This window comes from Molossus molossus, unplaced genomic scaffold, assembly GCF_014108415.1.
Source record: "Molossus molossus isolate mMolMol1 unplaced genomic scaffold, mMolMol1.p scaffold_m16_p_9, whole genome shotgun sequence".
NCBI classification, from domain to species: domain Eukaryota; kingdom Metazoa; phylum Chordata; class Mammalia; order Chiroptera; family Molossidae; genus Molossus; species Molossus molossus.
In genome coordinates, this window is record NW_023425403.1 from 92,371,044 (window position 1) to 92,515,222 (window position 144,179).

Consider the following 144,179-nt stretch of genomic DNA (forward strand, 5'->3'; position numbering starts at 1 on the left):
GTGCTCGTTGAGTGTTCACAGCTGGTAGTCTTTCCGCTCCTTTCTCTCTGATGCCCTCCTCCCTGGGGCCAAAGAACAGGCCAACTTGATACCATGTTCTTGCAAGATTGCTCACCCCCTAATCTAGGCTCTCAAGATACTCCTGCCTTGTCTCACATTCTAGATGTCTCCAGCTGGCCAGGCCTGGCTCTGACATATAGGAATGAAGATGGCTTGTGTGGAACCATGGTTACCAGCCTCTGCAGTGACTAGTGTTCCCAGACCTGCATAAAGGGAACACATCCCTGGTGGGGCCCACAGGAGATTATTATCAACATAGGTAGGTCTGGGGTTAGGCATGGAGAGGGAGCACAGGTGAACTGAAGAGTTAGGATAGTTGAGTGACAACAGAATTGTACCAGTGTCGTACCAGCCATTCCTCAAATCTACCAGCAGGAACCCAGGATCCTATCAGAAAGGCTAAGAGGTGAACCATGTAGAATGACCTTTCCAGAGTTTGCAGAAATCAAGTTGCTCTTTGCTTTATTTCTTTGTACTTGACCTTTTGCACACTAGTCTTCAAATTGAGCTTGATCAAAAGTAGAAAATGTTAATTGAGCTCCTACTATATGCTAGGCTATGTGCAGGGTTGAAGAAGTGATGGTCCTTGCCTTTCTGTTCACAAATAGAGACAGAGACATGTGTGAATAACTGGATTCAAAGAGGATCTGAGATGGAGTTGATACAGACATAGAAATGACCGGGGAGAAAAGTCCAGCACCTGCAAAGGTGGCAGACACCCTGGCTGTTGACCCAGAAGTGAGAGGTCTTCCCAGCTAAAATCACCCTAATTTTGTTCAAGTATTGGGTGATCATGGGATTCAAGGGAATTGGATTTTATGTAACTTTGACCATCTGCATAGGATAACGAAGAAAAAGGATTTTCACAAATATTACTATTGGAAGTAATCATATTCCTTTTTTATCTGCTTATGAAAAAAATCTATCTCTTTCCACTGTAATATAGGACCCTTAACAAGAGAGATTCTTCCCGCCTGTGTAGGGCTGTTTGCTAACACGTGGGAGTGATGTCTGGCGTGTGGTAGACATTCACATGAAATATGTAGACCTGCCCAGGCGGGCAACTCATTTCAATTCAACAAAAGTTACTGATTTTTTGTTGTGTGCCAGACCCTGGGGACGCTATGGTTAGCAGACACAGATCCAGGAACACAACACAAAACAAAGTACTACAGGTGTGATCAGTGTTACGGAGCAACAGGATGCGAGGAGCTCACAGCAAGAGAAGAGATTAAAGGAGATGAGCACATGTTAAATTGGAGGTGTCAGGAAAGTCCTCGCTGAGGCATGAGGAGTGGGGGTTGTGCAGAGAAATGGAGGCGGGTGGCTGGAGGGAGAGCATTCCCGGCAGAAGCAACAGCATGAACACCCGGAAGAGGGAGGGTGCGCACAATCCAGGGCCTGAAAATTGCAGGAGAACAGTGTGTAGGGGAAGGTGGGTGACATGAGGCTGATGGAGAAAGCAGATCAAAGTGGGCCCGGAGGACAGAGCTGACCGAGGCAGAAGGGACAGCAGGCTGGGGACGTGCACTGGGAAGGTCCAGGCCAGAGTCAGGGGGCTCTGGAGGCCCGCAAAGGGGCAGGCAGCAGTGCTGCCTGCTAGTCACCGCCCTGCTTATGCGTCCTCTCCAGTTCGGCCTGCCGGGAGCGGTCCGCCACGGGCCCCACACCAAGCCCGCTGAGTGGCAGTGTGGATCCACTCTCAGCCGGAGAAGATTGGCGGAAGTCACCCTGACTCAAACAGTTCCACTGGGAAGGACTTTGGGGCAGAAACGGTGACGGTGGTGGGGTTGCTTATGGAGCAGAGCTGCGGAAGTCAATCGGCATTGTGGTGTGGCCTTTTAAGAAAATGCCACATTTATTGCTTATTGTTTTTTGTTGTTTGTTTGTTTTTGCTTTTTAATATTTTTTCTTTATTGACTTTAGAGACAGAGGAAGAGAGAGTTGGAAACATCGATGAGAGAGAACATCAACTGGCCGCCTCCTGCATGCCCCCCACTGGGGACTGGGCCCACAACCTGGGCATGTGCCCTGACCGGGAATCGAACTGGCAACCTCTTGGTGCATGGGTCGATGCTCAACCACTGAGCCACACTGGCTGGGCTATTCCTCATGGTTTTATTGATGGTGGAACTCCAAGCCTTTAGTTTAGTTCCATTATTAGGGCTATTGAGACTTCCTTTTCCTCAGTTTCACCCAATGGTCTTTCTCCAGAAATATTTTACATTGTTACAAGATTTGCTATTTCAACTCAACTCAGTAGCATTTTTAAAATGACAATTGACATACAATATTATATTAGTTTCAGGTGTATAACATAGTGCTTAGACATTCATATAACTTCTGAAGAGATCACCCCAGTAAGTCTAGAACCTATCCGTAAACATTTCTTGAGCACTCACTATGTCCAAGTGCCAGGTACTGAGGGGGATATAAGACCAGTCTTGGCTGGAGGAAAACATGCATCAGGGGGAAGTATGTAAACAACTAAATGATGATTGATGATACAAGGAGGGTGAACCAACTGCACTAATGGGGTTTCAGGAAAAGTGGGGTCCCTTGGGGCAGGAAAGGCTTTGCTGAGGGGTAACCCATGTACTGAAGCTTGGAAGCTGATAGGAGGGAAAGGGATTCAAGTAGAGGAAACAGCATAAACAAAGGTCTAGAGGAGTACACACACCCTGGTGACTGAAGCATAGGCTGTGTGGGCGAATACGTGGAGGACACATTTGAAAGGGAGCACGAGGGACCTCATTGCGTTGGCTTTACATGCTTCACTAAAGGGTTAGAGTTGCCTCTCAAGTCAGTGGGAGCCCTTGAAAACTTGGAAGGAGCGTGACATGACATGGTCTGATGTGAGCTGTAGAATGATCATTTTTCTTGCGGTGCAAAGAAAGGATTGGAGAGGCAAGACGTTGGAGATAGGGAATAGATGATAACTTGTGGGAGACATTTTGCATGGCATCAATTTTGTTATAATCTGCTCTGCCATCACCTGCTCCAAGGCAGGATATCTCTGCATTCTGCATTTCTTTATCTCTGTATTTTGCATTTCTCTAAGTAACCATTTACTCATCAGCCAGTCTTTACTGACCTTTTGTTCCTTTTGTAGTATTTCCTAGAATTGCTTCGGGCAAGCCTGGTGCTTGGCAACAGGTGCTTCTTGCCCTATATATTGTGTGAATTACCCCTGAATAAACAAGACTTGATCAGAGCCCTGTCTTGTCTCCATTTCTCGTGTCTCTTGTCCCTCCTCATCCTCACTCCCCCTCTAGAGTCCTCGTTGCTCGACCTGCGGGACGGGTCAAGTGGCGCCCAACGTGGGGCTCCAGCACGGGGGATCCAGTGAAGGATGCCGTTCGAGTGGCCGGCAGAAAGAAAAGCAAAGGAAAAGAAAATAAAAGAAAAGAGGGAACGACGTGGGAACCTGCTGCGTCTGCACCCCTCGGGTAAGTGAACGGCGATTATGGGGCAAGCATTGAGCCAAGATAAGATGTTCATTGAAGGACTAGGAAAGGCTATAAAGGCACGAGGAGTAAAGGTGAAAATTAAGCATTTGTGTCAGTATTTTGATTATATTAAAGAAGTTTGTCCTTGGTTTGGAACAGAGGGAATTATAGATCAAAAACGATGGAAAATAGTTGGTGATGCTCTTAGAGATTACTATAAGACTTATGGACCAGAGAAGGTCCCGGTAACTGCTTTTTCTTATTGGTATTTAATAGATGAGATTTTATCTCAGAGACATTCTGATCCTCTCGTTGCCAATGTAGTAGAAAATGCCGAGGGTATATTACAGAAAGAAAAAAAGGGGAATGAAAATGAAAGTAAAGAATGTGAGGACTTCATGTCATTCGATAGTGATAATGAGGAAGAAGAAACCGAGCCCACTCGGAATAAAATTATGCCTAAAAGCCACCCATGAGGGGAGCCGTCCATATAGAGGCTTTTCTAGTAACAGAAACAGTGGACGCGCAAGGACAGGCTTGGCGCCACCATAGAGGGTTTGATTTTAAATTAATAAAGGAGTTAAAAACCGCTGTAGCACAATACGGAGCCACAGCCCCATATACTACGGCAATTTTAGAATCAGTAGCCGAGAATTGGCTTACGCCTGGGGATTGGCAAACATTAGCCGAGCGACACTTGCTGGAGGAGACTATCTCCTATGGAAATCAGAATATGTAGAGAACTGCAGGGACATTGCTAAACGCAATGTGCAGGTTGGTAATGGATGGAATTTCGATATGCTAATAGGAGAAGGAAATTATGCCAATAGTGATGCCCAAATGCAATATGATGCAGGTCTTTTTGCCCAAGTTCAGGCTGCAGGCACTAGGGCATGGAGGAAACTGCCCACCAAAGGTGACATGAGCTCCTCCCTTACTAACATTAAACAAGGACCTGATGAGCCTTTTGCAGATTTTGTTCACCGCTTAATTACCGCAGCAGGCAGAATTTTCGGTAATGCAGACGCGGGCACGGATTTTGTTAAGCAATCGGCTTTTGAAAACGCTAATGCCGCCTGTCAAGCTGCTATTAGACCTTATAAGAAAAAGACTGATTTAACTGGCTATATTCGTCTATGCTCTGATATTGGGACTGCCTATCAACAGGGCCTTGCCATGGCTGCCGCCTTGCAAGCGTAAACAGTTAGACAATTCTTATCCCAACAAAACAAGAGTAAATGTTTTAACTGTGGGGAAACTGGCCATTTCGCAAGGAATTGTAAAGGAAATCCCACTAATAACTCAAAAACTCAGACTCCAAGTCGGTGTGGGTTGATCAATGGCCTCTAACAGCAGAAAAACTGATGGCTGCACAACAGCTGGTACAGGAGCAGCTTGATGCTGGCCACATTGTCCCTAGTAACTCCCCTTGGAATACTCCTATTTTTGTCATTAAAAAGAAATCTGGCAAATGGCGGCTATTGCAAGACTTAAGAGCTGTAAATAAGACTATGGTACTAATGGGAGCCTTACAGCCAGGACTTCCCTCACCTGTTGCCATACCTTTGGGTTATTTCAAAGTCATTGTTGATCTAAAGGATTGTTTTTTCACGATTCCTCTGCATCCAGATGATCAGAGGCGATTTGCATTCAGCTTACCAGCTATAAATTTCAAAGCGCCTATGAAAAGATTCCAATGGCGTGTTCTGCCACAGGGAATGGCTAATAGCCCTGCCCTATGCCAATCCTTTGTAGCCTCAGCCTTACAATTAGTTAGAGACAATTGGCCAAATATGTACATTATACATTACATGGATGATATCCTCATAGCCGGAGAAGAGGGGAGCGAGGTTTTGAAATGCTATGAGATGATGCGCATTGCCTTACGAGACAAAGGCCTGGAAATAGCCCCTGACAAGGTCCAACTCGCAGACCCTTATACATATCTTGGTTTTCAAATGCGAGGGTCCCTAATTTCCTGTCAAAAATTAGAACTAAAATTAGACAAGCTTAAAACCCTAAATGATTTCCAAAAATTGCTAGGGGACATTAATTGGCTTATGCCTTATTTAAAAATCAGTAAAGGAGAACTTAAACCCCTGTGTGATATATTGCAGGGAGATGCCAACCCCACTTCTCCCCGTGAACTTATCTTGGAAGGAAAACAGGCTATACGCAAAGTTGAACAGGCTATCCATTCTCAAGCAACCACCTTTATGGATTACACTAAGCCTTTAAAGTATTCATTTATGCTTCCCTCCAAACTGGTGAAGCCATAAAACATGTGATCAGTCACATGCTAACCACATTTACAGTTCTGGGATGCCCACAGCAATTGAAAACCGATAACGGCCCAGGCTATACAAGTTCAGCCTTCTCCCAATTTTGCAAACGCCTCAATATTCAACACATAACAGGTATACCTTACAACCCTCAGGGCCAAGGGATTGTAGAGAGAGCACATCTGTCTTTAAAGATCACCATTAATAAAATAAAAAAGCGGGAATGGTACCCCACGAGGGGGTCACCCAGAAATATTCTCTCTCATGCCTTATTTATCCTCAATTTTTTAAATTTGGACACTGATGGGCAATCTGCTGCTAATCGCTTTTGGCATACAGAACCAAAAACAATTTGCCTCAGTGTTGTGGAAAGATCCGCCAACCAACTCTTGGCATGGCCCAGACCCAGTCCTCATCTGGGGCCGAGGTTCTGTATGCATTTACTCTAAGAAAATGAAATCTGCCAGGTGGCTACCAGAGCGTTTGGTTAAAAAGATTGATCAAGTTAAAGGAATAACAGATAACCATATAGATAACTCCAGGGATGAAAATTCGCCCTGAGAGGCTTTTCCTGTTTTTTCTTTTCAGGAATGGACCGGAAGGCTGAAATCTTACTGCTAGGGATACTACTGCATCTTTGCCTGCTTGTGGAAGGAGGTTGGGGCCTCCTCCACACCCTGACGAGCTCCTGAGGGCCTTATTTGGCCCCCCATGCGACTGCCTTGCAGGAATTCTGCTGCTTAAAAGAACTTTTCAATAACCCCCCTTTTGGAGCGGGCTAAATGGGGTGTATCTTCTCCCTCTGTTGGGCCCCTTACTTGGCCTTTTACTGATTGTGTCACTAAGACCCTTCCTCTTCAATAAGGTGATGGCTTTCATCAAGCAGCAGATAGATGCCATTAAGATGCAATCTATACAGGTCCACCACTATCATAGACTTGAAATGGCCGACAGAGAAGCTCACTCTAGCTGTGAGTCAATAAGCTATGACTATGCCCGAGATGGCAAATAGTCTCAAAAACCTCATCACCTTGGTGCGCTGGGCTGGTTAGCCAGAGACGGGCAACTGGAACTCACACGCGTCGCCAACCACCGCCTAAGACAGGAACAAGGCCTTATGCTGCCTTGCTTTCCAATGACGGGTAAGGACAGGTTGGCACCGTGTGCAAGTTTTCTGACCTAAGACAGGCACAGTCCCCTCAAGGTATTATTTCAGCCTTAAAAAATTAAAGAAAAGGGGGACCTGTGGGAGACATTTTGCATGGCATCAATTTTGTTATAATCTGCTCTGCCATCACCTGCCCCAAGGCAGGATATCTCTGCATTCTGCATTTCTTTATCTCTGTATTTTGCATTTCTCTAAGTAACCATTTACTCATCAGCCAGTCTTTACTGACCTTTTGTTCCTTTTGTAGTATTTCCTAGAATTGCTTCGGGCAAGCCTGGTGCTTGGCAACAGGTGCTTCTTGCCCTATATATTGTGTGAATTACCCCTGAATAAACGAGACTTGATCAGAGCCCTGTCTTGTCTCCATTTCTCGTGTCTCTTGTCCCTCCTCATCCTCACTCCCCCTCTAGAGTCCTCGTTGCTCGACCTGCGGGACGGGTCAATAACTTGAGTATGTAGGTAAGAATTTGTTTTTATCTTTTTATATACTCACCTGAGGACATTTTTGCATTTATCTTCAGACAGAGAGGGAGGAAGAGAGAGAAACATCAGTGTGAGAGAGACACATCGACTGGCTGCCACCCACACAACCCCAACCAGGGCCGGGGACAAACTGCAACGGAGGTACCTGCCCTTAGTGGGAACTGAACCCGGGACTCTCTGGTCCACGGGCCGACACTCTAACCACTGAGCCAAACTGCCCAGGGCTGTAGGTAAGAATTTGAAAAGAAGCGGCAGGCCTGGAAAGGAAAGTTAAATACAAGCTCTCAGAGAGAGCAGTGTTTATCAAAGTCATCTGAAATGAAGTTCATGAGTAACATACCAACTTACTCTCATAATTTCAGAAATTATAATACACTATGTGTAATATAAAGGAGAAGCGTCAAGAGAGACATTTATAATCAAATAACATACACTTCACTATGAAATAGTCAAATGTTTTTACCCATACTAAGATCACTGTGAAGGCAACAACTGCAAATACAACACGATATAGTGGGGAGCAATTTGAATACCCTGAGTGACGCTGTCAGTTGTGATTTTCTGAAATCCGGGACAAGTCTTGGAGAACCAGTGATACAGGGGAAAAATCAAGAGGATGCCAAGGTTGACTGGGAAAGCTAGTGAGGAAAAAGGAAGGGTTTACGATGCCTCTGGGATGTCTAGTCCAGGGGGCCGAGCGGAGGGTGTTGCCTTGCCAAAGGCAGGGAACCTAAGGAGGGAAGGTTTGGCGGGGATGTCCCCATGCAGGTAGAGGATGCAGGTCAATGTTGGCTTTGGGTGAACTGAGTTTGAGGTGCCTAGTGGTGTACAGTGTTCAGGAATTTCCTGGAAATCATGACCATGCACAGTATCAAATGTGGCAGAGAGTTAGAGTAAAACAAAGACTGAGAAGAGGCCACTGGATTTGGCAACATGTAACTTGACAGGTACTAGAGTTGTGAGGGACGAGGTGGACCGCAGAAAAGGAAGACATTAGAAGAGAATGAAATAGGAGCCGCAGGTTGTAGGAGCTGGATTGTGCAAGGAGTGGGGTCTGAGTGTGGGTACGGAAGGTGTGTGTGCATGTGTAGAGGTGGAAGGGAACACAGAGCTAGGGAACTGAATTACAATTCCTTTGGCATAAGTTCTATTTTAGAACTTAGGGAATTATACTCTAGACAATATATTACAAAATTTGTTCAATTAATAAAAACAATATCAAGATTTTTTTTTTCCTTGAGAAAATTAAAATGCATCTAGCCCAGTGTTCCTGGTACACACCATTGCCACTTTATTATTATCAGTTGAATCTGGGCATTGGCTGACCTTCTAGGAAAACAAAGATAACCTAATTAGAGAATGTGTTGGCAATTTAATTATTGTTTTCCAATGATGAGGCCAAAGGATCAGAGTCACAGTGTTACTGATGGGGATTACCGGCTGGGACCTCGGTTCTTCTTGTGGGCATAGAAAAGAATTTAAGGCCACTGAAAACAAAAGTAAAGCAAAGTGGGATTTATTGAAAATACACTCCAAGCAAGGAGCAGGCCAGTCAAGAAAGACAATGGCCCAAATTCCCTGGGTTATATGGTTTAAATGAAGGGTTTTCTGGGTGGAGACTTTCATTTGCATCCAGGGATGATTGACAGAAAAGGGTTATATAACTATATTTCATCTTCACAGGTCCTAACTCACAATGCATACAGAAAAGTCCGTGGAAGGAGGTAGTGTCAAAACTATAATGCAAAGTTTATTATAATTCACCTGGGCCCTAGTGAGGTTGCATGGAAGGCACGTTGCACCTAGGTTTTCTCTGCGCTTGCACCGAGAGCCGAGAACTGGCTGGTTCCGAGGGTTCTGAGGGCAGTGTGGGTCTGGCCCCGGGCAGGACCCCCGGGCAGGACCCCAGGGCAGGCCCGTCCCCAGACCCTCATGTCGAATTTCCTACCCAGCAAGTGGAGGCTCCTGCTGGGCTAAGCCTCCTTGAGGAGGCAGTGGGCAGATGGCAGGTATCATCCTTCATTTGGACAGAGACAAAAAGATAAAATGTGATTTAAAAAAAAACATCTGCGTGGCACCAGGATGGAAAGCATGCAGGGCTGAGTCATGAGATTAAAATACTTAGAGGCTGATCTTCAGCGCTCACTCAAAAGCCCCCGGACCCTGAGCCCCTCCCTCTGAGCCTGCTGGAGAGAAATTTATCTAATTCTATTTTACATCTCTGAACTGCTGGGGTTATTACCTTGATTTTCTCCCATTTACCCAATTGTTTAGTACAACTGAATCAAACTGACATTTTGATAATAAACTCCAGGATGGGGAGAGTTTTCAAATTTGGTATCTTTTTCCCTAATCTGGTTTTGATTGATTGAGAGAGTTGTTGGAACAGCGGGGGCTCCTTTACAATTCCCAGGCAGGGACTGAAAACATTCTTTGTGCAGAGATGGCTTAGATTTCTTCACAGCTTCCTCTCCTGCAACAGCTCAGGAAGCATAAATGAGGTGGGGGATGGGGCATGTGTCGAAAGGGAACGTTTTGCAATTTCAAAGCAACCAAACAAAGTAGATCCTTCAGAACGGTTTTATTTTCTGTAGTGGCAGTTGTGGGCACACAATCTCCTCCTCTTCCTTAACCGGAGTCTGTAGCCTTTTACATTACCTCATCAGTAGCAGAAAATAGGATTTCTCACCTACAGATGGTGAAGTGAGAAGAAGCTAGCCTGAACATTAGGTAGAAATTGCTTGTCAGGTTTGATCAGTTCAGAGAAAATCCAAATCCCCTTTGAAAAGACAGTTGATACGTGAAGATTGCTGGGGATGTCCTCGTAGATCCATTGTTTGGCGCGATTGTCTGCATATGCAGCGGGTGTGCTAAATGAACGATACATTTGCATCTAAATGGTCCATAAATAATCTGATTCTGCGCCAGACAGGGAAATAAACAAGTCCCCTCCCCACAGTTGGACTCGGGAGATGTGTGTGAGTGTGGGCTTCTTCTTACTGCTTTGACGGTGCTGTTATTTGACAAGGCGCTGGGGAAGGAGCGCATGGACCTGTTAACGAGAACCAATCTCCATTATAAGCTGAGATTTGAGTGAGTTGGCAGAGAAATCTTTCATAATGTGCTGCTTTTGGCTTCCAGCTCTCTGGGCAAAAATGTAAAAAAAAAAAAAAAGAAATAGAAATCAAAGTTGCTGCCACCATAGCAAGTCTGCTTTGTAGGCTGGGGACAGTGTGAGGCATTAATTACCATCTGCTTGCTGCTTTTTATGAGAGCATTAAGTACCTGTGCCTCCCACCGGCACCTTGGTGAGTATTTATAGCATACATGCAGATGAAGGGCCCATGATCTATGCTCGAGCTGATACTCAGGACTTGAGCTACTACGTGGACACATCCCGGTATCAGGATCAGACCGATCTTCCCCTTCGTGTCTAAGCTGATGAGTTCCAGCTATTAATTTGGGAGGCGGGGAGCTTAATGATGGCACTGCCAGTTGCCAGTTTCCATTTGCAGTTATGTCATGCCTGTTATGTCAAAACTGTGACTTTTTATGGCCTCCTTTCGTGAGATTTGTGGTGTTCTGTTCTTTTAAAGGCTCCAAGGGGATGGTATAACTTGATTTAAGAAAGCTCAATCTATTAAATCCAGCTTGATGGGAAAGAAATATAGAAGGACAATTATTCACTTTGCAAAAGGATTCACAATAGGATTCTTAAAGTAGTAAATATCATGTGTGGCACTTATGTGATTTAGTTGTTTTTTTTCCCCCAGAAATGGGTCTATTGGCAAAACGCAGTGTATTTAAAGGGTCTTGGTGCTTCTTCAGAATATGCACCCCTTGCTGCTCAGCCCGCACCAGCAGGGTACACACCAGAATGTAGAGGACATCCATGGTGCCTGCTTCTAATCCCCAGTTTTGTTCCCAGAACTTTGAACGCCTTATTCTTGACTATGACACGTCGCATAACTTGGTTGGCTTAGCTCTGACTCCGGTCCCCTTCCGTCTGCCTTCCTGAGCAAAGAGCCTGAAAGCTAAGATCTATATTTTCATTTTCCCTGCCATTTAGGACTCTTTGTATAATTTAGAGATTTGAGCTTCTGGGAGGCATAGTGCCAGGGAGGAAAAATACTGTTCCTCCTACCCTTCTGAGTTCTTAGCTAAGAACCCCATAATAAAGAACAGATTAACAAGAGAAAAACAAACAGAAGCTTATTAACATGTGTGCATACATGAGAGATGCCCAGGCAAAATGAGTAACTCTCCCAGGTGACTTAGAATTTAGGATTAAATAAAAGAGGACAGGGGATCTAGGCCTCCTAGGAGAGAGTGAGTGAGTTTAAGGAAAGGTGAATGGGTCCTTAGAAGGACAGATGGGAGGTAGGATAGTTGGTGACAGAATGTCTGAGTGTGGTGTGGACTTGCAGTCTCCTCTCCTGAGAGGAGAGTCTTCCCGGTTCATGACTCCTGGGGAGGGATCTATGACAGCCGAGCTCCTCCTGGAGAATCTGTCTTTAGGCAGATGAGGGAGTTCAGAACAAACCCCTCTCTGCATTTGATGATTTTTAAGTGCTTACAGCTCAACATAATCAATAGACCAAAGAGGCATATTTGGGGGTGGCACGCCCTGGTACCCTGCCCTCTTCTGAGGCAGTGGGGCAGTTTCTCGCCCTAGAGCCTGGTCCCTGGTATCAAGGTGTGGAGCAGCAGGGGCAGCAGCAGGGGCTTTTCTGCTACAAGGTTCTGTGCAAGGCTGGGTGTTCCCTCTGGCTGCTCTGTCCCCGGCTGTGACTCTCTGGCCCTCCTGTGAACTTCCGGATTTATTTTTTGCTTAAACTAACTAAAGTATATTTTATTGTCCACAACTAAATATCTTAACTGACATACTCCCCTTCCCTGCGTGTCTGGGTGGTTCACACTCCGGGCTGCTGTGTACAGCTGTGCGGATGGCGCCGGCACATCTACAGAGGGTAGCTTCACACGGGCCGGACAACTGTCCCTTCCCAACTGCTGTCCTCTTGAAAGGCTGCTTTCTGTCCCTGAGCTCTGCTGCTCCCTCTGCCTTAGCTTGGGCCTCACTCCACAACTTACGCAATAGCCACTCAAGTATGAAGAGAGAACTTTCCACAAAGATTACAACTCTCTCAGCCCACACGACTTTCTCCAAGAGATTAACACACATTTAGGCTACACTTTCTTCTGTCTAGACACTTAGAAAACAATTTCCTGGGGCTAGGTGTTTTAATCATGTGTTCTATTTTCTGTATTTTAGGGTGCTTTGACATCTTGGGGTCCTGAGGAACTGGGATGGGACTGCCCCTTCCATGGCGAGCTAGCTAACTCCTGGGAGCATGCTTTTCATATGCAAACAGCCAATCCTGAACTCACACCCCAACCCCCTCCTTTTCTCAGGCTCTGGAAGTCCAGAACACCACCCCCTGCTCTGCAGGGCCAAGTGTGGGACAAATTAGAGACCATCTTCGTGGCCTAGAGCCCACTGAAATGATTCAAACACTCAACAGTAAACCTGCTCAGCTGCTTACTCTGTCCCACCCATTTCTTCCCAAGAAAAACCCACAATAAAAGCTTTTGCTGCTGATCCTCTCACTTCATCTCCTGCCTCCTGATCAGCCCTGCCTCCTGTGTGACCCTGTGGCTTGGTGTATCCTCCCTCCTCTTGGGAATGGTAAGTAATAAACTCTTTCAAAGGCAGTTGTCTTTATGTCTCTTCTTACTACACCTGGTTAAATCAGACCCTGAGTACATGCTGAAACACTGAGAAAGAAGATATTTGCATGTAGTCTCATATTCCAAAGTCGTCTTCTCTTAGGCTGAACTGGATTTCCCAGGACAGAACCCTTGTATTTTGACTGTCTTTTGCTTCAGGCAAGTTGCTTACAGAATTCTCCAAGAATGCACTCCTCCTCATTGTTATAATGAAGCCTTAATCGTGATGTTATGGACAGGTCACTGATTCTTGGACTCCAAGTCCCCTTCATCATTTAGTTCAGAGAAGAGCTATCACGAGCAAGCCTTTCTGTGGCCTTCTAGAATCTCTAGCTCTTCTAGAGTCTTGGAGGTGAATACATAGATTAAGATTCTAACAGACCCAGCCGATGTGGCTCAGTGGTTGAATGTGTCCCCATGCACCAAGAGGTCGGGGTTCAATTCCCATTCAGGGCACATGTCCAGGTTGTGGGCTTGATCCCCAGTGGGTGGCATGAAGGGGGCAGCGGATCGATGTTTCTCTTTCATTGATGTTTCCCTCTCTTCTTCTTCCTTCCTCTCTCTCTAAAAATCAATGAAAACATTAAAAAAATAAAATAAAAGGATTCTAACAGGACTCTAACTTCATTCTTTTATTTGGGAGAAAGCTCAAAATATGTGTATAGTTTATTGTTCCTCTACAAAGTTCCTAAAGAATTATCCGCTGCTTCTTCATTTAACTCTCTTCCCCTTGAATGAATCCCTTCTACCATTTCCAACATTTGATCATCCCATTGTACCTATGTGAATGTTAATTTTTGTGTGTTCTGCTGCAGGAGTTCACAAAATATAGCCCGTGGGACAAATCCAGTCTGCTGCCTGTTTTTGTAAAAAAAGTTTTATTGAAACACAGTCCCAGTCATTCATTTAGGTATTGTCTATGGGTGTTTTCACCCTACAATGGCAAAACTGAACAGCTGCAATTGAGGGCATATGATCTGCAAAGCCTAAAATATTTATTATTTATTTATTAATATTTATTTATAGAAAGTGTTTGGCAACCCCTATTCTAGCAGATAAAATGGGCTTGTAGTCTTGGATATTATTTACAAGTTCTTCAGAGACAATATCAAGTTCTTCCTCTATGAAGCATTCTTTTTGTTTTTAATACTCAGCCTATATATTTTTATTGATTTTGGACAGAGAAGAAGAAAAAGGAAGACAGAGAGTGAGAAAAACATCAATGTGAGAGAGAAACATCGATCGGTTGCCTCCTGTACACGCTCCTGACCAGGGACTGAACGAGAAACTTAGGTATGTGCCCTGACCGGGAATCAAACCTGCAACCTTTTGGTATATAGGACAACACTGCAACCAAGTTAGCCACCTAGGGCTATGAAGCATTCTTTAACTACTATATTAGCTGACATCAAGCTTCCCATCAAACCATGTCAGCCAATCATTTTATTTACTCTGTATTATATAAAGCTAAATTACATAAGCCTTAATCCTGATGTTATGGACATCAAGATTGCTGTTGGTAGACAGCTGTCCATGAATCTCTCATGTGTGTACAAATATAAGCATGAACAACTAATTTTCTTCAGAACTATCTTTTCAGGAATGTTAGTACAAGCATAGAGACTGTGACTCTTTTTAGAGCAAATTTATTTACATTCCTGGATAGTAAAGATAGAGGTATTCCAGAAAAACTGGCTTACATCCCATGGTTAAAAAAACAACAAAAAAATCTCTCTCCCGAGAGGGAGGATAACAGGGTTGCTAACAACCCCATATAAGATCAGAGTCTCCTAATTTCAGGGTTCCTCTTCTTTACTGCACCCCTACTTTGTGCATAAGCAATGCCTGGCCCTCACTGCACCGTGCTGTTGGAATTGGGGCTCGGGGAACACACCAAGATGTTCTCATTGTTGTAAATAATCAGCTAAGCACATTTGGGCTCGTTGTCTTCTTACTGGCCAAGTCCAACTTTAGCTACCGGGCTGCTGCTTAGGCACTGCTGGTGCTTGACAGTTGCTTGACGCCTGCCTAAGTCCATTTGTTTTGTCTCCTCCAGTACACTGAGAAGTTCCTTGGGGGGAGGGACCAGCTGTCCTCTTCCCTTGGAATTCTTCAGCAACCCCAGAGTACAGTAGGCCTTCCACAGCATTTTGTTACTCAAGACAAAGGCACCCATACATCCTTTCCTGAAGCATTTTCTTAGTGGTGCACAGACACTTGGCACTATTTTTAAACTTCCATGACTTCCTTCTGCCCGAGTGCCCCTGAGACTCAGATGTAAACCATACTAGTCTTGTTTTAAAGCAAAGGCAAGTTCTAGCCCACTCCTGTCCACCGCAAAAACAGGCCCAGCGTGGATGGGGCTGCGGGGCCTAAGGAAAACGGCCCCACCAGCCCTGTGGCCAGAGGGAACTGGACAGACTCTGGGTTCCCCAGACTGGGGACACCCTCCCTCCTGAGTGACTGCTGGGGAAATCAACCTGCACCCACAATAAAATGAGTGCAATTTGCTTTGGCCAGTATACTTTGCTCTCCCCAGCTTAGCTGTTTGGCACATCATTCCATACATCAGAAGGTGGCGGGTTCGATTCTGGGTCAGGGTACGTACCCTGGTTGAAGGTTAAATTGCCCATTGGGTTGTGTGTAGGAGGAAAAGATCGATGTTTCTCTCTTACACTGATGTTTCTCTCTCTCTTCGTTCCTCTAGCTAAAATAAAGAAAAAAGAAAGAAAGAAAGAAAGAAAGAAAGAAAGAAAGAAAGAAAGAAAGAAAGAAAGAAAGAAAGAAAGAAAGAAAGAAAGAAAGAAAGAGAAAAAAGAAAAAAAAGAAAATGAATGGCCCTGGCCGGTTTGGCTCAGCGGTTGGAACGTTGGCCTGCGGTACAGAGAGACCCGGGTTCGGTTCCCGCTAAGGGCACGTACCTCGGTTGCAGTTTGTCCCCGGCCCTGGTTGGTCGTGTGGGTGGCAGCCACTCGATGTGTCCCTTCACGTCGATGTTTCTCTCTCTCTCTCTTCCTCTCTCTCCCTCTCTCTCCCTCCCGCTCTATCTGAACAAAAAATGGAAAAATGTCCTCGGGTGAGGATAAAAAAATAAATAAATAAATAAATAAAAAAGAAAATGAATGAATGCACTTTATGTACTCTTTCCTCCTAGGTTTTCCAGGTTTAGCAACTAAATATACAGGACACCCAGTTCAATCAGAATTTCAGGTTATTAAGAAATACTTTTGTAGCATAACTATGTCCTAAATTTTTCACAGGACAGACTGACATTTTTTGTTGCTATTGTTTATCAGAAATTCAAATTGAACTGGGTGCCCAGGCCTATTCTCTGCTTTCTCCCCTCCAGAGCTCATTTTCCAACAGAGCCTCTCCCGTGGGGTGTGGCCTCGCCTCTAAACAGGCCCAGCTGTACTGGTTTTTCTGATTCTTCTTTTCTACAGAATCCCCTTTCCTGGGTTGCTCAGGGCAGAGCTGGGCGTTTAGGAAATGGACACAGACTTTCAGGGGACCTTCCTGGAGTCTGCGGACTGGCCTCGGGTTTGCAGAAAGCAGGGCCATGAGGTAGCTGGTGAGCTCCCCTTTTGAATAATCTGGAAGCATTTTAATGTATTGAGGTGCTTATTATCCTGTTTAATTGTGTTATATTTTCAAATCTGCAATTCCCAGAACTATCTGTCAAGTCAGATCTGGAAATCAAGAAATGTCTGTCTCCAGTGTATTAATGAAAGTTGAATTGGAAACCAGGGAGAGGCAGAGAGAATAGAAAACCCAGTGATCTCCTAGCCGGTGGTGACCCAGGCCCCAACATTGATCTAACAGCTGCTTTCCCCACCGGCCCCCTGCAGAGGGTGTGCAGCGTATATCTTGTCTACCTCTGGGCCGATAAGAAGCTAGTTGAGTGATTTCCTTCCCTCTCATCCCAGAGGCAAGGCTTAGGTAGGGCTTAGCTCTGAGCTGCTGGGGAAAGTCGCCTGAATCCCCACGATCTCTTCGGAGGGCCTGAAACATGACCCCTGCTCAGGCATTCTGGGGAGATTAGCAGGAGAAATAAATACGTCCCTGGGGACTTGGTAGGCAGCTCCCTGTTAGGGCTGGGGGCAGAGACGGGAGTATGAATCATCATCCCCAGCGGGCAGGGCTTGCAGGACAAGCCCCTCTGTGCTCAGGGATGTTGCTGTCCTTTCAGTGGCACTGGGCTGCCGGATTGTCACCGTGTGACGCTCAGCGCTGGGACCACTCCACAGTAGCCTCCGTCAGCCAGCTCTGGTCAACGGTGTTGTCTGATGAGCTCTGCCCGCCGCTGCCCTCCCCTCCAGCCCCAACTGACGGAGGAAGAGTTCTCTCTACGCTCGTTGTAGGGAACTCCTGCCCGCTATCGTGTTTGGACTCCACTTCCTGCTTCTTCACCAGAATGTCACCGTGGCCACTCCCTCACCTCCTTCCCTGCCTTCCTCCCTCTTGCAGGACCAGCTCTCTTCTTCAGGTGCCTTCCTTTGCTCCTTTGTTTTCTGTGGCCCCTTCCTCACCAGTGTGCTGAGCTCTGGATCTGAGAATCTAGTGGTCAGCCAAACACTCACAAAAGGATTCTGTGGGGAGTGTTAAAAATCAGAGTCCTGATTCCACCGCAGACATCCTGAATCGGAAGCTCTGGTTCTGGGGCCCAGAAATCAAATTCTCTGGGTAATTCTTAAGTACACGGAAGTTTGGGAACTAAAACTCTAGATTTCAGGGTGCAGCCTGGACCAGGCCCCTCGCCTCCGACTCCCCCTTCTTGCAGTGGAGGCTCTCTCCAGCACCGGCGACCTCACTGCACACCTTTGAGGGTATTGTGAGGGGAACTATCTGGGACACCATGCGGTACAGAATTGTCCCAAGAGGACATGGCCCAAAAACTGACCTGGCTCGTGAACATTCATGCCGGCCGTTTGGTCAGTTTTGATCACTCAGATCAATTCCTTATAAGCCTCCGAGAGAGCAGAAGACAGGTTCTGGGAATAAGACGGCAGGGAAGAAGATAGAGGTTAAAACGAATTGACAGGCAATAGGATTAGAACTCTTGCTCAATCCTGATCTTGCGAGTAAGTAACAGTAGCCTGAAATTAAAGAATTAAACCATGAAGGCTCCCTTGACAACTGATCTGATAGGCCCAGAAGTAAATTTCAGGCAGTTGTCAGACAGAGGCAGGGGACAGCTGAGATGGGGGGCTGGGAGTGACGGCCTGTTTCTTTGCAATCCAAGGAGAGAGGCTTGGTCCTTCTCGGGGCAGCACTGTATGCTGAAATAGTACTGGGAGCAAATTAGTTTCCAGGGCTTTTATTCACCTCCAGTAGCACTTTCTTTCCTACATCCAATTATAACTTTAAAATGGAGGCAAAAATGAAAAGGGGAGGAAGATAATGAAACATACGTCAAATGTGGCAGCTGGCAAACTCCTGATAATCAATTGCACTTTCCCTTGTAGCATTTCATTTCTCTCCCCTCATGTTGCACAGTAGCCTGTGGGGAGGAAAAACCCAACCACAACATGGAACAACTCTGAAGGGTTCAAGGAAACAATATCAAATGCAATTTAATGACATTTTTCATGGGAGACAAGGTCGAGATAAAGTAGCATTCTCAGTTTGCTGCTTCTTGTCTTTAACATCATAGAAGAGCCTAGGAAATTGTATATACATCGATTTAGGTTAAGTAAAAATAATTTTCAATTACCTTTCTCTTTCTTATGTTAATACCTTTAAAAAGAAGGTTAAAAAGGGGAGGGGAGTATTTATAGTATAGAACTCAAGGTAAAATATTTTCATACAACATTGGAAAAGACAAACTGTAACCCATGTAAGCAACCCATGTGATAACCTGATTTGGGAGGAAAAATCAACGCTTATCTACAACAGATCTTGTGGATTTATTTTCAGTGTTTTTCTTGACTGGCCATTCCCCAGGTTAACACAACCAAGAACATACCAATTCTCTCTTTTTTTAATCCTCACCCTAGGATATGTTTTTTAAAAATTGATTTTAGAGAGAGAGGAAGGAGAAGAGAGAAACATCAATGTGAGAAAGAAACACTGATTGGTTGCCTCCTGTGCATGCCCCAACCGGGGATCAAACCCACAACCTTTTGGTGTATGGATGACACTCCAACCAACTGAGCTAAGCAGCCAGTCCTCACCAATTCCTGAAGGACCTTTTCTTGTTTTGTTTGTTTGTTTTCTTTTGGTATGCGCCCCTAGTGGGAACCAAACCCAAGACTCTCTGGTCCGCAGGTCGACGCTCCAACTGCTGAGCCAAACCGGCCAGGGCTTGAAGGACATTTTTGAACAAATAATCTGATAGTTTACCAATCTACTAGGAGGCTCTATTCCTACTCTTCATGCTATTTATAGATGAACTTTAATATATTTATAGCTGAACTTTAATTAGAGCACAATTCTTTGATGTCCAGTCCACAGTCCCTTCCCTTTTCCCCAGAAATTGGATCCAAGGGGAAACTTCAACAGCCTCACCTCTTCCATCCTTCCATCAAAACCACTGGGATCAGAGTCACCGATTGACTATTGAGCTTGGAGATTCCGCCTGCAGTTTCCTGCGACTTTTATCCTAGCAGGAACCGTGTCCTCAATGTAGAAAGAGTACTGCTCTGGGTAGGCTATGGACTGTGAACTAAATACTTCTGTAGATTGAGTTTTGGTCTCCATGTAGAGATAAGAAAGATGACTTATAAGAACATGTAACAGGCAATACCAGTGTTGCAGAGCTTGGTTTTACTTTCTGGACTGGGATGGCCAATAAGCATAACTTTTCTATGAAAATCATCAGGTAAAACTTCTCACACTAACAATAGAGAAGGGTCTGAGTAGGGCAGGGAATATTCTTGAAGCAGCTTAAAAGCCTCAGATTCTCTTCTCCAGAAGAGTTTGTATTTTCCCAACAATGTGCTGTTTTGCTGGCTTGGCTCTCAGCTGTGCCCGTCAGTGTGGCCACCAGGATCTTGCTTCCTCATCTAAAGTTCCCTCTTTAAATGTTCTTGTGGGTACAACAATGTACTTGCTCCATAAGGTTGTTAAGAGAATTAAATGAGATAAAATGGACATTAGAGCTGTCTAGGCAGTGGTGTACTGGTTACTGTTAAGCAACTAGCACTCAAAGAAGAAAAGTCTATTTTATAGCACTTGCCAATTCCATGGTGTTACTACTACCATCATGGTAAATTTCAAGCTTTTTCACTAAGCGTAGAGTTGGGAGATGTGCTGTAGGACATCATTATATAGTATGTTCACCATATGGATATGATGGATGGAAATAGTCTCTAGAGCACAGAAAATAAGAAGGTAGTGAAATAATTAGGAAGTGATAAGTTTTGAGTATTATCTTTGTCTTACAACTTATTTAATTGTAAATTTGTACAATTTAATTTTTAATAATGGCTGCGCTTAACATTTGGCATGCACATTTCTTTAAAATTTAACAGCTGGTATACAAGCCACCTCTAGACCACTCTGTCTTGGGCTGGGAAAAGAGGGAAACAGGAAACATAAAAGGGCACATTTGGTACTAAAGTAGGAAAGGCCTCTAGGCCATTCAGACTTCATAATTGATCCTTCTGAGCCTTGGGTCCGTGAAATTGTTGAAATGACATAGTTGATATTGGTCGGAAGCCTGGACCATGGAGCTAGACATGCTGAGTTTCTGGCCTAGCTCTACCATTTGTTAGCTGTGTGATCTTAAACACATGTCTAAGTGCTCTTAGGTTAAGTTTCTCATGGGTACAATGTACTTCCTTCATAAGGTTCTTAAAGGAAGTAAATTAGATAATGATATACTCTAAGTAGTTAGCCCACTGGGTCACATAGTAAACTCCCAATAAATGACAGACATGAGTAGTATTATGATTAGTAACCTGATCTATTTCTAAAATGTCCACAGTAGCTGCAGATAGTGATGGGATTTATCTCAGATGCAAGATCATGCAGAGACTGATTATTAAACACAATCTTCCTTGTGTGGCCTGACCTTCGTTTCTGACAACCATTTATGTAGGGTCAGCTCCAGGGGCAGAAATGTTCTTTCCACACCTTCTAAAAAAATTGTCCTCACAGATGCCTAAAGTTCAAATACTGGTAGTTACTTCTTGCTGTTAAGTGCTGCTGTCTCCCTAGACCTACTTTTATTTTTATTTTATTTTTTTATCCTCACCCGAGGGTATTTTTCCATTGCTTTCTAGACAGAGTGGAAGGGAGAGAGGAAGAGAGAGAAACGTCAATGTGAGAGAGACACATCGATTGGTTGCCTCCCACACCTGGGGATAAAACCTTCAACCCAGGTACGTGCCTTTGGCCAGAAATCAAACCCATGACCCCTCGGTCTGCAGGCCAACGCTCCAACCACTTGGCCAAGCCGGCCAGGGCACCCTAGGCCTACTTTGAAAATGCAAATACTCCTTAGAGGGTGAGTCATTAAGTCAGCGCCTGGATGAGAATGAGGCAGCCAGTTCCCAGGGCTCTGCACAGGATGGACTCGGGGGTCTAAGAATGAGGAGCCTGGAGTGGGGCACAGAGAGGGGCTGCGGGCACTGACACCCCACACGACAGCTCCCGCAAGCTTCCCCCACACCCTGCTTCCAGGATGACTAGTTCTTCAGGCTGAGATGCCTCTGAGAGCAAATCTCTCTCCCTGCTTCCCCAAGCATCCCAGGACCAAGACCCAGCTGACCTTCAGGCCCAGTCACTGATGAGGTGGGAACATGGCTGACTATTTGGGGTCAGTCTTCCTACTGAACACCAAGCTTGCAATTGATTTACCGGGTTCTAGGCGTGGTCCCAAGCACTTGATGTGTGACTTTGGGAAGGTCATTTCATGTCTCTGAACCTTCATTTTTTTAGTATATTGAGGATGCTGATGAGGATTAACTTAAAGATTCAAATGAGAGAGCCCTTTATGACTACAAAGCCCTTTATGTTTAACGTGCATTGTTGGTACCAATCTCTGTTCCTGTTCTTTGTTTTCAGTTGGCTCCTTTTTCTTCCATTCTTCGCGTGTGGAGAGAAAGCCTTCTTGCAGCACCATAGATGGACAAAAATAATGCATTTCTACCCTTTATTCTAAGGGTTTCTAGGAACCAAAACTATCAGTTCCTATCTAGGATCACTTACTCATAATACAATCCATGAGCAAGAACAATAATGTGAAGTTATTCCCAGTTCGGCTCAGGGAACTTGGCACAAGAAGGCAGAGGTGATGTTTGCAGGAACCCCAAGGCTCTGTGAACACGAGTTATGTTCTTGTTGAGGTTTTGTTTGGTTATTTATCTGGGTACCTGTGATGCTACCCAGATGCTCTCAAAGCTAATGAGCACCAGAAACCAGGGGAGGCCCTGTGGCTTCCAGAGGGGACAGACTTGCAGCCTGGGAGGGGCTTAGGTTCCAGGCAAGGGCCAGGGGAGCCCGTCTCTCCCAGGGCTGACCAACGGGCCCAGCTTCACCTGACCATCCGTGTGGCTTGAGGGGGACACTGGTGCCCTGGTAGGATGTTCTGACTGTGCTGAGAGAAAGAAGGTTGCAACCTGATGTTCGCCTCAGTCAGTGACACATATTCATTGGCTCCCTTACGGCTCTAAGGAAGGAAACCTCAGCTCCAGGGTCCCAGCAACCACCGTGTGACTAGAGAGGGCTGCGTCATTAAATCTCCTATTGATTGGCACCACCCTTTGGGTGCTGGGGTGTGGGCCGGCAGCACAGGTGGTAGAGGATTACCTGGTCATTAAGGAGAGGGTGTTGTGTTCCAGGGTTGATTACTTGTGGCGGGGAAAGGATTGCTCATGACCAGCCATGGCAAGCTGCCTGAAACTGAGTATCACTTGGAGGCTGCCAGGGCCCAGCCAAGGAGGCCGAGGGGCGGGAACGGAGCAGAGCGACAGCTGCTGACGCGAGGCCCGCTCGGGGCGAATGAGCACTGCGTGGGGCTTGGGCTCCATACTTCCTTAGCGACTGGAAAGTGGCCGAGGGGAGAGCAAAAGTGACGAAAAGGAGAGAGAAGAGGGCCTCCTGGGAAGGCTTATAGATATTCAGCCTTGAACAGAAGAGACACAGTTGACTAAATATACTATTTTCTTCAAATACATGAGAAGTTTCCACAAGATGTCAACACATTGTTCTGACAACCACATAAGAGAAAGCCTCTACCTAGGGGCAGCGTGGATTGTCATTCCCACTGCAGCGGGGTGCCCGGTGCGTACTGACCAGCGATAACTGTGTGCCGGATGGGCCCTCAGAGCACTTTAGAAAGTGAGGAAAGGAAAGAGGACCCTCCCGGGTGTCTGAGGGACTGGGCCAGCCCTGCAGGTCAGAGGGTCCGGGCACAGCCTCCAAGTCCTTGTGTCTGATGGTGAGTCGTGCTTCTGGTGTATAAGGTACCAAGAACACAGTGGGTTCTTTGCATGGTGCAACAGTGCTCCATACTAGTGGGCTGAGGAGTTTTAACTCGATCATAAAACTCTGAGGAGAACACCCTTCTGGAGGTGGGAGATTCATTTATCCTTTGCTTTCTTTTAGCTGCTTCGCTTGCCCACATCCTGTTCATTATTTCTTACTACTTGCTCCAAGGAGGGCAAAGAGGTTTTCAAGAAAGCACCAAAAACGTGAGGACTCTGGTTCCAGACCAGGAGAAGACGGCACAGCCGAGAGCAAGCCCAGGGCGACCTGCCAAGCAGGGTTCAACATCTGCCCCTTCCCAAGCCGGGGGCCAGCCCAGAGGACTCCGTGTGACGGCCTCCAGCCCGGCGGCCCGGCCTCCGAGGAGACTCCGCCTGCTCACGTCCGACAGCACAGCTCTGACCAAGGGTCCTGGGAAGGTGCCGGGGTTGTGTCTGTTTGGTCTGAAATAGGTCTCTGAGCTGGCAAGTTCCCTCCCCAGCCTGCTGTTTTCTCAGGCTGCCATTAGCTCGCCCTGAAATAGACTGGAAAGAGAAGGAAGAAGTGGTTTGGACACCAAGTCTCTTTTCAACCCTCACAGTCTGCTTTGTGGTCTTGGTGGCTTTTGCTCATTTTGGAAACCATGGAGAAGGGAATAAAGAAGGAGTGGTGAATAATAACCACTCTGATCGAATCTAATTAAAAATGTTCTATAAAACTATTCCCACTAATCAGGACAAACATCACACCAAAATCTTGAATCACAGGATGTTTACATAATGTAATGCCCAAGGCAGACAAATACTAGATACCACTAAGTACCTGAGACAAAAAAAGAAAGGAAGGAAGGAAGGAAGGAAGGAAGGAAGGAAGGAAGGAAGGAAGGAGGGAGGGAGGGAGGGAGGGAAGGAAGGAAGGAAGGAAGGAAGAAGGAGGGAGGGAGGGAGGGAGGGAGGGAGGGAGGGAGGGAGGGAGGGAAGGAGGAGGGAGGAGGAGAGGGAGGGAGGGAGGGAGGGAGGGAAGGAAGGAAGGAAGGAAGGAAGGAAGGAAGGAGGGAGGGAAGGAGAGAGGGAGGAAAGGAGAGGGTGGGGAGGGAAGGAGAAGAATAAAAGGAGAGGGCAGTCTTGGGATTTGGAGATCTGAAGGGCACAGCGGGGTCTCGGTGGGGGTGGCGTGTGTGAGCCGCTGGGGGCCTCTGGGTTCACAGGTCGACCTCTGAGGGGCAGACCTGCGTGGCGGTGACAGCGATGCCGATGGCAAGGTTGCCGTTGTCGGAGAAGAGCTGGGCCAGCGAGGTGTTGAGGACGAGGCAGTCCCCATCAGTGATCACGGAGTCCACACACTCGAGGACGGACCGGGGGGTGGCCTCCCATTTGAGACGCCGATGGTTTCTGTTGAGCTCCAGGCGGTAGGTGAAGCAGTCGGCCTGGGTGGGGGTCCCAATCAGCATCATGGTGGCAAAGAACTGGGGGTGCCCTTCATGCCTCTCCTGCTTCCTAAGCACCAGCAGAAAGTGGTGGCCGAGGCAGGAGTGCATGATGATCCAGTCAGCCGGGGCAGGGAGGTGCATGTCCGTGGCCAGGAAGACCATCTCCGCTCCCTGGAGGATGTCGACCCTGTGCATCTGCCGCAGGTGGGACAGCACCACCTCCAGGTGGCCTTCCCACTGACAGGAGAACAGGGGGCATAGGCAGGGGGTCACCTGAGGGGCAGGCAGCTCTGCCTCCTGGTGGTGGAGGAGCCGAGGGTGGGCGTGGTGGCGAAGGTGGCGGTGGGAGCGGTGGTGCTGGCGGTGGTGGGCGAGGTGGTGATGGAGGCAGCTGTCTTGCTCGGGTGCGCTTTGAGTGACCGTGCGACAGTTGGACACATACTGTAGGACAAAGAGAAGAATGTGAGTGGGGTGCAGTCAGTCTCCCAGCCTGGCTGGGACTCCCCTGGTGTTCAGAGTGTTGGGAGTAGACTCTCTGGTGCGGGCAGAGACAACTTTATTCTAACACTGAGAACTGCTGGACTATTTCCAAAGTGGCAGCACCATCGAATCGTGAGAGGGTTCCAGCTTCTCCGCCTCCTGGCCCACACTTGTTATCTGTTTTGACAAATACTTTTTAGACATAATTTCTTTGAATGTTTTGCCAACTATAGATGCTGAAACATTGTAAGTCCTTTCTGTTATTTCATTTCAGTATAGAACCTAAATTTACCCAATTAAAAAATAGAAGCTCCTTTAAAAGATTCCTCCTATAAGAAGAGATTTTCCAAATCGAATGAAACATTTTTTAAAATGTCTAAAAATAATAATGAGGAACATGGTGAATGCTTTGAGAGGTTGAGATTCTGCAAACTCAGTCCAAGAAATGCAATATTCATGCCTTTCTGATTCTTTAATAAGATTCTCAAACAAATAAAAAATTTCACCATGATGGTCATTAGTTGTACAGAACAAAAAAGTTTGTTTTTGCTTTTTTTGACCCTGTGGATGTTTCTGTGCAAGCACTGGAGGTCAGTGGATGACCCCCTATATTATCATTGCCTTATATTTAAAACAAAGTCCAGTAAGTTTCCATGTGTCCTTCCAGTGCTGTCGGGGACTGTGCTGTTTTGGGTGCCCCTTTCCTGGATGCTGAAGCAACTGGTGGCCCCCGGAGCTGGTTATATGCAACTGGGCTGAGGTTCACAGAGAGGAACCTCACCTGGGGTTCCTGGGACTTCGCCCCGCCGAGCACATTTCTGTTCTGTTCCAGGCTCACTGGCCTTTGCAGGGCGTCCTCACCAGGCTGCCTCCACCCCGAGACTGTCCTAACCTTTTGTTCCTCACGACAGTGTCCCCACAAATGTCCTTCAACACCAGGAGCGGTGACAGCACCTTCTGATCAGGTAGCCGTAAAGTTGCTGAGCACCTGCTATGGCCAGACCCACCCTGCAGGTGCTGGGAGTACGGCCGCGGGCTCGCTCAGTGCCAAGTCTCTTGGTGTGGGTAGTACAGGCACCAGTATGCATGTGATTCACTGCAGTTTTCACAAGGGTCCTCCCTGTGACAGGAGGACTGTGATTCATATTTTTCATGAAGAAACAGGTCCCTACAGTAATGTGCCTGAGGTTACACGATAACTGAAAGACCGGGATTCGTTTTCACACCTCCTAACTCTGGGCACAGCAGCAGCCCCTCCACCGTTATCCGCCCCTCCGGCTCCCTCCTCCATTCCTCAAGTTCTTTTTTAAAAAAATTAGCCTGCAGGATCTAGGCTGTTCACGGAGGTGGCCGCTCTGTGGGTGCTCCTGGCAGGAGGCCGTCACATGGCAGCTTCTCTCTGGGCTGTCCTCAGGGAGACTGTTGCTCTGTCCCAGCTCTCCAAGCCCTTTCTGGACTTCAGGTGCCTTTGGGCACTGGCCTCCTCGCCTGGCTTTAGTGCATAGAGGCTGACGGCTAGAGGGCATAGGTCTCTTTCCCACTCACCACCACTACTGCCCGAGTTTCTGTCTCCTGGGCTCAGTGTGGCTACCAGCTGAGGCCTGGCTACCTTCCCTTTCATTAGGGTGTGCAGCGGACACACACACACACACACACACACACACACACACACACAGTGTGCTGGGAAGGCCACCCTGTGATGGAGGTGACCTGCAGGCCAGTGGGGACCAGACTAGCTCTGCTCTCAAGCTGTTCGCCCAGCTGCCAGTTTCCGAGTCCCCTTGGGACCGCCACAGACCCAGAGTGAGCTACGGCAGCTCCCCCCGTCCCTGGAGGCAGCCGCTGGGCAGTCTGCTGCCACCCACGCTGCCCACCCACCAGGCCCACGAAGGAGCAGGCTGTGGCCCAGGGTCCTGCTAACACTTACCCGTTGGTGTTAAGTATAGGGAAGAAACAAGTATGTAGCACTTACTAAGTGTAAGGCACTATGGAAGGTAGGCATTTTTTGTGTAATTATTTCATTTAACTTTTGCAGAAAACATCAATTTCCTTCTTTAGAAAAAATAAAATGAAATCTAGCTTAGTTCTGCCAGACAGAGAAAGACAAATCCTGCATGGTATCATTTATACGTAGAATCCAGAGAACAAAATCCAAACAGACTCGTAGATACAGAGAAAAACTGATGACTACTAGAAGGGAGGGGTGTTGGGGGCTGGGTAAAATAGGGTGATGGGATTAAGGACTAAATGGTACTTCTACATGGTTACAAAACAGGTGTGGGGAATATAGTTAGGAATATTGAAATAACTACCTGTGGAGCCGGGTGGGTGCTTGAACGATCAGAAGGAACCGTCTGTGACCTACACCAGCGATTTTCAACCTTCTCGATCTCGGGCGCACATAAACTAATTACTAAAGTTCTGTGGCACATCAAAAAATATATATTTTGCCAGTCTGATTAAAAAATAGATATAATTTTGATTCATTCACAACAGATTGCTATTGTTGTGTTGGTTGTTGTCATTTTTTAAATTTGACAATCTAAGGGAAAAAGGTCATGATCCTGACTAAATGGTCAGGTGTCATGTGTTTTAAAAATTCTTTTGGCACGGGGGCTTGGAATCTCTGACCTAGACGAATGACTATCTACTGTGCTGTACATCTGAAACTAATACAAATAGTGTTGAATGCCAACTGTAATAAAAGAATAAAACGATAAAAATAAATAAAAATCTGGCTTACTTACCACCTGCCTGCTGGTGGCATGTATCATTTAGTCAGTGGGTGAGGGTGGGGGTGGGAAGGTTCCTCCTAGTCACTGGGATTGTACAAGCCCAGGGCTCACCCCCCACCGGCCAGGTGTGAGGAACCCTCCCTGGTCTTTCCACCAGCCTCAGGCCCTGCAGAAGGTCAACCTCTTTTGCTGGGCTGAAGAGGATCTGGTCTTGGCTTCTCATGGAAAGCCCAGATGTAGTCCGTTCTCTCAGCCTCTGAGAGGCCCCTCTCTCTCATTCTTTACACCAATCACAAAAGAAACATATTGTACTTGTCTTATTGATGAAGAAACTGATATACAGAGAGGGTGAGTCACATGACCAAGGGCAGTCACACAGCAAATAAGGAGTGCAGCTGGGAACAGAGCCCAGACAGGTCAAGGTGCTACAGGTCATAGACTGGGAGATCACAGCCCTGATGTCCGCAGACTGGCTTGTTTCACAGTTTACTTGTCCAGCAGTCTTGATTAAGTCAGTTTCCCCATCAGCAAAATATTTATCTCAAAGGGTTATTAGGGAATCAGATGAAATAATGCCTGGCAAACAGCTTTAAAACCACATCAAGTATTACATTGAAATTGCATTTCCATTTAGATGTGCTTTTGGGTAAAGACTTGGTGGCCTTCTGCCTCAGTCCATGTCTATTTTTGTCTATCCTGGTCAATTGATCTTCATGCCTGGGCAGTACTCTGGGCTAAGAACAGGCCAACGTGAGGATCTGAAGACCCCAACATTGCACTTGACCTGGGCCTCTTGTCCCAAAGCTCACCCATGATGACAAACGTTCTGAAATTGCCATCTCAGAAACGATCTCTGGGCGAGTTACTTTCAACATGTCCTCTTTTAGATCCTTTTTCTATTTTCTCCATCCTGTTCTGTGTGGCTGACATCAGAGGTGTAAAATCAAAGCAGGGAGGAAGTGGGAAAGAAATACCTTGATCTCCCTTTCTTCCCTGATGTGCCAGGGTTTCCTACTGGCTGAACCAATTAGAGCCCAGAGATGACTCAGCAAGGGCTGCTCCCTTTGGAGTGGTGCTGGGTGAGGCGCACAGGTGAAGAGAGAATGCCCACCTGTAGGCAAATGTTCCCATTCCTTCCTCTGTGATGTTCGCTGATCTGACCAGGGGGGTCTTCCTAGGCTGAGATTTGATGAGGCTGGTGAAGGGGTTGGGAAGGGAAGATCTATGCCTACAATTCACTAAGACATTTGACAAATGTATATATACCACCTACCATGTACAACGGGCTAGAAATGCTGAGCAGAGTAAGATCCTTGTTCCTGCCTCAGTAGCTCACTATAATTATGTTTAATATAATAGGATGCAAAAATGCAAGATGCAGTGTGGGATCTGACAGTACAAATGGAGGAGGTAGCTATGCTTTTCAGTGCCAAGTAACATTTACCCTGGGCTAAGCGTGAGCATGGGTGCTCGAACACAACAGGCAGAAGATTTGCTGACAAGGTAAGTAGCAGGTTAGAAGGAACTGGGTATAAAAGAACATGGGATAGTTAAGAAATGATCATTTCCAAGTGGCTGGTAGATGGAGGATCTGATGGAGATGGACAGGAGGTAGGTCACGGTGCTGGAGAGTAGTCGGACCGTATTGCCCAAGACTTGTAAGTTGAGCTGAGGCACCAAGGTGGCACCCAGTCCTTAGTAGAAGTCAGTAGTGGGGCCAAGAGAGACAACTTTATGCATTAGGGAGCTCCTGCAGGCAGCACCAGCAGAGCCTGTTCTCAGCTGGTGCTTAGGATGGGGCCAGCCACCGAGTCCCCACACTAGTTCAACTATTGGTCATGCACCTCGACTCTCCCACTGTTCCCTTGTGGCCTCATATTCCACTGGTCTTTTCCCTTTTTCATTGCTGTGGGGTAACGAAGCGGCCGGGAGCGTTATCTAAATGGACAGAAGCGAATGGCTGTGCAAACAGAGCGAGATGTTGTGAACTCAGAGAACCGGAGAACCGCACTAATAAAAACAGCCTTATTCTTTTATTCTTCCTGCTCTAGTTTCTGATGCTAAATATGTTTCATTTAAATGATCTTTGGGTGAGCGAGGTCACTGGGCTGCTGGCAGGGAGAAGAAATTCTTTTAATTGGCAAAATGCTAATCGTTTTTGGAAAATGAATTCTAATCTTTCCATCTAATACAGTGGATGTGTGAGTAATTACTTTCCTTCACTAAACTGTTAGTGCAACATTAGTGATTATGCTAATTAAAACTAATGAACTCTTCCAGACTGATAAACCCTGGCAGTCCGCAGATGCCTTCCTTCCATTGGCTGTATTTAACTTTCCATTTGGAAGAAAGATCTTGAATTAACCTTTAGAATATTGAGCAAGATTGGGTTTAAAAATGTTAGGCTTTATGGACTGCGTATAATTCTTTCCCCAAGCATTAGTGAGACCATTTCCACTGAGGGTGTAATTGAATTTGAAAATGCTTTCTTAATTTGATCAGCTACACTCCCGTGGTTGGTAAAGGCTATCCCCCCAAATCCTGGTGTCCAAAGGCGAAACCTGCCCCTGGACAACCACACGCCTTTTCTCCAGCGTCTGCTGCCTGTACTCGGGGAGGCTTTGCCCTTCCACGGGTTTGCAGGAACGTGGCCACGCTAATGCATTTCAGTTGAAGGAGGGTTTTGTACCCGATTTCAGACAGAGGGCACTTGCTCTGAGTTTGCTCAGGCTCTTGTTCGTGCGAGTTAATTCAGCAGGGCTGTCAGTGCTGTGAAGGGGAAGACAGCGACGCTGTGACACTGGGAGGGCAGGTGTGTGGGGTGACCTTCGGGGCAGAGAAGGGGGACAGAGTCAAGGCCTGAACCAAGTTGGGAATCAGATTGACTAAGAAGAGAGAATAATTGTAACTGCTCCCAGGTCCCACTCTGTAGTGTTAGAAAAATTCTCAAGGTTTCTGGGAAGGACAGTCAAGGGTGAAGGCCACTCCAGGAAAGTGCGCAACAGGGGGGAGGCTCCCCATCTCTTTCTCAAAACCTAACCTGACTGCACATGTGCCCACAAAACCCAGGAGGTCTCTCAAATGCTTCCAAACAGGTAAGAAATCAGCTGAGGTAGAAACAACGATGGTGCTGCTGTCACTGCCTGGAACAGCCTCATTGGAGAGTGCGTCTCACGCTCCTTTGCCCCAGGTCTTCACACGGCCGGCAGGAGGCGTCTTCAATATTCTTTAAACTACGTTAGCGGAGACAGTGAGATATAAATGTGTACATTTTTAACCTACCCTCCAGGGGCTGTCAGTTCCCTAATCAGGAATTCACGATTTGAGGTGATCACCTAACATTTTTGGAAAGCCACACTCCAGAGATAAGGACGGCAATCACCTCAATTAGCATCCACAGTTCTGATCCACACCAGATGCCGCTAATTAACATTTCCACAGAGGTTTTCGTTGGTGAATTGAGTACTTTTCTTTAAAAAAAGCCAGCCTGCCCTGGCCGGTTTGGCTCAGCGGTTAGAGCGTCGGCCTGTGGTCCAGAGAGACCCGAGTTCGGTTCCGCTAAGGGCACGTACCTCGGTTGCAGTTTGTCCCCAGCCCTGGTTGGGGTCGTGTGGGTGGCAGCCAGTCAATGTATCTCTCTCACATGGATGTTTCTCTCTCTCTCTTCCTCCCTCTCTCCCTCCCGCTCTATCTGAAGATAAGTGCAAAAATGTCCTCTGGTGAGGATAAAAAAAAGCAAGGCAGACTGCCACATGTAACCCCTCATTTGGGTGCACCTGGAGTCCTGGAAGCTGGACGACCCTACATTCTTCTACGAATGGACCTTGAGAGCTTGCCTGGAGGTTCCAGCCACTTTTATACACTTGACCGAAGGATGGCCCTCTTTCCCCGCGGGGAAGGTTGTCCTCTGCGTGCAGCTTGGGGAGGGATGTACATGGAGCCATGAGGGGGGAGGGGACCCCGCCTAGCCAGCCAGCTCAGCAGAATCAACACTGGCGATCCATAGAGTGACGATGTCACAGCCAGATCACCTTCACGTCCAATAGATTTTTTTTCCCCCAGACTGTAACCAGTAGTTTGTTAATCAACATAATAGATGCTAGAAATTTCTCTTTGATGAAATCTATAGTTTTCAAGCTACGAAGATTGGTTCGACTATTTCAGAGATTCTTTACTTTGGGGATGGGCTCAGAAGCTTATTCCCTAAGTATTGATGTATTTGGCCACTAAGTTAAGGACTTATGGTAGTTTGATGTCATCTCTCAGGGTATCAAAACCTTGCCTGTGATCTATCACTGCATATACAGCTTCTTCACTGCTGATCACAATTATGTGAACTGAGTAAGGAGATATTGGTTTCCTTCTTGAGTTTTCTCCACAGAAGCCTTGCATTTTGGGCCACATCTGTATTAACTAATTAGAAAAGAGGGAAATGAGTGTTACTGATAAAAGAGAAAAATAAAAATTTTGGTGGATAAAACTTTTTAAAAACAAGGTCCATTGGTAAAAAGCTGTAAAAAGGGATCCATACAGATGTCTACACAGACATTGGTACTATGGTCTCAAAAGCCTCCTAACCAAGCTGGTCATCTTACGAATATAGTCCCTGGCTATGTGAGGGTCTGGGAAGGAATCTGTGGGTGACATTGTGAAAACAAAAACTGTGACTTAGTTCTTGAGCTCCCAGGGCCCTTCTTTAGTTCCTGGATCCTGGCCTTGGCTGCCCAGTGTTAGTTCACTTACACGTGAATGGTTTCCTGCTGGCTGAGCACCTTCCGGATGGGGACCCACTGTTCACATGTCCTCACTGCTAGCACAGTGCTCGACACACAGTACACGCATGGCACCTATTTGTAGCGCTCATTAATGCATTAGTGATGGCTTCATATATGAGGATGATGCTAGTTCAATTCAGGTGGGTCAGCCACAGTCCCGACTGGTAGTGTCTGTTTGAGACCATCAGCCCTTATATGACAGGGAGGCTGCCTGCCTCTCTCCCTGCCCTTGAGTCAAGCAGCAGTTAGATCTTTCCATACAGTTCATTACTTATTTCAAGTTATATTGAAAATTACTAGTAATCACTAGTTCATGGCTTTCTCTCTTCAACTAGGATAGAAGTCATAGAAGGCAGGGGCTGTGTTTAGTTTGCCCAGTGCTTAGTTCAGTGATAGGCAAATTCAGCATTTCACAGTATCCGGGGTCTAGTAAACTCTGGTAAATATTTGTTGTCTGAATGAATGAATGAATGATTTATAGATGGAACCCTGTTCTAGACCATATCCACTGAAGGGCTGTCTTTATTTGGAGGCTCTTTCCTTTTTAGCTTCTATGGAAGTGTGTGTGTGTGTGTGTGTGTGTGTGTGTGTGTGTGTGTGTCCATGTCATTCTACAGCTGTGGGCTCATCAGGAAGTTTCCTGGCAGCTCCTCAACCAGAACCCAACAGTAACGAAACGCAGAATATGCACTGGGCTTTGACTAGGAGGAGGCGCACATGCAGACTTAGTTGCCATCATGAGAAGTCAAATAAAAGCTTTGAAGGAGAAACTTTTCATGCCAGAGAGGTACTTTTTTTGCTTTTACTTGTTGCAGAGATTACTCTAAGCCTCAGGTATTCCCTTTATCAATAGCAGACTGCCTCTTAGAAGTTGTTTGGGAAGCTCAGTCTGTTGGATCAACCCAGATCATCTGTCTACCTCCTAGACTGATCTAAATAAACCTACTTTCTCTTCCCACACATGCATGACAGGCCCATTATCCAACAAAAAGCTGGATGTATCCATTCTTTCTTATTCATTTTCTGTTAACAATCACCATGAAGTAACTTCAAACAAAGATGATTGGCCCTCCTCCAGCTATACCCCTCCCTAGGAGGTGAGGTGCTAATGAGTTGTGCCCACCAAGAGCCCCTGAACTGGCCCTTTTAGACAGCGCTCCAGATATCTGGGGTCCTGGAATTTACTACACAATGGCTATGAGTCAGTTTCCTGTAGCCTGTGCAGTTATGGGATCCAATATCCAGAAGGCGAGCCATTAGGTGTGAGGTACGGCCAATAGGTGACTATTTGGGGGGGCTGTGAGCAGAGCCTGGATGTGTACCCTGCAATGTCCATTGGCCCTTGCATGAGGTTCATCACAGGGTAGGATTATGCCTCATTTGGAAAAAAGTGAAACATATCACTGGCTGGGGGCTGTGACCATCCAGATCATTATGAAGAGATAATGTTTAAGGCAAGAAGGTACCATATTTTGAGTCTCTTATCTTGATTTTTACTTGTAAGGATTTAGACATACAGTATATGGACCTCCATTTTCACTTTTGCCGTGTGCCCTGCAAATGTTAGAGGCGTCTGCAATCAAACCACACAGAGGAATACTGTGCCATTTTCATTTTTTCCTTGGCTCTGCCTTTCATCTCTGAGGTTTTAAGCATGTTAATAGGTTTTATGAACCTTGTAGATGAAATATTTTTTTCTTAAAAGCAATTTTGTGTGTAGTCAAATTTTTATATTTGCAATTGGCAAGTGAAACCCAGTGACTGTATGAGCAGTTTGAAGGATAAATTTAATTAATTGAAGACCTATTAACTATGATAATTTTCACAGGACGGCTTCAGGACCATGGCGGGTGACTGGAAGGAGCTGTGCCTAGTGTGCTGGGAGCACAGCCTCGGCCAACCTGGACAACCTCAGGTTGTGGGCAACAGGACTGTATTGCTCAAGTAACAAGTAACACTGTGGCAGGAGCCAGAGCTGTAACCTCAGACGGCTGGTTTGCTAAAAATGGTTCCTTATGCAAATGCAAACTTCAGATGTGTTAGCAGACTATGAACAGGAAGAGGTGCCTGGGTGGTCTGAGACATTCTGACAGCCAGGCTGCTCAAGGCCACACGCCACATTTGTTGGTCTGGTTCTTTAAAGACATCATGACCAAGAACTCCACAAATTCAGCTCTTTCTGCCAGAACTCTCTACCTCCCTATCCCCTACGACCCAGAGCACCGTTTGGCTTGGTTAAATTGTAGTCCTCCTAGGGTGTTTCTCACACTGACTAGGTGGGGTATGTCTGTTACATGTTTCCTTCATAATATGCAACACACTTATATCACGTCCAGTTTTCCTGCTGGACCAGGATGTGAGGCCCAGGTGCGTAAACACTGCATCTGTTTCTTCCCCACTGTCTCCCCTGTGTCTGCAGTGCTTGAAACATGGTAGGTACCCAAGAAATATTGTGGACAGGCTGAACAAATGACTCTTCCTATTGACTTGTCACCCCAACAGAGTCTAAGCACTTCTCAGCATCTGACTGCAACCACCAAGAGCAAGTCATTCTTACCACTTTTCTTGACTACTGCAGTAGCCTCCTGGATTATCCAGATGGGCCCTAAACCCAATGACAATGTTCTAAAAGAGACTAAAGAGGAGAAGACACAGAGGAAAAGGCCAATGAAGACAGTGGTAGAGACTGGAGGAATGTGGCCACAAGCCAAGGAATGCCGGGAGCTGCCAGAGGAAGCAGCAGCAAGGAAGAATCCTCCCCGGAGCCTGCAGAGGGGACACGCACACGCCAACACCTTGATTTTGGACTTTTGGCCTCTAGAACTGTGTGAGAATACATTTCTGTTATTTTGGGACACCAGGTCTGTGGTAGTTTATATGGCAGCCTTAAGAAACAAATACATGAGTCTTCCCATGTCCATTCTTGCCTTTTCTCACTTAAGAGTTAATGGTTTTCCACCACATTCAGAATGAAACCCAAATGCCCTATTATGGCCATTAAGAACCAACATACTCTGAGCCCAGCTAATGCTCTGGCTTCGTCTGTTTTTCCCCCACACTCCCTCACTCACTCTGCTCTCAGCACATTGACCACGTGCTATTCTTTGAACTGCTGCTTCCACCTGCCACAGGGCCTTTGCACTGCACTCCTCTGCTCTGGCACTCCCAGGTAGCCAGGGGGCTCATTCTCACACCTTGTTCATGGCTCTGCTCTGCAGTCACCTTCAGTATGACGCTGTCCTTCTCATACCTATTTGAAAATCAAAGCCTCTCAATCCCCTTACCCTGCTTTATTTCATTTCCTAGCAGCTATCAGTACTAAAGTGGTCCCTCATCTACCAGGGCTATGTTCCAAGGTCTCCACTGTATGCCTGGAGTCAAGGCCAGTACTGAGCCCTATATATACTGTTTTCCTGTACATACCTACCTATGCTGAAGTTTTAATTTAAAAATTAGGTACAGTAAAAGATTAACAATAATAAAACAGAACAATTATAATAATATACTGTAATAAAAGTTATATAAATGTGGCCTCTGTCTCTCTCCTTCAAAATGTCTGGAATTTCCCATTTAGTATTTTCAGACCATGGTTGACCATGGATAACTGAAACCACAGAAAGTGAGACCATGGTAAGGGAGGACTACTGAGTGTAATTATTTTATATGAATATAGAGTGTAGGGCATTTATTTTTCTGTTCACTGTCTTCCCTACTGCAATGGAAGTTTCTTGGGAATAGGAACCTGGTTATGTTCAATGCTGTCTCTAGCACATTATCTGGTACCAAAAAAAAAAGCTCAATACATTTTTTATATGGAATGAATGGATAAATCCCTCTGGATCTCCAACTTTTACATCTCAGAGGACCTGAGCAAAGGTGCCTGCCACTGGAATGTTGATGTGACTATTCCCATTCCTCCTCCCCCGATGTCTCCGTCGGAGTTTGGGCATCTCTGATGGGGAGGGCTTCTCACAGCCTGCCGGCTGCCACCATGGCACTGCGGTGTCAGTAGGGAACCAGGTAGGCAATGGAGAGCGGTATCCATTCATGTGTGTCCCTGGTCCCGGGTGTGTCTGTTTCCTCCTGAGGACTTGCCTCTGACCTAGACGAGTGAAGCTGGGAATGGCCTCACTGTCAGGAAACACGGGGTCGACAGAAGCATGGCTGTGGTCTAGTCTTTCTGGGGATATCAACTAACACCCATGTGATCATACCAGAGAGCAGAGGACCAGGTCATTTCACACAAAAGACCCTCTACCAACAGACTTAATTCTCAGTAATCCTCTTTAGCAAATTAAACCTTCCTATAAGCATGTCCTTAAAATAGGGAATGTGCCGTTAGGCCAAGGGGAGATGGAAAGACAGTGCTGCAAAATAGGAAGAAAATTCATGTGAAGTCAGACACGCTTGGCTAGAAATCCTAGTTTTGCTACTAAAAGCTCTGGGACTGTGAACTATCCTCTCTGTGCTTCAGTTTCTTCACCTACAAAATGGGAATTGTAATGTCTCACAGGGTTGAAGTGAGGATTGAATGAGATACAAAGTACATTGTATAACACCTAGCCCAGAGTAAGATACCATCATCATCTTCATTATCATCACTATTGTATGATTTTTGTTATTTAATAACTAGCTGATTGAGATGTCAGCTAAGGAAATTCACCCTACATTATTTCTAAGCTTCTATTGAAGTTGAATGGAATCACAGAAACAACAACGCCCTTCCAAGTCTCCGTTAGAGCTCCCTGACAGCCTCACTCAGGACCAATGTTTCACTAGCAAAAAGCCTTTTATTGACTGTTTCCATTTCATCACTGGCTAGCAGATGCTAATTGCAATGTACAGTGTAATTAATATATGCAAAGAACCTAGCTTAGTGCCTGGAACATAGGTGGTACTCAAGAAGTGATTGCTATCACTGTCATTATTATCATCGTTGTCATTTTCATTTACTAGCATTTTGGTCAGTGCAGTGCTGCTAGAAAATTTAGCCAATCCTATGAGCCGGTCTGGCCATTGGCCCTCCCAGCATCCCCACCAGGACAGTCCTTTCTCTTCCAGCGAGCATCTACCCTGCAGGCCTCTCACCATGGTGGACGACATTGCACGGGTAGCACCTTCCCCTAAGACCAGCTCTCCTTGTTTCAGAACCACCTCGTACTTTCTGTAGCCTTAAAATGAGTTTCCTTTAGACTCAGTGATTCCACTCCTGGGCTTACATCTGTCGGGAAACAAGTCTCCACGGGGCTCTTGCATTTCTGTCCATCTTGCAAGCAAGGCATTGAATGTCTTTGTTCCATACTATCTTTTCAAGGATGTTTGAATAGAGAACAGCCTTGAAATATAGAGATAATATCTCCCTCTGGAATAAAAGACAGATTTTCTAACAGCCTTGGAACACAGAGATCTTATCTACCTCCAGAGTTAAGGGCAGATATGCTTACTGTCCATTATAAAAGTTTTGGACTCCCTAAACTTTTGTAATGCAACCTACTGTGTGCAGACATCATCCAGCTCTATATGTATTACTCAGTGTGAATTGGGTCTCAAGGAGCAGGTGCAAAAATGCAAATACTCTGGTTGCTGCTATTGCTGAGGTAAGAAACTGCCCTTCATCTCTGACCCAGGAGTCTCATGTTCTTCACTGGTATCCATGAAACTGGAATGAGCCTGCAAATAGAGTAAAATATCACACTCTATATAGTTACATTCAACAACATGTAACTATATAGTTGAATAGTTACATTCAACACCGAAAAAAGGGAGTGGGGGGAGTGGATGTGTGGCCATTGTCTCCAGATCACTATTAAATGAGCATATTGTACTCTGTATAGTGTAAATTCAACAGATGGACACTATGAAATTAAAAAAACAACACCCATATACATGAATATTTATAGAAGGATTAAATCGTGATACCCCAAAATCTAAAAACCACCTAAATGTTCTTTAGATGGATACTGTGTAGTATAGTCACACAATGAAATGCTACACAGCTATAACAATGAACTACTTCTACACACAGTAACATGGATACATTTCAAAAACATGTTGAATAAAGAAAAGCTAGACACAGAAGAGTGTATACTTAATTCTATTTTTATGAAGTTCAAACACATGTAATGGTGACAGAAGTTTGCACAGTGGTTGTCTTTGTGTGAGGGCATATGACTGGGAAGGGACAGGAGGGAGCCTCTGGTGGGCCAGAAATATTTAACTGTTGATTTAGTGGTGGTTATATGGATATACCTACACATATACACATATATGTATATTCGTGGAATAATACACTAAAGATGTGTGCCCTTCACTGCACGCTACACATAAAAAGAGAAAGAAAGAAAAAAGGGAGTGGATATGTGTGGCCATTGACTCCAGATCACTATTAAATGAGCATATTGTACGAGACTTAAGGAAGAACCCTACAAAGCATCTTTCATTTTCACATGTGCTCATTTGGCCACTTATTGATCTGGTTGCCTGTGATGCCAATAACTAGGGGCCCTGGAGGTTGGGAATGATAGTCACAACAGGGACAAGCCCTGGATATCCAGGGAGAGGAAGAGTCACACGAACATAAAAGGGGGTCATGGCTAACACTCCAGGGAGACCAGGTGAAAGGCAGGGAAGGTACTCACAGCCATGCCGGAATGGTGCAGGCCTTTGGTTCTCGGGGCAGGAGGCTCCTCTCTGAGACTAGATTAGGCGCTAAGGACTGGAACCAGTGCCACGGCATGCCAAGGGGTTACAGGAGGCTAACCCCTAACTTACGTGCAAGTCTGGCTGAATAAATGGCTCCTTCTTTCTTTACAGCGCCGCTGTGAAGAGCTGCTGACAGCTCTGAGTAAATCCCCATAAGTGAGGTGGGGGCAGGTGTTTTATTTGCTTTAAAGCTTTCCCAGTCACTGAGTACATATTTAATAAAAACCTTAGGCTTGGGGGGAAGCTATGGGAAGAAGGAGAATTGCTACCCCTTGGGCTTAGGAGGTTAGCTGGCTGGCCAGTCCCTAATAACTCATTCATCCAATATTCATCTTCAAGTTATTAACAGTCACTGTGTGTCTCTAAGGAACATGTTTATTAGTGTCTGCTAAGATAATTAGCCCAATGTACTTTAAGGCAATTGAAATTGTGTCAGTAAGTATATTTCTTTCCAGAATTCACCACGGCTACATTTCAACATTGGTCCTGTTTTGTTCACATTTCCCTCATTGGAGGATGCTCACTTTCTATAAGATCTCAAACTGGCCCAAGGGAAGGAGATTAACTTCCCAGGCTCAGCCATCGGCAGGCTAGGATGGGTGCAGCCCGCACAGCGCCTGCCGCTTGGGTCACTTCTAGGATCACACCAGTGCCTGCCCTTGCTCCCTCTCTCTGCTGTGCCCTGTGCTCTGGGGAGTGTTGCAGAAGAGAAGGCATGTGCAAAGCTTTGTCTGCTCTGAAGTGCTGATTTTATGCCCTGAACTTGCGTAAATCTCCCATTGCAGCTCTTGGAATTTCACAAGCAGCAAAACTCTTTTTTCACTTTGCCACTGAGAGGGCTGAACCTGAGCCTCAGACACAGCAGTGTGCACACGAGTTACCTGGCATCTTGTGACAAGGCAGCCTGACTCAGCAGGCGTGGGGCGGGGCTGAGATTCTGCATCCTTGACCAGCTCCAGGGATGCCCAAGCTGCTCGGCCACAGACCACATTTTGAGAATCAAGGGGGACTCAACCAGATCTTCCCCACCCACTTACATCCTCCTAGGTGTCCCTTTTGGAATCAGACATTCGGTTCTTAATGACCTCAGGCATCCTCCTTACCTCTCTGATTGTTTTACAACCTCCTCTCTTTGCAGGTTTTAAAGTACTTCAATAACAGAAGGCTGCCCTGATCTGCAAGATATCAACTTGACTTGTCCGTCGTGCGGAGTCCTCATGCCCAGACAGAGCTCTGAATGCAGACCGGCCTCTCGGGAGGGATGGGGAGAAGCAAAGCTCCGAAGGTACTTTTAAGTACAGAATGGGAAATTGGTTTATCTTCTTCTTCTTTTTTTTAATAGTATTTAAATTCTTTTTTTTTTTTAAGGAGAGAGCTTAGCTTTAATTAATAAAGTCTCCATTTTAATGGCTGTCCATAATCTCTAACTATTTAGTTTAATTGGGTTTTCATGTTCAGAATTTAGAAGTAGCTTCCTCCTGTTAGTTTTAAGTAGTAATAATACACAAACAAACAAATATCACCCTCCTCAGTAGTGTCCATTGATTTTTATACCATTCTGCTGTTACACAGTGAATTTGTTCACGCATTCACCCACTCATTAATTCATTCAGCTAACATGTATTGAGCAGTGACTATGAGAGATGCTGGGGATTGAATGGAGAACAAGGCAAGCATGGCCCTGCTCACCTCAGACCTGACGTTTCTAGCAGGGGAGAAAATGCTTTCAGGCATCAGGAAGGGATTGTGGGAGAATGATCAGGGTGGTAACCTGTCCAGTGTCTTGCAGAGGCCTGAGTACAAACTGCCCCATCCTTTCTGAGTTTCTTATTTCAACCTCAGACCCAACAGGAGTGGAGGAAGGAGAGGGAAGGTATCTTGGATGGGAGGCGCGGCAGGAACTAGAACCCACTTTAAGGGTCTAATTTCTGTATAAATTACCTGTAAAGGAAAGGGAGTTTGGAAGGACTTTATCTTTCTCTTCATACCTACCCCCATTCCACAGCTGCCAAAAATTCTCCCCTGAAGTTGATATCAGAGAATATTCTGGAAGCAAGCCTTCCTCCATAAAACACAGAAAGGACAATCCCAGCTCTGCTAATGCACCAGCTTCATCACAAGGGCTCCAAATGAATGGGAGGCTTTCAATTCCTCATGACCAGAACTTGGCATTTCCTTCATATTTGATCTTGGCCAAGCACTTAACAGTAACTCCCTAGCTAATCTTCATAAGTGGGTATGGATACACCTCAGGTTGAACTTAAGTTTCCTGTGCTAAGAAAGAAAACTGAGGCATCGGCAGTCAAATCTGACCATGTGTGATGGGGGAGAGCAAGGCACACGGCAATGAAGACTCACGGAGACCTGAGATGTGCTCACAGTTCTTCCACACCTTACAAAACCGAGAACAACTCCTTTTACTTTTCCACGCCTTAGTTTCCATGCCTGTAAAATGGGAATGATGGTACTTGCTTTGTTCCTAGAGGATATGAGGAAGAGGTTAAAAGGTGTTTTAAATAGTTTTGGAAGAAAGTATTATATGTATACAAATCATGAAAGGACATAAACATAATTGTCCTGACTGACACCTGCTGAGGGCCTATGCCAAGCACATTACACGCATCATCTCATTTAATCTTCCTCCGGGCTCCAGGAGGCAGAGACTATTATCACTAGCAATTTGTATGCAGGAAAACTAGGGTGCAGAAAGGATGAGGGTCTTTTTCAAGACCTCAGGGTGAGCAGTGGTGGAGCTACATTTCGCTCCTTAGGAGTCTGGCTTTAGAACACAGGAACTGAGCCCCCCAGAGCTGCCTGCCTCCTCTGTGTGCAGCCAGAGCGCAGCGATCTGCCTGTGGATCACCTGCAGCTCGTACTTCATTTCATTCCAAGCTGATTTTCCCTGCCATCCAGTTCAGCTCATTAGCTGGCAAGGAGCTCAGGGAGTTAGAACTAATCCTAATATTAAGTATATAGAGCAAAGCATAATTAGGAAGATAAATCTTTGGGGGAAAATGTGTAGAGCATATTCCAAAGTCAAGCATGGGTGATTCCCCATCTTCTAGATGATCTACACCACTGTTCTTCCTTTCTAGCACAGATAACTGTGAGCTGATGATGTAAAACTTTTTTAAAAAATTTCTTTTTTCTGATTAGAAAGAAATGTACTTCATCACAAATTTTTTTTTTTTTATCCTCACCAGAGGACATTTTTCCATTTTTTGTTCAGGTAGAGTGGGAGGGAGAGAGAGGAACAGAGAGAGAGAGAGAAACATCGATGTGAAGGGACACATCGAGTGGCTGCCACCCGCACGACCAACCAGGGCCGGGGACAAACTGCAACCGAAGTACGCGCCCCTAGCGGGAACCGAACCCGGGTCTCTCAGGACCGCAGGCCGATGCTCTAACCGCTGAGCCAAACCGGCCAGGGCCACAATTTTTTTTTTTTTAGAGAAAATTCTGCGTAGTATAAAGAATAGAATAGAAAATTCAGGATGCCGTTATTCTGACAGGACCATTATTAACATTTCGGTGTGTACTTTTCTCTGTGCCATTTGACCATAAGTACCTAAGTATTATATGTATAGTCTTGTGAGCTGCTTTTCCCACGTAATAAATAGTTTATGGAACAATACATGTGAAAAAAGTGTAGATTGACATCATGTTTTTATTGGTTCCGTTGGCCTTGGAGAACTCAAAGAGAACTCACATGGATGTGGTGTAACTGGTGTCATTCAAATATGACTAAGAGACACACTTGTATGCATCCAATTATTTATTAGTTAACTTATTTGGCAAACCTGCTAGATAGTGAGGATAAAACGGAAACTAAGATTCAGTTCAGGTTTTCAAGAGTTCACTGTCTCATCTCAGTCTCTGCATCAGTTTCTCGGGGGCCGATCCATTGTTCTGTTGCCCCCCCTCCCTGTGCATGGGTCCTGGAAGGAGCTGTGTGGCTGGAAGCGGTCAGGCCTTATTCCCTGACCCTCCCCCGCTTCCCATCCTTTCCCCTTTTTTGCCTCTGGGGTTAACAGTAGCATAAAACTAATTTATAGCTCTTGCCAGGAAGAGGAAAATTTTCATCTCAGCCGTCATGCAAAAAGCACTAGTACAAATGAATAATTGTTGACCCATGCTACCTATTAGAGATTGTGCTGGGTCACCTCGTTTGTTGTTTTAACACAAGAAATTAAGGGCCCTGGCAAGGGCTTCCACGAGGACTGAATTGGTAATGAGGTAGAACATCCTCTTTGCAGGTGACCTCTCCTGGCACTCTGTCCACGGCAGGGAGGGGGATGGGAACTCACTTCCATATCCCACGAGAAGGGCAGATTCTGCCTGTGTTCACTTTTGAGAGCAGGCTCAGGGCCACCACCCTCCCCCAGGATCCTTGTCAATCAGCAAATGCCTGTAGGGCAGCAAGAATATGTGGACACTATGTGACCATCGACATTGCTATTATGTCCACCAGAAAGCTCAACAGCACCTGCCATATGTGAAGCCATATGTTTCTGAAATAAAAGGGGGCATGGAGTAAGCAGGCTGCCTTCCCTTCGATAGCAAATGGCTTGTGTCGTAGGAAAAGGCTTGTGCAGGGGTGACCCTTGAAATGGTTCAGAAACCATGGATGAGAGCAGGGTAGTGGGGGGTGAGAGGAGAGCACTCGTGGAGGATGGGGAGCAGCTTGAGCATGGCAAGGAACAAGTCTTTTCATGGACTGCTGAGGCCTCGCAGAATATTGAGAAACAAGCCTGGGTTGGAACAGTGTAACCAGATTACCGAGTGCTTTAAAGGCAAGACTGGGGTGGGGAGTGCGATGAGTTTTCACACTTTTGATTGGTTTGGTATCCTGGATATATGAACATGATATATAAGCTCCGTTGAATGTGATATCCCTTCTAATAGGACTGAGTAAAAATTACAATGGAAATGTGTGTGTTTAAAGCCTTTCACACAGGGGCTCAACAGATACTTAATGACACATTACGTTTTTCATTCTTATGCTCTCTCTTGTCAAGAGCTATTACCCTGAACCATCACTACCATTTTAAAAAGTGGCCGGTGTGGCTCAGTGGTTGAGCATTGACCCATGCACCAGGAGGTCGCCTGTTCGATTCCCAGTCAAGACACATGCCCAGGTTGTGGGCTCAATCTCCAGTGGGGGGCATGCAGGAGGCGGCCAATTGATATTCTCTCTCATCGATGTTTCTATCTCTCTCTTCCTCTCACCTCCTCTCTCTCTAAAATTAATAAGAAAAAGAAAATTTTTTTAAGTGCTTTTCATAGCTGGTGTCTTAGGTAATTTTGAATACAGGTAAGGTCAGATACATTTGTCACCTGGTTGATAGCATTTGCTGAGGTGAACCCTGTGCCAAGGGTCCTGCATGGGAAATCTGGGCTCAGTGTGCAGGATCTAACTTTTTGTTTCACGTTGAAATGGTTCCACTGGGCCTAATGTGCAAAAGTGGGACACGCAGAGGTCTCCTTTACCCAGAAGAACAATTTGAGTCGTTATTAAAGGACAGTGTGGAAATATGAAATGAGAATCAGAGAGGAAATTTGTAGAAATTATAAAACACGATTTTGCTTCAGCCTATGCAAATATATGTCTACTTTCTCTAGAAGAGATGAATTAACAAAAGTAATCTCAGAAGAGGTAGAAAATTTAAACATGTCAGCTGCTAGGAGGTAAGCGACAGCCGTGGCTCCTCTCCAGCGCCTCCAAGGCCCAGCGCCAGGCCCAGCTGGTTCCACAGGGAGAGCGTCACCACGGTGGTTACGGATCGTTACAGACGACCCACAGCCTACCTAAATTGTTAAGCAGACCAAGAGGAGGTCTTATTTTTAGAAAACCATTATAATATTAATAAAAAAATTTAATAAAGACAATACAAAAAGAAAACTATAGACTAATATCACTCATGAATACCAGTGTAGAATTCTAAATACAATAGTAGCTCCTGGTTGGGTGGCTCAGTTGGTTGGAGCGTCATCTCATACACCAAAAAGTTGTGGGTTCGATCTCTGGTCAAGGGACGTACAGGAGGCAACAGATGAATATTTCTCTCTCACATCGATGTTTTTCTCTCTCTCCCTCTTTCTTTTTCTCCCTCCCTCTCTCTCAAAATCAATAAACATATACTTAGGTGAGGATAAGAATCACATAATTATTTTCCTCAATGTTGAAAAGACATTTGATGAAGTAAAAAGTGAGAGAAAATATCTGCAAATTGTATATCCAATAAGCAACTTCTATTCAGAACATAAAAGAACTCTTACAACTCAACAACAACAAGACAAATAACCCAATTAAAAAATGTTTCCCTGGCCAGTGCGGCTCAGTTGGCTGGGTGCTGTCACATGCACTGTTGCCAGTTCAATTCCTGGTCAGCGCACCTACCCAGGTTGTGGGCTCGATCTCTAGTGAGGAGTGTGTTGGAGGCAGCTAATCTCAATGTTTCTCTCTCCCTCTCCCTTCCTCTGTTTCTAAAAATCAATTAAAATAAAAAAGTGAAATATTTATATTTGAATAGGCATTCCTCAAAAGAATATACATAGCCCAGTCGGTGTGGCTCTGTGGATTGAGCATCATCTGATGCTCAACTGGGACTGAGAGGTCCCCGTTCAATTCCTGATCAGGGCACATGCTTGGGTTTCGGGCTCAATCCCCAGTGGGCAGGAGGTAGTCCATAGATGTTTCTCTCTCACATCGATGTTTCTATTTCTCTCTCCCTCTCCCTTCCTCTCTCTCTAAAAAATCAATAAAAACATTTTTTTTACAAAAGAGAAGAATACACATACATGTGGAGTAGATAAATGTGCTGTCTCTTCCCACAACCACATCAAAATTACAGCTAAACTACAAAACAACCATCACTGAGAACTGCCCGAAGACGAGCTGAACAGAAATCCTATAACTAAGGATGTACAGAGGAAGCCATGTCAAGACCGGTAGAAGGGGTGGAGAAGTGGAATGTGCGGGCACCACACCCACTGTGTGTGGCACAGTAAATGGGAAGGGTGTCTCAGTTGCAGTGATCCCCTTGAGGAGAGAGGGGTGCCAACCCCACACGGAGTTTCCCATCCCCAGGCTTCAGAGCTTGGAAGAGAAGTCCCCACAACTTGTCTGTGAAAACCAGCAGGGATCGCGGCTGAGTGAGACAGCTCTTTCTGGACAGCAGTGCTGACAGACACCACTGTTTCTTAGTTGAGCCCTCCCCCCACCCAGCTTGCAGGTTTTTAGTGTATCCATTCAATGCAATATTATTTGGCAACAGGAAAGGATGAAATATTAATACATATTACAACATGGATAAAACCTGAAAGCACTATGTTAAGTGAAAGAATCCCATCACAAAAGACATAAACTATAAGATTCCACTTACATGAAGTATCCGGAAAAGGCAAATCCTTAGAAACAGAAAGTAGCTCCGTGGTTGCCAAGGGCAGGGGAAGGAGACAATGGGAGTTCTTACTACTGGATATAGGGTTTTTTAGAGGGTGGGATTGATGACAATGTTCTAAAAATATAGTGGTGATGGTTTCACAACTCTGTGAAGATATGAAAACCAACTGAATTATACTTCAAAGGCATGCGAATTATATCTCAATAAAACTGTTATAAAAAAGAGAACTAGATAGAAACTTTATCAACAAGTAAGCTGGCATCATTTATAATGGGCAAATGATGTCTGGGACATATCAAGAATGTTCATTGTTCTATTACTATTTAACATTTCACAGAAAGTAGCCAGTTGAGTCTGGCTGGTGTGGCTCTGTGATTGAGTGTTGATCCATGTAACAAGAGGTCACTGGTTCGATTCCCAGTCAGGGCACATGCCCAGGTTGTGGGCTAAATCCCCAGTGGAGGGCATGCAGGAGGCAGCCAATTGATGTTCTCTCTCATCGATGTTTCTCTCTCCCTCTCACTTCCTCTCTCTCTCAAATCAATAAAAAAAGAAAAAGAAAAAGAAAGTAGCCAGTTGAATTTGATATGAGAAAGAAATAGAAGTAGAAAAATTTGGAGAAGAGAGGATCAACTGAGAAAATATTATAAAAAATTAAAGAACTCAGTAAAGCACAAATTTCATAAATTAATAATTTTTATATATTCACACACCAATTATAAATGTTAAAAAATACTTAGAAATAAATTTTATAAGAAACATTCACAAGCTATACAAAAAAGAATATAAAATGCTACTAAAGAACACAAATATTGAATAAATAAAAATTATAATCTATTCATGAGTAGGACAGTTCAATATTAATATGTTCACATTCCACAAATTTAACAGGATCATAATAAACATGCCAATAGGTTAAAAAATGCAATTAAACAAGTTGATTTAAAACTTTCATATAAAAAATAAAAATATAAGTATAGTCAGGAAATGTTACTGAAAAATAAATAGTAATAAAAAAGACTAGCTGACCACATTGTAAAGCACAGAATAAAGTTACAGTACTTAAAACAGTGTGATTCTGGTGTGTGAAAAACAAGCAGATCAATGGAACAGCAGAGTCCAAATATAGTCTATGGGTCTATTTAATAAATTTAGTAGAGCAGAAAGTAAGCATTACATATCATTAAAATAAAAAAGAATCTCCTAGCTTTCCTAAAGAGTTTTAAAGTCTGCACCCCGTTCATCCAGAGAGGCACAGAAGTGAGCTGAGATGGAGCTTGTGGGAGAAAGAAGACAGTGTTGTGTGGAGAAGTCAGGATGCAGCAGCGACCTCTTGGACTAATGACCAGAGAGCAGATGGCAGCAAGAACCCTTTGGTAGGTATCAGTATGGATCGATGATAACAACTAAAAGATTGCCCACCAAATCTGATCACTGACAGCTCATGGGCACAGCGTGTATCAGCCCACAAGAGCTACTTGTTGACATTTCAGAAATTTTGTGAGCTGATTGTTAAACACAGCCACTATTAAAATGAAATTATGTAAACTGACAGTTGATAAATTATATTAAAAACAAAGGTAAATAAACTAATTTCTTCCTAATTATTTTATTATTATATGTGTTCTATTATATGTGTTATTATTATAACACTATATGTGTTATATGGGTTATTTACATATCTATAAATCTGTATTTGCATTTTTATGTACAATGTCACATTGGTAGTTTGAAACTAGTCATGGTGCAAGTATTTACACATGGAAATTGGCAAATGCTGAAAATCAGGGCTAGATTTTATTTTTTAAAAAAATTATATAAACTAGATTGAAGAAAGTTATGGAGAAATGTTAAAAAGACAAATTAAATTTAAAAGTGTGTCTTGTATATAGCTATTACTTTGTGTTAAATAACACTGAAAATTGAGAAAAAAACATTTTACTTTATTTTTATTATTATTATTTTAGATAAAGTGGAAGGAAGGGAAAAAGAGAGAGAGAGAAATATCAATGTGAGAAAGACACATCAACTGGTTGCCTCCTGCACGACCCCAGTTGGGGCCAGGGATCAAACCTGCAACCCAGGTACGTGCCATTGACCAGCAATCAAACCCGAGACCCTTCGGTCCACACGCTGATGCTGTTAACCACTGAGCAAAACTAGCCAGGGAGAGAAAGTATTATTTTAGTATTCTAAAATGATCAGATTCAGCCAAGAAGTCATTCATGTCATTAATGAGTGATATTCTGACATTTACCTCTACTGTTTCACTTTTATCTTGTTAACGTAAGATAAAATATCAGCCAACATTCATATGGAAATCATACACATTCACCAATGATGTGACATCTCACTGTAATCTGATTCTGTCAAATGGTAGCTGAATTGTCACCATAGGTTGGCTATGGGTACAAGCAAAATCAATGAAGACATTCTGTGTGGCTATATGGGATTTAAAATTAAAAATATTGTCTATTTTATTATTCTTTTAAAATTGTGTCACATGTCCTTTATATTAATACAATTCATAATAAACTTATGTACATATGTATATGCATACATTTACCCTCAGGATATCACTTCATAGGCCCCTCAAAATTTGAACACAACTCTGGGTAAAAGTGGGGAATCTTCAATTTGGCTAAGATTAAGTTTCCACTCTTGATGTGATGGAAACCCTAAATATATATTAACTCAGTTATGGAGAAAAGAATGATGCATTTATTACACACCTCAAATTATGAATATGTTTAAGACTTGTACGCATTTCTCATCTGAAAGAGCTTAGTTGAGCAAGGAGCCTCTGAAGCCAGAGTACCCTCTGCTTATGCCTTAGGTGGCATGTCTCACATGGTGAATGAATGAGCTTCCCACCCTGTTGTCACAATATTGATGGTCCCTTCCAGGTCCTGACTCATAAAAGAAGTCGATGAGGGCCATAAGTCTTGAAGTGGACATAAATCCTGAGGCTGTCCTGCATAACCTTTGACCTTTCAGTGGCTGCCGGCTTAAGGCAATTGGCTGAGCTGCTGGGAGTTAGGATGGGGGTGGTGGGGATGTTGGGGGCTCCGTAGAACTGAGACCTTTAAATGGAGTCCACAATTTCCGTCCCACACTTAAGGCTACACTGGAAATTTATAGACTGCTGTTTGAAAATCATCGCAAGTACTAGATACTTTCTGTGTGTGTGCCTGCAAATATTCAGAATGAAATGTCTGGACATAACAAATGCCCCAAATAAACTGTATATGCCCGCTGAAGACTGAGAGCTGTGCCTCATGGAGAAATCGCCAGGCATGACTTCCCCTCGTGGGCAGAACCAGCTGCTTCATGACCGCAAGGAAGCCATCAGTAACTGGCACCGTTTTTCTGTAGCCTGGCCAAGGCTCAAGGCAGGGAACACTGGCTGGAAGCCTCCAAAGTGCTTACCCAAGAGGGTCCTATCTTCACATTGACTCAGTAAAAATGTTTACAATTAGTAATTAAAAATAAATAAATTAAGGTAAGACTATATGTGCCTAATGTTATTTAATGCTCTTCTTATAAAAATAACAAAACTACACAATCAAACATATTGCATTAAAAATGTGCTGGGAACAGAAGCACCAGAATATTAATCATGGTTATCTTTGAGTGAGATTATAGGCAAAGTTTTCTTAGTGATTTTCTATATTTTCTAAGAATACTTATACTGGCTTTATCATTTAAAAATGCTATTTTAAAAATAATGTGTGTGTGTGCGTGTGTAAGGGAGGGTGGGGTGAGAGAGAGAGCAAAGCAAAAACAGAACAAAAAGCACTTCCATTTAGAATCTCTCTTATCAGGAGCCCAAGCCCAGGGCTGTCAGCATGGGCTCCCCGTCTGTGCTAGACCTGACCCACAGCACTCGAAGTTCCTAAACTGGCACAGAGCCCTGGGGCAAGACCCAGAAGGAACAGTTCAGCAAGGGTAGCTGAGAAGACTTCAGCTTAGATCACAATGACCCACAGCTAACGTTCTGGGCCGTCCCAGGAAACTACGGTCTGTGTTCTCCCCCAGCAGACATCGGGGTCCTCTGGTTGCTCAACCCTCCCTCCATCTTCCATGGAGGTGAGAAAACCCAGCCCAGCCCTATCGCACATGCATCAGGATGCTCCGTAATGGCTAGACGTGAATTTCCACATCTCACGGGAGTCAGCCGTCACACACATGTGCCGGGTGAGGAATGGTTTTGCAGCAGGAGCTCACATATATCTTGACTCTGGTGTATGTTGTCCAGCTGATGTAGTGCTGCTACAAACCACTCTGGATACTTAGAACCCAGGAAGCATTTTTCAAACCCTGCTACCAGTGGCTGGTGTTTGGTGGCTTAGACATGGGGTATTGATGTGTTCTGGAATCGGAGCAAATTGCTCTCTGGAAATAGAAAAATGCTGCGACAGAGAACCAATGTACCACTGATGTTTTAGCCCAGCATTTGCCTGGACTTCATTGATTTCTTTACTTCTAGGCTTGGGTCAGAGGCAAACCCTTTGAGAAACAATGTGCTGCTAAACACCTGATGGGAGTCTAGAATTAATTATCAACTCTACAAAATGATTACTTTGAAAAGATTTTACTTCTAAGATTTGGCTATGCCTTGTCACTACCAATTCAATTATCAGCAGCTCTGGAGATATGAAGCAACAAAATTTCCCCCGGCCCTCAGTTTTGTCATCTGCACAGACCTTTAGTTAGAGGGTGGGGCTGCACGTCCAGTGCCTGGAAGGGCCTGGGACAGAATTGCCAGAAGTAAGGCAGAGTCAGAAAGAAAGAGAACGCGCAGCTTGCATGCCCATATCTTTCTGGTTGGCTTCGATGGAAATATGGTTGAGGAGTTATTCTGTTTTACCCAAGAGAGGTAAAATAGGGAAATCAAGAGCATGAGTTTTGGGGTTGAGTTCTGGTTCGGCTGCTTATTTGTTGTGCAGCCTGGAAAAAGTTACTTAACCTCTCTGAGCTTCACCTATAAAATTAGGATGACAGAACTTCTGTCCTATGGTGATTTCGAGAATGGAGAGATTTGTGTTCCTTAGCACATCGCCTGGGACAGGGTAGATGCTAATCAGTGTTGGTGGTGGTGGATGATGATGATGATGATTATCTGAACTTAGTGACACAGGACTAGTTGGAGGGGATGAAGGGTGCTAGTAGTTGGTACTTTGGCCATGATAAAGGCAACAAACATTTCTGAGAGAAATGAATGTTTTCAGCCTAACAAGATTTTGAAAACTATTATTAGGCTTTTCTGATAGGACAAATAGACAGCCTGGAAAAGCACTTTTAATGCCCGTTAAATGAAACCTTAGGCAGATATTTTTTTGCCCCTCAGGAAACCGTGATCTTAGGCTATGGAGTTACGGGGTGGGAAGGAACATGACTGTTTTCCTGGCCACCTGCTCTCTTCCAGGCGCCCCCTGGCTGTCCTCTCCTGGAGTTCGCTGCTCTTGGGTTTAACCTCTGCTCCTCATGTATACGAACCTCTTCTGATGGACTCAGGTCACTTTCGAGAAGTTTTCTAAAGGGAAGGTGATTCTGTCTCTGGGGAGCCAGGGAACTGTTAACCTGGTCCAGCTGGGCTCCTGCGGACTTTCCGAGATGCCTCAGCTCCTGACGGGGATGGCCCCCTGGGCATGGGTGCGGAGGACACACAGAGAACAGGAACCAGACTCTCCCCCCCACTCCCTGCAGCCCAAAGCCACTCATCGGAAGGACACCTGTGAGCACTGGTGGAGAAGACGAGTGAGTGCCCATTGAGCAGATGCTGGGGCTTCGGAGCAGGAGCAGCGGGGGAACCTAAGCTGCTGGACGTGGAAACTCGCCTGAGGGTTGACAGTGCAAGGCCACACGGGAATGTGTCCCACGCTGGCTGGTTTTCCCCAGGTACTCACTCACATGGTCTCCTTTGCCCTCACCCAAACCCCAGGAGAGACAACAAGCAGTGTGCCCATTTTATGGACAAGGAAATAGAGTCAGAGGTTACATGACTGGCCTAAGGACTCACAGCGAGGCCATAGCAGGGTGGTGGCCAGGATGTAGTCCCATTTCTAGTTTATGCTCTTCTTTTTCACCTGGAAAAGGTTAAAAACCGCTTCCTGAAGAGCTTTCCCCGAGGACTCGCGGCACTTGGTTAACAGCGGCCCATCAATCCTCAGTCATTCTGGAGCCGCGGGACTGATACTATAACGTGTATCATCACGACACACCATCGCTAGGGGCCTGGGGTACAGCTTCCTTGATGCCATACTTTTTTGTGACACACGGACACACACACACACACACACACACACACACCCCCGCAGAGCCAGCAGGCGAAGCAGCCTTCGCTGAGTGCTGACAACCAGGCCGGAGGGCCCAGCACTAGTAAGCAGGACTTTCCTAGGATTTCTCAGGCTCCAGCGCACAAAACCCTTTGCAGATGACACTCACAGGGAGTTAACACAATCAGAGAGTTTGGGGCGTCTTCGCAGGCTCAGTGCTGGAAATGTGAGGCCACAGTCGGCCCCAAGGAGCGGAAGGAAGCCAGCAAAACCCACGCGGACCGGGGAGCGGCGGGCGGGCGGCCCTTGCGGCGGGCACTGCGCACCCACAGGCCAGCGGGCCAGACGCCGGCAGCGTGTGAGCCCGCCCAGGGCCTGGGCCCGCGCAGCCTCCGCGATGCTCCCATGCAGCGGAGAGGGGAGAAGGCCCGGGTGGGAAGGAGGTGGTTTGGCTTCCACAGTGTGGGGAGCGAGAAGATAGCCCTGGACTTGGTGTTGGGGAAACTGAACGCCACAGTCTGAATGTTTGTGTCCCCCGAAGTTCATATGTTGAAATCTTAGCTCCCAATATGATGGTATTAGGAGGTAGGGCCTTTGGGAGGCGCTGAAGTCATTCGGTTGGAACTGTCATGTGTGGGATTATGAAGGAGGCTCCAGAGAGCTCCCCTGTCCCTTCTGCCATGTGAAGATACATGACCCAGCAAAGGGCCCTCACCCAACCATGTTGACACCCTGATTCCGGGTTTTCAGCCTCCAGAACTGAGCAATAAAATACTCTTTATAAAATGAGCAGTCTGTGGTACTATTAGCAGCCAAACAGACTAGGACACTGGAGAACACTGTCCCTGGGGCCTTGCGTCTGAGGTCTCTCTGCCCAGCTTCCTGACGACAGCCCTTCTGCCTCGCCTGACAGTCATCATCCTTCCATTCACTCATCTGTCTGGTCAGTTCAAGCTGCTATAACCGAATACCGTAGACAGCTGGCTTAACAACAACTTATTCCTCAGGGCCCTGGAGGCTGAGAGTCCCAGGTCAAGGTGCCAGCACAGCTGGTGTCTAGTGAGAGCCTCTTCCTGGTTTGATGGCCATCTCCTTGTCGTAGCTCACATGGCGGAGGAAGCCCAGGCTCCCCTTGTATAAAGGCACTCATCCCACAGTGGGGGTTCTACCCTCATAATCTCATATAAACATAATCCCCTCCCAAAGGCTCCACCTCCTAATAGCATTCCATTGGAGGCTGAGGTTTCACTGTATACATTTTGGGGGGACACAAACATGCAGTCCATAACACTTTGTCATCCACTTAAGAAGTGTGTTGGAGCATAGTCCCCAAGATGTTGAGAGTTCAGCAGGAGGGACTGACAAATTATTAAACAATTACATTACACATGAGAAGTACCACAGCATGGGGAGGCACTGGGTGCCAGAGGGCATTTAACAGAAAACCAAGAGCATCCTGGGGTATTGGGGACAGCACCCCAAACAAGTGGCCTCTCAGAGAATGGGCAAGAATTGCATAAGCAAAGGGGAACCAGGCAGCAGGCTTGTTGACGAGTGTAATCTGTAAATTTCATTCTCTCTCACTAATAGAACCTGGCTCCTCCCCCAAATCCCATGCGGCTCAGGTCCTTTTAGGCTGCTGGGGGAAGTCATGACTTTATGTGCCCACAAAGATCCAGCAGAAAAAAACACACCCTCATCGATGTGGGTGCTTGCTGGACAGAGGCTGCACGGATGCACTTTATCATCCTGGATGTGATGCTTAATTTTATGTGTCGACTTGGTTGGGCCAAAGGACTCGATATTTGGTCAAACACCAGTCCAGAGGTTTCTGTGCAGGTATTTTTTGGATGAGATTAACATTTAAATCAGTAGACTTTGAGTAGGACAGAGTGCCCTCCATAACGCAGGTGGGACTCATATAAGCAGTTGAAGGTTTTGAGAGAAAACCAGCTGACCTTCTCTGAGGAAGAGGGAATTCCGTCTGCGACTGCCTTTGGACTCAAACTGCAATATCAACTTTTCCTTAGGTCTCCATCCTGCTGGCCTCCCCTGCAGATTTTGGACTTGCCAGCTCCCACAATCACGTGAGCCAAGTCCTCAAAACCAACCTCTCTCTTCTTTCTATAAATAAATAAAGTGATCCCCTTTTCTATAGACAGGCATGTAGATAGATCTATTGGTTCTCGTCTCTGGAGAACCCTGACTGTAATAAGCCCTGGAGCCTTTAATTTAGGTTGCCTGATTCATTAGAGAGCATTACATCTTATCCACCAGGAAAGACCATGCTTTCTGGCTTTTTCTGCTGAATACAGGTGGTCACACTAAGATCTTAGAGGCTTTGGGTGAAAAATAACAATCCTGAATTCTGTTCTTGCTCCAGCCTGTAATGAGACTCTCGAGTCTAAATGAGTCAATTAACTTCCTGGGAACTTGTTTTTCATCTGCCACACAACCGCAGGGGCCATTAAGGTGATACAGAAGTATGGGGGATCCTTATAATAAAATGACAACAGATACCATTTATATAACATTTTCTAGGAGCCAGGCACCCCATTAAGCACATTACATGCATCATCTCATCTAATGCTCACAGCACAGCCATGTGTTAGCAATCACCATCGACTCTGCTCTAGGGACGAGGAAACTGAGGCACAGAGACACTCAGCTGTCCAGGTTCACACAGGTGGTTGGAGGCAGGACTGAAGGCCAGGCAGCTAGGCTGGGCCGTTCTGCATTAACCACTTTGCTGGCCTGGACTGAGACCAGAAGGAGCTGAAGGTGAAGACGCTTCTAATTTGTGTTTCTGCTCTGTGCCATTAGGTGGCACACCTCCGGGAGCCCTCTGCTCCATTCCCAAAGGCTACAGGACAGATGGTGCCCTGCAGCCAGGCAGCCTGCTGGACCTGCTTCAGCTGGTCTCCTCTCCTGACTAGACTGGAATAAAGACAATGAAGTGAGGTTTACCCAGTGAAACCTGTTAATGTCCCAATAAAAGAAGAGAGGTGTTCATAGCCACTTATTTTCACTAACATGTGGACTAGAATGCGTATGCATTTATTTTTAAAGTCTTGTGATAAACTAGAACAGTTGAGTTATAAGACCTGAGGAGCGGCATTGATCCAAATGTGAAAGTCACACAGCCCTCATGACAAAAGCATGTCCTGTTGCGCCTTTGGCCATGCCCGTTCCACCTGCCCACCTTTGCCTCTAAGCAAGGTGCAGGCTCCTGGGGCTGCTCCCTGACGCCACACGCATTCAGCAAGGGGCTCCCTTCACTTTGGGGGCATTTAACAGCTTCTCACCTGCTCTGGGACAGCAGTCCCAGTGCGGCTGCAGAGGACGGCTCAGAGAACAAGGGCACGGGGGAGGAGTGTGTGCTGTAGCGGCAATGAACAATAATACATTGGGCACTTATTACCAATTGGGTAATTATTTCATCGAAGTGGGTAATGTTATTTCATTGCAAAGAGGCAGTACCACATAATGCTTAGGAATGTGTGTTACACAACCAAATCCCATCTCTGCTACTTGCTAGCTAGTGCCTTGATTTCCTCATAGGCAAAATAGAAATAATACCATTGGCATTTTACTGTTACTGAGAATTAAATGAGTTATTTATATCATGCACTTAAAATAGCATCCTGATCATTGTAAACACTGTAATATGTATAATATATGTTAATATTTAATATAGACATAATTTTATGGTTATATATATTTACTCCTCCCAACTATCCCATGAGTCAGGTAGAATTTCAGAGATGAGACTATGATCTGAGGTCTGTCGAAGCCCTGAGCCCATACCCTCGACCTCTGTGCACCTGCTGACACCTCCCGCAGGTGGAAGACTGCATGCTTGTTATCCGCATTGCAGCGGGCTCTGCAGGTGCCAACTCCCCCTCGCACTTACCCTTCCCAGACATGCAATGCTTCCCCCTGCAAGTGCCTGCGACTACCCCGAGGCAGCTTTGACAAAGGATGAGAAGAAATTGGGGGAAACTACTCAGATTCTTCCTTCTTGAGGGGACAACTCTGAGGTGTGTTCCTATTGTCTCTCAAGGGTCCCCAGTGTGACTGTGCCCCAGTCGCCCACAGTGGTAGCTTGCTCACGCATGTGCCTTGTATGGCTGTCTTCCGGGGAGCGGGCAGTCCCACAGTACCTCTGAGCAGCAACCTTCCCGGGCCCCCACCACCTCCCTCCTCTGCCAACATCCTAAATAACCTCCTGCAGAGCAGACTATCTGCCTGGGCTACTCCTTCCCAGGTCTCTGGTTCCCTGGGGTTTTTCTGCCCCTACCCAAGATTCTGGGGTCTTTGGAGTGAACTAACCAGGGAACAGCTCAGCTGTGGGGCTTGTTTTTGTGCTGTCGCTATTGGCCAGGTTTTGTAGGAGGCTGATCCTGGCCTGCTGGGTCTTTGCCCATGATTTTCTCTCTTCCTCTTCCCTTGGCCAACCCAGACCCTCCCACCAGGAACTTGTCCCGTGCCTTACACATATATATGAGTACCACATGGCTTGAATTATGTTCTCAAAAAAGATGTTGAAGTCTTAACCCTCAGTGCCTGGGAATGTGACTTGATTTGGAAATAGAGTCTTTGCAGATGATCAAAAAGAGATCATTGGGGTGGACCATAATCCAATGTCACTGGTGTTCTTATCAAAGGGGGAATTTCGAACCCAGAAACAAACATAAATAGAAGAAAGAGGATGTAAAGACACAGAAAGAATGCCATCGACAAGCCAAGGAACTCCTGAAGCGACCAGAAGCTGGTAGAGAGAACAGAGTTCCTCCCTCACAGACCATGGAAGGAGTCAACCCTACCCAGGCCTTGATTCGGGACTTCTAGCCTCCAGAACTGTGAGATGATTTCTGTTGTTAAGCCCCCTAGTTTGTGGTACTTTGTCACTATGGCGCTAGGAAATGAACACAGGTACTAATAGCCCAAACATAATGTCTTTGATTTATTTGGTTTCTTGTTTCCCCAAATAAACCATCAGCTCCTTGGACTGTATTGCCTCAGGACCTAGCACAGTGCCTGAGATGTAGTAGGCAGTCAAAAAAAAAAAAAAAAAAAAAAAATGGTTTCATTAGAATAATTAGCCTTTAACGTGGAAAAATCACTGAATTGAATTTTAACTATTCTAATTAACTATAACAAAGGTGCAAATTACAAGCAAGTGTTATTTCAATGGCTTTGTGGCCCTCTTAATTACACCATCACCTAGCTATGGCCCCCAGGAAATACCTGCTCATTATTGGGTTGACAATCAATGAAGTGGGGCAGAAAGGCAGTGAAGGGGGATTTGTTGCTCAGAAAACGGAGTAGGGAGAGAGAGTAAGAACAAATGCTCACTGTGAATATCTGGAGGTTTTTTTTCCCCAACCAAATTGATTCCTGGTTCTTATCTCTCAGCACCACCCTCCATGAAGCGGGGCTGAGGGCCTGGGAAGAGCAGGCAGTGAGTTATGAGGCCATCAGAGCCGCTACAGGAAATGCATCATACCTGCGTGTTCCTAGCTCAGACCACAAACCTCTGTTCTTGGGGCATGTGTCCCCAGCTGCAAACCACTCAGGGCACCTCAGAGAAGTCTGGCTCCTGGAGCTGCAGGTCCAAGCTGCTCAGCATTAGCCCTGAGACCTGTCCAGCTGCTGCGACAGGGCACTTTCTGCAGGCACTGGGGTCTCCACTTAGACCTGTATAGTATCCTGCTCTCATACTTTGTGAACAATGAGCAAAAAATTTGCAATATTTCTGAAATGTGATTTGGGGATTTGTTCTTCAACTCTAATATAGATGTCTTATTCCCCAGTAATAATTATTTTTCCCAGTATAGTAGACAGCATATTGGTTCACATGAAAACACACTGAGCTAAAGGAGTAATGATTGCCTCTGGGCCATGAGATTATGGGTGATTTAAATATTTTATATTTTTGATTTTCAAATTTTGAAAATGAATGTTTTTATTTTTTTAAATATGTCTTTATTGATTTTTTTAGAGAGAGAGGAAGGGAAAGAGATAGAAACATCAATGTGAGAGAAAAACATTGATTGGCTGCCTCCTGCACGCCCCCTACTGGGGATGGAGCCTGCAACCCGGGCATGTGCCCTGACCGGGAATGGAACCAGGACCTCTCAGTCCAAGGGTTGACACTCAATCCACTGAGCCACACCTGCCGTGCTGAATATCTTTTTTACACAATCAGAAAAATGTTACCTTTTGAAGACACAAATCCTCTGTACATATTACACATATTTATTGTGTGGAAGCTAGGTGTGAAGTAAGTCTGGAAGATAAAAATTCATTCTTGTTCTAAAACAAGAAGAACTGCTTTTAAAGCTGCCCTCATGGCCTCCAGTCCCAATCTTAAATATTACCTATGGGTGGTTATTGATTTCCTTTATTAAAGAACAAACAAAGACCAGAGATTACGTCTTTCCTGGAAGCCCACATTTGGGTCACCCTAGATACAGCTTCTCAACCTGTGGGTCGCAACCCCTTTGGGGGTCAAAAGACCCTTTCACAGGGGTCACCTAAGGCCTTCGGAAAATATATATTTCCGATGGTCTTAGGAACCCAGACACCGCTCCTCTATCCGTCTCCAGGCGGGTCCGCCCACGTGCAGATACGCCCACATACAACATGAGGAGCTGTATTAAAGGGTCCCAGCATTAGGAAGGTTGAGAACCGCTGCTAGAGGCAAATACTGGGGCGTCTTCTTTTTTTTTTAATCCTCACCCAAGGACATTTTTCTATATTTTGTTCAGATAGAGTGGGAGGGAGAGAGAGAGAGAGAGAAACATCCATGTGAGGGGGCAGACAGCTCCTCCTTAGGTCTAAATGGTCCCTTCTGCTATACTAAGGCTGTTAGTTCTTATTTGAGCCTTAGTGGAAGGTGGGCACCCTATTCCATAACAGTCCTGGGTCTACTTGCATAGTAACATAATTACAACTCATATATGGATGATGCTTAAGAAGCTGTCTCAGCCTTAATTGAAATTGCCTTGGGAGATTTCCACCCCCCCCCCCCCCAAGCTGACTTAATCCGCCTAGGCGCCTCACCCCCTGCCCCCACTTTTGGAGCCCTGTGACCCCCCCCCCCCATTCTAATGCGCAGCCCGCTGAGAACAACTGCTTCCCGAGGAGATTGGAAAGCACTGGCCCACCGGCTGGGATCCTCAGAACCCTGCAGGCAAGGCGAGTCTGCCCCTTTCCCAGGCAAGCCTTTTTATAGCCACTACTCTAGAAACCTCAAGCCTCCTACCCCTGGAGTTTCTCCAACTTCCTTTTCTTTTGTGAAACCTACAATTGATATGCCTTCCAGCTTTAAAAGTCTCCAATTATCTGAATGTATACTCTGGGCCCTAGAGAGCTTGGTCTATTCCGTGATTCCCTGAGCACTGGGAACATTTTGGTGACACTCTTCAAAGATGCCAGGAAGCCTCTCCAGCTTCTCTCCAAGCATTATCCTGCCTTCCCAGGGCAGAGGCAAAGGATGCAAATGCCCACAGGGCACAAGGTACTGGGAAAGTTTTCCTCTGGTGGTTTGTCCTGAAGGCCCCACAGTACAGGGGGTGGTGCTGAATTTTATATATATATATGTATGTGTGTATATATATATATATGGGGTGTCTGTCCCTTGAAGGCCTGGGCTGTGACCCTTGACCTTGATCGGAGCCTCAGTTTCCTCCTCTGTAGTATCACTGGGATGATGTGTTTATGGCTTCCCTAGTAAACCGTACAAAGTTCAAAGATACACTTTCTTCTGTTTGACCTTCACACTAACTTAGGGCAAATTTTTATATACCATTTTACAAACTAGGCAAATTTGCCTTGAAGAGTTTTAAATGACTTATTTAAAATTTCACAAATAGAAACTGGCAGAGCTTGGGTTTGAAGTCAGTTCCTGTTAGTCCCCACCCCTTTATTTCTTTCACTATTCCATACTAAGTTCCCTGAGAATGTCAATATGTCCCTCGCCTGGAAGGGTTGTTAGTAGAATTGAATGTGATAAGGCCCAGCAGCTGTCTGGGCACCTGTCAATAAAGCGTTGCTGTTAGAACAAATAACACAGAAACCACTGGATTCTCACCATTTTTCCTTCTCTCTCCCATCTCTACGAGCTTAAGGGTCTGGGCCTGACTTGATCTAATTAAAGCAAATCTCTGGGCTGGGACCCAGGTTTGCGCATTTTTTAGATTTTATTTTTTTTATTTTTTAAAGCTTCCTAGATGAAACTGACATGCAGGCAGACTTGGGAAGCACTGGGAGACAACATCCCACGTGCTGACTTTCTCTGGACCCCCAGGCTGCCTCACACAGAGCCGCACATGAAGGAAGTGTTGTGACGGACTTGTCACCGTGCACAGGCACCGGAAAACCCAGCTTGGAATCCGCTCTGCCACTCATTAGAAAAAGGGCTGGACTCTGTGCCTTAGGTTCCTCATGTGTTAAAAGCCAAAACAGAACAACAGGCCGTCTTCTACTGTCTCCACCGCTGGGCTGAGAAGCAAATGAGAGAGTGAATGTGCCCTAACGGTCCACAGTAATGAGTGCGAACGCTATGCAAGGTAAGGTGCTCCGCCAGGTGTAGGGCTGCTTAATATATTTAGTGATTTTCATGAGATCTGGTGGCCCCATCTTTTCTTCACCCTTAGATATAAAGCCGGGGGAAATAAATAAGAAATATAATTGCACCTCACACTTCAGGGCTCCCCAGGCATCTCACATTAACAGGTCTCTTCAGCTGTCCTCTAAGTGCTAATAATTTCTGGGCGTTTCGATGGCAGCACTTTCTCCCAGAGATGAATTGACCCCAGCTAAGAGCCCAGCTCCTTCCCAAATCTCATTACAACCAGCCTGATGGCAGACTGACTTCAGAATGTAACAAAATTGGCGCTTTTAAATCATTATCTCGACTCTGGGAGCATCGCATTAATGAATAGGCATGGAAACCAGGAAGAAAAGGCAGGAAGGGAGTGTGGCCTCCGTGCAGGGAGCTTCTCGCCGCACCCGCCGCGGCACACGGGGGCCTGGTTTCGCTAAAGCCAGGAGCCCACTCCCGGCCAAGGAGGGGCATGTGCTGAACATCACCTCAAGGGGAGGGCGTCATATCTGAACTGACCCTTTCACCTTTGAAAATTAGTGCTCCGCATCCCCTGCTTCTCCCAGCTCACGTTCCTGCCACAGGAAAAGTCAGGGGAAAATTAAAAAGTCAGTGCCTTTATGACACCTCTTGGTGAGCAAGAAGTGACTTTGGAGGCAGCACTTTGTTGTCACACTGTTTTCCGTCTTGCTGCTTCCCTAAGGTTCTGAGCGTACTCGTCACCTTTCCTTCACCCCGCAAACGTTAGTGCACACCTGTTACAGGCAAGGTGCCAGGCAGGCCCAGGAGCATCCGGAGACGAAAGCCTCGTCACGCTTCTGTTCCTTCTGATCTCCCAGGTCCACTCTGCCTCCTACCACGCAGGCCTCTCCACAGCGCGGGTCCCGTCATGTCTTTTCTGGATATCACGATGCCGCTAATGGGTCTCTGGCCGGCCTGCAGTCCCCCCCCGTGGTGGTCCTCAGTGATAACACACTGGAGACTCTTCTCCCCATTTACTGCCCCACCAAGGAGTTCCCAAGGGTCTAGGGCAGGGGCCCTTCTCAAGGACCCGTTGTGTCTGCGCACACCCTCCTCTTTCCCCCGTCATACCTGCTGCAGTCACACACTCAAGCGCTGGACCTTTGTCCTTACCCCGCTCTGTTCATAGGGCAGCCCTTCCTTCTGCTCTCTCCTTCTGCCTGGACTTAGCCTTTGAGACCCAGGTTTCCTCCCGAGGCTCCCACACATGTAGGCAAAGCCCGGAACCCTCAGCACCCGAAGCCCCCACCTTCCTCCGTCTGGCCGTCAACACCCTAGGCCTATGGCTTTGCTGCTTGGTTTCTCCTCAGCCTCTGCCTGGGAAGCTTTTCCCCCTGAGCCTTGCAAGGTTGGTTCCAGAACAATTCTTTTTATTCAGATTTGAGCTCACAAATCACTTATTTAGAGAAGGCCTTCCTGGATGACCCAGTCCATAGAAACTTGTTTGCATTCTCTGGGAAGCACTTACCATTACCTGATATATTTATGTATTTTCTTTCTTCTTCCCTGGACTACGCTGTAAATCCCATGGAATCAGGGACTGATTTATCTCATTCACTAGTACATCCCCAGAGCCTAGGACAGTGCTTGGCATATAGTAGGTGCTAAGTAAGTATTTGAACGAACGGATGGATGGACAGACAGCCTTGTCTGAAAGTTGAGCTCCTTGAGAGTGGAGATGCCCTGTATTTCTCTCGCAGTGCTTGGGATGGTGGTCACTGTTCTAGGACACACGAGGTACAGGTTAGAATGTAGAAATGCTCCCCTTAAAGCTTCTAGGACTCTGTGTTGATGCCAACTTTTACTTTTGAAGTTGAATTAAGAGAACAGCGTCATTTAACCGAAGTATAATACAGAAGGCATATTTAATATTTTTGAGACTCAAAAACTGCTATCTCAGCTCCCCTGACATAAGAACAGTCAAAATCTCTTCTCCCCCGGTGCTGAGCTTCCTTGTGGAATGAGATTAGAGCCGGAACATTTCCATAAGGAACCTAACGCAGCCAGGACCAGCCTCTTTCCAGCCGGCCGCAGAGAGAACAAAGGTCTCCTACAATAAGCCATGTCAGCAGCGAGCTCTCGTTCCCTTCGGACGGAACCCAGGCGCACTGTAATGCCTGGTGGTGAAGGGGAAACCTGCTCGCCATGCAGAAAAGTGGACCCCTAGAGCAAGTGTGGCTCACACATTTCGGGAGGATGTTTGTTTTAGTGTCCACCATGATCGGATTCAATTCAGTACTTCACTTTTTTTTTTTTTAAAGAAGGAAATTGATGTGCTAAGGAACTGACAGGTGTTCTAATGATTGTTTTCACTTAGCTTTTTGCTCTGAGAAACCATTAAATAAAATATTTAGTAAAAAGCCAAAAGAAGAAAAAGAAGAAATCAGTCGGTGAATACAAGTGGTATTGACAGAATAGTTAGAAGGGAGGAGAGTTTGGGGCAAAGCTAACTCATTCTGTTGCATTTAGAAAAACTGTACCTTAAAAAAATCCATACATTTCGAAGTTTTGTAAACAGTAATATAGATGGAGTGACTAAAACAGAGCAGGAGCGGCTAGCCACGCAAAGGAACTGCTTCGCAGGTGTTATGCATCAGAACTTTAGATGTTGAAACAGAGTCGAAAAACTTTGCGCTGGGCCTACACAACCTTGTTTCCCAAAGGACTGTTTGCAAAGACACCAAGAAAGCTGGTGTTATGATTACTGGACTGAGCCTGCGTGGCTGAAAATGAAAAACATTGTTTAGAATTAACATCACTGTGCAGTTATCTGCACCAGTAGAAATGCCTTCTTTCTATTGATGTAACGGTTCTCCGTCCCCTTCTCATAAACACCCTTTGCTTTTGTCTCCTAATTGGAGCATTATTTGGGCTTCTGCCTGAATTAATGGCTCCCAAATAGCTAGTCTTATTGATCTCAAATAAGTGCGTGTTTGCCTCTCACTTTGAAAGGCCTTTTTACCGTTAGGTTAGCACTGTAGCATTTTAGTTTCAAGCACCGTAACAAGCAACAGCTTACATAGCTAATTTACTGGTAGAGAATGTAGCTCCTATGATGACGAGCCACACTGACTGAGCATGAACGCTGTCACCTTGCCACAGCCTGTGAGGTGGAAGTGGTGGCCTCACCCTCTGTGAATGGAGTGAAAGGAGGTTTAAGAGGATAAGTAACGCTCAAGGACACTGCGCTGCAAGCCCACGCTGACTGACTCCAGAAAGTGCTTGTGTGTAAAGTGCATTAATCCCGTGTGCGGTTTGGTGGATTTGAACATGTGCATGACCCAGTAACCACTGCTCAGATCAAGACATAGAACACTCCAGTGTCCTGGAAGCTTCCCGCAGGCAGCTCCCAGGTATTCCCCTGCACGCCCCTCTCCAGGTAACCCTTCTTCTTCGTTTTAAATACGCTGTTACTGATTTTTAGATGGAGAGGGAGATGGAAACATCAGTTGGCTGCCTCCTGCAGGTATCGAACCAACAACCTCTTGGTGCATAGGATGATGTTCAACCACTGAGCCACACCAGCTGGGTGGTGACCCCTCTTCTGACATCTATACCTCCATAAACTAGTTTTAGGTGAAATAATCTTGCTTTTTTCTCTTTCTGCATTTTATTTATTTTTCTCAGAGAAGACTAAAGGGTGCTTCTCTCTCTCAGGTCTGCTTATAAATCTATCTATCTATCTATCTATCTATCTATCTATCTATCTATCTATCATCTATCTATATCTGTCTGTCTATCTGTCTATCTGTCTGTCTGTCTGTCTATTCTCTATTTAGGGCAGCAATTTCCTTATATTTTCAGGACTTTAGTGTTTAGAACACAAGAACCATTTTCCATGATCCCTCTCTTGGGGAGGACTTCCTGGCTATCTGGCTGAGGTGTAGGTCATCCCCTAATATTAGGGAGACCCAGGGCAAGGTCAAATAAAAGCCCATAGACCATTTGACTAGATGTTTCAGAGATACAGATGAAGCCAACAGACTGTTAAATGAACTACATTTTTTTGCTTCCTAGCGTGATAAACAAACACCTTCATAACATCTTAGAAGGCCAGTCTTGAATTTAGAGCTCAGAGTCCTGGAACACGGGCGTGGAGACAGTCAGCCACGGCTCCAGGCTGGGCAGCACACCTCCCTCTTCCTCCCACCTCTGGCTCCATCTCCTACCTGATATGTGTATGTGGCCACCCCAGCCTGTGCATCTAAATTCTGTCCACAGTCTCCCTGAAAACGAAGCCTTCACTAGGGGCAGGCATGCTGGTGGCGCAGTGAACCCTGGGAGGACAGATCGGCAGAAGACAAGCTCTGCACACCCAGGGAGGGGCCTGGAAAGGGGAGTGTGAGCTCGAGGTAGGGACATCCACTTGGGGCTGCAGATTCCTCACCCCATGGCCTGGGCCACACACCGAGGAGGACCAGGTGGGACCTGCAGAGCTTGGGGCTTAGGATGCCCTCTTGTCTGGTCTAAGGGTGGTTCCACAGAGTGGAGATCACCTGTCTCAGCGAAGAGACAATTCTGTCACTCTCAAATTCCCTTCAGCCAGCACGTGTTTATTTACTGAGGGCTCTTATGGGCGATAGTACGAAAATGGAGAGACTGAATAGACACTGCCCCTGTTTTCACAGTAGTTACACCCTGTGGGGGAGTCAGACCTCATTCAACTACCCCACCACAGAAGAGAAGGAGCATGGGCTTTTGAGAGAATGCAACTAAAGAACCAGACCTAGCCTGGGTGGTCTGAGAGGCTTACTTTGGATAGGTGAAGGAGCACTCCAAACCCCAGTGGTGGGAGGGAGCAAGGTGCACAGTAAGGCTGAACCAGCTGCAAGTGCTTGGGGGAGGGAAGGAGGGCGGGGGGTGGGGGGGGAGAGAGAGAGAGAGAGAGAGAGAGAGAGAGAGAGAGAGAGAGAGATGTGTGCAGTGAAGCTACCTGGGCAGTGTCCTGCCCCAGCCAGCTTGGTTCAGAGACTTTGCCTTGTTTTGTAAGTGAAGTTTTTAAAAAAATATATGATTTTATATGTACCTCAGAAAAATTGCTAATTTTAGTATTTTTAAGTATTTGAAGTACAATCCAATGGTATTACTCACATTCACAATGTTGTGCCACCACCACCATTTCCAGAACTGTTTTTATTACCCCAAACAGAAACTGCCATTAAGCAGTAACTCCCCATTTTTCCTTTCCTTAAGCCCCTGATAACCTCTAATCTACTTTTCATCTCTATAAACTTGCCTAGTTGAGGTACTTTATATAAGTGGAATCATGTAGTATTTGTCCTTTTGTGTCTGGCTCATTTCACTTAGCATCATATTTCCAAGGTTCATCCATGTTGAAGCATGAGTCAGATTTTCATTCCTTTTTATGGCTGAATAATGTTCCATTATATGTACAGACCCCATTTGCTTATCCATTGATCTGTTGATTGGCACTTGGGTCATTTCCACCTTTTGGCTATTATAAATTATGCGGCAACAAACTGCTATACAAATACCTGCTAGAGCTCATTATTAATTGTACATACTCAGAAGTGGAATTGCTGAGTCATATAGTAATTCTGTGTTACAATTTTTGCAGAATCTTCAAACTGTTTTTTACAGCAGCTGCACCATTTTATTTTCTCACCAAAGGGGACAAAAGAACATTAAAAAGCCCCCTTAGTTGTTAAAGGAAAGTTTCTGCTTATTTTTTATTTTTTATAGTTTTTTTAGTTTTATTATAAAAATACACACACAACAAAGACCAGATGAGTCATGGCTTGACTTGCTCCTGAGCAGCTTTCTTTGTTTTTACACCTTCACAGGCCCCTTGCATCGGTTCAGGAGTCTCCTCCGTCCTGCCAGGCCCCGAGCCTGCCCTGTTTGGTCCCATCTTTCAGGGGCATGTACTGGGTACGTTTTCTGTGCTTCTGTTGTCCAAGGAGTGAATCTGCACAGACCACACGTTCCGAAGGGCTTGCAGCGTCTGTTCTTTTCTAAATCTGTCAAAGTACTTAACACATGCCAGATCACTGTTCTAATTACAGATGTGAATCCACTTGGTCGTCGAGTGACCCCTGTGAGACACGGCGGTTACTGCCACTCCTTTACAGATGAGGGTTGAGGGTAAGCTGTGTGCTCACAGCCGCACGGCAGTGATGAGCCAGGATCATGAGGACTCAGGAGCTCACCACGCTCCCTCCTGTGTATTCTTGTACCACCTGTCCAGCAGCCCTGAGTCTGGGTAGATGCATAAGAAGGTAAGTGAGCCTCTCCCGCTCAGGGTTGGGTTGAGCTGCCTGCCTGTCCCGGAGTTTCCCACACAGAGCAGCCCTGCCTTCCCTGCTGGAAGGATAGGGGAGTCCCACAGACCCCCCAGATTCCTAGGGCTGATTCCAGGTAGCCCAGCTTTGGAAGGGAGGTTCTACTCCACACAGACACTGAGCTGATAACCCTAGAGGACAGCCCCCACCAAGACAAGGACACAGTCTCAGCCTTGCCTGGAGCCCTGTAACTTGAGAGCCCTCCCCTGCTCTTCCCCTGGGCTTTCCATTACTTCTCCGATAGTCCCCAGATAGTCCCCAGCTCGGAACACAGAGGAGCTGGGGCCTGGGGGTTTCTTCCTTTTTTCCCAACAAAAACAAGAAGCCCCAGGGAGCCTGTTGATGTCAGGAAACAAGTCTGTGATAGCGGAGCCTTCACAATTGGACAGCGTTTTCCTTCCCCTGATAGAGATAAATGTTGATAACTCAATGATAATGAAAACAGTGTAAAGTGCCAAGCACAGCATGTTTAGTTACAAAAGCCAGGAATAATTGCTTCAGCCTGGCTGCTAAGAAAACCAGTTGTTGAGACCAGGATAATTCTAGTAAGAAATTGGCATTCGGGGATTAATTGTTTAGAATATAATGACTGCTACAACCCAAACTAATGAGAACAGAAGACAGTTTCCAATTTGAATTTCAGGAGTGAAATAGGCTTCACCAAGCTGGCTGGTACAGAAAAAAAAGAATGAAGGGCTTTTATTATTATTATTTTACCTTAGTACTGATTGAACAAAAAATAAGAAAGCATTTTGCAAGAACAGTTTTTGAGAAGACTAGCCAAAAGTCTGTACAGATGCCTCAAGAAAACTTCTGATTGAGTATTAAAAGCCTGGCTGAGCTCTGCCCAAAGGCCCTGAGCAAGCTTTGGGCAGCAAGGCAGAGGTGCAGCATCAGGAACTGGGGAGGAGGGGGCCGTAGCTGGGCAGACTCCTCCCTGCCACTTCAGCTTGACCTTCAGCAGGTCACCTCTCCTCTGAATCTGTCCCCTCCTGCAGAGCCTGGATGGAGTGTAGTATTACGCCTGCCAACCTCAATGGCTTACTGTGAGTACCAAATGAAAAAATACCTGGCAAAGTGTTCTGTGATTTAAATCACAATGCGGGTGCACACAGCTTATCCTCAACCCTCATCTGTAAAGGAGTGGCAGTAACCGCCGTGTCTCACAGGGGTCACTCGACGACCAAGTGGATTCACATCTGTAATTAGAACAGTGATCTGGCATGTGTTAAGTGCTTTGACAGATTTAGAAAAGAACAGACGCTGCAAACCCTTCAGAACGTGTGGTCTGTGCAGATTCACTCCTTGGACAACAGAAGCACAGAAAAGGTACCCAGTGCACGCCCCTGAAAGATGGGACCAAACAGGGCAGGCTCGGGGCCTGGCAGGACGGAGGAGACTCCTGAACCGATGCAAGGGGCCTGTGAAGGTGTGAAAACAAAGAAAGCTGCTCAGGTGCAAGTCAAGCCAAGACATGATTCATCTGGTCTTTGTTGTGTGTGTATTTTTATAATAAAACTGAAAATACTATAAAAAATAAAAAATAAGCAGGAACTTTCCTTTAACAACTAAGGGGGCTTTTTAATGTTCTTTTGTCCCCTTTAGATCTGAGACTATAAAGAGAAAGAGAAAGAGAGTGATTCCCCATCCCCTAAACCACAAAGCCCCCCAGATTTATTTGAGCACCAGCTAACAAATTCCAAACTCAAGCTTCTTCCAAACTCAACCTTTGGCACCACTGTGGGAGAGACTTTTCCCCAGGCACTCAGAAATAGAACTTGAAACATTTCTCAACAGCAGGTAGAGAACTAATATTTAGATGATCGAGTTCTCGTCGTGTAAAGTTAGAACGGCTACACTACAGTGGATAAAAGCCAGGACCACCAGGTTCCTCTTTTTCCTGTCACTGCATCACCCTCAGGACCTGCGGACTAAGCGCACCTCACATCTGGTAATGATAATAATAAAGCAGCAGCGGCAATCGTAATAGCTATCATCCATGTAGCATTTACTCTGTGCCAACCACTGTTAGAAGCAATCTACTCTATTAACTCATTTAGTTCTAGTCCACCCTAGTAGGTGGATACTATTATTGTCCCCATTTTACATAGGAAAACTGAGGTATGAAAAAAGCTAAGTTGCAAGTCTAAAGTCACAGGACTGAACGAGGCAGTGGCTGAATGCAGGTAGTATGGCTCCTGAGTCCAGTACTTGGTAATACACTACACTTTCTGGTGTCATTGACATCAAGCATGAGCGCAGACACAGTCCAGGCTCAGAAACCCAACACCATCTTCAGATAGGAGGGATCTGGGAGGGTTGGGACCAAGTCTTACTGCTTGTCTAGCTCTGGCTTTCTAACCTGACTGTTCCTCATAGAGAGTTTCTAGCTAAGAGCAGACTTCCCGAGACAGGCTGTTTCCTTTTGTGTTCTTGAGCCTCTGTCTTGAAAACATGTTCGGTTCTTCCACTTCCTTGCCTTAGCCTCATGATCCTGAGCCTTCCGTTTATTAATTAGACCCACATGTACTAAGCACATACTATGTGCCAGTCATGTATACTAGGCCTGAGGACACAAAGCCCTTGAGAGACTCACTGTCTGACAGAGACACGGATGTACAAATAACTGCATAGAGAGAAAGAGTCTGAGGGCTGTGATTAAATCTATAAAGGGATCAGTGAGGCAGAATGAGGAGCACCTAATTCTTACCCAGGAGGGGAATTATTAAAATAGGCTTCACAGTGGAGACCACACGGGCTGCTTCCTGCTGCTGCCTGTCCCTAACGCCAACCAGTTGCCTGAAATTTTGCTGGTGGTCACTTTGTAGATATCACATCCTGACTACTTGGACATACCCATGTGACTTCAGAGATAAGAGAGAATGGCATTTGTAGAATTTATTTTCTTAAAACAATTTTTTTATTAAATTTATTGGGATGACATTGGTTAATAAAATTATAGATTTCAAGTGTACAATTCTATCATACATCATCTGTATATTGTGTTGTGTGTTCATTACCCCAAGTCAAGTTTCCTTCCATCACCATTTATCGCCCCTTCACCCTCTCCTACTCCACCTCCTGCCCCATTTCCCTCTTGCAATCACCATACTCTTATCTGTGTCTATGAGGGTTTTTTTGCTTAATTCCTTCACCTTTTTCCACCCAACCCCAATCCCCCTCCCCTCTGATTGCTGTCAGTCTGTTTTTTGTATCCATGAGTCTGTTTCTATTCTGTTTGTTAGTTTATTTTGTTCATTAGATTCCACATATAAGTGAAATCATATGGTATTTGTCTCTCTCTGACTGGCTTATTTCTCTTAGCATAATAATTTCCAGGTCCATCCATGCTGTCTCAAAAGGTAAGATTCCCTTCTTTTTTTGTCTGTGTAGTATTCCATTATGTAAATGTACCACAGCTTTTTTTAATCCACTCTGCTATGGACACTTGGGCTGCTTCCAAATCATGGCTATTGTAAATCACACTGCAATGAACATAGGAGTGCATATGTTCTATGTTCTTTTGACTCAATATTTCAGGATTCTTCAGATATATTTCCAGAAGTAGAATCACTGAGTCATAAGACAGCTCCATTTTTAATTTTTTTAAGAAAACACCACACTCTTTTCCACAGGGCTGCACCAATCTGCATTCCCACCAACAGTGCATGAGGGTTCCCCTTTCTCTACATCCTCACCAACACTTGTTTGTTGATTTATTGATGATAGCCATTCTGACAGGTGCAAAGTGGCATCTCATTGTGTGTGTGTGTGTGTGTGTGTGTGTGTGTGTGTGTATGTGTTTAATTCTCATCTGAGGATATGTTTATTGATTTTGGAGAAAGGAAAAGAAGAAGAGAGAGAAAGAGAGAAATATCATTTGGTTGCCTCCAGTACCCACCCAACAAGGGACTGAACCTGCAACGTAGGTATATGCCTTGACTGGCAATCGAACCCATGACCTTTTGGTGTATGGAATGACACTTCAACTGAGCCACACTGGCCAGGGGTCATTGTGGTTTGAATTTGTATTTCTTTGATGTTTACTGACCTTAAACATCATTTCATATGCTTATTGACCATTTGTATGACCTTTTTGTAGAAGTGTCTATTCAGATCTTTTGCCCATTTTTAAATTGGATTGTTTGTTTTTTTGGTGTTGAATTGTATAAGGTCTTCATAAATGTTGAATATTAATCCCTTATCAGATATATCATTGGCAAATATGTTCTCCCATTCAATGGGTTGTCTTTTCATTTTGTTGATGGTTTCCTTTGCTGTGCAAAACCTTTTTAGTTTGATGCAATACCATTCGTTTATTTTTTCTATTGTTTCCTTTGTCAAAGGAGATATACCAGAAAAAAATATTGCTATGAGAAATGTCTGAAATTTTATTGCCTGTTTTCTTCTAGGATTTTTATGGTTTCGAGTCTTACATATTCTTGTATGTGGTGTAAGAAGGTGGTCTAGTTTCATTTTTTTGCACATAATCTGTCGATTTTCCCAACACCATTTATTGAGTAGACTGTTTTTACCCTATTCTATGTTTTTGCCTCCATTGTCAAATATTAATTGACCATAAAGGTGTGGGTTTATTTCTGAGCTCTCTATTCTGTTCCATTAATCTATATGCCTGTTGTTATACTACTACCATGCTATTTTTATTATTATGGCCTTGTAGTATAGTTTGATATTAGGTAGTGTGATTCCTCCAAATTGGTTCTTTCTCAAGATTGCTGTTGCTTTTCAGAGTCTTTTGTGGTTCCATATAAATTTTTGGACTGTTTATCCTAGTTTTGTGAAAAATGTCATTGCTATTTTGATAAAGATTGCATTGAATGTGTGGATTGCTTTGGGTAGTATGGACATTGTTTTGTTTTTTATCCTCACTGAGGACATTTTTGCATTTATCTTCAGATAGAGCAGAAGGGGGGGGGGAGAAACATCGACGTGAGAGAGACACATTGAGTGGTTGCCACCCACATGACCCCAACTGGGGCAGGGGACAAACTGCAACCGAGGTACGTGACCTTAGTGGGAACTGAACCCAGGACTCTCTGGTCCACAGGCCGACGCTCTAACCACTGAGCCAAACCGGCCAGGGCATGCTTCCACTTATTTGTATCTTCAATTTCTTTCTTTGGTGTCTTAGAATTTTTTGAGTTCAGGTCTTTTACATTCTTGGTTAAATTTATTCTTTGGTATCTCATATATTTTTTGAAGCAATTGTAAATGAGATTATTTCCTTAGTTTCCCTTTCTGACAGTTCATTATTGGTATATAAAAATGCAACAAATTTCTGGATATTTATTTTGTATCCTCCTCCTTTACTAAATTCATTTATCAGTTCTAGCAGGTTTTTGGTGGAATCTTTAGGGTTTTCTGTACACAGCATCATGTCAACTGGAAATAGTGACAGTTTTACTTCTTCCTTTTAAATATCGATGCCTTTTATTTCTTCTTGTCTGATTGCTTTGGCTAGGACTTTCAGTATTATGTTAAATAAGAGTGGTGAAAGTGGACTTCCCCATCTTGTTCCTGATCGTAAAGGAAACACTTTTAGTTTTTGCTCATTGAATATGATGTTGGCTGTGTGTTTGCCATATGTGGCCTTTATTATGTTTAGGTATGACTCCTCTATTCCCACTTTGCTCAGTATCATAAATGGGTGCTCAAATTCATCAGATGCTTTTTCTGAATTTACTGATATGATCATGTGATTTTTTATCTTCCATTTTGTTTATATGGTGTGTTACATTTATTGATTTGGGAATATTGTACCAACCTTGCATCCCCAAAATAAATTGATCATAGCATATAATCTTTTTAATGTATTGCTGAATCTGGTTTACTAATATTTTGTTGAGAATTTTAGTATCTATGTTCATCAGGGATATTGGCCTGTAATTTTCTTTCTTTGTAGTGTCTTTATCTGGTTTTGGAATTAGGATACTGCTGGCTTTGTAAAATGACTTTGGGATTCTTCTTCCTCTTGAACTTTTTAAAATAGTTTGAGAAGAATAGGTGCTATTACATCTTTGAATGTTTGGTAAAATTTGCTTGTGAAGCCATCTGGTCCAGGACTTTTGTTTATTGGGAGAGTTCTTTAAAAAAAATTTTTTTTTATTACTGCTTCAATTTTATTACTTGTAATAGGTCTATTCAGATTTTCTGATTCTTCCTGATTCAGTTTTGGAAGACTAAGTTTCCAGGAATTTATCCATTTTATTCAGATTAACCAGTTGGCATATAGTTGTTCATGATATTTTCTTATAATTCTTTGTATTTCTGTGGTGTCAGTTACTACTTCTCCTTTATTTGGGTTCTCTCTTTTTTCTCTTAATGAGCCTGGTTAAAGGTTTGTCAATTTTTTTTTTTTTTTTTTAATCTTTTCAAAGAACCAGCTCTTGGTTTCATTGGTGTTTTATATTGTTTTTTTTTTTTTTTTTTTTTTCTATACTCTATTTCATTTATTTTTACATTGATCTTTATTATTTCCTTTCTTTTACTCTGAGCTTTGTTGTTTATGTTTGTTTTTTTTCAAATTTCTTTAAATATAAAGTTAGATTGTTTATTTAAGATTTTTTTTTTCCTTCTGAGGACTGCTGTGTTCAGAAGTTTTGGGTTGTGTTCTTATTTTCTTTTGTTTCAAGGTATCTTTTGATTTCTTTCTTGATCTCATTGTTTACCCATTCATTGTTTAGTAACATGTTATTTAACTGCCTTGTCTTTGTGTGTCTTTCAGTTGTTTCTTTCTTGTAACTGATTTCTAATTTCATGCCATTATGATTAGAGAAAATGCCTGATGTGATTTCAATCTTCTTAAATTTATTGAGACTTTTTTGTGTCCTAACATGTAGTCTATCCTAGAAAATGTTCCCTATGCACTTGAAAAGAATGTACATTCTGCTGCTTTGTGGTGAAATGCTCTGAAGATATCAATTAAATCTATCTGATTTAGTGTGTCATTTAAGGCCACTATTTTCATGTTCATGTTCTGTCTGGAAGATCTATCCATTGATGTCATTGGGGTGTTAAAATCCCCTATTATGACTGTATTACTGTCAATCTTTCCCTTTATGTCCAGCAAGATTTGCTTTACATATTTAAGTGCTTCTATGTTGGGTGCATAAATGTTTGCAACAGTTGTATCCTCTTGTGGATTGATCTTTTTATCATTATGTAGTGTCCTTCTTTGTCTCTTATTATAGCTTTTGTTTTAAAGTCTATTTTGTATGATATAAATATTGCTACTCCAACTTCTTTCTTTTCCTTTTATTTACATGAAATATCTTTTTCCAACCCTTTAGTTTTACTTTGTGTGTGTCTTTCATTCTGAGATGGGTCTCTTGTAGACAGCATATATATGGTCTTTTCTTATCCATTTAGCTAACCTATGTCTTTTGATTGGAGGATTTAAGACATTTACATTTAAAGTGATTATTGATAGGTCCACATTTATTGCCATTCTTTATTACTATATTCCTCTATCTCCATCCCCCTCCTTTCTTCTTCTTCTTCTTTTCCCCTTCTTTAGAAAGACCCTTTAACATTTCTTGTAATACTGATTCTGTTTCAATGAACTCTGTTACCTTTTCTTGTCTGGAAGCTCTTTATTTCTCCTTCAATTTAAAATGATACCTTGCTGAGTATAGTATCCTTGGTTGTAGGTCCTTGCTTTTCAACCCTTTGAATATTTGATGCCATTCCCATCTGGCCTGAAGGGTTTCTGTTGAGAAATCAGCTGACAGTCATATGGGAGCTCCCTTGTAGGTAACTGTCTCTTGCTGCTTTTAAGATTCTCTCTTTGTCTTTAAACTCTGCTATTTTAATTATGATGTGTCTTAGTGTGGACCTCTTTGGGTTCATCTGTTTGGGATTCTCTGCACTTCCTGAACTTGTGTGTCTTTTTCCTTCACCAGGTTAGGGAAGTTTTCAATCATTATATCTTCAAATAGGTTTTGATCTCTTGCTCTTTCTTTTCTTTTTCTGGTACTCCTATGATGTGGATATTGTTATGCTTCATGTTGTCTCAAAAGTCCCTTAAACTGTCCTTATTTCTTAAAATTTCTTTTTATTTCTGCTACTCTGGTTGGGTGTTTTCTGCTACCTTGTCTTCCAAATTGCAGATTCGATTCTCTGCCTCATTCAACCCACTGTTTATTCCTTCTAGTGTATTATTTATTTATAACTTGTTCTTATATGGTTTCTATGTCCTTTTTTATGTTGTTGTAGTTCTCAGTAAGTTCCCTGTAGTTCTCAGAAAATTCCTTGAGCATCCTTATAACAGTTTCTTTTTTTAAAAAATCTATAACTGGTAAACAGCTTGCTTCCATTTCATTTAACTCTTTTTCTGGAGATTTTTCCTCTTCTTTCATTTGGGGCCTGTTTCTTTGTCTCCCCATGTTGGTTGCCTCTGTGTGTTTGTTTCTTTGTATTAGGTAGGTCTGCTATGTCTCCCAGTCTTTGTAGGGTGACCTTATGTTGTAGGTGTCCTGTGGGATGCAATGGCACAGTCTCCTTGGCCTGAGCTGGGTGCTCCAGGAATGTCCCTTGGGTAGATTATGTGAGTCCTCCTGTTGTAATTGAGTCTTGATTACTTGTCTTGTTTGCACATGGAATCAACCTTCATGCTGGCTGACTGTAAGGATCGACCCTTACCATGGTGTGCAAGCTTCTGTGCAGGTGCTGATCACACAAAGCTGAATTCGCCTCAGCAGGGTCTGGTGCTTGTTGAGATCTCCCTTTGCACACGCTGCCTGTGAAGCTAACTGGCTTCTACTCTGATGTTGTCTAAATGTGGCCACTGGGAATGCTGGTTTTGGGGTCTCTTGGGAGGAACTCTGGTGCAGACACTGGAGTGTCTGGTCCTGGGCAACCTGTTTGGATGTACAAAGAATCCACAGTTTGTGGCTGTCTCTGCTGGGCCTGAGTGTGTGGGAAGAAGGACCAAGCTGTGCACCAAGGCTGGCCTCCTCAGGCACCGAGTCTGGGGGCAGGTCAGCAAGAGGTCCCAGTCACCCTGAGATGTGCCTCAGCCTGCCTCAGCCTGCCAGCTGCCTGTTAGGCTCAGTCACTGAAACAGCCTCTGGTGGTACTTTAGGTGCATGGAGAAGGTTCTCAGTGAGTCACCTGGTAGGGGACAAGTGATGTTCCCCCAGGCTGATATAGGTTCAATCTTAGTGCCAGTGCTGATCTGAGGCCCCTCAGCCAAAGTCCCTGTGTATATCAAGTCTAGCTGCCACCCACCTGATGCCCACAGACCTCTGTGGTGGGGCAGCATCTCAGGAAATCTTCATGGTGAGGCCAGCAGAGATTATCAGGCCCAAACAGACCAAGATTTGGCCATTTATATGGAAGGCTCTGCACCAATCAGGTATATGAGGGAAAATTGACCCTGGTCCTAGAGCCACACAATTCAGTCTGTCCCAGATTCTACCAGGAGCCCAAGCTCATCAGGGAGGGGCTTCCAGAATCAGGAGGGTAGGGCTACTGGACCTGTGAGGTGGAGCACCGGTCAAGTTTGGGAGAAGGAAGGAGAGGTGGTCCCATTCCAGAATCATACAACACAGTCACTGACTCCCTCTGAGTCTGCCTGGACTTTCACACCCCTGCCAGACAGCTGACTCATCAGCAGGGTGTGAGCTCTGCAGGGTGGGATGACATGGACTACAGAGGCTGGGGTTATTGCATTTGCCCAGGCTGAGGCCATAAGGCAGAAAGTGCTCCATCCAAGAAAGATGGCATCTGTGGTGTGCAGGAGGGCCTCAGCACAGGGTGTCCTGGCGGCTGTAACTTCAACTCTTTCCCTGGAGCCACAAACCCTGGTCTCTCCTCACACAACCCCAATCCACTCCATCCTCCCTTCCCCAGAACTTAGGGTGAGTGGCTGCAAAGGAGATTTTGTGTGTTGGCCCTTTAAGAGAACACCTGTGAATCTAGCAGACTCCTGTCTCTCTTACGTGGACAAAATCCCCACTGATTTTCACAGCCAGATGTTATGTGGGCACCTCTTTCCAGCTCTGGGCTGGGGAGCCTAGCATGGGGTTGAGACCCTACAGTCCTCAGGGGGAACCTTTGCAGCTGAAATAACCCTTGGGGATCTCAGCTGCTGCCTGTGGGAGCAGAACCAGCCATTTTTGCATCTTTGTCCTTCCTACTAGTTTTGATGTGGCTTCTTCTGTAAATCCTTGGTTATAAGACTTCTGTTCAGCTAGTCTTTAGTTAGTTATTCTGGTTGATTATTCTATAGTTTAGTTGTAATTCCAGTTTGATCTTGGGAGGAGCAGAGTGTACTGTACCTTCACCTACTCAGCTGCCTCATGGATCCCTGGCATATTTATGTCCTAATGGTTAGAGAACGGCAGGTTCTAGGACCCCCTGGATCACATTGTCATCCTGCTTATGTGAAGCATCACATTTGACTGGTGGTGTGCCCAGCCCTCCATAACTGCAGTCCTGTCCTTCCAACATTCCCCTTTCTCCCTGCAGATCCCTTGGGGGAGATCTGAGGTATATGAAGGAATTCATCTTATTAACTCCATACCCAGATGACAAAAATAAGATGCAGCAAATTTCAAAGGACTCCTGTGGTGGCTTTGGATAAGTTAATTGAGTCATTCCCCATCTGGAAAATGGGTCCCTTCTCTGCATGACAGGGTTCTCTTCCTTTCATAATTTCAAACTCTTCTCACCTCAGAGATTCTCCTCTAACCCACTAATTAAATAATGTCAGAGGTATTTCCTGGAGAATTCCTTATTTAACATGGAAAACAAATGAAAAGAAAAGGGAAGGAAGGAAGAGAGAAGAAGGGAAGGAGGGAGGGAAAAAAGAAATCACTGTTTATGAGGGCCCTTCTATGTGCCTGGTACTGGTCTAGGTGCTTTTGAATATATTTGTACATGTTCTCCTCCTCAACTGCATAGTGTATGTCTTATTATAGACAAGGCAAATGAAACTCAGAGGGGTTAAGTACCTTAGCAGGGGCCACAGAGTTATAAATATTGGAACTAAATCTGAAGCCACATCTGAGTCCAAAGGCCATGGCCTTTCCAGCACGTTGAGGGGTGTTTAAAGCACACACATGGAATTTCTCTTTTCTGCTAAATTTCTGTCACTCATGATTAATAAGTTAAGTACATAAAAGTAACCTACCCGCATTCTTCATTTTACTTCCATTTTATTTACCTTGTCTTTCCATCACTTAGTGAAAATTGCCTCAAACCCCTTTTGAAAAGAGGCAGCATGTAGATAAGGCCAAAGGTAAAGTCCATCTCTGCACACCAAGGTCACCTCAGACAGAGGCCGAGAGCAGTATCGCCCTCTCACCTGACAGATGGAGAAGCCAAGGTTAAATGACTGTCTGCAGATTAGTGCTCGGCTTCCTGGTTCTGAGAAAACTTCCTCTGCCCAGTATTTTCAAGGTGTGGGTGCTAGTGCCTGGGAGCCGTCCTTTCTGCCTTTAATGTCTCTGATTCTTGGAGAGCCTTGTGTACCTGGCACTTGCTTCAGTAAGCACACAGAGAAGGGTCCAGCTGGCATTTATTTAATTACCATAAACAGATGTATCACTTTGGCTTCAATGAGGCAACTTCTTAATGTGCTCATCAGCTCTCCTGCTTGTGGGAATGCCAGGCAGAGTGTGGGCGTGGCAGAGGTGCCTGCGCCTGCCCCGTCGCCTGCCATGCCAACCCTCAGGGCCACTGTGATGAACAGGTGTCATGGGAGCCTGGGGATGATGGTGACGGCACATCACCCATGTCTGGGGCTTTCCTCACAAAATGCCTTTAATTCTTTTTGCTCAGTGTCCCCTGTGGGCACTCTGCCACTCTCTGTGACTTGTTCCAGACATCAGGACTGCGGGGGCAGCCTTAACTCCGGGCTCTACTTTGGTGACTCCCCTCCACAGCTCTGGCTGAGTGCATGGACGTTCATTCGCTGATGTCTAAACCCTGACCCGAATTTCTCCAGCGTGCTCACAGGAAGCCAACCTCACAAACATCATTCCGCTTCTTCCAGGAGCTCCCTCTCACCTGACACCCGCACTCAGTGCTCCCGCAGCAGGTTTGGAAAGAGAAAACGTTCGGACGGCATCGGGATGGGCTTGCTAGCAATCAACGTAGAGTCTGAGTTAAATTAGGTAGAAATAGTTGTTAGAATTTTTTCCTCTTGGCTTTCAAAGAAATACATTGATTAATAAAGTACGGCTGCTAATGAGAAAGGAAATGTCAAAAGCCTGTGGATCTCTCAGAGAACAGGTGTGACATGGTGAGCGCCAGGCTCTCTTAAAGGACATTTTTGCTTTAGTATAAAGATTTCTTTCTTTTTTCTTTCCTCAAAGAAAAAGTGACCTGTTTAATGCTGTCCCAATGCTTAGAGAGCATTTTGGATGGCCTCAACCAGCCCCCATTGTCATTGAGAAATAAGTAAGTTGATCATGTGTCCCAGATTGGGGGTCACTGCTGGTTTCAGAGGGTCTGCCCACCTGTCAAACCACGTAACCCGTATTTTAAAAAGGCATGGAAGGCACACATTTCCTTTCCCGCAGGATAATTTTGAGTTGGGCATTTAGGTAAAGTTGTTGCAAAAATTTCCCTCAAGTATTTTATGCAAACCATAATTTTATTGAGCCTGAATTTGAACAGTTGGGCTCTTGGTAAAAGCTTCCAGACAACCAATCCCGTGATGAAGAGGGAGACAGGGTAACATAGAGGTTAAAAGCACCAGTTGAACTCCGCCACGCACTGGATGTGGCCTTGCATGAGTTACTTACTCCCTCCATGCCTCCTGCGTAGTGTGGGGATGGGCTGATGGTGTTGTTCTGAGGATTTTAAAAAAGGCAATTAATTCAGCCCTGGCTGTTTTTCTCAGTGGTTAGAGCATCAGCCCTCGGACCAAAGAGTCACGGGTTCGATTCAAGTCAAAGGCATGTACCTCAGTTGCGGCTTGGTCCCCAGCTCTGGTCAGGGTCATGCAGGAAGCAGCCAATTGAGGTGACACATTGATGTTTCTCTCTCTCCCCACCCCACTCTATCTGAAGGTAAATGGAAAAGTATCCTCGGGTGAGGATTGAAAAAAAAAGGCAATTAATTCAGGTAAATTACTTAGCACAGCACTTGACACTTAGTAAGTGCTCAATAAACATTAGCTAATAAAAAAAAATACACATACATAGTCTTTATTTGGGTTCCCCAAAAGTAGAGCCTGAGATAAGGACTTGGAGGAGTTGATTTGGGAGGTGATTCCAGGAAGCAAGAGGAGGGAACAGAGTCACTGCTGTAGACTACAGGGCTGGAGTCCCTGGCCAGCCCAGAGAAGCCATGGGCATCTGCAGAAGCTGGAGCATATAGGTGTGTTTGATGTGTATACACACGAGAGTGAAGACACAATCCCAGATCAATATTTTTAAATGAAATATAATGCACTTAATATTAGACCTATGGCCAAGCAAATCGGCTCACTTGAACACTAAGGGATAACATACCAAAACGTGCTTAATAGCACAGGATCTTAATTTTAAAAGATTCTGGCAAAAAGAACTGTGTGACATGAGCAAGCTCTTTCACCTTTTTCTGCTTTGATATTCTGTATACTGGAGAATGAATAATATACCACTTCCTAGTGGGAGTAAATGCATAGCATTTAACACAGTTCCTGCACATAGCACACCTTCAATAAAGGGTAGTCATTTTGCGTTTGTTCTTATCATTATTGTTATTATTGTGTGCATAACTGAGACAATAGAAAACTATTGTCGGAGGACTTCAGGATGTGTAGTCGGCTTACCTTAGTATAAGCCACAATATACCCCTATTTATAGAAAAAGAACCTGAGGTTCTGGGTGGCTGCTCACCTCAGACTTCCCAGCACATCCTTGGTGAGGTTGTCGGAGCTAGATCTGAGGGGCCATGGTGTCTGGCTACAAAGCTAGGCAGATGGCTAGACTTGCTGGCCAGACTTTTGTAAAATCTGTTATTGATCTGTGTTTGGTTCTATCTCTGTGGGAATTTCCTAACGCCAAGCTAACCCCATCTTCTTTCCCCAAACACCACCTGCAGTGGCCTTTCTCCTCCACAGAGGACTCTCTCTGGTTTGACCCTGGGAGGCCCAGCCCTATCCCGTCCACAGGCCTGTCTCCCAGCTGGAGTTACTGGTGCTGTGGCCGGAGACAGCCCCGCAGCACACAGCTCCCTTCTGACCATGGATTTGTGATTAAAAATACATGACAGGACCAAGAAATGATTGAGATACAGCATCTTGCAAGGAAAACCGACATTTCCGGTTGGACCACAATTCTAAATTACCCACAAGGGCCCTGTTCTTTGGCTAAAAACATTAGGCTGGTTTCAAATCCATTTTCTGATGGCTCTTTCATCCTGGGCCCCCGGTCAAGACAAATATGTAGCATTTTGTAGCAGAACTTGATCCATCCTGTTATGTAAAAAAGTCTGGGGTCATGGCTTCATGGCTTTGGTGACTTCACTTGGAGCCTCATCCCTGTCTTTGTATATATTTGCGGCAGCACTAGAGACACAAGGAATATTTGCCTTTTGAACGCCTCCTGTTGCCCTGCGGGTTTACACCCTGGCAAGTTCAGAGCACAAGGACCCCTGCGAAGACGTCCAGCACTGCCGCGGGTCATGTCATAAAGGCAGTGTCATTAACCAAAGCCTCAATCCCCCAGAAGTGTAGTGACACAGAGCAACAGATTCTGCCCCTCATCAGCTGTGACCCGGGGCAAGTTGCTTCGTCCCTTTGGGCCTCATCTGTTAGACCACAACCTGGAAGTAGAGCATCACTCTGGTTATCTTAGCTTGAACCTATTATGCTTTAAATCATGGTCACTCAATGACAGGTCTGCTCCTTCTCTTGCCCCCAACATCCAGTGGAAGAGAAAAGGTTCAGTCACCCATACAAGCTGGGCTCAAGAACCCTGGGCACTCCTTGTACATCAGTAAAATCTCTAAGGGACTCCACCAAATAGTAATGGTGGCTGCCATTTGTGGAGTGTTCTTCCTGGGCTGGGTGCTATGCTAAGTACTTTATGCACACTTGTTATTTCATCTTCACAACAATCATCTTACAGGTGAGGAAATGTAGGCTCAGGTAGGTTGAAGACATTCCTCAAGGAGCCTGAAAACATTGGATCCAACCCCAGATCTGTCTGACTCCAAAATCCATACTCTGGGGCCTCAGCTAGAGCTACTCTTCCTTCCCAGGCCTCCTTTCTCCCTTACATCTGTCCTGAGGCTGGAGTGGTCAGTCACAGCCAGATGGGGGAGAAGGGCCTTGTTCACCTCCAGTCTTTCTTCCTCAGTGCTGGGGCCAGGCTCCCCCACACACTGGGCTTTGCACCCTGTGATCTTGCACTGTTCTTCAGAGATCCTTAGGGCCCCCAAAGGTTGGCAACTCAGAATTACCATCAGGTGTGTGTGTGTGTGTGTGTGTGTGTGTGTGTGTGCGCACGTGCGCAGAAACAACTCAGATTGGAGTGCAGGGGACTCGGGCCCATAGCCAAGCCTGGTACTTTTTAAAAATTCTCCGACGACAATGGGATCCAGGAGTTCTTTCTTGGCTCAGAAAGGTCAGAGTGTCTCTCTCACCCTCCCTTGATTCCAGGGACTGCAGCTTCCATCGACTCCCCCGTCATCCCCACCCCACTCAGATGGAAGCTACTTCTCAAGGTAGAATAAACTGAAGGGCAGAGAGAAATATCCAGTCTCCCAGGGAGCGTGTGGTTTCTGCCCACCGACCTCCACCCACCCCGCTGAATCTCCCGCGGTGCCCCTGGGTCTCAGATCCACAGCCCGGGATCAGGGCCCCTCACAGAGCCTCTTTCCCTGTGTTCACTCAGCTGCTGCTAATGAACGTCATGCATAAGACATGAGGGGCAAGTTTCAGGCTGGGTGAAGGGGACCGATCTGCATGGCTGGCTCCTGCCTCTGTGAGTGACGGGGACCCCACTCTTCAGCCCCTGTCCCGACACGGGCACCCTGTTCTTCTGAGAGCCCGCCCTTCTCCCTTTGGACTGCTGGGCTCAGAACCCACGCAGATTTTAGTGTTTTCTATGAAATTTAGCATTAAGGACAAGTCTGACTTTTATATAAGGCAAAAAAGTGTCCTGCTTAAAATTCTCTTCAAGGCCAAGGGCAATCTACACACCAAGAAACAGTGAGCACTGAGGTTTGCAGAGAGGAGGCAGAGAGGCGAGGAAGACAGCCAGGTGGGATTGTGGGGGGCAGACACCAGCTTCTGAGGGGTCTCCACTGTAATGACCTTGTTTTTTTTTTTTAAATCCTCACCCGAGGACATTTTTCCACTTTTTTGTTCAGATAGAGTGGGAGGGAGAGAGAGGAACAGAGAGAGGGAGAAACATCGACGTGAAAGGAACACATCGAGTGGCTGCCACCCACACGACCGACCAGGGCCGGGGACAAACTGCAACCGAGGTACGCGCCCTTAGTGGGAACCGAACCCGGGTCCCTCAGGACCGCAGGCCGACGCTCTAACCGCTGAGCCAAACCGGCCAGGGCGTTTTTTTTTTTTTTTTTTTTTTTTGTTCAGGTAGAGTGGGAGGGAGAGAGAGGAACAGAGAGAGAGAGAGAAACATCGATGTGAAAGGGACACATCAAGTGGCTGCCACCCGCACGACCGACCAGGGCCGGGGACAAACTGCAACCGAGGTACATGCCCTTAGCGGGAACCGAACCCGGGTCTCTCAGAACCGCAGGTCGACGCTCTAACCGCTGAGCCAAACCGGCCAGGGCATGACCTTGTTGATAGTAACTGCTCCTTACTGACTCTCCTCTGCGGCAGACACTTTCCTTGTGTGAGCTCCTGTAACCCTCACAGCCACCACAAAACGTGGGCATCTCCTTCTTAGAGATGAGGAGGTGGAACCTCTGAGAGGCCAAGTCATTTGTTCAAAGTCACACATCAGCAGGTGGCACAGTCTGGATTTGAATTCAGGACTCTCTGTCCCAGAGCCCAGGTTTTCCCCCTACACCCACTGCTTCTCTCCACGTTGGTCTGGTGGGTTATTTAAATATGCACCAAGGCAGCTGAAACAAATACAAAATCATGTTGAATGTAAACTGTAATTGAAAAATAAAATGACCTCCTGCATGCCCCCCACTGGGGATCGGGCCCACAACCTGGGCATGTGCCCTGACCGGGAATCCAACCAGCGACCTCTTGGTGCATGGGTCGATGCTCAACACCTGAGCCACACCGGCCGGGCTTTGACCACATCTTAATGCCTGCAACATGTGAGTGTTACTTCATATGGCAAGAGTGAATTATTTTCTATGACTAAAGATGTGATTGTATTAGGGGTCTGGAGAGGAGAGGTCTATCTGGGCTGGTTCAGGTGGGCCCTGACTGCAATCCACTTGTATTTCTATAAGACACACACACAGAGGGGAGGACACACCGAGAAGAGAAGGTGGCAATGTGAATGCGATGTGGCCACAAGCCAAAGAACACATGGAGCCACCAGAAGCTGGATGAGGCAAGGAACGGACCCTCCCTGGAGCCTTGGAGGGAGCATGGCCCTGCTGTCACCTTGACTTTGACTTCCAGCCTCCCGAACTGTGGGAGAACACATTTCACTGGTTTTAAGCCACTCAGTTGATGGTAATTTGTTAAGCCAGCCCTAGGAAACTAACACAAGTCACTTCCCTTCAACTGTAAATAGGGTTTAACTTCCCAGTTCTGACATTCTCTCTGTCATTCCCTTAGCCGCAGACCCCTGTGGGAGGACAGGTCTCCACTGTCTAGGTTAACCCCTTCCATTGACATTAATGTCTAAACAGGTCTAATTTTCCCTTTGCCAAGGGTAAAATACCTTCACAGACAGTTAATTTTTTTTTGCTTACTATTAATTGCTGGAAAAATATTCAACCTTACCCCAAGGAAGCCATCCAAATTACTGTGACATCTCTGTGCATTTCAAAGAAAGCTTCAGTACCTGCTTTCTAATTTCTTCCAAACAGTCCCTGAAGCTTGAGGTTAAAGGAGTTTGGTGAACTCTGCTTTGGGGCTGCTGGGTAAATGCATACAGAGGTAATTGACTCACCTCATCCCAGCACCCGCTCCAGCCTTCTCTGCAACTCTACCACCAGTAGTTCACCAAGTGACAGCTCAGGACTCAGGCAGCCAGCTACATGACTCCAGGTTTTCTTAGAATGATCTTAGAATAAAAGGCTTGGGCATGCTTCTAATAATGGGACTAAAATGCCCTAATTTTCTATTTAGTATCTGTCAGGCACTTAAATTAAAGTCATTATTGTCCCATATGCCCACCCCCAGTGTGTGTGTGTGTGTGTGTGTGTGTGTGATCCCAAGGCTAACAGGTTCGACAGAGAAGAGCTCTGGGAAGGCTGGATAGAGGCAGGAAGCCTCCGGGTAGACGTGGGGAGGTTGCGCCCTCACACCTGGGTGCTAGGGAGGGCACTGTGGATCTCAGCAGCGATGCCAACACCAGCAAGGGCCTTTTGGAAATGTGTGAGAAAGCATCTTCCTAGTCTTCTTTCAGAAGCTGGTTTATCAGGGACTGTGCTTAAGAGGAGGAAGTTGCCCAGCCAGCCTTAGCTCAGCTACCATATGCCTGGGAAGGGCTGAGGACTGACCCCAGAGAGGCTCTGGCTGCCACCACAGATCTTCCCTTGGAGATGCCTGAGTGCAGGAACTGGCCAGTCCACCCCTCAGAGGGCATCTCTGGAGATGAGAAGAAGCGAGGCTGCCCAGGGCAGAGCATTATAGAAGCGGCTTGTGGGGATGGAAGAGGAGCAGCTAAGAGAGAAAGGCTTTTTGGATTTGGAAACAAGCAAAAGGCACGAGGGAGAGAAAGCACTGAACCCAGATCAGGAGTCAGCGCCCTCATGGAGCCGGCCAAGGCCGCTGACTGCATTTAGTAACCTCTGAACGAAGAAGAGAGGGCAGCCTGCCAGCAGCGCCGGCTCCTTGGCGGTGGCCACTTTCAGGGCGTAGAAGGGAGAAGTGGGGGGCATCGTCTGGGCGAGGAGCCTCCCTAGAGGCAGAGACAAACGGACAGAAGGAAACACAGCGTGTCATTTGCACTCCACAGAGGTGGTTCTGCTATGGATCCTGCCCCTGCCTGGGACTTGCTTAAACCAGAGGCCTCATATTCCAGGCCAGCTACACTACACATCCCTTCTAATTAGGGTGGGATTAAGGGGCGTAATGACTTTAACCAGGGTGTCCGCATTTCTGGGAAGTCTTCTGTCTTCCATTTAGAAGTAAAGGCATCAGCTTTGAAGGAATCCCAGGTTACTGAGTAATCATCATAATAAGATTGAGAATGAAGGTGACCTATACAAGCATGATAAATACACAATTTTCTCTGCTCAGTAAGTGAATTTTGATTATAACACAGCACTTGCCTCATGTCCTAAAATACTGTCAGCATTCTCAGGAAACCCCGGGAAAGAACAAAGTGCAAAAATGCTTCCACAAACAGAACAAAACAAAAAACACAGGCTTCCCAGCCCTTTTATGTAGCTACATGCCACCTAGGAAACTGCAAGCAAGGTTACAGTCTCTCTGTCCTTAGTCACCATTTCATGTACCAGCCTATCATACAAAGTGCAGGGAAGCACCACAGATCAATAGCTATTCTGGGTTAACACTGCCACAGCTTTATTTTTCTTTAAAAGAATGTTTTCCCATGTGGAACACAGCTTATTATATCCCAGGCATATTTCTGTGGTCTGTCTATGGAAATTAATGCTTAGAAGGAGCACTTTTTTCCTTTTGAGATTTTATGAACTTTTTAATATAAGTGATGGGAGCAGCAATTAGTCCTTTAACAGCTCTGCAAATGACTGTTAGCCCTTAGGTTTGAGAGGCAGGTAACATTTACCTAATGAGCCACCTGGATCATGAATGAGCATGCAGGGGCCTTTCAAGACGTTACTGAAACCGCCAGGGAGAGGCCTGGGCTGCAGAGGTCTCTGGCTGGCACAGCCCCCGCGAGCCTTGTTCGTTCTGCTGCGCCTCCTGGTTGCACCAGCAGCACTCTACTTGCTTTGCTTACCTGCAGTGAAGCTCATCTGAGCAAACTCTCTTAAGTGGTTTTTATGGGAAGTGAAAAGTCACATGAGAATGTATTTGAAAAAGTGAGCCATGGAAACTAGCCTCTCAAAGCATATGTCACCTATTTTTATGTTACTATTTATATGGTTTCTAAGATGGCTAAAGGCTTTAAGTGAATCCCTACATATTATGTACAGTAACATAATTTTTTTGAAGAAGAGTGTTATAAAGCACAACCACCTCTAGTATCTCTTTTCAGCCTCACAGAGCCACAGAGGAGGCAGGATAGGTATTTGTATGCTCATTTGGAAAGTGAGGAAAGACTTGGAGAGGTTGAGTCTTGAGGTCATGCAGCTAATCAGAGCTGACCCATGGCCTCCAACCTAACTCTGGACTCCTGGGTTTAGGCAGCAGGACTACTTGTCAATATCCAGGCATATGTCACTGAAAAATATACACAAATGCATTTCACCCCACCCCACATCCACCAAGATCTTAGCACCCTTCTGTTCCTCCATAATCAGCAGTAGTCAATGAGCTATATAAATTCAAACTTTGGAAATGCTAAATCTCATAAACAATTTTTAAATGTATTAAAATGCAAAACAGGAGTAAACAACATTTCTTGCCACAGGGAACTAACTAATGTGAAGTGACAAAATAATGGGAGTTTGAATGTGGTCTCAAAAGTGGCCATGAAATGGAATTCAGAATCATAATTTAATATGTACACCATATACTTGCTTTGCCAAGGATGACTGGGTGAATTCTCATTTATAAAACTAAGTCTTAAAGGAAAAAAGAAATAGTGAAGTGAGGGGAAAGAAAGAGCAAGAAAGAGGACATACATGGGGACAAGAGCGAGAAAGGTGCGTGAGATGGTGTGAGTCACAGCTTGGGGACCACAGAAAGCCAGATCATCATAGTGTGCCCAGAGCAGTCCATCACCCCTCCACCAGGACTGGCCTTGGCAATGGCCCCAGGGACTGCAGGCAGCTGTCTCTTCTAGAGACTTGCAGAGATTGCGGGCTGTGTTGGAGGCACCCACCAGAATTGACCTGCAGTGATTCGACGGAGAAGTCTCTATAGGAGTTTATAAAGTGATGGGCAACAAGCAACACCCTTCCTGCCCAAGATCAGGGTCAGAATGACAGATCTATTCTCCTAGAGATTACGCCAGCACTCTTCCTCCAGACATGCCCTTCCCTCTATTACTCAGCCCAGGGTATACTGAAGACAGAAAAGCAACTCCCAATGCGTCCATCATTTATTTTAATACAGAGTCATGATGGCTTGGTTTCACATTTGGGGAGTTCAGCGGTGCCTCGGTCCCTCCACTACTGCTCTGTCTTCCAGCTTCCTCACCAGCTCTAACTAGAGGCTCTTCATTCACATCCTCATCAACCTCGGCTGGGATGTGGTGTGGTCCTCTAGGATCCCATATTTTGGCTGTTCTTTTAAAGAGCATTGACCTGAAGGCACAAATGCAGAGGCAGAGGCGCCAGACGCGCAGCCGGGTGGCCACAGGCCACACAGCACCCGCAGCTGTCTGCGGTGATGCAGACAGGAGCTCGGAGCCGGTTTTATTATACAACTGAAGCAAATCGGCCTCCTCCGGTCCCCAGTGCAAGTGGGCGGGGAGGGTGGGGGTGGGGTGTTCAGCTCGCAGGAAGCAAAGAAGACAAACTCCTGACTCCCCCCCCCCCCCACGCACACACACGCACTCACGCACTCACACTCACGCCGAGTCCAAGCGCAAGGAAAACACTGCAGAAAGAGCCCCCTCACCAACTCCCTGGCCCCTGTCTGGGTGTTTCTGCCCCCCGTTACTTCAGCGGCAGCCAGAGGGGGTTCCAAAATCCATGCACTTGCCTGCTTTTGCATACACGTGGACAGACTACAAATTTGGGTAACTTTTCAAATCCTGTCTACTGAACACTTGCCCACAAATATTTGAGAGAGGGGCGGGGACGCCCCTTAACCCCCTCCCCCCACTTCGACCCGCACCACACTCTTGGTCAGACAGTTTGGGGGAAAGAAACTAGCCGGTCACTGCAGCTGTTCGGCCAGTCGGGCGAAAACGCACTGCCACCGAGGGCGCCAAACCGCCTGGAGACCCAGAGCAGCCAGGGCAACCTCTCCGAGTCTCCGGCACGGACCCAGCCCAGCGAAACAGCCTTTGCCAGGGGCTCCGTGCACGCGCCGGAGGGTCACCGACGCCCGGGGAGAAAGGACTGGAACCCGAGCGGCGTGAATATAAAACCGTAGAGAGCAGCTCACCTTTAGGTTGTGGGTGGGGTTTACGACGCAGACAAGTTGGCCAGCGGCGGAGAAGACCCGTTTAGCCCTGTAGTGCTGAAAGCGGAGGTGAATGAGGTCTAACACAGCTCCAAAGCACTGGGTAAAGAAAAGCATCACAACTTTTGGGGGGTCGTTGGCACAGGAAGGCAGCGGAGGCGCCGTAAGTCCGCGGGCTCTGGAAGGAGCGCAGCCTCGGAGACTCTCGGCTCCAGACCGGCTTAGCGTGCCTTCATATTCATCATCAAAATAAGACGGTTGGAATCTTGCAGCAGTGAGGCGGCCAATCAAAAGGACAGAAGTGTTATCCTTGAGGTGCAGAGACAGCCAATAACAAATGCCTCCCCGACTGAAACTCCCTGATGAATTGAGCCTGGCGGAGAATGTATTATTGAACATTACCATAGATCAGCACACTGCATTTATCTTGTGATTACAGCCAACCATACATAATGCTGGGGAGATAGGCTGACAAAATTGATTGCTTAATGTGTCTCCATTTATTAATTGACTTAATTTAACATAAGAGCCTTTCTTAATGCGCTGGCAAAAACGTTAAGCGTTTAAACCTCCAAATAGTAAAACAGCCTGTTCCAAAGTAGGCAGATGGATAACGCAGATCGTGGCTTGACTCACCAGAGCTGCTTGGGAGAAAATCAAATATTACAAGACTCCTCTGATTCCAGATAAGGGTTTGGCAGAGGAAGAAACGTACATCTTTTAATCTCGCTCACTGTCTGCAATTTGGGTTTCAGCCCCTTGAAAAAATCTTACTATCCACTCTTTATTAAAAAAAAAAAAAAAAAGTCCCGGACAAGGAAACGAACAAATCATATATGCATATGTGTGTATATGTGTATATATACATGTACATATATACATATATATATCCATAATACTGTAATTACTGAAGTCTGAAAATATTAAAGCATAAAAACGCACTGAGCATGCTTCTAAAAATAATGAAATCCCTGATGCATGAATGCACACACACAGAAAAACCTGCACAGGGAGGAAAGTGGCTTGTAAATCAGCAAAATAATTACAGATGCCGAGAGTCTTTGCTTGTCATTCATTTGCATATTGGTGGGCAGCACATTTCTAATTAACCACTAAATTGTTGGATCCATTAAAATAGAGATTAAGAGCACACATACCACATAATTCGCTGAGTCTGCGAGTCCCAGCCACACCTGTCTGAGCTGGAGCAGGCATAGGGTTCCAGTCCTCAGGCTGCACTCCCTCTTCAGAACGGGGCTGGGGGTGGGGGGCGGGGCTTGTGCATGAATTGCACCCAGAGTTGTGAGCCCATTGCTCCTTCCGGAATGTCTCTCACTCTGCTCTGGCTACATTACAGTGTTGTAATGTATGAATATGTACATACATCTGAACACCTATTCTGTGAGCTGGCCAGGCAATTAAATCAACAACAGATTAAAAAATAAGGGGGAAAAATGGCCAGGTTTGTTGAAACTTGAACAAAGTCCAGGTGTTAGTTTTCATTTGAATTTTAAACTAAACCAAATGTTTTAAGAGACAAATAAGCCAAACACCAATTAAAATGGAAGCTTTGTACTTTCTAAAATAATTACACTGGCACAAAACTAGAAGATGATTAGGACCTCATCAATATGATACTTTTATAGGATATGAGTCCCTGCATGCATCATTACATGGTTTGTAAATAAGGTTGCTGATCCACAACAGTGGCATTCGCTCTCTAAAGTTTTTAGTTTCCAGGACAATCAACATTTTAGTTTTCAGCTGGAAAACATTCAATGTACTTTTATTGCCTTACATAAAAAATAAAAAAAAGTAAGATTGCAATCTCATAGATTTCTTAAAAACACGTCTCATAATTTATAAAGGTCCAAACTTCCCTTTTCTCTATCCTTTGTTAGAATGTAACTACTGTGTTTTTATTTTTCCCTTTGTGCAACTTGAGACAGGTCTCTTAACCTCATCAAGCTTGGATTCCGCATCTGTCACAAGGGAATAATAAAAATTTCTTTCTTTCAAGGTTATTGTGAAGACGAAGATGATGTATCTGGAAGGAACCAGCCCAATGCCTATTCAAAGGAGCCTCTCAATACTTGAGTCTAATGAAAGTCTTGGTGGAAGGATGATTATTTGGCAGTATATTTCCTTTCTGCTCCATGAAATATTGTCCCCCACTGATATTCATGCTATCATCCAGGCCCAAGCAAGCAAAGAGCATGATAAGAGTAAACCCTTGGCTCCTGCTGTATTTTTAAGGGTTAATGTTCCTGCTATTACCGAGAGACCTGCCTGGGACTGAGGGGTGAAGGGCTCAAGAGCGCACATTGACATCAGTGGTAAGAACAGTGCTACGGACCTGCTATTATGGTTTCCTTTCCTTGGTCTCAGACTTGATACCTCTCTCTAATTCTGTATTCTAACACGGGTCTACTTCACTCTCTTTTAAAATATTTTTTTTATTAATTGAATTTATTGGGAAGACTTTGGTTCTCAAAACCATATAGGTTTCAAGTGTACAACTCTATAAAACACCAGCTGCACACTGCATCGTGCGCCCATCATCCCAAGCAAAGTCTCTTTTCATTCCCATTCTCCCCACCCCCTTTGCCCATCTCCACCTAGCCCCACCTCGTTTCCCTCTGGCTATCACCACATTGTTGTCGGTGTCTATATGTCAAATATATGTTTTTGGCTAATCCCTTCACCTTCTTTTATCCAGTCCTCCCAGCCCCCTCCTCACTGACAGCAGTCTGTTACATGTATCCATGCTTCTGTTTCTATTTTGTTCATTAGATTCCACATATAAGCGAGATCATGTGGTATTTGCCTTTTCTGACTGGCTTGTTTCACTTAGTATAAAAATATCCAGGTCCATCCATGCTGTTGCAAAGGGTAAGATTTCCTTCATTTTTACAGGCAAGTAGTATTCCATTGTGTAAATGTACCACAGCTTTTTAATCCACTCACCTACTGAGGGGCACTTGGGCTGTTTCCAAATCTTCGATATTATAAATAATGCTGCAATGAACATAGGGGTGCATATATTTTTTCAAATTAGTGTTTCAAGAGTCTTAGGATATATTCCCAGAAGTGGGATCTCTGGGTCAAAAGGAAGATCCATCGTTAATTTTTGAGGGCACCCCATACTGTTTTCCACAGTGGCTGCACCAGTTTGTAGTCCCACAAACAGTGCACAAGGGTTCCCTTTTCTCCACATCCTCACCAGAAATTGTTTGTTGATTTTTTGATAGTAACTATTTTAGCAGGTGTGAGGTGATACTTCATTACAGTTTTAATTTGCATCTCTCTGATGATTAGTAACCTAGAGCATTTTTTCATATGTCTATTGGCCATCTGTATGTCCTCTTTGGAGAAGTGTCTATTTAGGTCCTTTGTCCATTTTTCAATTGGGTTGTTTGTCTTCCTTTTATTGAGTTGTATAAGTTCTTTATGTACTTTAGAAATTAACGCCTTACCAGATGTATCATTGGCAAATATGTTCTCCCATACAGTGGGTTCCCTTTTCATTTTGATGATGGTTTCTTTGCTGTGCAGAAGTTTTTTAGCTTCATGTAGTTCTATTTGCATATTTTTTCCTTTGTTTCTCTTACCCTAGTAGATGTATCAATGAAAATTCTGCTGCGTGAGATGTCTGAGATTTTGCTGCCTCTGTTTTCTTCTAGGATTTTTATGGTTTCAAGACTTACATTTAAGTCCTTCATCCATTTTGAGTTTATTCTCGTGTATGGTGTAAGTTGGTGGTCTAGTTTCATTTTTTTTTGCATGCACCTGTCCAATTTTCCCAACACCATTTATTGAAGAGACTGTCTTTACTCCATTGTATGCTGTTGTCTCCTTTGTTGAATACTGATTGAGTATAATGTTATGGGTCGATTTCTGGGTTTTCTGTTCTCTTCCATTGATTTATATGCCAGTTCTTGTGCCAGTACCAGGCTGTTTTAACTACAGTGACTGTAGTATAGTTTGATATCCACTATTTTGATCCCTCCAACTTCATTCTTCTTCCTCAAGATTGCTGTGGTTATTCAGGGGTCTTTTTTGGTTCTGTATAAATTTTTGGAGTATTTTTTCTAGGTATGCAAAATATGTTCTAGGTATGTGGTTTTTTAATAGGGATTATGTTGAATCTATAGATTGCTTTGGGTAGGTAACACAGACATTTTAATTATGTTAATTTTTCCAGTCCATGAACATGGCATATGCTTCCACTTGTCTGTACCACTCTCTATTTCTTTTTCCAATGTCCTATCCAAGTTTTCCAAGTTCTTTTACCTCTATGGTTGTTTATTCCTAGATATCTCATTTTTTGTTGTTGTTGTTGCAGTGATAAATGGGATTGTTTTTTTGTTTGTTTCTGATTCTGAGACTTCATAATTGGTGTATAAAAATGCCATCGATTTCTGGATGTTAATTTTGCATCCTGCTACTTTTTCAAATTCATTTTATTAAGTTTATTAGTTTTTTGGTGGAATCCTTGGGGTTTTCTATGTACAATATCATGTCATCTGTGAATAATGACAGTTTTACTACCTCCTTTCCAATTTTGATGCTTTTTATTTTTTTCTTCTTGTATGTTGCTGTGGCTAGGACTTCCAGATCTATGTTGAATAGGAGTGGTGAAAGCAGGCATCCCTGTCTTGTTACTGTTCTTACGGAAAATGCTTTTAGTGTTTGCCCATTGAGTATGATGTTGGCTGTTGGTTTGTTCTATATGGAATTTATTATATTGAGTGATAACTCCTCTATTCCCACTTTGCTGAGAGTTTTTATCAAAAATGAGTGCTGGATTTTGTCAAATGCTTTTTCTGTGTCTATTGATATGATCATATGACTTTTATTTTTTATTTTATTTATGTGATGTATCACATTTATTGATTTGCAAATATTATACCAGCCTTGAATCCCTGGAGTAAATCCTACTGGGTCATGTGTGTGATCATTTTAATATATTGCTGATTCGATTTGCTAATATTTTTTTTAATGAATTTTTATTTATTTTTTTGTTACAGATATTTAACCTTTTTACCCCATTGGCACCCCCCACCCCACCCCACCCCCGCCCTGTCCCCGGCTTAGTTGTCCATGTCCATTGGTCATGCATACATGCATATAAGTTCTGTGGTTTATCTCTTCCCACCCCCCCACCCCCCATTCCCTCTTCTGAGGGATGTCAGTCTGTGCCCTACTTCCATGTGTCTGGGTCTACTGTATTCCTCAGACTGTTATGTTCATTATATTCCGTATATAAGTGAGATCATGTGGTATTTGTCTTTTTCTGCTTGGCTTCTTTCACTTAGGATAATACTTTCTAGGTCCCTCCATGTCGTCTCAAAAGATAAGAGATCTTTCTTTCTTACCGCTGCATAGTACTCCATTGTGTATATGTACCACAGCTTTTTTATCCATTCGTCTACTGGTGGACACTTGGGCTGTTTCCAGATCTCAGCCATTGTAAATAGTGCTGCTATGAACATGGGGGTACATATATTCTTCCTGATTGGTGTTTCAGGCTTCTTAGGGTATATTCCCAGCAGTGGGATCACTGGGTCAAATGGAAGTTCAATTTTTAATTTTTTGAGGTAGCACCATATTGTTTTCCATAGCGGCTGCACCAGTCTGCATTCCCACCAGCAGTGTATTAGAGTCCCCTTTTCTCCACACCCTCGCCAACACTTGTTGTTTGATGATTTGTTGATGGCGGCCATTCTGACAGGTATGAGGTGATACCTCATTGTTGTTTTAATTTGCATCTCTCTGATGATTAGTAATGTTGAGCATTTCTTCATATGTCTCTTGGCCATTTGTATGTCCTGTTTGGAGAGGTGTCTATTCAGCTCCTCTGCCCATTTTTTAATTGGGTTCTTTGTCTTCCTTTTGTGGAGTTGTATGAGCACTCTGTATATATTGGAAATTAACCCCTTATCTGATACATCATTGGCAATGATGTTCTCCAATACAGTGGGTTGCCTTTGCATTTTGATGATTGTTTCTTTTGCTGTGCAGAAGCTTTTTAGTTTGATGTAGTCCCATGTGTTCATTTTCTCCTTTATTTCTGTTGCCTTAGGTGATGTATCAGTGAAAATTCTGCTGCGTATGATGTCTGAAATTTTGTTGCCTACATTTTCTTCTAGAATTTTTATGGATTAACGGGTCACATTTAAGTCTTTTATCCATTTCGAGTTTATTTTTGTGTATGGTGTAAGTTGATGGTCTAGTTTCATTTTTTTGCATGTAGCTGTCCAATTTTCCCAACACCATTTATTAAAGAGGCTGTCTTTACTCCACTGTATGCTCTTGCCACCTTTGTCAAATATTAATTGAGCGTATTACCTTGGGTCCATTTCTGGGTTTTCAGTTCTGTTCCACTGGTCTATAAGCCTGTTCTTGTGCCAGTACCAGGCTGTTTTGGTTACAGTCGCTTTGTAGTATAACCTGATATCTGGTATTGTGAGCCCACCTACTTTGTTCTTCTTTTTCAAGATTGCTGTGGCTATTCGGGGTCTTTTTTGGTTCCATATGAACTTTTGAAGTATTTGTTCTAGTTCTATGAAATATGTCGTTGGTATTTTGATGGGGATTGCATTGAATCTATAGATTGCTTTGGATAGTATGGACATTTTAATGATGTTAATTCTTCCACTCCATGAACAAGGTATGTGCTTCCACTTTTTTATATCTTCCTCTATTTCTTTTTTCAATGACCTGTAGTTTTCTGCAAATAGGTCCTTTACTTCTTTGGTTAAGTTTATTCCTAGGTATCGTAATTTTTTTGGCGCAATGGTAAATGGGATTGTTTTTTCAGTTTCTCTTTCTGTGAGTTCATCATTGGTGTACAAGACCGCCGTTGATTTCTTGACGTTAATTTTGTATCCTGCTACTTTGCCAAATTCATTTATTCAGTCTAATAGATTTTTGATGGAGTCTTTAGGGTTTTCTATGTACAATATCATGTCATCTGCAAATAATGACAGTTTAACTTCCTCCTTTCCAATTTGGATCCCTTTTATTTTTTCTTCATGTCTGATTGCTGTGGCTAAGACTTCCAGTACAATGTTAAATAAGAGTGGCGAAAGTGGGCATGCCTGTCTTGTTCCTGTTCTTAATGGAAATGTTTTTAGTTTCTGTCCATTGAGTATGATGTTGGCTGTAGGTGTTTCGTATATGGCCTTTATTATGTCGAGATATGATCCCTCTATTCCTACATTGCTGAGCGTTTTTATCAGAAATGGATGCTGGATTTTGTCGAATGCTTTTTCAGCATCTATTGATATGATCATGTGGTTTTTATTCTTCATTTTGTTTATGTGGTGTATCACGTTTATTGATTTACGAATGTTGTACCAGCCTTGCATCCCTGGAATGAATCCCACTTGGTCATGGTGAATAATTTTTTTGATGTATTTCTGGATCCGATTTGCTAATATTTTGTTCAGGATTTTGGCGTCTATGTTCATCAGGGATATTGGCCTGTAGTTTTCTCTTTTCGTAGTGTCTTTTTCTGGTTTTGGAATTAGAATAATACTGGCCTCATAAAACATGTTTGGAAGTCTTCCTTCTTCTTGAATATTTTGAAATAGTTTGAGGAGAATGGGTGTTAGTTCTTTTTTGAATGTTCGGTAAAACTCCCCCGTGAAGCCATCTGGGCCTGGGCTTTTGTTTGCTGGGAGAGTCTTGATTACCTCTTCAATTTCCTTAGTTGTTCTTGGTCTGTTCAAGTTTTCTATCTCTTCCGGGAATAGTTTTGGGAGACTGTGTGTTTCTAGAAATTTGTCCATTTCGCTTAGATTGTCCAATTTGTTGCCATATAGTTGTTCGTAGTAGTTGTTAACGATCTTTTGTATTTCCGAGGTGTTGGTTGTTACTTCTCTTTCATTTCTGATTTTGTGTATTTGGGTTCTCTCTCTTTGTTTCTTGGTGAGTCTAGCTAAGGGTCCATCAATCTTGTTTATCTTTTCGAAAAACCAGCTCTTTGTTTCATTGATCCTTTGAGTTGTTTTTTTGGTCTCTATGTCATTTATTTCTGCTCTGATCTTTACTATTTCCTTCCTTCTACTTGCTCTGGGGTTTTCTTTTTGTTTGCTTTCTAATTCTTTAAGTTGTGAGGTTAGACAGTCAATTAGAAATTTTTCTTGTTTTTTGAGGTAGGCCTGTAGTGCTATGAACTTCCCTCTCAGAACTGCTTTCGTTGCATCCCATAGATTTTGTGTTGTTGTGTGTTCATTTTCATTGGTTTCCAGGAAGTTTTTAATTTCTTCCTTGATCTCCTCGGTGACCCATTCATTGTTTAATAACATGCTATTTAGCCTCCATGTGTTGAAATGTCTTTGCATGTTCTTGTGGCAATTGATTTCTAGTTGCATGCCATTGTGATCTGAGAAGATGCTTGATATGATTTCAATCTTCTTGAACTTGTAGAGATTTAGTTTGTGACCTATCATGTTGTCTATCTTTGAGAATGTCCCATGTGCACTTGAGAAGAATGTGTATTCTGTAGCCTTGGGGTGTAATTCTCTGTAGATATCTTTTAAATCCATTTGGTCTAGTGCTTCATTTAGAGTCTCTGTTTCCTTGCTAATTTTTTGCCTAGAGGATCTATCCAGTGCTGTCAATGGGGTGTTGAAGTCCCCTGCTATGATTGTATTGCTGTCGATTTCTCTTTGGAAGTCCTCCAGAAGATTTTTAATATATTTTGGTGCTCCTATATTGGGTGCATATATGTTTATCAAGGTTATATCTTCCTGTTGGATAGATCCTTTCAATATTATGTAGTGGCCGTCTTTGTCTCTAGTTATGGTCTTCATTTTGAAATCTGTTTTATCAGATATGAGAATTGCTACCCCAGCTTTTTTTTGCTTTCCATTTGCTTGGTAAATTTTTTTCCATCCCTTCACTTTCAACCTATGTGAGTCTTTTGTTGAGAGGTGGGTCTCTTGTAAACAACATATAGATGAGTCTTGCTTTCTTATCCAATCAGCTACTCTGTGTCTTTTTATGGGAGCATTCAATCCATTTACGTTTAAGGTGATTATTGATATGTACTTATTTATTGCCATTTTTGTTTAGTGTGGTTCTATTTTTCTTCCCATTTCTACTGCTAATTACAGCAGTCCTTTCAACATTTCTTGCAGTGCTGGTTTGGTGCTAATGTATTCCCTTAGCCTTTTTTTTGTCTGGGAAGCTCTTTATTTGATCTTCTATTTTGAATGATAGCCTTGTTGGGTAGAGTAGTCTTGGATTCAGATTCTTGTTTTTCATGACTTTGATTACTTCATGCCATTCTCTTCTGGCCTGTAGTGTTTCTTGTGAGAAGTCAGCTGAGAGCCTTATGGGGTTCCCTTTGTAGGTAACCTGTTGCTTATCTCTTGCTGCTTTTAGGATTCTCTCTTTGTCTTTAATTTGTGGCATTTTAATTACTATGTGTCTTGGTGTGGGCCTGTTTGGGTTCTTCTTACTTGGGGCTCTCTGTGCTTCTTGAACTTGAATGCCTTCTTCTTTTACCAAATTAGGGAAATTTCTGTCACTATTTTTTTGAATATATTCTCTATCCCTTGCTCATTTTCTTCTTCTTCGGGGACTCCTATGATGCGAATATTATTACGTTTCCAGTTGTCCCATAGTTCTCTTAAGTTGTCTTCCTGTTTTTTAATAGTTTTTTCCTTTTGTTTTTCTGATTGGTTGATTTTTTCTACCCTGTCTTCTAATTCACTGATCCGGTCCTCAGCTTCCTCTACTCTGCTTTTTAAACCTTCCAATGTGTTTTTCATTTCTGATATGTCATTTTTGATCTCTTCTTGTTGGTTTTTAATTTCCAATTGGCTTATTTTCAGTGTCTCTATGTCCTTACTCATGCTGTTCAGCTTCCTCAAGATCATGGCTCTGAATTCTAGCTCTGTTAACATGCCTAATTGCTCCACATTGATCTCCTCTTCGGTGGAGGTTTCTTGCTTTTTCATTTGGCTTCTGTTTCTGTGTTTCACCATTTTGGCTATCACTGAGGGCTTTGGAGCCTGTCAAGTTCTCCCTGTGGGTGTTGGTGTTCTGCTGTTTGTGGCTCCCTCTCCTGTGTTTAGATGAGTGAGGGAGGACCCACGTTGAACACCACTGTCAAGTCTTACTTTCCTGGTTAAAGTTGCCAGCCCAGGAAAGGTACTGTTATCCTCTAGCTTTTTGCCTGGAGGCTAGCAGTCTAGGTTACTTGATGAGTTTTGGGTTGTCAGTTGATTGAAAAACTGCCTCTGGTGCTGAGCCAAGGGGCTTTCACAAGGGTGGGGCAGTTGCTGGTTGTTAGTGAGCCTCAATTAGCACTTCAATGGCCCACAGGGTGGGGTTGGATCTCTGAGGGAGGGGCTGCTGCCTCTCCTGAGAGCCCTGGGAAGGAGCAATGTGGCCACCGTCCTGCGTGGCTGCACTCAGCCAAAGCTCTGAGCGCCCTCCAAACCCAGAGTGTCCCGACACAGTTCCAGTCCAGTCTGCCCTCCCTCCGCCGGAGCCCAAGGTGAGTGGCTGTGGCTGTTTCAGCCTCTGTCCCGGCTGCGCTGTGGGGCCGCCTGGGAGTGTGACCCGCGGGCGCCGCTTACAGCTAAGGCCGCTGCCGAGCTGCCGACCGTGGGCTCCGTCTCGCGCCTTCACAAGCCTACCGGGATGGAGTCAGTGTCCCTCGTTGTATGGTCCTCGCAAGGTGCTTTTCTGTTGGTTTTTCCCGTCGATTTGTGTGTGTTATAGTTGTAATTCCAGTTTGGTTCTGGGAGCCGGTCTGTGTAGCTCCGTTCACTCCGCTGCCATTTTTCGGTTCCTCTCTGAAGTTTTTATACTTCTGATTTTCACATTTAAATATTATACCTTTTCTCAGTCAGTATTGAATCTTGTCATCTTGAACTCGATAAGCACAGTAGGTATGAGGTACAGGGACTCTTTGCTGCTCGATGTATATGTCATTTCCATTCTCATGGAAAGAGGAAGCACATTTTCCATCCCTCTTGTCATCTGAGCTCAAAGTTCCCCTGCATAGACCTTCTTTACCCTCTGTGGGTTCCAAGCGATTACCCCGATTTGCTAATATTTTATTGAGGACTTTAGCATCTATGTTCATCAGGGTTGTTGGTCTACAATTTTCTTTCTTTGTAGTGTCTTTATCTGGTTTTGGAATTAGGATAATGCTGGCCTCATAAAAAGAGCTTGGAGGTCTTCTTTCCTCTTGAATTTTTTAGAATAGTTTGAGAAGGGTGGGTGTTAGTCATTCTTTGAATGTTTGGTAAAATTTGCCTGTAAAGCATCTGGTCTAGGACTTTTGTTTGCTGGAAGTATTTTTTATTTTTTATTATTGCTTCAATTTCATCACTTGTAATTGGTCTATTCAGGTATTCTGATTCTTTCTGATTTAGTTTTGAAAGACTGTATGTTTCTAGGAATTCATTTATTTTGCCCAGGTTGTCCAATTTGTTTGAATATAATTGTTCGTAGTATTTTCTTACAATCCTTTGTGTTTTAGTGATGTCAATTGTTACGTTTCCTTTTTCATTTCTGATTTTATTTATTTAAGTCCTCTTTTTTTTTCTTCCTTGTAGTGTCTGGTTAAAAGTTTATCGATCTTGTTTATCTTTTCAAATACCAGCTCTTGGTTTCATTGGTCTTTTGTATTTTTTTTTTTCTATGTCATTTATTTCTGCTCTGATCTTTATTATTTCTTTTTATTTCCTCTGGGTTTTGTTTGTTGTTTATTTTCTAGTTCTTTTAGGTATAAGTTTACACTGTTTATTTGAGATTTTTCTTGCTTCTTGAAGTAGGTCTGTAGTACTATTAACTTCCCTCACAGAACTGCTTTCACTCTGTATCACAAATTTTGGGTTATTGTGTGTTCATTTTCATTTGTTCCCAGGTAATTTTTTATTTCTTCCTTGATCTCATTGGTAACTCTTTCAATGTTTAATAACATACTATTTAACCTCGATATGTTTTGAATGTTTTTCAGTGTATTTTTAAAATTGTAGTTGATTTCTAGTAGTTGTGGTCAGAGAAAATGCTTGATATGATTTCAATATTCTTGAATTTGTTAAAAATGATTTTGTGTTCTAACATGTGGTCTATTTGTGACACTGTTCTATGTGCTGCTTTGGGATGAAATATTCTGTAAATATCAATTAAATCCATCTGATTCAGTGTGTTGTTTAAGCTTGCTGTAGCCTTTTTGATTTTATATCTTCATATTTTATATATTTAGGTGCCCCTATGTCGGACTCATATATATTTACAAGGGTTATATCCTCTTTTTTAAAAAAATTGATTTTAGAGAGAGGAAGGAAGAGAGAAAGGGAGAGAGAAGCATCAATAGCTACCCTCTGCACATGCCCTGACTGGGGATCTAATCTCCAACCAGAGTTTGTGGCCCAACCAGGAATGGAACTCACCACCTTTTGGCATACAGTTTGTCCCTTGCCACTTCGTGCTTTGACCTTCAAGGTTTCACTCTATCATGGTTTTTAAAAATATATTCATTAAAAATTTGATCGAGATAGTGAAAATGATACAGTGCGTGCTCGGTTGTTTGAGTCAATTATACATCCCTGTATTACAATTAAAATGAAAATTACTGTACATATGGACTGTAGGCCTATGTATTCGAGCACCCCAGGTGCAACCACTAGAGTCTGGAACAGATTAACCACGATAAACGAGGGACAACTGTATGGGACAATGCTCTAACCAACTGAGCACACTGGCAAGGGCAAAGGTTATGTGCTCTTGTTGGATCAATCCTTTGATATTCTGTAGTTACCTTCTTTGTCTTTTGTTAGGGTCTTTGTTTTGTAGAATATTTTATCATATATAAATATTGCTACCCCATTTTTTGTTTGTTTGTTTGTTTCCATTTGCATGGAATATTTTTTTTCCATCCCTTTACTTTCAGTCTGTGTATCTATTGTTCTGAGGTTGTTCTCTTGTAGACAGCATACATATGGGTCATGTTTTCTTATCCATTCTGCTTCTCTATGTCTTTTGATTGGAGTATTTAATATATTTACTTTTCAGGTTATTATTGATAGGTAATTATTAATTGCCATTTTATTCTTTATACCCATGTTTCTTTTTTTCTTTCTATTTCTTCTTCTTAAAGCAAGCTCTTTAACATTTCTTGAAATACTGGATTGGTGGTAATGAACTCCTTTAGCTTTTTTTATTTATTTTTATGTATGGTAAGTTCTCTATTTCACCTTCAATTTTAAATGATAGCCTTGTTGGGTTGAGTCTTGGTTGTAGGTGTTTGTTTTTTATCACTTTGAATATTTCATGCCAATCTCTCCAGGCCTGAAGTATTTCTGTTAAGAAATCAGCTGACAGCCTTATGAGAGTTCTCTTGTAGGTAATTAACTGTCTCTCCCTTGCAGTTTTTAAGATTCTCTCTTCATTTTTAACCTTTGCCATTTTAATTATGATGTGTCTAGGTGTGAGTATCTTTGGGTTCATCTTGATTGGGACTCTCTGTTCTTCCTGAACTTGTGTGACTTTCCTTCATCAGATTAGAGAGATGTTCAGCCATTATTTCTTCAGACAGTTTTCGGATCACTTGCTCTCTCCCTTCTCCTTCTGGTAGACCTATGATGTAGATGTTGTTATGTTTGATGTTGTCCCAGGGGTTCCTTAGACTTTCCTCAATTTTTAAATTATTTTTGATGTTCTGTTTGTGTGCTTACTGTTATCTTGTCTTCTAAATCACTAGTTCGATCTTCAGCTTCATCTAATGTACTATTGATTTCTTCTAATGTATTCTTCATTTCAGATATTATATTTATTATTTCTGTATTATTTCTGTTATGACTCCCAAACTTGTTATGATGGCTTTATGATGAAAGTGTCTTGTTGGGCTCAGTGGTGCAAGGTTTCAGTTCACCTGAGCTCTGTGCTCCAGGAATATTTCTTGTGAGTTATGTGCACCCTGTTGTTTTAGTTTAGTCTTGAATTTTGTTGGTTTTTCATGGGCGGAGTTAATCTTCAGGCTGGCTGACTATAAGGGTAAACCTCAATCATCGTGTAGGGGTTGCCTCTTGAGGTGGAGTTGTTTCCAGCAGGGTCTGGTGTCTGCTGAAATCCTCCTTTGTGTGTGCTGCTTATGTGGCTGGTTGGGTCAAACTTGGGTGTGGTCTGAAGCCTACCACTGGTTGTGTAGGATCTGTGTCCACTTATGAGTGGTCCAGGTGCAGTTTGATATCAGACACTGTGTGTAACCAACCTTGGCCTACCTGTCTGTAGCTGCCACACTGTTCACTGTTTGTGGCTGTCTCTATTGGGTCTGAGTGTGCACGGGAGGGTCAATCTGTGTGTAAAGGTCAGCTTCCTTCAGCTTAGAGCTGGGGGTAAATCTGTAAAAGGGCCAAGGCTCCCTGAAGTCCACCTCCATTTGTCAACTACTCCACCTCCCCCTGAGGTTGCCTGGTATTCCTCCAGAGTTTTCCTGAGAAAGACCATAGAGTGGGCCCAGACTGGCTGCATCCCATAGACCCTTCCACAGGTTGCAAACTTTATAGGGTGGGGCAGCTGGTGTCAGGAGGACAAGGCTAATAGGTCCCCTACTTGGAGGTCATGCATTCAGGAACTCAATGAGGAGAAATTGGCCCCTACTCCAGAGCCAAACCACTCAATCTCTGCAAGATTCTTCAATTTTAGTTCTCCTAGGAGGGGCATACCGCAGGTTCAGGTTGGGTGTAGCCAACCAACCCCTGTGCAGGAGCAGTTTCTGTCACATGGAGCCACCAAGCTCATGGTGACAGATCAAAAGAGTCTCCAATTGGGGGTAATTCTGGCGTACCCCACAGGAAGGGGCTAAGCACTTTGTCCTGTTCCAAGACAATAGCCTTCAAGGGACTCACACTTTGAATGCCCCAGCTCTGAGCTCCTCTGTCTTCTCCCCATGGAACTGAGCCCAGAGGGGTGAGGTATCAGGGACTTGGCAGAGCAGATACAGTCACCTGTTTGGGGTGATACCAGCAAGCCTGCAGGAGGGGGCAAACACTTCTTCCCCTTCCCAGGGTAGTGTGGGATGAGCTTGCAGGGGAGATATCAGTTGAGCCCATCTCCATAATGTAGCCACACAACCAAGCACCTGTTCATCTGATTCCTGGACAAAGCTTCCCCCGGAGACATGCTTCAAAAGTCTCAGCTCTGCGTGGCACTCTGGTCCCCCTGTGAGGCTGAATTCAGCAGGACAGGGATGGCCAAGTGATTCAACAAGTTGTGGTGGAAGTTGAGCTGTACACTTGAGGTGGGGGAGACCAGTCCTCTTTTCAAAGCCACACAGCTTAGTTACTGCCTGTCTCCACCAAGAGCCTTCTCAGAAAAAGAGGGCCCCAAACGTCACTGCTGGGTGCAGCCAACAGACTCCTCTGCAAGACTGAACACATTGGAGTGGCCTTGCTACCAGTTGGGGTAATAATAGAAGTGCTTGTCTCTGGGAAGGTGGTGTCTGGGTCTCCCAGGTGGATGAAATCCCTACTGATTTTCACCACCAGATGCTATGTGAGCTCCTCTTTCTGTCTCTGTTGCTCTGAGTTAAAGATTCCTGTGTGGAGTTGAGATCCCACACTCCGGAGGGAAAAAGTTTTGCAACCACAATATCCCTCCAGCTTCTCAGCTGCCACACTTGGGTGCAGGGGCCAGCCCTTTCTATGTCGCCATCCTTCTTACCAGTTTCTGTGTGGCTTTTTCTATAAATCCTCAGTTATAACATTTTAGTTCAGCTAGACTTCAGTTGGTTATTCAGGTTGATTGCTCTATAATTTAGCTGTAAATCTGGTTTGTGGCTGGGTGCTGGTGATTGTAGCTCCCACCTACTCTGTAGCCATCTTGAATCTACCTCTTTAAAAATATTAAACACATCCATCTGTTCTCAGAATCAATCTTCAAAATATTCATTTATTGAAAAATGTCTGGAGCTCACCCTAATAACAGATGCTCATGACTAGTGTCCCCAAGATAGGCTGGCACAAACTGGCCTTCAAGTAGAGATTTAGGGTTGCATCTACCTCTTACCACTAAGCTGACTCTTCTATAATAACCACATAAATCCCCTCATGCTACCCCATGATGCTTAGGGCACCCCTTTTACTTCCAAGATAATCAGGTTTTTATTTTATCTGGACTAGAAAGTCTCTGGGATTGGTAATCAAACAAATTTGGATTTAAACCCTACATTGCTACTTATTGTTACTTTGGGCAAATTGATTTCACTGATGCTTAGTTTTGTTGCCTGTAAAATGAAGTTAATAACTCCCTTGAAAAGTACTTCAAAGATGAAATGAGATAATATAGGTAAAATGACCAGCCTGATGCCTCACTTTCATAATCACTTTAATGAGAAGCTACTGTCATTGCTATTATTCACATCAAAAGTATTTTTATCCAAGTCAACCCAAAGTACTGGTGAGGATGTGGAATAACCAAAATTCTCATACATTGCTGGAATCCACTTTGGAAAACTGTTTGGGTGCTTTTACTAAAGCTAAACATGAGCATCCCTTATACGGCAGCAAGTCTACTCCATATACTCAACACAGATGTGAGCACGTGCTAACCAAAAGACTGGTTCTAAGATTTTCATGTCAACATATTCCTAATATAGTTTCACAGCAACTATATTCACAGTTGTTAAAAACTGGAAACAACCTAAGTATCTGTCAACAATAAAATGGATAAATTACATTACTTTTTCTTCCTTTTGTTAAATATTACATAAAAATGAAAAGGAATAAACTATTACTACATGCAATAATTCAATAATATGGATGAATTTTGAGGTAAAGAAGCCAGATAGAAAAGAGTACATGCTGTATAATTTTATTTATATAAAGTTCAAGAACAGAAACAGTAAATCCACGGTTTGGGAAATAAGGAAAGTGGTAACCTTGGCAAGGGATTATGGCTGAAGTGGACATGAAGTAGGTTTAAGAAAGCTAGATATATTCTGTTTTTTTTTGTTTGTTTGTTTTTATCTATACTCTAGTTTCATGACTGTTGTGGGTTAAATTGTTTCCCTAAAAACAGATATGTTGAAGCCCAAATCTCTAGTATCTCAGAATGTGACCTTATTTGGAAACACAAAATAAAGGTAATCAAGTTAAAATGAGGTCATTAGTGTGCGCTCTAGCCCAATATGACTAGTGTTCCTATAAAAGGGAGGAATTTGAATATAAAGACACACACACAGGAAAACTGCCATTTGAACATGAAGGCAGAGATTGGGGCAATATATCTACAAGCCAGGAACACCAAAGATAACCAGCAAACCACCAGAAGCTAGGGGCAGCATGGAACAGACTCTCTCTCCCAGCCTCCAGAAGGAACCAACCCTGCTGACACTGACCCGAGACCTCTGGTCTTCTGAGCTGAAAGAGTCGATTTTGGCTGTTTAAGTCACCCAATTTGTGGTATTTTGTTATGGCAGTCCTAGAAAACTGGCACAATGAACATATCCATTTTGTGATAATTCTTCAGGCTGTGAACTTATGATCCGTGTACTTTTCCGTATGTAAGATATAAGCACCAACAAGACAAAAAAAAGTGGATGAGCACATAACTGAATTTTGAAATAGTGAGATACTTCATACAGGTTATAAAAGTTTATTAAAGTAATCACAAAGAGAAATACTTGATTACATAAAATGTTAAATTCTGTACATCAAAATAATGTCTAACAATTAGAATTGAAAAAAATCCAAAATATTGGGGGATATATTTGCAATAATTATGACAACAAAACATTTGTATTCCTGCTAAAGAACTCTTGTATCTAAACCAAATGCACAGAAGAAGAAATGAAAAGATTAATGAGTAAATAAAAAATATTCAATAGAAATAAAAGAAATTCAAAATAAAACAAGATATCGTCTTTTACTTGTCAAATTGGTATTTTTAATTTTTTTTAAATAATATTATCGCCCTGGCCAGTTTTGCTCAGCGGTTAGAGCGTCCGCCTGCGGTCCAGAGAGACCCGGGTTCGGTTCCCGCTAAGGGCACATACTTCGGTTGCAGTTTGTCCCCGGCCCTGGTTGGTCGTGCGGGTGGCAGCCACTCGATGTGTCCCTTTCACGTCGATGTTTCTCTCTCTCTCTTCCTCTCTCTCCCTCCCACTCTATCTGTATAAAAAGATGGAAAAATGTCCTCGGGTGAGGATTAAAAAAAATAAAAATAAAAATAATATTATCTACTGCTGATGAATCTTCTATGAGACTGACAGTCTCATCTGCTGGTGATAAGAATAATAACAGCAAACATTTAAATGCCTGGTGTATTGTACATCAGGAACTATGCTAAATACTTGCCTTATGTAGAAAATTAACTTGTCCAGAGTCACTCAACTAGTAAATGGTAGAGGAAGGATTTGAACCCAAATTTCTCCGGTGCCAGATATTGAGATTTCCTGCCTCTCAGAGTGTAACATGCTTTTTTCTTGAAAATGATTTGACAATACACATCAACTGCCTGAAAAGTTCAGAAACTTTGACTTAATAAATAAATTTCTAGGAATCTGTTCTTATGATACAATCAGGAATGTGAACAAAGATTTAAGTACATGGATGTTTACTGTTCTATCAATTACACTACTGGAAAAAATAGTAATAACCTGCATGTCCACAGTAGAAGTAGACTTAAATAGTGTAAGGCACATCTGTCTACAACATGGAATAAATTATAGCTACAAAAATATATTTCTGTAAAAAAATGAGAAAGACACATGCATGAAGGTGGTCATTGCAGGATGAATGTAATAATACCAGACTAGACACCTTCACATTACCCCTCTGTAGGGCCTCGTTGCATTCACTATATGCATCTATGTAGTGGCGACTGTTAGCCATAGAAAAATCATAATTATTTCCAAATACTGCTATGGAATGAATTCAAGTTATATTGGTAGAATTAAAAAATGTTAAGAATCATGCATATAAAATGCAAATATTTATCTTAGAATGGGGGATATGTATTTATTTCTTATTTATGTTTTAAAAATGGGAGAATAACTGAAAACAAAGTTACTTACAGGGGGGAGAAAGGAAAGGGTGAAGGGGGCAAAAATGAAGCTAAACTTCTCTGAATACCTTGTTCTAAATTTGACTGAAACCTTGAAACTATTTTATTAGCATAAAAATGAAATCCCCAAAGTAAAATAAAACAAATCGACTGTTTTCCCATTGGCGGGATATGCACATAGAAAAGCAGACACACAGTAACATGAGCATGAATTCTTAGTGAAATATACATACTCTAAGGACAAAAAGAAATGTATAAAGATTAACTACTTTCAATAGTTATATTGTTGGTAGTAGTGTTTTAAAAATATATCACTACCTTCAAAAAGTGGAGCCTATATATCCCTTCCTCGAATATGAGCCAGATTTCGTGATTTGCTTCTAATGAAAAGTGTGGAAATGATGATGTGTGACTTCTGAAGCTAGACTAGAAAAGAAATCGCAGTTTCCTCATTGTTCTCTTGGATTGCTTGCTCTGGGGCCAGCCTTCATGCCCTGAGGACCTTCCATTAGTCCTCTGTAGAGGTATGGGAAGGAGCTAATGTTTTCTGACAACTTGCCATGTCAATGAGACACCTTGGAAGCAGATCCCTCAGCCTCGGTCAAGCCTTCAGATAACTGCCACCCTGGCTAAATTCTTTACTGCAACCTTATGAGAAGCTCCCCACCCAACTATCTGGCCGAGCTGCTCTCAAATCCCTAACCTATAGAAACTGTGACATAATGAATGCTTCTGGTGCCGTAAGTCACTAAGTTCAAGGATGGTGTATCATGCAGCAACAGATAATCTGTACAAGGAATAGGTTGCTGCCATAATAAAACCCTAAAATTTAGGAGTGCTTTGGAACTGGGCAGTGGACAGAAGCTGAAAGTATTAATGAAATCCTATAGGGCCTTGAAAAGACAGCTAGTAGAAGCCCAAGGTGAAGAAAGGCTTATTTTGAAAGAGTTCATGAATACTGTTTTGTCTCAGTGGGCTACAATAAGAATCAAAGAAGATCCATGAAGATTTTAAAAGAACTAAATTGGCAGAAATACCACAAGCTTGAATTGGAAGGGGAGAGTCAGTATGAAATGACGAGAGGTCTTTGGATCCTGAAGCTTCTATAGGCGGGAAGCAAGCTGAGAAAATTGTTCAGTAGAAACAAGGGTTACCTTTTACGAGAAAGAATGACAGAGCAGTGGTTCTCAACCTTCCTAACGCCGCGACCTTTTAATACAGTCCCTCCTGTTGTGGTGCCCTCCAACCATAAAATTATTTTTGTTGCTACTTCATAACTGTATTTTGCTACTGTTATGAATTGCCATCGGAAATATGTGTTTTCCGATGGTCTAAGGCGACCCCTGTGGAAGGGTCATTCGACTCCCAAAGAGGTCGTGACCCACAGGTTGAGAACCACTGACTTAGAGGGTGGAACCAAGAACTCAGAAGCTGAAGCTGAGAGATATGAAGACTCATTTTTAGGCCTTGCATTCTAGTCAAGGAATGGCCAAGATTTGCCCTGATGAATTTTGCTGTGGGTCAGAGGCTTCTTTCTCTGTGTCTCCTGTTTTCCTCTATTTTGAGTGGGGTTGGGGAGTCCATAGTAATTATCCTATGCTTGTCCCATCATTGTGTGTGTGTGTGTGTGTGTGTGCATATAGGTGGCACAAAACTTTTCTCTTTAGATCATAGGTGTTCAGGCTGTGAGGAACTGTTCTCAAGGAGCTGTACTCTAGGACACCTGAGGAGTTTCCCCCACACCTGAACTTGATGTAGGTAACAAGATCCTGGACTTCAAAGTGATGCCATAAAAGACCAAGACTTTTGGGGAGTCGTTGGAAGGCATGAGTGTATTTCACATTTGCAATATGAACACGTTGCAGCCAGAGAGTGAAAAGAAATAAGCCTGCAACATTCCCCTTTCAGTGGGTGGAAACTAATTCTCCTCCCTTTGAATTATGAGCCAGACAGAGTGAATCACTTATAACAACAGAATCTGATAGACATGACAATGTGTGATTTTTGAGACTAGATAAAAATACTGTCATTTACACCTTGCTCCCTTGAATTACTCACTTTGGAAAAAGCCAGAAACCACACTGTGGGGGACCCTATGTCAGCCCTCTAAGAGCAACTGAAGTCTTCTGTCAACATCCAGCCTTGACTTGGTAGCCATGTAAGTAGGGCCCCTTAGAAGCTGGTCCACAGCCCCAGCGAAACTTCAGGTGACTGCAGCCCTAGCTAAGCTGTTGTCTGGAATCTCATGTGACGCTCTGACCCAGAACCATGCAGCTAAGCTGCTTCTGATTTGCTGATCCCAAGACACTGTGATACAATTAGTGTTTATCGTTGCTTTGAACCATTAACTTTTGGGGTAATTTGATGTGTGTGTATTGTTGATGAAGAAATGGGTAATTATGTGTTGGTGTAATTGACTAAGAGAAGGAGCCACAGGTATAAGATTGATGAAGTTAAAGAAAAGTACTGTAGTCTTGAATGCAAATGGCAATAATTGCAATGATGTATTTTATGTTAAGGAGCAGGCAGAAGAGGAAGAGGAGGATGATGATGATGATGAGGAGGAGAGCAAAAGCAAAATTTCTTAATTCTTTTCACAGAAAAGACCTTGAAAAATAAGGTCTGGCTCCAAACCCAGATTGTTGTTTCCATATAAACAAACATACTAGATCTCCTTGAAGAAATGGCTAGTTCTAGCACTGGAACAGAAAATGTTTAGGTGAGTCTGGAACATCTAATCACACCAGAAAGTAAGGATGCAATAAAAAAAATTACTAGAAAGGAACTGAAAGCAACATGAAGAAGCTCTCACTGGCTGAAGACAGGGTGACTGGAGCATGATTAAGAATAACAAATGCAGTGAATTAAAACATCAAATATGTTTAAATCCATGCATTCATAATGGTACTAGAAAAACTAATTAGTCCCCTTTGGATGATGCTTGGCACTTAATTCATTATACTGGTAACTAGCAAATAACAGGAATAAATTGGGCATTTATCCTGCCTTTCTTCGTGAACTGTACCTCAGTAAAATTGGCATTGGGTGCCTCCTGGGTAGTCTACAACAGCGCTTACAAAGCATTCTTGTCGAAGTAACAAACATGAAATCAGAGCAAACTTCTACATTTAGCTACCAATGTTTAGGAAATATAGGAGACAGGGGAACATGATAAATGACAACACAGGGATCAATTAGCAATATCCAGGTTATAGGAAATTCTATAGGAAAGATGGTCAGATTTTTAACAAATAAATACATTAGAAAGAGAGAGAGCCCTGGCTGGTTTGGCTCAGCAGTTAGTGCGTTGGCCCGCAGACCAGAGAGTCTAAGGGCATGTACCTCGGTTGCAGTTTGTTTCCAGCCCTGGTTGGGGTCATGTGGATGGCAACCACGCGATGTGTCTCTCTCACATTGATGTTTTTCTCTCTTCCTCCTTCTCTCCCTCCTGCTCTATCTGAAGATAAATGTAAAAATGCCCTTGGGTGAGGATAAAAAAGAGAGAACGAGAGAGAGAGAGGGATGGGGAAGAAGAGACAGAGAGATAAAAAGAGAGAGAAAGAAAAATCATATTTCAAATAATTTTTATAATATGCAAAAATGCCCAGTGTACATCAAATTAGGAAAATCAGTATATAAAATTGTATTCATAGCCCTGGCCAGTGTGACTCAGTTGGTTGAGCGTCATCCCATGTACCAAAATGTCACCAATGTGATTCCTGGTCAGAGCACATACCTGGGTTGTGGGTTTGATCCCTAGTTGGGGTGCATATGGAAGGCAACCAATAGATGTTCCTCTCTCACACTGATGTTTCTGTCTCTCTCTCTCTTCCTCTCCCTCTAAAATCAATAAAAGTATGTTCTTAAAAAATTGTATTTGTAAAACACATCCATCTTATTTTTTAAATAAACATATAGCACAAAAGAAAAAAATAGTGTCAATGTCTGTCTATGGGTAGCAGGATTATTGATCATTTAAAAATATTATTTTATATTTTCCAAATCTGTTTAGCAATGTAAATATTATTTTTATAATCACTACATTATATCTCTTTTGGAATAAGAGTAAATTGATAAATTAGTAAAAATATGTCTATAGTCATGAAAAAAAAAAAAAGCAGATTATTTTAAAACACTGTTGTTTTTTTCCCATGGTGGCCTTGTGCCTCTGTCCACTGAGATTCTGTTTTCTACAAGAACACTGAGTGATCTCGCTGGATTGTAGTGTGTTGGTGGGTCCTGTCTCCCTAGCAGAGGCATATGTTTTACTAAGGTTCTATGGCAAAGACCAGAATCCAAAGGAATGACCCAGCCCTTCTAATTCTGTGATGGGTAGAGAAGTTCTGCTAGTCCTCATGTACCATGTGACCCTCATGCATCGGAATAATGAAGTCTGACTTTTGGTAGATGAAAAACAGGAAAAGAAAACAAACAGCCTCAACATAGCCCAGGTTGAGTACAGATGGTCCAAGAGCAACAAGTTTCTGCTGTCATGTTGCCAAGGCAACAACAGCTGCTTCTGGCATCACAGAGAGTGGGGGGAGGGGGAACCAGTTAGAAATAAAGAGGCAGAATGATTCTGTAAATACTTCTTAGGAAAATATAAAAGAATACTAAAATATCAGATCTTTTCTGGGCGAACATACTTCCATAACACTTGAAGTGTCATCAATGAAAGGCAAATAGTATTTTTCATATTATAATCGACCGAGAACCCAACAGGAGCTCAGTGCCCCTTGTCATATTGTCATTTTCCCTTCCACGCTCCACACAGCAGTGGTAGGGCTTTCTCACAGCCTTAACCCCTTGAGTGTTAAAATGCATTGATGCTTCTTGTGACAGTTTCTGCAGCATCTGTTTACATGGCTGAAAGGTGCTTATCATGTTTTACTGTGTCTGGACTTGGGAGGAAGATGAGAGGAAAGGGACGGAATTGGTTTTCCTCCTCCTCCTCCGTTCCTCCCCTTGGCTCTTGCCTCCCGATCTTTTTATCTGCAAAGGAAGGTGATGAAAGAAGGGGGATGTGGCAGGAGGAGGGGGAGGGAAGAGCAGGGCTGGGCGTGTGTTAGAAATGTGTTCACCTAAGGGACAGGGCAGCCAACAGGCCACCTGCCCGAAGGCAGCCCTGCAGGACCACAGGGAGCCTGGGAAGAGCCACAGTAGGGGCTGTTTAACCAGGGCCGGAGCCCAGCTCCGTGCAACGGGTCCTGGAAAGGGATGGGGTCTGAAGATGAAGACGGATATGGAAATAATCAGTGGACAATGTTAAACATCCAAATCATTCTCAGTCTGGAGACACTGAGCTCAGGGGGCCTCCCTTGCCCCACCGAACTTCTTTTCATGCGTTGAGAAGCTGAAACAGTCTCTGGGTAGTTTTCACCTTCCCAGAAGTAAAGAGCATTTAGAGCCCTGCTTGTCCCTAATTGGGGACTGAATATTTTTACAAATGCCAGACCACTTCTGCAACAAGGCTGGATGGCATAGAGGTCAAAGCCTTGAACTTGGGGGTCAGGCAAGTCAGGCGAACCTGAGTCTGCAGCGAGGCTTGCTGCTCAGCGCTTCTCAAACCACTTAGCTGGAGTCACGTCTGCGAGGCGGAGGCAGGCAGCCAGCCGTCCGGGTCCTCCGCTTCCTCCTCTGTTAAAGGTGGTGCTAAGGCCAACCTCCTGATGTGGCTGGGAACTTGGCACAGCACCTAGAATATTGTTCTTACTTGAACCTGTCTTTGAAAAGTAGGAAGGAATGCCCAGCCGGTGTGGCTCACTGGTTGAGCATCAACCCATGTACCAGGAGGTCACCGGTTCAATTCCTGGTCAGGGCACATGCCCAGGTTGTGGGCCCAATCCCCAGTGTGGGGCATGTAGGAGGTGGCCATCTCTCATCGATGTTTCTGTCTCTTGCTTCCTCTCTCTCTAAAATCAATGAAGAAAAAAATTTTTTTGTAAAGTAGTACTATTTTTTAAAAAAAGAAAAGTAGGAAGGAATGGAGTTCACCTGTGCTTGCTTCTTGGATTTGAAAGTGACATGAGATAAGGTAGAAATGGGGGTGGGACGTGGGGAGCAGAGAGAGAGAGGATTTATTTTAAGAAACTGACTTACATCATTATGGGGGCTGGCAAGTTCAAAACCTGTGGGGCAGGCCAGCCGGCTGGGCCTCCAGAAAGAGTCGATGCTACAGTTCAGGTCAGCGGGCAGTCTGGCGGCAGAATTTCCTCTTCCTCTGGGGATATTACTTCTGTCAAACTGATTGGATGAGGCCTAACCTACATTATGCAGGTTAATTTGCGTTACTCAAAGTCTGCCAATTTAAATGTCAAGCTCATCAGAAAAATAGGTCCATAGAAATATCTAGAGTAATGTTGGACCAAATATCTGAGTACGATGGCCTAGCCAGGTTGAAAGATACAATTAATCATTGCAGGGCCCCTTAGAGCACTGCCCACACATTGGTACTTCCTCCCACGTCCGTCACCTGACCCCGCTGCTCACACAGCCAGGGGGGCTCCATCAGTGCAGTTACTGGGGGCACATTTCAGTTTTGTTTATTTGTGCTGCACCTTCTTTAGAAGAAAGTAAGACAATGCACAACCTAATCCAGCACCAGGAATTATGTCAAAAGAGCAATTTCTACCACAGATCCTGTGGCTAACATGTCTTTATTCCAATCTCTTCAATCTCATGGAAAGATGAAAATACTTGAAGGACACACTAGCCCGGGGACCACAGGTTCACCATGCCACCCTGCCATTTAGACAAGTGTCCTAACCTGCAGAGAAGCAGATAATCACACCTGTGCCAGCAACGGAGTGCGGAGGATGTGCTCGGATCACCTATGAGCAAGCGCCGAGGTTATCAGTTACACTTGCACCTGGGAGAGACTGAAAGCCGACACCTTGTTGTTCTAACTTGTTTAGAAGAGCAATGCGATGCAAACAAAAGTGTCACTGCTGTTTAAACAGAAAGGAAGGAATGCGGAAAACAAGCTGCCTGTCTCTGAGGCTGACACCTGGCTCTTTTCTCTCTTTCTCTTGAGCAAAATTTCACTGTGTCCTGACAGCCCCTCTCAGGGATCTCCCACTGATGGCTGCCTGCCCATCTTTCTTTGTTTGGTGCACACGGTTACCCAGCTCTTTCTGTTCGCTGCTGTCAGGGAAGGAGCGAGTCCTGGCTGGGAGTCCAAGGGCAGAGATGACACACAGGATTCGAAAAGGCACCTCTCATGGGTTTCAGGGAAGAGGCTTAGACACTGTTGCTAACACTGTAAATCAGTACAATATCCTGGAGTACAGTTTGGAAATATTTAACGAATGCCGCCACAAAGATATGTATGTACCTAGCAATTCCATTATAAAAAGTTTATCCTAAAAAAGTCACAGAAAAGTATGCAAAATGTAGGTATAAAGATATTCATTAGGGCCCTGGCCAGTTTAGCTCAGCAGTTAGAGCGTCGGGCCGTTGACCAATGAGTTGCGGGTTCAATTCCAGTCAAGGGCACGTACCTCAGTTGCAGTTCTTCCCTGGCCCTGGTCAGGGTCCTCTGGGAGGTGGCCAGTCCATGTGTCTCTTTCACATCGATGTTTCTCTCTCTCTCCCTCCCTCCCACTCTATCTGAAGATAGGTGGAAAAATATCCTCAGGTGAGGATTAAAAAAATCTTTATTAGGGTCTACTTTAAAAAAAAAATTTTTTTATTGACTTTTATAGAGGGAAAGAGAGAGACATCTACTGCCTCTTGCATGCCCCCTACCAGGGATCAATGCCCTGACAGGGAATTGAACCTGCAACCTTTTGATGCCCAACCAACTGAGCCACACCAGCCAAGGCAGGGTCTACTTTTAATACTGAAAAGCTTCAAGCAACCTAAATATACTAAAAGATACACAAAATTGAATAAATAAACTGTAGTCCATCTTGAGACTAGAATATTATTTAACCATTAAAAAGTAACAATGTACTTGTAGACATACAAATAAATATAAAAAGATATTCATGTTAGTCCTGGCTGGTGTGGCTCAGTTGATTAGGTGTCGTCTCATGCACGTAAAGGTTGCCGGTCCCATTCCCAGTCAAGGCACATGCCTAGGTTGAGGGCTCAATCTCCAGAAGGGGGTGTGCAGGAGGCAGCTGATTGATGTTTCACTCTCATATCAATGTTTCTCTCTCCCTCTCCGTTTCTCTCTCTCTCTCTCTAAAAAAAAAAAAAAATCAATTAAAAATCTTTAAAAAGATATTCATGATATATTAAAGGGAAAGTAGGTCACAAAGTATTAAATATAGTATTGATTCAGTTAAAAAAATAAGCATATACTTATACATGAGATAGTTTCTTAGTTCATTTGGCCTCTATAACAGAATGCTATAGACAAGATGATTTATAAACAACATAAATTTATTTCTCATAGTTCTGGAGGCTGCGAAGTCCAAGATCAAGGTGTGCACACATTTGGTGTCTGTGAGGACCCCCTTCCTGATTCAGAGAGGGCAGTCTTTTCACTGTGTCCTGGGGACTCTTTTATGGCACTAACCCCATTCATGAGAGCAGGGCCCGATCACCCCCCAAAGGCCTCACCTCCACATACCATCACATTAAAGGGTAGAATTTCAACGTGTGATTTTGGAGGGGAACACAAATGTCCGATCTGTAGCAATGAATATATGCCAAAATATTTACAGTGATTTTTCCTGGGTAGGAGAATTTTGGTTGATTGTTTTATCTCTTGTTACTTATCTGTATTTCCATTTTCCTACATCGAGCATATGATTACTTGTATAATTTTAAAAATAAGGAGAAAAATGCCTTTCTCAGCTATTATTTGTTATGTTATAATCTGCCCAACCTTGATTAGACGGGTAGGTGCCGTGTATTCTTAAGGCCCATCGGGACATCCAGGGAGAAAAATTGTTGTCAGCATTATCTCTGTTATATTCTCTCTCCACTGGTATTTTAACACCAATGTTGATGGTAACCTCTGAGATTGATTTTCTCTCACTTGTAAAAAAGAAAATCCTAGCAGATGTCAACACTGGATAGCTTTCTAAAGAGTCTAGATCATGAACCAGAACAAGGTAAAGCAGACATTTAATTCCACAAGAGGCCCTGGGCCCCAGATTATCATAAAGACTGTATTTCTTTGAAGTTTGTCAACCTAAATTCATCAAGAAGGTACTGGGGTTAATGGTAAAAACCAGAAGTCATCAATATAAACAAAGGTAGCACTGAGAAACCTGATGTGTACGTGTGTGTGTGTGTGTGTGTGTGTGTGCTTCCATGAGGAGGGTTGATATTTTTCTTCCTCTTGGCAGACCATGAGATCTGTTACTTTTAGTGAATGTAATGGCAGGGCTTGACATGATGCTATTTCTTGATAATGCTGGGATGTTTCACCCTGAGTGCTCATAGTGCAGATAACAGCCTGCACTTTTCAGATTGGATACTGCAGAATGTCAGCATCTAATCGTGGACCCTCTTCTTCTCTTGGACTGTTGACCTGTAATCAGAGATTTAGTCTCCTGGCTGCACAAATGTTAAGACCACATGAAGAAATCTCAGGCTTCTAGACCCTGAAACACAAAGCAGAAGGCCAAAGGTCACTCTGTCTCTTAAAGAGCCAGCCAATAGTGAGTCCCCATAGGGGTAGTTGTGGGTAGGAAGGCCACCCTCCTGCCCATATATTTGCAATGTCACATCAGCTTTAGGAGGCTGGGGGTTGGCATTCTGATGGACCTTTTCTCTCTCCCCATTCTCATGCAACAGTGGAGACCACAGGCAGGCAGGCAGGTTCTCTTGCCACAGCTCTGCCACCTGGGAGCTCCTGCTGGCCTTTATCTGCATCTCTCCCAGGCGTTCACTTTACCCTGCCTGTGTTGCAGTAATATACAAATACCTCCCAGACTCTTACTAGATCACAAGCTCCCTGAGGGCACTGACACTTTCTCGATTGGCTTGGCATTAATAACGTACAATAAAATAATTGGATGAATAAATGAATGAATAACAAACACTCAAATTTTACTCTCTTCTACTAACAGAGAGATCAAGTTCTCTTTAAGGAAAATCAAGAGCCAATTTTTCAACCTCCTAATGGTTCAATGGATGTGTGTGATTTTTCCTTCTCAAGAAAGGAGTTGGCTTTGATATCCCTGACATCACCACTTCAATGCTTTCTTGCTCTACTCTTGCCAGCAGAAAAGGTGGACTTAGCCATGGATTCCGAGGGGCTCATTATTCAAGTTGCTGTTCTCCATCTGGGACTTTGCCTAGTCAATTTCCCTTTGCGCGCCACTGTTTACAAGCTGACAGTGGGACAGGCTTAGTCTTTCCATTTACAATCTATTACATGGCTTTGTAAAATCAGTCCATGGGTATTTATCATTTATCTATTGGGTACACAATACTCAGAAGTACAATACTCATATTTATAGAATTTTGGGATTGAACGAGAAAGCAAAGTGGTTTTTCATAGATTACAAGGACAGGTATAGATCATTTAATCTATCCCTTTCACAGAAAAGATTGAACCAAACCATTCCAAGGCAACATCATCATCCTCTTCTTCCTGCTCTTTCTCCTCCTTCCTCCTTCTCCTCTTCCTCCTTTTCCTCATCCTCCAATCATCAGCCACAACCTTTACCAAACACCCTGTATACAGGATGCTACGCCAAGTATGTAAAATGAACACACAGAACTGTTGGATCAATATATGCATATCCATAGAACTGTTTTTCTCATGATTTAGTTTTACATTGTGTACTGAAACAGAGATTGTATCTTCCATTTCTGTTATCCTAGTATTTTGTCACTACTTTGAAGGGCATGCAAACAATATTGATGGAATGTACATCAGTTTGCCGGCCCCTTCCCCTCCCCCAGGCTCCAAAGGGGCATGGCTAGGGTCAAGATCTGGGTATTTCTATTCAGGTGGCAATGGCATCCCTGAGGGGAGTTCCTGAAAGAGGGAGGCTACCCCTCTAATTAGGTAGCACTCCTTTCTTGGGCTCTGGCAAAAAGTGTGAATTATGCATTTCATCACATGCCCCCGCCATTTCTTCCCTACTCATGCCCGGAAGTCTTTCTTCCCTGAAGAAGCTCCACTTTCCCTTATTTCAGATTTAAATGGAGCCTGAGACATGCCCTAAATCATTGGGGCCAAATCTGCCAGGAATCATAAACAAAATAAATGTTTCTAGGAGTGAGTTATATATAGCAATGAATTCATACAGTCTGCATAGCTCCTCATTTCCTTCTGTTATGTTAATTCTTCCAACTCAATAACCGAATTCCCTGCCCCCACCACGCATATTTTTTTTGTTTTGTTTTTACCCCTGGGAGAGAAGCTGATTGATGCTGAAATCAGGATCCATCCAATTGTGTGATGGTCTCTAAGTACTCTAGGCAATTGCCCCGCAGCTGCTATTAGCTGTCTTAAGCCCACAGGAGAAAACAAGGATGTTTTCAGCAGGCTCATTTAGGGCTGCACGCAGGTCCGTGGTGTGTGCTAGGTGTGCACTTAGGAGTGTGTTCGTTTGCAGCTGCATGTCCTGGACAAATGCCAAGGCCAGGAAATCTAGAGAGAGTTGTCCTAATAATTTCTCTTTGATCCGTCTCAACCTGCCTTTGTGTCGCTCAGGGAGGTGCTGCTCCAGCCTGTTGGCATTGCTTCCTCTCACAGTCCTGACTCGATGCTTATTTATTATTCAATTATTAGGGTTATTGGTTGTGCTCATGCCTTCTTACCCACAGGGCGCATTTACAAATAGGATAGGAAAAATCGACAGCAGCTTAATTTCTGTTATTATCAGCAAGTGCATACTTAGTGTGAAACATTGCCTTTGTTTCATAAAGCTTTTATGGCATATTTATCTTCTCAAATCCTGATTTTCTTTCCAGGGCTACCTACATATATGGGTCCTCTATAGAAAGTAGGTTAGTGCCAAGAGGCTGAGCTAATAGCTAAGGGCCCTAGCTGTTGGGGACAAGGCCCCCTCAGGGAAAACCTGATCCCTGCAAGGTGATACTTGGCTTAACGTTTGTGTAGCTTAACAAATGTGTCAACATTTGCTTAACAGATTTTCCATTCCTTGCTGGTCTTTCTCAGAAGCTTGTTCTCTCTCTTCAGTTTGTGGACAAACACGTGCACAAAAGCAGATACACACACACACACAGAGCTGCAACAGTGTAGCCTCCTATCTATAACATAAAGAAGAATTAACAGTTTACTGGGGACAAAGGGGACACATTTCATATCATCTCAGCAAATCCTTTTTCTCAGACTCTTTCAGGGGCCAGAAGGTTCCTAATTTCCTGCATTGCTGTATACCCTGGTGGAAAAGGAAGGTTCTGAGTACGTACAAACCGACAGCACCTAGGGACAATTTCTCCTGTGCACGTAAGATAATAAAGGGTTTGCAGAGTGCTCATGATGTTGCAGAACAACCCTACTCCCAACCTTGGAAGAGAAGCACTGGAATAAAAAGGGACTTAGAAACCTAAGTTTTATTTTTCCGACTTTAAATTGTAAAAAAAACAAAAACCCAAAAAAACCCACCACCAAAAACAACCCCCAGCCCCCCCCCCCACACACACACAAATGTGAGAGTTCTGTCATTTATTCTTTCTCGTTTTCTCTTGTTCTGCCCTTGTCCTGCAACCATCCACCCCTATGACTAGGCAGGGCGCCAGCGGTCCTGGCATCACTCAGAGACCACCTGGAGCCCAAAGGATGTCTTAGCCTCCTGGCAGCCCACGCCACAGGTTCTGACTCTGTCCACCAGCCAGGTATTAACAGAAACTCTGCCCCACTTCTTGTGGTTCCTGTGGGAACAGGGCTGTAGTTAGCTCTGACCTCTCCCAGCGATAACGCCTAGATTCTCGGTCTACTTTTCTCTTCAAGGCTTGAATGGAGTGTGTCCCTAAGTTCTCACAAGAGCCGGAGCCTGCCCTCCTCTGGTCACCCTCTTGGACCAGCCCAAGGCAAAGGCATCTGAAGTAGCCCACAGTGGGTTCCCCAGGTGGACTGGGGCTCCTGGAGACAGCATCCCATACGCTCCCGCTCTGACCCTCCTGGGAGTCACCTGCTGAACGCGGGTGTCCACAGGAGGCCGGAGGGCGGCATGGGCACCGTTCAAGCAGGTGCCTGGTCTCCTTAGCACAAATGTGTGATTCACGTGGGTGGGAGTTGGCTCGTTCTTCCTGCATCACACTCAACTTTACAAGCGGTGCTAATGCCGAGGCCCTGGAGAGGAACAGTCTGAGTAATTTAGACACCAAAGCAGTGTTTGCTGGCCGTCCGTTGCTTGTTCTTGCTGCCTCTGTACTCTGGCCAGTGACAAGCGTCCCTCCATGCAGTTTGCCAGCCATGGGGCAGCACTGACAACTCGCTCTGCATGTGGTGCGTTCCCTCTGGCACCTCTCACCCCGCGGGGCTCAGTCCCCACCGCGCCTGCGCAGTTTCTGTGTCTGTAATTGACCACTTCGGGTTGTCTCTTGGAAACACTTGTTTCACCCCCGAAACACAGCCCCCAAACTGTTGCCTTCTTCCGGGGGGCCTGATTCTGCAGTACAGTGACCAGCAACCACTTTGGTCACTCTTCCTGGAGGAAAAGCTTTGTCCTTGAAATGCAAATGGCTTATCAAAAGCGGCAAATCTCTTCCAGGAACAAGGCTGTCTCTGCCTTATCGGGCGTTGCCAAACATTTCAGATAGGCTTTCTGCTCTAGGCAAGGGGGCATCTCGGTATTTATCATTAGGTGAAGGCAGTGTTCTTAAACTATCGGTCACGATCCATTGGGTTCCGAAGGCAGTTTAGTGTTTAATAACTAGCATTAAAAATTAGAATTGAATCAAATAGAATAGAACAAATGTAAAAGTGCACCTCATGTAATAAAGGTAAACATTTTTTAGTGTACACACACATGTACACACACACACAAATATATATAAATGTGTGCCCTGGGGTGGGGCATAAAATGTACTTTTGTTTAGTTTTTTAACTTTATTAAAAAAATTTTGTTGTTGTTAATCCTCACCTGAGGATATTTTTTTCCAATGATTTTTAGAGAGAGTGGAAGAGAGGGAGAGGGGTTGGAGAGAGGGGGGGTGGAGAAACATTGATGTGAGAGAGACACATCAATTGGTTGCCTCCCAACCAGGGCTGGGATCGAACCTGCAACCCAGGTATGTGCCCTTGACCAGGAACCAAGCCTGTGACCCTTTGGTGCGGAAGCCAACACTCTAACTGCTGAGCCACACTGGCCAGGAACTAACTTTTATTGTAAAATAATTTAAACTCCCAGAAGCATATATACAATTTATATATTTTGAAGACTAATAAAGCCCAAACCTGAAATCCACCACTACAGTTGACAACAGAGACCTGCCTCACCTCATTGTCCCCTCCCAGAGATGACCACTGTCCTGACTTTTATGATAATCATCCCCTTGCTTTCTCTATGATTCCACCACTCACATATATATCAGGAAAGACAGAGCTTGGTCTGGCCTGTCTCAGCTCTTTAGAACAGTTCTTTCAGCGTTTGCTTCTCCTACTCCGCGGTGGATTTGTGAGATGTGTTCCTGTTGGTGTGTAGAGCTGTGGTTCATTCGTTTTCACCGCTGTAACCTTCTTCCTCTGATTGCACCACAATGTCTGAACTGCCCCCAGGCTGGTGGGCCCGGGGTGGCTCCAGCTGGGTGTTTACAGACAGTGCAGCTGAGAAATGCCTCTCATCCGCTCGGCGGGCTGCGAAGGGGCGTCTCAGGGCACACAGGGCGGGGATGCTGGCTTTGAGGTCCCTTCACGTCCAGCCTGCTGAGATGGAGTCCTCTGCGTGCACTCATTTCCTCCACTGGCCCACATGGGATTTTGTTCAAATCGTTTTGATTATGGGTTATGATAGAAAACGTTTGAAAAATACTCGTTTAAAGACTCCCAAGATAAGAATGGTACTGTTATAAGAATGCTCTCACTGCCGTGTGCGTGTGCGTGTGTGTGCGTGTGCGTGTGTGTGTGATGCGGTAAGCTCCGAGGAACTGGAGCCAGGAAAGGACGACAGGATGTCACATTATTGAGCACCGTTGTGTGCCCTGCACACACTCAGAGCTCTCCTGCTTTCCATTTCTGTCTCCCAAATCTTCACTTCAGCCTTGTTAGATGTGATTACTCCCACTTGAGAGAAGGAAACAGAGAACACACCTAGAGTAATAGAGCAGGGAACACGGTGAAGCTGGAATTTGAACAGGGCCTGTCTGTCTGCAATGCCTGACACTCTGTCCCACCTCAGGTGTTCTTCCTCGCGTGGCTGCATCTCCAGGCCGTGCCCTGGCCTCCCTGGCACATGGCCCTGGCCCACAGCTGCACTGACATCACTGCGAGGGAGGCACAATCCATTGCGGGACCACGTCTTCTGGGTGGTGCCCTTTGCCCCTTCTTGGCATGCCCTTGCCTCCCACAGGCACTAGATGCTTGGTCTTCACAGCCTGCCCCCTCACGTATGCTTTGCACCCCGTGCATACACGTCTCCTCCCAGGCTCCCACTCTTTAGATGGGTGCCTTTCACTGGAGGGGATTTTATTAACTTTTTCCTTCTGAAAGTTTCAAGGTTTCTCACACACAGGGAGGTAAAAAAAAAAAAAGTATTTTGTTTTAGAGAGAGGAAGGAGAGAGAGAGAGAAATATGGATGTGAGAGAGTAACATTGATCAGCTGCCTCCTACACACCCCTTACTGGGGATCAAGCCCCAAATCTGGGCATGTTCCCTGACCAGGAATGGAACCGGGACCTCTCAATCCATGGGACAGCTCTCAATACACTGAGCCACACCAGCCGGGCAGGAAGTAAGTATCAAAAGGGATCAGTCCATAACTGCTTCCTTAATGGTGAGATTTCAGACACTTGAACTGGCTGACCAGAGAGAGAGAGATTTGCAAAGAAGAAACCTTGATGCAACCTTGGCCACATGTTGCCAGAATAGGACAGGGCTGGAAAAGTCAGATGGCAAATCAGTGCCTTAAGTGGCCACCCCAACAGGAGTTTTTTGGACTCTATCTTAAATAGCTCCCAAACCTCTCACAAGATCTAAGGTGGTTACTTATAGTCAAGAAACGATTGTCCTTCATTCAAAACAAAATGCAACATGGGGGGCGATGAGAGAAAGGACATTCATTTATTCATTCATCAAATATTTCCAGGAAACCCTGGGGAACTGTGGAAGATTGCTAGGCCTTGGGGTTACACGGGGAGTAATACACAGCCCATTGCCCCGCGGAGCTTGCAATCTGGTGTGAGAGACAGATGTGAAAATGACTAACCACACTGCATTATTGTGGTAGCTGTTAAGGATACCTGCTGATATTCCCAGCACTCTGCTTTCTGGGCACACAGGGAGATTCTACTTCCTGGCCCCTGTGCCTGGGCTGGGGCCTCGTGATCTATCCTGGCCAATGAGTTGTAAATGGAAAGGTGTGCTTCCCTGCTGGGCTGAGCTCTTGATCACTGGGTGTGACCTCACATGCTCTTTACCCTCTTCGCAGCGATGAAAAATGCACGGACAGAGCCTGTTTTGTCTCCTGGGTCCCAATATGAGGATGACCCGGAACAGAGCCCCTAGTGATAAGTAGCATGAACAAGAAAGAAACTTGTGTTGTTTCAAGATGCTGAGTGTGGGCAACTGTTTGTTACTGCAGTATAACCTAGCCAGCCCCCACAGATGCAAATGCATAAGCACATCCGTACGTTCTCAGTTTTTGAGTGCTTGTTTTGATGTGCCTAACACAAATGGAGGCTTTCTTTCGGTATGAGACATTCTCCTGACCATGATGAGGCAAGTCGTGGGCGGTGTGTGTGTGTGTGGGGGGGGTGTTTACTATGAAGGCATCTTAGAATGTTCTCAGAACTCCAACAGTTCATGCAATAATTGATGTATTCAGGGAGATTAGTCATTTACCAGCAAAACCCTCTATTTCTATAGTGTTACTGGAGGCAGAAAACTCATAGTGTTTAACAGACTTACTGATTAGCTCAGGGTTACAATAGAGACCATTTGTGAGGCCAGTGGACAGGATAAGGTGGTAGGAAGGACTAATCACCAAAGACTGAGGCAATATGTTATCTAGGGAAATAATATGACAGCGTTTCCACTTAATCACACTGGGTTCACTTGCAAAGGCCAGTCTCTAATGAATAAAATCATACTGAATGAGCGTCTCAAGAGAAACAACATTCCCCCATAATTCCCTTCAGTCTCACTGCCCAGGAGTCTGCCCTGTGTCCTCGGGTCCTGGGCCTTCCGCTTCCGGGCAGCATGGCCCTAAGAGCCCAGATACAGAGGCCGGAAGACAGGTGTGCAAGGTACTGCCCGATTATATATCATATATGTATTTTATTATATATTACATATTAGATCCCAAGATTTGATTTAAAGAATTGGCTTACATGACCGTGGGGGCTGACAAGTCCAAAACCTGCAGGCTAGGACAGAAGGCTAGGAACTCAGGCAGGATTTCTTGAGTCAGAATTCCTTCTGCAGGAAACCTGTTTTTGCTCGTAAGCCTTTCAACAGAGTCAGTCTATGAGGGACTGAATCGTATCCTCTCAAAACGCACATGTTGATGTCCTAACCCCAGTAGGACGGTATTTGGAGGCAGGATCTCTGAAGAGGTCTGTAAGGTTAAATGAAGTCACAGGTGGGGCTCTAGTCCAATATGACTGGTGCCCTTCTCCGAAGAGACAGTGACACCAGGGAGGGCTGTGCAGAGAAGAGGCCCCGTAAGGACAAGGCGAGAAGTCTCAGGAGAAACCAAACCTGTTGGTGCCGTCACCTTAGACTTTCCGGCCTCCAGAGCCGTGAGGAATAATTCCTGTTGTTGAAGGACCCACGTCTGTGACATTTTGCTGTGGCCGGCCAGCCGACCAGCCCAGGGGCCCGCCCACATGACTCCAGGTGACCTTTATCTCAAGCCAGCTGGTCGCACCTTCACAGCAACCTCTAGACTAGCGCTGGACCAACAACAGGGCACAGCCCAGCCCCATCACGAAACGTGAACACTTCAGTGGAAAGTGTATGAGTCTTTGTACTAAGATAAAGTCACGAAGTTCCCTTGACTTCCAGGCAGGTTTTGCCGCCACATGAGTTTTGGAGCCTGGGGATGGAGCGTGGAGACAGAAGGGGACCAAAGGTTCATTTCACTTACTTCACAGTTTTGATTCTGGTCAGACCTGCTTGTATTGAAAAAGCAAAGCGCTACTACTTATTCCTCATAGTGATAATAATGGTTGTCCTTTATAGATTGTGTAGCACTGTAATGGAGTGTTACATATCTATATGTATATACAAGTGTCAAATAACTCTTTTCTTATGTATCTTTCATAATGAGGTGGATATTACTATGCCCATTTTATAGAAGAGGAAACTGAGCTCAGCGAGGGAAAGTAATTTGCCCCAAATCACACAGCTACAAAGAGGCAGAGCTTGGTAGAGCTCACAACCAGCTCACTCTGCTGCCTCCTCCCACGAGGAGATGTGTGCAGGGAGGAGGAAGGGGACTGCTCAGAAAACAGAGAAAGACTTGCCCTGGCACTCGGAGGCCCCAGGACTCGCTCACCTGGGTGTTTCCCAGCAGCTGCATTTCATTGCTGCTCCAGCCCCGCTTTGCTGCTCCTGTTACCAACCTTCTGTCCCCGTGCTGCTCTGGCCCCTGCTCTGAGCTTGCGGGATGGAACTGGTAGTTTGATGGGAGTGAGGAGGGCTCTGCAGGCCTCCTGGCCCCCCTTTCACCATCTGGGTTAGTCTCCCGTAAGTTCTTTACTCGCCTAGAGCCACCTTCTACTTGTTGAGACGGGCAGTTGAACTTACTGCCCAGAGTTGATATGAGGACTCGGAAAGATGAAGTTCATGAAGCGCCCACCCTCTGCTTGTAAAGTCTGGTCACACTGTGGTTTTCAGTGGCTGTCGCCACCAGGAGGACTCCAGAAGAGTCCATTTGCCTCCGTCTTCCAGCCTTTCTGCTGCTCTCTCATCATCACAGTCTGACCCCAGAGCGGGAACATCGGGGACCCCTGCAGTAAGGGGCTCAGGAGCACATGGCCAGAGTCCCAGACCCAGCAAATTCAGGTATAAGGACTTAGAGAAATACCGTTTCCTTGCCCTGTTCCAGAAGCCTGTGAGCCAGCGGTCAGGAGCAGGCTCGTCCTTGCTCCCGCAGGGTCAGTGTTTACTGTCCTTTTCTGCCCCACGAGTGTGCGTCACTTCTGATCCCATTCATTCCCAGCACAGCAGGAGACCCTGGTGACTGCCTCACCTGTCCCCAAGCTTTGGATCGTAGCTCCGAAAAGCTCTTCTTCCTTTCAGCTTTTTTCTAGGAGCAGAGCTGGGAATAAAACTCCAAGGCATGAAAGACATCGAACAGAGTGTCACTGACATTGTGTCTCTCTTTTTTCATTTTTCATTTGAAGAAAACAAAAACCCAAACCTTGCAGAGGAAGATTCATTAAATAATTTACTGCATTTGCCATTTTAAGTGGTAATTTAACACAATCATCTTTTGAGCCACCTTTACAACAGAACTTTTCCTAGCACCTCACTGGAGCCCATCCTGCAGATGACAAGCAGCCTCCTGGAGGGACCTGTGTTCCCTGGAATCGGTGCCTGGGCAGCACGAGAAGCCAAAAGCCCTGAAGTGTTCTCCAGCCCCCCTCGCCCCCCAAATCCAACTACATCAGTGACACAGCTGTTTAATGACTTTCAAATCCTTGCAGATGATTTACATTCAGGGGTAAGATATGGAGACATTCAGGTGGAAACCCAAATGCTAAGTCTTAACGGTAGCCTGAAGACTTACTAGTGCTGTGTGTGTGCCTACAATCCTCGTTCAATGGGACGTGGAAAGACGTTTGTGATCTTTAGGACTTAACTTTTCATTCTCTCACTGGCTTTTTGAAATTTATGGCACCTCTTCTCTTTGCAGAGTTTATCTGGGTTAAGAATGTAATTGTTGTGAGTAGCAAAAACCCTAAATGGATTTCTTTCTTTTTTTGGTTAGTCCTCACTGAAGGATATTTTTCCATTGATTTTTTAGAGAGAGTGGAAGGGAGAGAGGGAGGGGCAGAGAGAGAAACCTTAATGTGAGAGAGACACATTGATTGGTTGCCTCCTGAAAGACCCAGACTGGGACTGGGGATCGAACCTACAACCCAGGGAGGTTTCCTTGACCAGGAATCAAACCTGTGACCCTTTGGTCCGTGGGCTGACGCTCTAACCACTGAACCAAACCAGCCAGGGCTAAATGGATTTATTTCTTAGTTTAATGTACAAATTGTATTGTTAATTTTAAACTGGAATAAAATCAAGAAATCACTTGTAACACTTTTTATAAGAAGTTGTGGTAAAATACGTGTAACATGAAACTCAGCATCTTAAGCACTTTTAAGTGGACCATGTGGCACTGAGCACACACAGACGGCAGTGCCACCAGGGATGCTCTGCACTTGCTCCTTCCCCACCCTCAGCAGTCTGTCGTCACTAGAACTGGTCACAGCAAGGTTTTGTTGACTAATTGATATTTCTGTTTGTCCCATTCCAACTCTCTTGGGATGTTGTGCCTTTATCTTGTGAGAGTCTCTCCTTCATTTGAACAGTGATGACCATCAAACTCTCGCTTTTAGCCAAATATCCACAGAGAGGGATGGCATATTTCTTTCTAATTTATGGTTACTCTTCTTGACACAAGGACTACAAGGAAAAAGACGAGTCATGAAGGGAAGGAACCAGAGTTTATTGGATAGCTCTGTGCCCTTTGTATGCTAAGCCAGGGACAATGCCATTCCATTTACTGTTCACAAGTCCCCTCCACCATGCTCTCTCTATTTAGCAGTGTAGGAAAGAGTGGCCCAGAGAGGTTAAGTGACAAGGTCACACAGCTGGGATTGAATTCCCTGTTCAAATGAATCCAAAATCCAATATGTTACACTGCGCAAGAGGAAAAGAACCTGGAAAGGCAGGAAGATTTGGGGGTAGATGGAGAGGGTGATGAGTGAGAGGAAGAAAAAGAGAATGCTAGTCTCCCTTTTCAGGAGTCAACACCACTGACTTCTGATCTTAACAGCACCCACAGGCTCTTTAGCTGGCTAGGCCTCTTCCTCAGGGAGGGACCTCCCAAAAGGGCTTCCATCCCTGCCCTCTCCTTTGGGAGTCTGATTACAGACTCACATTCCTTTGGTCACTTGTATCCTCCTGCTCAAAGGGTCACTCAGAGCTGCTGGCCAAGTTTCTGACCCTGTCGCAAATTAAAATGCCAGTTTGTCAAGATAGATGTTCTTAACCAACTTTCTCCAAGTGTTGGAATGTCTCTGTCTAGTTGAAAATGCCCCCAGAGAGTTACCATGGCAACCCTAGTGCACAGACCGTCAGGATCAAATACTTAAAAGAGACTTCCAAATTGGTGTGGCCACTTTCAGTCACAGGCTGACACTGAGTTTTGCTTTGGGTACCTATCTGATGACTCTAGCCTAGGGGATAAAAGTCCAAGGAGAAAAATCAAAGATACCAAAGATATATGCGGTGTAGCTTTGCGGTGGTTTTTATCAGGCTGTGCTTATTTTCCTCTGTCCTTCCTCCATCATCTGGGCTCAAGGTCAAACACTTAAAAGCAGACTTTTTCTTATAGAAAAGTACTGACGTGCAAGTTAGAGATGAAGTAACTGGCTCAATAAAGTAAATAAAAGAAGATAGAAACATTTCAAGGTTTGAAAACTGGAATTGGGTTTTGATAAAGGATTAAGATAATTTTCAAGAGACCTCAATGACTGCATATGTGTGTTTTTCCTCCTCCCTTTCTTCCTCCTTTCCTCCCACTTCCCCTTCTCCCTCCCTCCCTCCTTTCCTCCTTTCCTGCCTTTCTTCCTTCTTGGAATGAAATATAAATGTAAACAACCACAAGATTTGGAACGTATAATTTTGAGGCAGGTTAGTAAGAACTAGGAAAATTTTCTGGCAAATGGAATGAGAAAACTGAGACAAATGACTGAACAAACAGCCTGAAAGGCTGAGCAATTCACAGCCAGCTGATAAATCACAAGACTCCATCCTCCCTAACCAAAGATGCCCAAGAGCAGGTGGTTTAAATCACCATAGTCAGGGAGATAGACAACAACAACAACAACAGAGCCAGACTAATAAAAAAAAAAGATGAAACTAATCAGAGAGTGATCCCTGACCCCCCTAAATGCTCATTTTGATACAACAGCATCCTAAATGACACACCTGAAAATCTAAAGAATATGCTGTTGAGATCCTCCCCTGGACCTCCCCTAAAATTCCTGCCTAGAGAAAATAAATGAAACTCTTGGACAAAGAAAGCCTGAATGTGCTCTCCTTTGACATAGTTGCATCCCTTTTCTCGGGCGCATACCCTTGCTTTCTTTATCCTAAGCTGTCACTTTCACCTGGACCTTGTGTCTTAAAATTTTTCCTGCACGAGTCAAGAACTTGGAGATCGCCTGACACGTGAACGGTCCAGGACCGAGCAGAGGCAAGGAATTGGTCTGGTAACAAATGTGTGTGTATGTTATTTTTAATTTTTAAAATTAAATTCATTGGTGACATTGGTTAATAAGCTTATATAGGTTTCAAGTGTACAATTCTGTGACACATGATCAGTGTATTGCATTATGTGACCACCACTCAAAGTGAAATATCTCCATCACCATATATTTGGCCCCCATTACTACCCCACCCACCCCACTTCCCTTTGGTAACCACCATACTTTTGTCTGTGTCTATGAGTTTCAGTTTTATATCTCACATATTAGTGAAATCATTTAGTTCTTAGCTCTAGTGGACTATTTTGTATAGCATGATATCCTCAAGGTCCATCCATGTTGTCACAAGTGGCAGTATTTATTCTCTTCTTATGGCCGAGTAGTATGCCACTGTATGTATGTACCACATCTTCTTTATCCAATCATCTGTCAAGGACACTTGGGTTGTTTCCATGTCTTGGCCACCGTGAATAATGCTGCAATGAACATAGGGGTGCACATATCTTTGCAAATAAGTGCTTTCAAATTTTGGGGGTAGATACCCAGAAAAGAGTTGCTGGGTCATACGGTAACTCCATTCTTAATTTTTTTGAGGAATCTCCATTCTGTTTTCCGTAGTGACTGTACCAGTTTACATCCTCACCGGCAGTGAGTGGGAGTTCCTTTCCTCCATACTCTCCAGCACTTGTAGTTACTTGTCTTGTTGATAACAGCCATTCTAACAGGCGTGAGGAGGTATCTCATTGTAGTTTGATTTGCATTTCTCTAATAGCTAGTGAAGTCGAACATGTTTTTATATATCTGTTGACCATTTGTAAATCTTCTTGGGAGAAATATCCGTTCAAGTCCTCTGTCCATTTTTTAATTAGATTGTTTATTTGTTTGGTGTTGAGTTGTAAGAGTTCTTTATATATTTAGGATATTAACCCCTTGTTGGAGATGTTGTTTGCGAATATCATCTCCCATTTGGTTGATTGCCTTTTTGTTTTGTTGGGGGTTTCTTTTGCCGTGCAGTAGCTTTTTAGTTTGATGTGGTCTCATTCATTTATTTTTGCCTTTACTACCCTTGTTTTTGGGGTCCATACATTTAGTACCTATGCTTTCTTCTTGTTTGAGATCTTACATTTAGGTCTTCAATACATTTTGAATTAACTTTTGTACATGGGGACAAACTGTAGTCTAGTTTCATTCTTTTGCATGTGGCTTTCCAATTTTCCCAGCACTGTTTATTGAACAGGCTTTCTTTTCTTTATTGTATGTTATTAGCTTCTTTGTAAAAAATTATTTGCCCATATACATGTGGTTTTATTTCTGGACTCTCAATTCTGTTCCATTGCCTGTATGTCTGTTTTTCTGCCAATATCAAGCTGTTTTGATTATTGTTGCTCTGTAGTATAATTTAAAGTCAGGTAGTGTGATACCTCTGGCTTTGTTTTTTTTTTCTTTCAGAATTGCTTTGACTATTTTGTGGTTCCATAAAAATCTGATGATTTCCTGTTCTATTTATTTAAAAAAATATATGTTTTATTGATTCGAGAAAGAGAGAGGAAGGGAGAGAGAGAGAGAGAGAGAGAGAGAGAGAGAGAGAGAGAGAGAGAAACAGTGATGAGAGAGAAACATCGATTAGCTGCCTCCTGCATGATGCCCCCACACCACCCCCCAGGATTCAGCTTGCAACCTGGGCATGTGCCCTGACCAGGAATTGAACCAGTGACCTCCTGGTGAATGGAATGATGATCAACCAATTGAGCCACAATGGCCAGGGCAGATGATTTCTTATTCTATTTCTTTAAAAATGTCATTGAGATTTTGATGGAGATTGCATTAAATCTGTAAATTGCTCTGGGTATTATGGCCATTTTAACTATATTGATTCTTCCGATCCATGAACACAGACTATCTTTCCATTTCATTGTGTCTTTTTTCATTTATTTTAAGAATATTTTCTAGATTTTAGTATATAGGTTCTTCACATCCTTTGTTAAGTTTATTCCTAGCTATTTTATTCTTTGGGTTGCATTTACAAAAGGATTTTTTTTTTTTTCATTTATATTTCTGAAATTTCATTGTTAGTATGAAGGAATGCAGTGAATTTTTGTACACTGATTTTGTATCCTGCAACTTTATTGTATTTGTTTATTGTTTCTAATAGTTTTTGATGAAGTTTTTAGGTTTTTCTATATAAAGAATCATGTCATCTCTAAAAAGTGACACTTTTACTTCTTCATTCCCAATTTGGATGCCTTTTATTTTTCTCTTGCCTGCTTGCTCTGGCTAGGACTTCCAGAACTGTGCTGAATGAGAGTGGTGAGAGTGGGCATCCCTGTTTTGTTTGTAATCCTGGAGGAAAAGCTTTTAGTTTTTTACCATTGAGTAGAATATTAGCTGAGGGTCTGTCATATATGGCCTTTATTATGTTGAGGTACTTTCCTTCTATACCCATTTTATTGAGTGTTTTAATCATAAATAGATGTTGTATCTTATCAAATGCTTTTACTGCATCTATTAATAAGATCATACGATTTTTATCCTTTGTTTTGTTCATGTGTTGTATTACATTGATTGATTTGCATATGTTGAATCATCCTTGTGCCCCTGGAATGAACCCTATGTGATCATGATGTATTATTTTTTAAATGTATTGTTTATTGTATTCAATTTGCTAGTGTTTTATTCAGAATTTTTACATCTGTATTCATTAGAGATATTGGTCTGTTGTTTTCTTGTGTGTTATCCTTGCCAGGTTTTGGTATTAGGGTTATGTTGACCTCATAAACTGTGTTAGAAAGTATAGCCTCTTTAATTTTTTGCAAGAGTTTGAGAAAGATAGGTATCAAATCTTATTTGAATGTTTGGTAGAATTCACTAGTGAAGCCAGTTCTTCATGATTCAGTCTAGGAAGGTTATATATTTCTAGAAATGTATCCATTTCTTCTAGGTTATTGATTTTGATGGCATATAGTCTTACATAGTATTCTAGTATGATCCTTTGTATTTCTGTGATGTCTGTGGCAAGTTCTCTTTCATTTCTGATTTTATTTGAATTTTTTCTCCTTTTTCTCCGGACCGCAGGCCGACGCTCTAACCGCTGAGCCAAACCGGCCAGGGCGTTCTCCTTTTTCTGTAGTGAGTCTAGTCAGTGGTTTGTCAAGTTTATTAATCTCTTCAAAGAATCAGCTCTTGGTTGTATTAATTTTTTATATAGTCTTTTAGTTCTCTATTTTGTTCAATTTTGCTCTAATTTTTATTACTTCCTTTTTTCTGCTGACTTTGGGCTGCTTTTGTTCTTTTTCAGTTAAGATGCAATATTAGATTGTTCACTTGAGATTTTTCTTGTTTCTTAAGATAGGCCTGTAATGATACAAAATTCCCTCTTGTTATGGTTTTTGCTGTGTCTCAGAAATTTTGCTATATTGTATTGTCATTATCATTTGTTTCTATATATCTTTTTTTTTTTTTTTTGGTACGTGCCCCTAGCGAGAATCAAACCCGGGACTCTCTGGTCTGCAGGTTGACACTCCAACTGCTGAGCCAAACTGGCCAGGGATCTATATATCTTTTTTGAAAATGTTTTTCAAAAAATTAATTTTAGAGAGAGACAGGAAGGGAGAGAGAGAGAAAAACACCAATGAGAAAAAAACATCAATTGGCTGCCTCCTGAATGCCACCTACTGGGGATCAAGCCTGAAACCCAGGCATATGCCCTGACCAAGAATGGACTGGTGACCTCTCAGTGCATTGGGTGATGTTCAACCAACTGAGCCACACTGGCCAGGGCTGTCCCTGTATATCTTTTGATATCTATCCTATTATTCTTTTTTTTCACCAATTCATTTTTTAGTAGTATGTTATTTAATCTCCACATATTTTTGTTTTGTCTTGTTTTATTATTTACTTCCCTTTTGCAGTTGTTTTCTAATTTTGAAGCATTTTGGTCAGAGAATTTGCTCAGTATAATTTAAATCTTCTTAAATTTCTTGAGGCTAGTTTTGTGTCCCAATATATGGTCTATCCTTGAGAATGTTCCATGTACACTGGAGAAAAATGTATAACCTGATGTTCTGGAATGAAAGGCTCTGTAAATGTCAATTATGTCTATTTGGTTTAAAGTGTCATTTAAGGCCAATATTTCTTTATTAATTTTCTGTTTGGATAATCTATCTAGAGCTATCAATGGAGTATTTAGGTCCCCTACTATGATTGGGTTTTTGTCAGTTTTTCCTTTTAGTTCTGTGAGTAGTTGCTTTATATATTTCGGTGCTCTCTGATTGGGTACATATATATTGAGAAGTATTACGTCTTCTTGATATATGTCCCCTTTATCATTATAAAATTGTCCATTTTTGTCTCTGGTTACCTTTGTTATCTTGAAATCTATTTGAACAGATATAAGTAGGGCTACACCTGCTTTTCTGTGGATGCTATTTGCTTGGAGAATAATTTTCCACTCTTTCACTTTGAGTCTATCTTTGACTTTGCAGCTTAAATGTGTCTCCAGAAGGCAGCATTGGGTTTTGATTTTTATCCAATGGGCTACTCCATGCCTTTATATTCGTGAACTTAGTCCATTTACATTTAGGGTAATTATTTATGTATGAGGATTTTCTGTAGGCACTTTATCTTTTGTTTTCTGATAGTTCTGTGCCTACATTGGTTCTTTTCCTTTGTGTTTCTGTCTGTTGTTTTTATTTGATGGTATTCCATACATTTTCCTCTGTTTCCTTTTTTTTTTTTTTAACTTATGTGTCTCAGTTATTTTTGTATGTCATTACCATTAAAATTATGAAAAAAAGTTTTATATATACAGTAGTCCTTTTTATTTTATAAAATATTTTTTTCTTATTGATTTTAGAGAGGAAGGGAGAAAGAGAGAGAAACATCAATGACAGAGAACATTGATTGGCTGCCCTCCCACCCACTCCCAAGATTTGGCCCACAACCTGGGAATGTGCTCTGACCACGGAATTGAACTGGTGACCTCCTGGTGCATGAGTCGATGTTCAGCCACTGAACTACACCCCCGGGCAATCCTTCTTCTTTTGAATGCATCTATTCTTCATACCTCTTTGCATATTCAGACCTTTACCCCCTCTCATTTTATGGTTTGTTTGTTTGTAGGAAAAAAGCATCTTGCCATTTGTTTTGGCAATGATTCTTTTTGTCATAACCCCAAAAGCACAGACAGCAAAATCAAAAATAGACGAGTGGGATTGCATCAAACTAAAAGGCTCTGTACAGCAAAGGAAACAATAAAAAGAGTGAAAAGTCAGTCTATGTAATGGGAGAAAATATTTGCAAACCATATAGCTGATAAGAGACTAATATCCAAAGTACATTAGGAACTCAACTCAGCAGCAAAAAAGAAACAAACAAAAACCAAAATAAAATAAAAAACCAAGCTGATTAAAAAACGGGCAAAGGCTCCCTGCCAGTGTGGCTCAGTGAATTAAGCACTGTCCCATGCACTGAGAGGTCCTGGTTTGATTCCGGGTCAGGGCACATGCCTAGGTTGCAGGCTTGATCTCCAGTGGGGTGCGTGCAGGAGGCAGCCGATTGATGTTTCTTGCACATTGATGTTTCTATCCTTCTCTTCCTTCCTTTACCTCTTCATTTTATGTTTTTGTTGTCAGAAATTATTCTTATTTATGTGTAAGTTTGTTGGTGATCTTACTTATAATTTTGTAACCTTTTGTTCTTTGTTTTAGGTAGAAAAAACCCCAAGAGTATTTCCTGTAATGGAGGTCTTCTTGTGATAAATTCCCTCTACTTCTGTATGTCTGGAAAGTCTTTGTTTCTCTTTCATATTTAAAGGATAACTTTGCTGTATATATTATTCTTGGCTGGTAATTTCTGTCTTTCAGAGTTTGAATATTTGGTTCCACTCTATTTTAGTTTGTAGAGTTTCAGTTGAGAAGTCTGATGATAACCTAATGGGCTTTCCTTTTTGGTTTCACTTTTCTTCTTACCCTTGGCTGCCTTGAGAATTTTCTTTGTCATTAATTTTTGACAATTTTAATACAACGTACCTTGGAGAAGGTCTTTTTTTGTATTGGGACAAATTAGGGGTTTTGTTTGCTTCTTGGATTTGAGGATCTAGCTCTTTCCATAGGGTTGGAAAGTTCTCGCCAACTGTTGGAATAGACTCTACTTTTTTTCCTCTCTTCTTCTGGTATGTCTAATATTTTTATATTGCTCTTTCTGATAGAGTCAAGTAGTTCTTCTAGAATTCTTTCATTTTTTTAATGCTCAAGCCTCTCTTTTCTTCCTTCTGTATCATTTCTAGATTTCTATCTTCAATATCACTAATTCTTTCCTCCCTCTGGTCAGCTCTATTTCCTGTGCTTGCCTGTTCATTCCGTATCTCTTTTAATGAGATCTTCACCTTCATAAGTTCTATTTTGTTCTTTTTAAAATTTCAATCTCTTTGGTAAAGTACTCGATTTGTTCATGACTTTGTTTCTGAGTTCATTAAACTGCCTGTCTGTGTTTTCTTGCATCTTGTTGAGGTTTTGCAGAACTGCAATCTTTAATTCACTAAATCACATATTTCTATATTGTTGTTTTTTTAATCCTCATCTGAGGATATTTTTCTACTTATCTTCAGATAGAGTGGGAAGGAGAGAGATGGAGAGAAAGGTAGAGAGAGAGAAACATCAATGTGAGAGGGACACATTGACTGGTTGCCTCCCACATGACCCCGACCAGGGCAGGGAACGAACTGCAACTGAGGTACATACCCTTGGCTGGAATCGAACTTGGTACTCATTGATCTGCAGGCCAACACTCTATGACTGAGCCAAACTGTTTATTTTTTGGAGACTTTTAATTTTCTTTCTGAGCTGCCTTGTTACCTTTGTTATTCATGGTATTTGATGGGTTCTTTGTCTAGGTATCCATGTATGAGTGGCACTTCTCTAGTAGATTGGTAAGGAGTCTTTTTGTTGTTTTCCAGTAGGTGGCACTAAATCACAAGTTATTCAGCTCTCTTGCATTTACCTGGATTTTCAGATCTCTGTGGGGTGGTGGCAAATGGCCTGTGTTCCCTGGGAGGGTCGGTGCCTCCCTGTGATCCAGTTGCCCAGTCCCAGGGTACCAAGCCCACAAGGGAACATGGTAGGTCATGGGGCTTTAAATCTGTGAACTCCCAGTGCTGTCTCCACAGAGGTGGTTGTTGGCAGTGCAGCCACGATGTGTGGGGGTGGGGTGAGCTGGGGGATCCTAGCCCCCTCCTTTGTTGCTTACCTTTCCCATTGGTGATGGCCAGTGGACCTCCATGGCATCCTCCCTCAGCCTCCACCCAACCCCGGGATTAGTTGCAGAATGCGCCCTTTACTCAGGTAAAAGATGTTTCTGCAGTTCCAGTTCTGGGGTTTGCAGATACTGTGCTGTTATCCGACATGAAGGCTAAGGGGAGACAAGCTCTGGCAGGTTAACAGAAGGTGGCCAGACTCCATGGCTTTGTTTCTCTGTCCGGAATGCTGATCGCCAGACAACTGTGGCCGCATTTCTGTGCTTGGCCCCTGCCCAGGTCCCCGGGCTCACCCGCAGTTAGTACCGCCCATTCCTGCAGGAATGCCCACTAAGTCTCTGCTCCTCCCAGGCGGGTGCCAGCCACAGCTTGATTCCTCCCTCTCTGGGTTGAGCCTGGCAGTAAACTCCCCGTTGCAGGTCTGTGCCTGTGGTTCCTTTCAGCTCTCCTCCCGTCTTGCCTTCTCCGTTCACTCCCACTTGCCCACCTTTAGATGTTTCAGTGTGTGGATTTCTCAGACATGTTTGTGAATTAAGCAGGGAATCCTTTGTTGTATTATAGCTGTTCAAATCGTTGAAACTTCAAGCGGAGATACTGAGGGGATCTCCCATGGCGCCATCCTCTGATGTCACTCCTGGAAACAATGTGACACAGCAAGTATGTGTCAGTGTTTAATTAGTGAAGTGGTGGTTCATCTGAAAATGACAGACAACACACCTTAGCGTTTGAAAGCCGTGCAGGCTCAGTTATATGTGAATGGGGTGGGGGGGGGTGGTTGCGGATGTGTATGGAAAAGATCTGTAAACGTTACAGAAACATCAGGCATTTCCAGTCCTTTGTGTTTGTCAAGTCTGGTCACACTGTGGTTTTCAGTGGCTGTCACCACCAGGAGGACTCCAGAAGAGTCCATTTGCCTCCTCCTTCCAGCCTCTCTGCTGCTCTCCCATCATCACAGGCTGACCCCAGAGCAGGAACAACGGGGACCCCTGCAGTAAGGGGCTCAGGAGCACGTGGCTACAGAACCCCAGACTCTCAGAAAATTCAGGAGAATGAAACATTCACTTTTGTCACAGGTTGATGTATTAGTTTTCTAAGGAAGCTGTAACAAAGGAACACAAGCTAGGGGGCTTAAAGGAATAGAAATTTATTCTCTCACAGTTCTTGAGACTAGAAATTCAAAATCCAGGAATCAGCAGGTTGGTTTCTTTGGGAGTTTCTGGAGAGAGAGAATCCTTTCTGTGCCTCTTTCCTAGCTTCTGACGGCTGCTGGCAACCCTTGGTATTCCTTGGCTCGTAGAGGCATCGCTCCGCTCTCTGCCTCTACAGTCACGTGGCCGCTCTCTGGTGTGTCTGTGATTCTTCTTTTCCTCTTATAAGGACACCGGTCATATTGAATTAGGGCCTACCCTAATCCAAGATGACCTTATCCTAACTCTTTTTATTTTCAAAGATCCTATTTTCTAATAAGATCACATGCACAGGTGGAGGAGGGGAGGTTAGAACTTACGTTTTGGGGAGAAACTGTTCAATCCGTAACAGTTATGTTTCTCCTGAAACATACCCCAAGACAAAGATTTGAATGCAAATAGTTAATTTTTGAGGTGATCCTAGGAAATTCTGGTAAGAAAGAGGAGAAGTGAGAAAGCAAAGGGAAGGAAGTCAATATGGAGAACATTAATGAGCAATATCTTGTTGTGAGCTGTTGGGGCCCATTCCTGCCGGGGGCCCCTGAAAGCCAGTGTAGGATGCATTTCAAAGTTATCCCACCGGAGGAAGTTGGGGTACTTATTCTCCAGCGTTGTGTTGTTGGCCACGGCTGCTGCGGCGTTGCCTCCCAGCACTGCAGCCTGCCACGGGCGGGTGAGCCCACGAGAAACACGCGGGCCAGCTGTGGATGTGCAGGAAGTGGCCGCACAGAAGGCTGAGGGCGGCACTGGGCTGCGCGCGCCTCTGCTACTTCACAGACTCGGAAATAGTGACAATTTGTTCGCATGTCGCTGGAAAGGCCAATGCATGGCTTGTCTTCCCACAATGCGACTGCTCTCGGATGTGCGGCCACAGTGCTCTTTTCCCCAGGGCCTCGGTTTTCTGTGACGGCTTCCTCACCAGCTCCCGGTCGGCCTGCTGCCTTCCCTCTGGGGAGTCAGCCCGATGCCCGTCACCTGGCAGCAGGCCCGTCTTTGTCGCCCGGCCGCCTCGCATGTCACAGCTCCGCTCTGGGTGGTGGTCCCCCCACTCCTTGGGCAGGCAGGCAGGCAAACGCATCGTTCTTCTTTAATCCTAGAGCTCTTGTTTTCTTTTCCTGGACTTCTGCAGGAGCTGAGGGACATCGAAAGACAGGCCGCTTGTCTTCAAGGTATCCGATCTTGTCATCATAAATTCAACTCTGATTCTGTGCAGCTCTAGAATAAACATATCCTTGGTCTTCTGCATTATTATTGTCCATATGATTATCACTGTGAGCACCCATGACATTTGTCAAGCGTCAAACAGTGTGGAAATGAGGTAACATGACTTTTAAAAATGTATTATAATATTTTTTCTTCCACAAGCATTTTTTGACCACGCACCGAACTATTTAAAGATATTTAGTGTAGGCCTACTGAACAGACAATACAAAGGTGAAATACACCCAGTTCTTCACAAGTGTTCATAGCAGCATTATTTGTCATGGCCCAAATTGGAAACAAACCAAATGTCCTTCAGTGGATGAATGGGTAAGTAAAATGTGGTCTATACAATTGAATATCACTCAGCTATAAAAAGAAATAAAGTTTTGATACATTGCAACATGGATGAACCTTGAAAACATTATTCTAAATGAAGAACCAGATACAAATGGCCACATATTACATGACTCCATTGATATGAAATATCCAGAATATGTAAATCTACAGAGAGAGAATACAGATCAGTGGTTGCTGGGTCTGGAGGATGGCGAGTACAGTTTAACGGGTACAGGATTTTCTTTAAATGACAAAAACGTTTTGGAACTAAATACAAGTGGTGATTGCACCACAGTGTGAATTTTCTAAAATGTACACCTTAAAATGATTAATTTTATGCTATGCAAATGTTGCCTCAATTAAGAAAAAAGACCCAGGTCCTGTTCCTCACCGTCCGTTATTTCCAGAATTTCATGTCTGAAGTTATATGGGCATGCAAAGAATCTGTAATGTAATGGGAAGCCAGACAGCAATCTTATGATGAAATCAACAATTGATATCACTAAAATGTTTAAAGTAGAAAAGAATGTAAAAACTATCAATGGAGCCCTGACTGGTTTGGATCAGTGGTTAGACTGAAGGGTCATGGGTTCAATTCCTGGTCAAGGGCCTGTGCCTGGGTTTCAGGTTCGATCCCTGGCCCTAGTCAGGGTCATGCAGGAGGCAACCAATCAATATGTCTCTCTTACATCGATGTTTCTCTCTCTGTCCCTCTCTTCCACTCTATCTGAAAAATCAGTGGAAAAGTATCCCCAGGTCAAGGTTAGACACAAACATATATACATACATACATACATACATATATACTATCAATGAACAAGAGCTAGATTGGGAATTCAGGCACTTGGCTTCTTGGCCCAGCCCTTAGTTAGCAGAGTTTTTGTTTTGTTTCACCATGTGAGCAAGTTGGCAGAGAAAGAGGGAGACACAGGATAACTGAGATGAAGATGGAGGGAAGAGATCTGTCCACAGAAAACTGAGAAATGAGTAATAAGTACTTTGGAGGGTCTGCCAAGCTCTCTAGTACAAGCCCAGGAGGAGGAAGAAAAATAAACTTTATCTAAGAAAAAGAGTCACTGTATACCCATGCAGAGCCCCAGGGTAAATGCCGAGTGTTAAGAGGACTCCATGCCCCACACTCTGTCCTGCGGACTTATTTGATCCCATCAGGAGAGGAGGCTGGCTGGTGGTATGCTTCCCAGTTAGACCAGCAACCTGCTGAGAAGGAAGGACGTGTCCCAGAGGCTGGCTGACTCCGGTCTTTTTCTTATCTTCCTGTGCCGAGTAGTTGCCCCAGGGGTTTCCACATCCCCCAGGTTGTATGCAGAGAGAGGGAGCACTGAGGGGAAGGAAGCCCTCAGTCTGGGATTTCACTCTGTCAGAGAGGGTGCCTGATGCTTTACTTGCAACATCTCTCACGGTCGTGCTCTGCGTTAGGAACTACGGCCATTCCTCTTCCACACATGAAGTCCAGAAAGGTCCAGTGACTTGCCCACACCACACAACCAACAGGTGACGGAAGCTGGATTTGAACCCAGACCTGTGTACTGGCACAGGCTCCGCTCCGTGTGCCTCACCCCACAGCCTCCCTGTTCGGCTAAGGATCAGTGCTGTAGAGCATACAGCTTATTAGCATAAGCCCTCTAACTGGAAACGTTAAGGGCAAACTTAGTGTAAAACTGAACCTGTAAAGGACCCATAGCCTAAAATTTGCCCAGCGCAGATACTGCCCTCCGCTGGTGACCTAGGCCCACCTCCTTGCGATCCCAGCTCTCCATCTGTCCTCGGTAGGGTTCAACTGCTGAAACCTGACCTTAGGACAAAGCAGCCACAGGTCAGAAGCCAGCTGGCAGGGGCAGTGGGAGGAGAGTAAACTCAGATGACAGGTGTGTCATGTGACTCCTTCACAGTGTTCTTTTATTTTGAAATTGAGGCCAATATTTAAAACTCAGGACACCTCACA

General features: G+C 44.1%; 1 protein-coding gene across 1 annotated transcript; it reads right to left on the bottom strand.

Annotated features, from left to right (window-relative positions):
* Window positions 1-24,780: 24,780 nt before the first annotated feature.
* SIAH3 (siah E3 ubiquitin protein ligase family member 3) lies at window positions 24,781-90,860 on the bottom strand. The gene is made up of 2 exons (XM_036250644.1): window positions 90,655-90,860; window positions 24,781-25,449 (listed from the first exon to the last, which is right to left on the bottom strand). The coding sequence occupies exons 1-2, from the start codon at window positions 90,787-90,789 to the stop codon at window positions 24,781-24,783; spliced, it is 804 nt and encodes a 267-aa protein (XP_036106537.1). The 5' UTR covers window positions 90,790-90,860.
* Between the last annotated feature and the right edge of the window lie 53,319 nt (window positions 90,861-144,179).

Coding starts and splice junctions, on each gene's coding strand:
- SIAH3 (XM_036250644.1), bottom strand. CDS start 90,789: ATGCTTTTCTTTACCCAGTGCTTTGGAGCTGTGTTAGACCTCATTCAC. Junction 25,450..90,654: donor ACCCCACCCACAACCTAAAG/GTGAGCTGCTCT, acceptor TTTGTCCTACAG/TATGTGTCCAACTGTCGCAC.